General features: G+C 43.9%; 3 protein-coding genes across 3 annotated transcripts; all 3 read left to right on the top strand.

The window, feature by feature from the left end:
* Positions 1-38,310: 38,310 nt before the first annotated feature.
* Positions 38,311-50,821, top strand: LOC308287128 (nuclear factor of activated T-cells, cytoplasmic 2-like; the record flags this gene model as incomplete). Its single annotated transcript, XM_080728248.1, has 10 exons — positions 38,311-38,416; positions 39,061-40,066; positions 41,332-41,497; positions 42,983-43,185; positions 43,815-43,987; positions 45,021-45,161; positions 46,604-46,659; positions 47,435-47,567; positions 48,769-49,422; positions 50,769-50,821. 10 exons carry the CDS (start codon positions 38,311-38,313, stop codon positions 50,819-50,821), a joined length of 2,691 nt encoding a protein of 896 aa, XP_080584374.1.
* A 1,867-nt stretch (positions 50,822-52,688) lies between these two features.
* On the top strand, positions 52,689-56,317 carry manbal (mannosidase beta like). The gene is made up of 3 exons (XM_080727304.1): positions 52,689-52,807; positions 53,451-53,630; positions 55,826-56,317. The coding sequence occupies exons 2-3, from the start codon at positions 53,478-53,480 to the stop codon at positions 55,937-55,939; spliced, it is 267 nt and encodes an 88-aa protein (XP_080583430.1). The 5' UTR covers positions 52,689-52,807; positions 53,451-53,477; the 3' UTR covers positions 55,940-56,317.
* A 5,061-nt stretch (positions 56,318-61,378) lies between these two features.
* LOC308286693 (proto-oncogene tyrosine-protein kinase Src-like) lies at positions 61,379-88,471 on the top strand. The gene is made up of 12 exons (XM_080727790.1): positions 61,379-61,493; positions 73,620-73,904; positions 75,875-75,974; positions 80,033-80,131; positions 81,087-81,190; positions 83,051-83,200; positions 83,725-83,880; positions 84,194-84,373; positions 85,348-85,424; positions 86,499-86,652; positions 87,214-87,345; positions 87,850-88,471. Exons 2-12 carry the CDS (start codon positions 73,628-73,630, stop codon positions 88,056-88,058), a joined length of 1,638 nt encoding a protein of 545 aa, XP_080583916.1. The 5' UTR covers positions 61,379-61,493; positions 73,620-73,627; the 3' UTR covers positions 88,059-88,471.
* The last annotated feature ends 16,529 nt before the right edge of the window (positions 88,472-105,000 follow it).

Below are 105,000 nucleotides of genomic sequence, written 5' to 3'. Positions count from 1 at the left end.
AAATGCCCCCAGTAGATGTACAACAGTACTTGAGTAAATGTAATTACTTGATTCATTTTCAATGAGGGGTCATTGGGAAGACAGGGAAGCCAGGGAGATCTGACAGGTGGTCATGTTCATGCTCAGGGGTGTCACACCAAATTCTGGGCCCTGGGTACAGAAGGATTCACTGCTAAAGTATATAATTAAGGCCCCTCCACCTTGGGCCCCAGTCCCATGTCTCCCCCCCTTGTGACGCCCCTGTTCATGCTCATCTCACACACTCGGCAGAGTTGAATTTGTGTCTACCGTTTTTTTCTTCTTCTTTTTTTTTGTCGCAGGTCTGACTTGTCATAAGTCATGTTCAATCACTGAAGAGCAGAACCTTGTTTGACCTCACCTCACCTCACCATGCAGTGATGACACAGCCTCATGACCCCTCAGGACGACCCCAGACTCAAACTTTGACCCCCGAGTATGAAGGCTCCAGGGGCGTCAATTGGATATGGCAGGGGTATATGCAGCTGCCATACCCTGGGTCCAGGGGGAAAATAAAAGTTACTTTCAAATATAAATCTATGAATGTCTCTTTGTCCATCTGTTCTGGTTATTATGTTGTTAAATTACATTAAAATAACTACAAATGCAAAATTCTCCCCAACTTCACAAAATGGTATATTCCCAGGTTCCGCAGGTCAGCTGCACAGGTGCAATTCATTATTGTTAATTGTGGCACGTTTACTAACATGCCAAGTTTAGCTGCACTTGAACAACCGTTCCAGGCTGCCATATCCAGCCCAAGAAACCGTAGAAACGGAGGGAAAAATAGAATGTACTTCTTAAAATAAATGTATCATGCCTGTTGCTAAGGTATGGCAACATGACTGGTGTCTTGCACGCGCGCGAAGGCGCGTGTGCAAGACACCAGTCATGTTGCCATACCTTACCTTTTTCTGAACTGATGCCACTGGAAGGCTCCCTGACCTAGCCCTCATCACCATGACTAGCGTGTGTGTGTGTGTGTGTGTGTGTGTGTGTGGGTGTGAGTGGGTTTGGGTGTGGGTGTGAGTGGGTGTGGGTGTGGGTGTGGGTGTGGGTGTGTGCTTGTGCGTGTGCGTGTGCGTGTGCGTGTGCGTGTGCGTGTGCGTGTGTGTGTGTGGGTGTGAGTGGGTTTGGGTGTGGGTGTGAGTGGGTGTGGGTGTGGGTGTGTGCTTGTGCGTGTGCGTGTGCGTGTGTGTGTGTGTGTGTGTGTGTGTGTGTGTGTGTGTGTGCGCGCGCGCGCATGTTTTTGCTACTGTATGTATGGGTATATCCATTATCCATGCATGTGTGTCCCTGTGTACTACTTGTGTTTCTTTTTCTCTTCTTTTCTTTTACATGTGTTTCTGTATGTGCGCATGACCATTGCCAATAACAGCTTCTTACAAAGTAAACAACCGCTTACAATTTATGCACTTACTGTAATCCATGAGCGACTTACAGTAAGCAAGGTAAACACGAGTTAGGACTTCCACATCTCTATATCTGACACAGAGTCCCGAGGTAACCTGGATATAACCTTACACTGGTGGTACAGTAGTCATTTTGTAATGACTCTCAGCTATGTATGAGTCACATGCTCGGGGGAGCCCCTGCTCTTCCAAGTATTGTTGTCATCATTGAGAAGTCAGTCATTCTGGGAAACCCACATAGGCGATGTTGGCTTTAACAAGAAAAATAATGAATTCCTGTAAGATACTGAGAACGAGAGAGAAACATGGCATGGAAAGAATCAAACAGTTCTTTGTAAAGACGCAGGAATTCTTTATTGAGCTGCTCTCCACCTAGGGACGGAGCTCGAAACACAATCCTGTCACATACTCGATAACAAATGTATTGAGTACCTGTTATCAATAAGCTTTGGGCTTATCAGGCCTGTTATTGAGCATATAGCGTCCCATGACATGTTTAGACAACAAACAAACAAACAAGAGGCGATCAAGAAATTATTACAGTACTATTCCTAATATAAAGCCATTTAACACGTATTGCACATTAATGAATGGTTGTTTTAATGATAAGCTAAATATTTGTGTTTTAGTTAATTGTCATCTTCATAGATGGTGGTCACTGCTGGTCAGCCACAAACTCACAGTCACAACAACTGGCCTATATTAAAAGATACCAGTTCTGTTCAGATTGTGTCGTCTCACATCTCTCCACAAAATATTAGAAAAAGCTCAGTCGTGGGCTCGATTAAAGCCCGGCAGAATAAGCAGGATTGAAGGCGCTCCATCCCATCTCCATCCCACCTGAGCTTATTGTCTCCGTCAGGCTGAAAGGCATGGCCGAGACATGTTTTGCACCCTGTCCGTCCGTCCGTGTTTGTCCGTCCTTCCGTTTGTGGACAGCTAATCTCTGGCTTAATTGGCACAATGGCAGTGAAACGTGCACGCACACTCCCTGGGTCACATCATGGGACTGTTAGCTCCACCAGGACCTTAACATCAACATCAGTAACAAACTAGAGCCCACATATCATTCCTATACAACCTCTTCATCCTATACAACCTCTTCCAGGCACGTGCACACATACATCAAAGGGGGGTTGAAAATTCTCTGGATTCTCTGGAACGAGGGTGCCGCGTGTCTAAAGAACTGATTATCAGTGGGTGGGTGACCCTTAAAGTCCCACATGCGCACATATACGTGTATGCGCACCCAGAGGCATTTTCATCTGCACAGGCACAATTGGCTCAGTGCATAACTGTAGTCCCAAGCTTTCCCATGGCTTTGTTTGATTGGCTGCTGAGCCAATTCAAATTAAATTAACTGGTACAGGAAACGGGTATGCCACCTCCTGAAAACCTACGTAGCTATTGTTCATTACACCTATGACACTTTTCAACACCACGGATGAGGTAGGCTAATGATTGATAGAACACAATATTATGCTGTTGCTATTATTGCGACCGTAGGTCACATTTACTATAAAAACCTCCAGATCCTGGGAGTGCGTCACAGTTCTGCAGAAGGATATACTGTAGCAGACCTTTTCTGACATCACAATGATGTTGCAAATGAATTCCGTCCTTGTCTGACATCATAGACCTATGACGTCTATGACGTCTGACATCATATCCATTTTATGCCCATATATGGAGATCCCTGATGTCATCAATAGTCCCACTTAAATTCTATCCTTGTCCCTTTTATGCCCATACCGTATATGGTGATCCCTGATGTCATTAATATTAAGCCCATATTATCTGGGAATGCCCATACTGTATGTGGACTGGACCTATTTTGTCAGTCTCATGTGGTCAGACATCAGTCATCTCCATTATTTGAAAAAAAAAAGTTGGTCTCATGCAAAAGCACCAGGGCTCGGCCAGCAGTATGCCGCCACCCAGGCGGATGCGTGCACGTGCCCATGTGCGTTTCTCGCCCTTAGGGCATCTTACTGGTTATCATGATTTGAGTAAGCATGTCTGGGGTCTCACAGCACACGGTTGGTTCTACAGACTCCAACTTTTGCACTCGGATAGCTCCGATTTTTGCCTATGTTCTTACTAGATGCTTCCCCTGCCGTTACTGTACTTGCACAATGTACAGTTGTATGGAACAATCTTTTTTGTAGAACCGCAGATCCAACCAATATGCCCATATCTCCATATACATGGATCTCCATATGGGTAGGGGTCTCCATATATGGGTAACTGGCAGTGTTGTATTGCTAGATTTGGATGTGGGGGGACGCCCCACGCACGCACATGACGCGCACGCATGCAACGTTTTCGGTGGGGTTGTGTGTCTAATTGTATCCATAGGATAAAAGTAAATGACAAGGGTGCAATTATATTCAATATTTAATCGTTTTGTAGAAAACACAACATAGCTCATCAAGCTTAATTAAAGAGCCTCACATGATGTTAATTTGTGCTTTTCATTTGGACAGAAGTAATTTAAACGTATAGGTTCCGAACGGAACCCTGTTTATTTAATACCGGAGGACAAGGTCCCCCTATGGGATATCAGCGCCATCTGGCGGTGCAACAGAGTAAAACTCATATCCTCCCGTACGAGAAATGTCATTTGTCGGAAGGGCTGTCAATCACAAAACGAGGGCACCGCCCCCGAGTGTATATAAGCCCTATGGGCTATCATGACTTCCTCTAAAGCCGCACCTCTGCCCGCAACTAGCGAACCGAGGGGCTTAATTCGGGGGACCTTGTCCTCCGGTATTAAATAAACAGGGTTCCGTTCGGAACCTATACGTTTATTATCATACCTCCAGACAAGGTCCCCCTATGGGACTCATAAACTCCCCGAGAAGCCATGAACCGACAAGACTGTCGTGTACACCGACCACCCCCGGAAGGAGGTCTCGTCAACCGACGTGACCCCTCTCAGGACTGGCCCGACCCAGACCCACAGGGCCTGGGCGTGTTCAGACAGAAAAAAAGACCCTGACAGACCGAAGCCTGCCTTATGCACTAAGGGCAGACACGGGTCCGCCTTATAATACTACAGTAATATAAGGGAAAGACTCAGGGTCCCCCCCCAGGTATCCTAGAGACAGTAGCATGCTGTCCCAGGAAGGGGAGAGAGCCGCCCCACTACACAGTAGGCGGGGCAGCAGCACCCAGAACCGTATGCGCCATAGCAGAAGGCGCAACGTCCAGGTGATAGTAGGTCGCAAAGGTGGACGGCGAAGACCAATTCGCCGCCGCACAAATCTCCTCAATGGAGACACCTTTGGACAAAGCCCAAGAGGTCGACACACCCCTAGTACTGTGGGCCTTAAGTGCTTCCGGCACTTCAGACCCAGCACGGGTGTAAGCCAACCTAATAGCATCCACAATCCATCTCGACAGAGTGGGTTTGGACACCGCCTTTCGCTGACGGGCATTCATAACCACGAAAAGCTGAGAAGTAGACCTGCTGTCCACCGTCCTGTCACAGTAGGCCTTTAGGGCCCTAACCGGACAAAGACAATGAAGACGCCTATCCTCCTCTGATGCAAACGGAGGAGGATGGAAAGCCGTCAAAACCACAGGTTCCTTCGGGATCACTCGGTTCTTAGGAATAAAACTCAAATGAGGTTTAATAAGAACCTTGGAGTCATTATTGAGAAACCTCATACAATCAGGGCTCACAGAGAGCGCATGAAGGTCGCTCACACGCTTAGCCGTAGACAAGGCAAGCAAAAGAGCTGTCTTGAAACTTAAATGTTTCAAAGAGGTCCTCCCAATCGGTTCAAAGGGTGCCTTGCAAAGGCCCTCAAGAACCACTTGTAGATCCCAAGCAGGAAACAAAGCTCTGGTCACAGGTCTCAAATGGTCAACACCATGCATGAACTGGACCACCTCAGGGATTTTAGAAAGGCCTTTACCTGCCACCCCCAGGTGGCAGGCATCAATAGCCGCTAAATAACCCCTCAGTGTAGAGAACGCCAGACCAAGGTCCAGGCGATCCTGCAGGAAATCTAACACCCTCTGGGCCGGAGCTAAGTGAGCCACCACAGGTGGCTCCTGTAGCTCACACCAGTCCAAAAAGGCATTCCACCTTCCATCGTACACAGCCCTAGTGGAGGGGGCTCTAGCACTCTGAATAGTGGCTACAACCGTCGGTGAGAAGCCTGCTGCTAACAGGTTCTCCCTCTCACGGGCCAAACCCACAGGTCTAGACCCCGTGGGTCTGGATGGAAGATCTCGTCCCCTGCCTGGCGCAGCAGATCCCTGTGCAAGGGGAGCCGCCAAGGGGGTCGAGAGAGCAGTGGGGTGATCAGAGACCTCCACACTCCCCTGGACGGTGTTACAAGAAGAGCGAGGTAGCGAGGCTCCCCCCTGGACAACAGATCGGCGCCGCCGTTCTGAAGGCCCGGAACATGGGAGGCTCTGATGGACCTCAGACGAGGCAAGCACCAGAGGGTCATCTCGCGCGCCAGCTGATCCAGCGTGCGCGAGCAGAGGCCACCCTGTTTGTTGAGATAATACAGGGCCGCCGTGTTGTCCGTCCTGACCAGAACATGACAACCCCGAAGAAATGGCTCGAAATGCTTGAGCGCCAAGTAGATCGCCATTAACTCCAGATAATTGATGTGGTGCTCCAAAAAGGCCGGGGTCCAGAGTAGGGTTGTTCGATTAATCGATTTTTAATCGTAACCCGGTTTTTTTCTTTTGGACGATTTAAAAAAATGGAAATCGTAAAATCGATTTTCACTTTAATTAGGGAAATTCTTACTCATTGGAGCCTTGCACGCGCAAAAAGTACACAGCCCCGTCCTCCTAAAGCAGGACGACAAGGTCCGACACCAAATTAATACTACTTTCTCTCTGATGTGTCATTTCTTTGATGCGCGTTTAGCGCACGTCAGACTGAGCAGAGTTCACCACCGCACTGCGCTCACTCGCGATGGTTCAAGCAGAAAACAGAACAAAACGCTGCTGAGCTGGTAAACTTACTTCTTGTTGTAGTTTGAAAGAAGTTTATTAATTCTGTGTTACCCACCTACTGACTGTAGTCTCCTACTGTCCCTGTCACTGTGTTAATTTTGCGTCGGGAAGCGAAGCGCTTCGACTCCGTTTACAATCAGTCAACATCTCCGTGCATGAGTGGTGCAGGGCAGGGGCGTAGCCAGGAATTACATTTTGGTAGGCGAAATGCCAGCCAAAATTCAGGGGTGGCCTTAGCTATTTTTTCACCCGTTTCACCAGCCTCCAAGAGCTGGCTTGTTTTGGCTGTTTTGTCACTCACTATTGATAATGAAACACTAAGGACGCTAAGTTAACTTCTGTATGTGATTGTTGCGCAACTAAAGTTATTATTATTAATACCCTTATTGTTTTATTGCATTTTGCTATTTGGCTATATAAAAAAAATCAAAAAATGAAACAATAATGAAAAAAAAAAACATTTCCTTGCATTTTTTTAATGAAAACAAAATAGTTGAAACAATGTATTATTCTTTTAACAAAAAATCGAAATCGAAAATCGGGATTTCAGAGAAAATAATCGAGATTTTATTTTTTGGCCATATCGAACAACCCTAGTCCAGAGACCCCTGGCTGAACGCCCCTCGTGGGTGGCGCCCCACCCCGAGCGGCTGGCGTCCGTGGTGATCACCTTGCGTGATATCACCTCGCCCATGGAGACCCCACTCGTCAACAACGCCTGGTCCCTCCATGGGACCAGAGCGTCCATGCAGACCTGGCTGACCGTCACCTTCCTGTACCCTTGCAGGGAAGGAATCCTGAGCGCCAATGTCCACCGCTGGAAAGGTCTCATGTGAAACCTGCCCAGACGCAGAAGTTGCACCGCTGATGCCATCAGCCCAGCTAACTTCATGCACTCCTTGTACCTGACCACCTGGTTCAGTCGGAAGGAGCTGAGACAAGTCAGAAACCTTTCCACCCTCTCCGGTGAGAGGCGGGCGGACATTGTGGCCGAGTCCAGAGATATCCCTATAAAGGAAATCTGCTGGGAGGGTGACAACATGCTTTCAGGGGCGCTGGAAGTGGGGTGCTGAGGGAGCTGCAGCTCCCCTGGTGGTGGGGAGGGAAAAAAAAAAAAAAAAAAAAAAAGAACATTTTTTTTTTTTTTTTTTTTCTTTTGTGTGTGAAATAAGCCTATATATACACACACACACACACAGAGCTATATCAAAACAATAATGTATTTGACTTTGGGGAATAAAATATGTTGAAAAAAGGTGTTTGATTATCACATGGTGACCTAATCACATGGTCACCTTGCCACCTCCGGTCAGAAGGGAAGTCAAATTTAAATCCCGCTTTGATGGCACACCAAAGTCTATTTATTTGAGAACTAGAAACTGTCTATAGGCTCATTGTTGCAAACTAACACCGTTGTATATGGGGAATAAAAACAGTAGAAAACTGTTACAAAAATAATACCCGATTTTGTAGTGTGTGCGTGAGTGACTGACTGTGTGTGTGCATGCGTGCTGTGTGTTGCACTGTGTGCTAAAATAACTAGTAACTATACAGCTCCTTGTTACACCGTTGTGCGGGGAATAAGCACCCGAAACCGTAATAAAAATAACCCAAAACCGGATAAAAAACGTGAATTTTCGGATGAACTCCTCCAGTCTCAGCTCCCCTTGGGATTTGGGAGTTCCAGCGCCCCTGCATGCTTTTGCCAAAATTGACGTTGAAACCCAAGGCCTTCAGGTGTGACAACACCAGATCGGTATGGCGCACCGCTCCTGAGCAGGAGGCGGCGGAAATCATCCAATCGTCTATGTAGTTCGCGAGCCTGACTCCCTGATGCCTCAGTGGAGCAATGGCTGCCTCGGTCACTTTCACAAAAACCCGAGGGCTCAGGGAAAGACCGAAGGGGAGGACCGTGTACTCGTACAGGCGCCCCTCGAAGGCGAACCGCAGGAACTTCCTGTGTGGGGGATAAATGAGGATGTGCTGATAAGCGTCCTTCAGATCCACTGAACAGTGGAAATCCCCCTGTCTCACTGATCTCATCAGAGACTCTGACGTCAGCATCCTGAATTTGAACTTTTTCAAGTGCTTGTTCAGAGCACGTAAGTCCATTATCGGACGCAGCCCCCCCCCTTTTTTCTGGACCAGAAAATAACGGCTCCAGAAGCCTAAACGGCTCTGGTCGCGGGATAACTCCACTATAGCGCCCTTGCGCAATAGTGAGCTTATCTCCTCCCTCAAGGCATCCGCTTTCAAGCCGCGGGCTCGAGTGTAAATAACCTTGCTGGAAAGGGAGGGTATTTCCGCGAACTGTAGTCTGTAGCCCCGTGTCACTGTCCGAAACACCCACTGATTCGGATTGCAACGCTTCCATTGCTCCGCACACTGTGCTAACGTGTTGCTGAGCAACGGAGAAGCCTTGGGGTTGTACCGCGTTAGCGGGACTACTGGGCCGAGAGGGAGAGGAAGGACGGGACCGAGAGGTTCCGTATCCGGGGGGCACGTTTCCGTATCCGCTAGTCGCCGGGCTGGGAAGCGCGGGGACACCGACGGAAAGAGCGTTTCCGTCTCCGGTACGCTTATTTCCGTATCCGGTGGGAGACGGGCACGTGACCTCCGAGAAGCCTCGCTTGTTAAAAATACAGGCGGCACATAGCGTGGAGCCCGGGGGACAGGGTTTATCACATAAGTAACATAATCCCCGGCTCGGGGAATTGTATTTACGTTTAAAACCTGTTCTAAGGCCTTTATATGCTTCCTTACGGGAAGACGAGGCCAACCCTGGGTGTTGAGATGTGCTGGCTTCTTCCCTGACGCTAAAACCAAACTCCTGTCCTGAACTAGACTCGGCATTGCAGTGCCGCTCAGTGGAGACAGAGGGGTATTGCACACTAGTGAAACCATACCACTGTGAATAGGAATTAGCTTGTCTGGGAACATTTTGCAATGAGAAATATTCTGCTTGTACCCTGTCTGCGTGACTGGAGAAAGCGATATTTTCTGAGTGGAAAGAAATTCCAGCCTGGACTTCTCTACACTGGCTAAATTCATGCAAAATGGGGTCGTCTGTACTAAAGCAGGTGGAGTCGAAAGAAACAGGCATTGTTTTATCAACACACTCTTTATTACAGGCACTGGAGGAGAGCACAGAGGAGAAGTACACATTATTTTCTTGGCATGAGAAATATTGTTCATACTGTTCACCCGTTTGCGCTTGAGAGGGGGGGGTACCCTGAATATTCGGGGGGACCCCGCCAAAGTCCAGTGTCACTTTCGCGGCGGCTTCCCACGGGCCTTGTGGGAGCTGGCCGGTATCCCGTGCCTGGGAGGGTGGCGGGATTGGGAGCGGGTCGGAGCCCCCGCTGCAGTGCGGGGGGGTCCCGCGGAGGAGGAGGAGGGGGTCCTAGGGGGATTGTTGGGTTTCCCCTGCTTGGAGGAAGAGCGCCCTCTGTCAGCCTGACCGGGGGCCTTGCTTCGTTCCTGCCTCTTCTCCTTTCTGGGCCCCTGGGGGTCCGTCGTGGCCTCCAGGAGTTCCAAGGTGATCTTCTTATCCGCCACCTCCTGGCGGAGAAGATCGAGTCCGCCGCCCATAAGGGAGGTAGGGTGGCCAGGGAGGTCTTGCAGGACCTTCTCGGTCTCCCCTTCGGAACTGCCAGGGCATTTCACTTTCTCAAGCCACCTGGCACGTTCCGCCTGGATGCAGTAATCCATACCGTGTCCAAGCCACTCGATGGCGTGGACATTAAGGTCCATCAGCATGCGCAGCGACTTGTCGATCTCCTCCGCCGTATCTTTAGGCACCTCTCGCAACCCGCTAAAGAGGCGCCTGGTGGAGGAGAGCAGCAGCTGGGTGGCGTTCATCGTCCTGGCAGCCAGGGCGGAGGATCTGTACGAGTTCCTCACCCTGGACGACTGCTTGTCGTCATAGCCGATGGCGAAACCAGGAGGCTTTTTCCCCACAGACAGGATGAAGGGACTGCGGCCTCCAGGACCGGTCCGCTCATGGGTTGGCTTGAGGCTCCCGATAAGGGACTGGGCCATCAGTTTGTCCATGGGAGGGCACAAGGGGATTCCCGCCTTCTCTGCGCCGTGGCAGTCGACCAAGAAGGGGAGCTTGGGGGGGTCCTTGTGCGAGGTCCAGGTCGAATGCAGGGCCTCTGCAAAACCTGGGACCAGTGGGAGCTTATCCATGCGTGGCGGGGGGGAAGGCTCCACATCCTGGCCAAGGATGGGAACTCTAGCCCGGGGTCCGAGTGGCGCGTCTCCGAGCGGCAGCTCCAGGCCGCAACGGATGGTAGCACGTTCCAGCACCGAGAGCTCGTCCATGGGGATGGAGTCTGGGTCTTGTGCCGCTGCCCCTCTCGCCCCAGCCGGCATGGAAGGGGGGAGAGAGGCAGAAGGGGCTGGGGAGGACGCGGCGGAGGTAGGAGCCTCGGCGTGAGGAACCGACCCGGCCACGCCTCCGCCCTGACCGGAGGGAAGCGTGGACTCGTCTTCTTCCGAGTACTCACCCTCCGAGTCCACCTCGGACATGTCGTAGTCCTCCGGCTCGTCACCGTCGCTAGCATGCCAGGAGACGGGGCTAGGTGGCCGCATAGCCCGGAGCTGGGGGACGGAGAAGGAGAGGGGAATGTCACCGACGACGAGCGGGTGGAATTCCCTAAAGGGGACGGCCGGAGTTGCAGCTGGCGGTGGAGCAACTTGGGCGGTCTTGCATGTTCTCTTCTTGGGCACGGCACCAGTCGAGCCAGTCGGAGAAACAGCAGGAGTAGTAGCAGTAGCAGGCCCGCTAGCATCGGGGCTACCGAAGCTAGCTGAGGGCGAGGCCGCTGGAGGCCTGACCACGTGGCGAGAAGCAGCGCTGTGGCGTACAGCGCTGTCCGGCACACGAGGAGAGGTGTCTGGGAGGGTTCCGGCGGAGACCGTGGCGTGGAGGCCGTAGCCTGCGGCAGCGATCTCGCAGCGGGCCTTGAGGGCTGGAACGCCGTTCTGGAGGCAGTCAGCACAGTTCATACCCGTGGCCGGGGCCGGAGGGGACAGAGAAGACAGGGTGTGTCCTACCCCCATGCAGACAATGCAGAACGGGTGGGTGTCTTCGTTGGCGATGAGTCCTTTGCAGCTGGGAAGGCCGCACTTCTTTGGGACCATGGCTAGCAGGCTGCTAACCGTGGGCCGTCGAGCCGCCATCGTGAAGCTAACGAAGCTAAGCGAAGCTAAGCTACGGCAGGGAAACACGTGGCAGAGCGCTCAGAGAAGAAGGGAAGGACTCAAAGACGAGAGAAAGACAAACCACAATCCTTTATCTGTAGAGAGAAGATAAAGGAATAACGTACAGGAGGTATTCTATAAAGGCCAGTGGCCGACTTCCTAGCCGTCGCTTTAGGCTAAACTTTACAGAATAATATAAAAGGCTGAGTTCGCGACACTCTAGTTGCAGGAGCAGAGGTGCGGAAAGAGGAAGTCATGATAGCCCATAGGGCTTATATACACTCGGGGGCGGTGCCCTCGTTTTGTGATTGACAGCCCTTCCGACAAATGACATTTCTCGTACGGGAGGATATGAGTTTTACTCTGTTGCACCGCCAGATGGCGCTGATATCCCATAGGGGGACCTTGTCTGGAGGTATGATAATAAACAATGTAGTCAATATTTAATCATCAATCATTAATGCATTATATAACAGACAGTGAACTGGTAAACATATGTTTTGGATAAAGCACATTCATTCTTAAATGAAATGAACCAAAAAGATTGGAGTAAGTTCCCCTGTTTAGTTATAACAACTGCCAAAGAGGGTCTGGGTTATCTGACACGACAGGCTGTGCCACTCTGGTTTGAGTGCTTTCAGCGGTGCGATGCGCTCGCAACCAAGTCCTTACATGGCTCTGGTTTCCAGAGCCGGAGCGGAGGTCCATGCTGTCTGATAAACATTAGAGCCGACACACGTTCTGTATGCAGTCGCGAAAACTAAAGCCACACTCGCATTTTGCTGAGCTGCATGGGATTAACTATAGTGGCACAAGTACACGTGGAACGCCTCTTCCTCTACATTCTATGTAGACCTTAAAAGCATTCACTGTAGCTGCGCACTTACATCACAAGTTCATGACCAATAGATAGATTAGCTCTTGAAGTCGCACAACGCAATATTATGCTGTTGCCTGTTGTTACAAATTTGTTGTTTTTAAAAAGCATTTTTACCCCCAACATTTTTTTTGGGGGGTGAGAGAAGTGTGGGAACGCCGTTCCACCGCGCGGACACCTGCTGCTCATAGTCAGGTGCGGCTTATATATGTAAACATTTGTTTTTTGTTTTTTTTTTCTAAATTGAGCTGGTGAGGCTTATATTCAGGTGTGGCTTATAGTCCAGCAATTACTGTATATGTATGTATCTCTGCCACGCCTGAAATCATGCTCTGACATCACTGTGATGTCAGGGGAACCACTCTTAACATAATGGGTCACTGTGATGTCACACTAACCCCTAATCCCTTTTATGCCCATATATGGAGTTCCCTGATGTCATCAATATTAAGCCCATGTCTTTTTTTCTTTTTTTTTTATGTTTTTTTATCCCACGATTTTTGCAACCCATTTTTCTCACCCGGTGACTACCTAACCTGTAGTCCTGGTTTCCGCTCTCCCCCTGCCGCACCAGGGGACATTGGGGAGCACCCGGCTGGCTAGGGGGAGGTAGTATAGAAACCAGGACTACTGCATGTTTTTGTGTGAGGGCCTATGCCCAAGGAGACACGGGGAGAACATGCAAACTCACCACAGAAAGGCCCTATCGCCAACCCCACCTAGGGTATGGGTGCTGATGACGCGGGTGGAGGAACACACCCCCAGCACCCACAGCTTCCCCCGGCGGGAATCGAACCCAGGACCTTCTGGCTGTGAGGCGAAGTGCTAACCACTTCACCACCGTGCCCATATCTAACAGGACTTATGGAGGCCACATCGGCCACATACCACACTAACGCCTGGTTCTACAGACAGGGATCTGCATGTAAGGGGATAAAAGGGAATGATGTCAGATGTCATAGACATCATAGGACTTTCACATAACTTATAACCGAGTAAGCATGTTTGGGCCCTCACAGTATATCCATATACAGTACATGGATCTCCATATAGGTACCAGGGATCTCCATATATGGGTAACTGGTCCGATATACCGTACATCACTGGTCTCCCTGAGGCGTCTTACTAGTTATTATTACTGTTATATTGTTGTTGATGATGATATTATTATTATTACCATCATCAGAGTATAGGCCTATATTTGGCTTAACAAAAAACAAACCACAGTGACAGTAGCTATTTCAGTCAAAGCTCCTTTTGTTACAGTAGTACGCCTGCATGTGAGGTGCCACACAGGCACGTGCACACATAGACATCAAGCACGTGGTTACATGTCTCCATTCCGACATGTCTCCTTTCCGACTTGTCTCCATTCCGACACTAACCCTATCTCTAACCCTAACCCTAAACGTAACCTCTATGGAAGTGTTGCCACTCCGACAATAAGAAGTCAATGTCGGAGTGGCGACATGTCGGAACTCGGAATTTAGAGCAGTCACCAACACACGTATACGGCGTCTGCTGTCCGAAAAATAAAAATATGAATAGCGTCTGCTCTCGTGAACCTTTCAAAGTAGCGTATTTGATAGGCATTATGCACTAGCGTATGCCCTGGCCACACGAATAGCCGCAGATCATAGATTATAGTATGCCCTAAAAAAATCTAGAACACACCACTGCATATACCGGCCTACTGTAGGAAGCATGCATGTGTGGAAGGAAGAGGATTATTGTTTATTAAGCCATGATGGATGGACCCGCAGCTGCTGACGCTTCTACAACCGGAAATTGTGTGCGGTTCTGAGAAAAGTGTAATGCCCCCCTTTTAACGTGACATGTGGTATGTGTTATTAGTCATTCATAAAGACACGGAGCATGGTAGTGGAGCCCCCAGTTGGGGGGGGGGGGGGGGGTGCTTTTCAGTAACGGACAAACAGAACTGGACCAACTCTGTCACTCAACGGCTGCAAAACATTCCTGAGCGTACAGTAACCGTGTTAAGTTTCACTGGGAAAAGAACTACACGGCTCAACGAAGTAGTAAACACAACCGGAGGAACTCAGGGACTATAGGATGGATGCTATCAAAACAAACGTGTCGAGGCAGTACAGTAACCAGAACCATATCGCTCACTTACATCCAGAGAAATACCAAGAAATTGCCTGCATGTTTATTGTGTGTGTGTGTGTGTGTGTGTGTGTGTGGGGGGGGGGGGGGGGGGGGGGGGATTTATACTATTGTATTCTATTGTATTCTTATAAATGTGCCCATGCTGCTACTAATGGGTTAAATGCAGAGGACACTTGCAGGTATGTGCAAAATGTGCAAATGCACTTGCCCAATACCACAACAACACATTTATAAGAATACAATAGTATAAATTCCTCCCCCATCCCCCCATTCAGACACTAACCCTATTCCTAACCCTATTCCTAACCCTAACCTCTATGGAAGTGACGCCACTCAGACAATTAGAAGTCAATGTCTGAATGGCAGCATGTCTGAATGGAGAGCGGCCCCCAAAAAGGTTCACCCTGGGAGCCATTGGGGTTCAGTGTCTTGCTCCCAACCTTCCGGTTACCAAATGGCCGATCTACAGTACCTCCGCTGGATCCCAAGCAGCTACTCTACCTCCTGAGCCACTACGCAGTTGTGTAACAATACCTGCGTGTGCATGTAACTACATAGTATACTGTATTTAAGTTGGTCTGAGAACCATTTGAGCCAAATCCAAATTGATGCTCACAACAGCACGGGAGACAGAGTCGTGCGACAGAGAAATAAAAATTAGGCTTAATACACAAGAGCAAAAGAATGCGTGGAAGAGCCACATGTGTTTGAGGTTCTACGAACCCCAGTCCCATTCCCCAGTCCCCTCTCCTGTTGTTGCCTGGCCCTGTTTTTCTACCATCTACCATGTGTGTTTACAGCTCAGCGTCTCATGTGGTTCCAACCGCTGCATCACTCAGGGCAGTTGTTACAACATCTGTCTGCGTGCGCCTGGTGCCAGGGAGCAGGCCGTGGCCCCAGGTACTCCAGTTTGATCACATCAAAAGAGGTGTTTTAAATGCCGTGTGCCCAATTTTCCCACCGTCCAAATCCCCCGACCTGTTTACATTCTGTGCAGATGTTGACGCTATTGCTGCTTCGGTAGCTTCGTTGTTGTGTGTAAGCCACTTTTTCGACACGGTCAGCGTTATAGTTTCCATTCAACAAACGGTCTCCTCGGAGTTGGAAGTGAGAGGACGCCCCACGCACGCGCGTCAATGCGAGTGCATGCGACGTTTTCGGTGAGGTTGTGTGTCTAATTGTATCCATAGGCTAAAAGTAAATGACAAGGGTGCAATTATAGTCATTCTCTCCCTCTGCCAACCTGGGAAGGGCCCCGAACTGAGCTCATGCTTCCTTCAGTGCATGAGGAGTGAGCAGGCCGCTTCTTATCACCTGCCAGGGGGGAGTTTCCCCGTTTGGACGTAGCGTGTGGAAAGGACACGTTATTCCAACCAGTTCCTTTCCCCTCCAGGGGTAGGCATTATAGAGACCAGGATTACTGCATGTTTTTGTGAGGGTACTGTACCTACCCTAGGGGATACAGGGAGAACATGCAAACTCCACACTGAAAGGCCCTTTCATCAACCCCACCTAGGAATTTAACCCAGGACCTTCTGGCTGTGAGGCGACAGCACTACTGATTGCAGCACGTGCCCTCATGTAGGGTGAGGGTTAGGCTTAGTTATAATGTGCCGTAGGACCAATGGCTGTCGGACTAATACCCTGGCACCGTTGCAGAGTTAGTGTAATTTTGTAGACTTGTGAACAATCTGGACATTGTTAATCATATTAAAGGACAACTTGTTAAAAATGTTTTAATTTACTGCTTTCTATAGTTCTAATGATTTTAATTATGTTGATTTCATTGGTGGGCCGGGGCATGCATACAAGTGTGTGTGTGTGTGTGTGTGTGTGTGTGTGTGTGTGTGTGTGTGTGCATTTGTGCATGCTGTGGTGGTGGTGGTGGTGTGTGTGTGTGTGTGTGTGTCCGCGCACGGACGGCACCGAACGGTGCACGAGCGTGTAAACCCCCCCCCGCGAGGGCCGCGACAACCCCCCACCCCGCGAAAACTACAAGCTGTACTTTAATTAGTGGCTACTGCATAACAGGTTTCTAGTGGTGAATGTGTGAGCGTCCTCAAGCCCCCTCTATTCATATGGATATAGCCAACTTTAACACCTATTCCAGCTGTGACTGCATGTGTCGATGTGTGTGTGTCCTCATACCCCATTACTGTGGTATTTAGTGTTTGAGATTCGTTCAAGGCAAACTTTGTTTCTCTAGCCTACTGCAGCGCTGTATTTTCTAAATGAATTAAAAGAAAGTAGAACATAAAATCTTAAGTAACAATGCAAATGTCATTAAGACTAGAAAACTATTGTTTCCCACAGATCTGCTGACATCCTTTCTATCTAAATAGCCTCTAGAGGCGCGTGCACGTGACGTCAATAAATGACCGTCCGCCCGGAAAAGAAAATCCCAAAGCACCACTGTCTGTGAGTGAGTGAGAGGGTGTGTGTGTGTGTGTGTGTGTGTGTGTGTGTGTGTGTGTGTGTGTGTGTGCGTGCGTGCGTGTGTGTGTGTGTGTGTGTGTGTGTGTGTGTGTGTGTGCGAGCGTGTGCGTGCGTGTGTGCGCGCGTGCGTGTGAGCTGTGTGCGCGCGTGTGCGTGTGCAGGTGTGTGTGTGTGTATTGCAGTTAATGCTCAGGCTAGACTCAACAGGCTAGACTCAACAGCACCCTCTTTGGTCACTCAGTGGAACTCAGGCAACATACAGGCTACAGACCCACACGGAGACACGGAGACACGCATACACTGACAAACTGCCAGTATGGAGGAGAGTCATGTGTATCCTTAGACGTCCATGAAGTACCTCTCACATGTTTGTTTTTTTGAGCGGTGGTTAGACCGCTCCTTAGCATGGCCGTGTGTGTATGCGTGTCTCCGCGTCTCTGTGTGGGTCTGTAGCCTGTATGTTGCCAGAGCATTATTTTGTGAGTTGTTTGGCCTTGCTCTTTGCCACTCGTGGTCAATTTATGTACCGTACATGGCTACAAGGCTTCCAAATATCTGCATCTGTACCCAAAGTCTGTTTTGATTCTAAGTTACTTGCTTATCTTGGAAAGCCTGTCCATGTACAGATCGAAAACACATCCCACCTCCAGAATCAGAACCTTCCTGTGACTGATGTCAATAAAAACAACATCTGGTATATTTTGGATGCCACACGCACACTTACACACACACGCACGCACGCACGCACGCACGCACGCACGCACGCACGCACACACACACACACACACACACACACACACACACACACACACACACAGTTTATGAACTATTTATTGGAAAGTAGATGATATCGTATATTCACCCACTTTTACGGGGTGTTTTTTACGGTGTCTTTTTGCAGTGTGTCGAAATTGGCTTGCGTGCAACAACGCTTGCGTCAACATCTGGCCAGAATGTAAACAATGTGGAAGGTCGGAAAAATTGCTCAAAACATCAGCCCCGCTTGCACCAGTAAAATATGGAGCGTTAATTCAACCCTGAGAGTGTTTATTTGCTTTCTTTTGCTTGTTTTCCACTCTGACATTGGGAGTAGGACATTATGACATTATTTGAATTATTCAAGTTTTTGTATATTTGTTGATTTCCTTGTACTATTTTGCATGACTTTAGTCATGCAAAATACTCTTTATTTGCCTTTGTATTATTGTAATTTGTTATTTTCAATGATACTAGAGGACATCAGTACTTTTAAAGTCACACGACCATGTCAACACAGCTGTCTGAAATGAGTGATCACATTGATTGTTTCTGATTGGTTGTCTGTACCAGTGGAAATGTATTTAGTGAGTCTGTCAGCCATAATGGGAATTCAGCTTGAGGAAGGTCTCACGACCGAAACGCTGCTTTATAATAAATTGCCCTCTGGAGCGTGCAAGTGGCACTGTGCGGCTGTATCTTTTTAGAACCCTGAGAGTGTGAAATGGATCTTTTTAGAACCCTGAGTGTGAAATGGATCTTTTTAGAACCCTGAGAGTGTGAAATGGACCCGCACTGATCCTTTCTGGGCAATATTTACACTCTATGATTTTACAGTGAGGTTGTTATGTTATGGAATGCAAGGCGGCGGATGATTTTATGTGCTCCTTCCGTTTTGTAGGAATGCGTGTGTGTGCGTGCGCTCATGAGCGTGAATATGCTGTAAGTTTGTGCACGAGTGTGTGTGCGCGCGCGCGCGCGCGCGTGTGTGTATAGAGGGTAAGGAGGGCACGGGGACCCTGCTCTGTTATCAGCTGTGTCACTCTGAGATGAGATACTCTCTGGATAGGAGCCAGCGTGCTGAGTTCAGAGGGGTCCTTGTGTACCCTGCTCTGAACTCTGGGAACCTCATGTGTGTGTGTGTGTGTGTGTGTGTGTGTTGGGGGGGGGGGGTAGTTGTGGTGAGCGAGTGAGCTAAAAAACATGCACCGCTTGACCTTGACTATGCCAATGGCGTGGAACATGATGCCCCCGACTCCTGCACCCCCTCCCTGTCCCCCTCCCCTTCAATACTCAACCCACCGTGGGCGACCACCAGCACTTCTTTTCATTGATCTGCCGGTGATAACATGCAGCACCCACACACGCACGCACGCACGCACGCGCACACACACACACACACACACACACACACACACACACACACACACACACACACACACACACACACACACACACACACACACACACACACACACACACACACACACACACACACACACCACCTATAATATGCTACCCATAGTGCACCTTTCCCGCCTCGCCTTGTGTGTAAGCGATCAGTGATCGCTGCCAGGATCATTTCCAGTAGGTGCGCGTGTCTGTGTGTGGTTTTGGTAAGGGGGCCCCCACTGACTTCCTGTATACTTCTTTATGGGAGTCAGAGCCAGAAGCCACTTATAGTCTATCTGCAGCATACTGTCACTCACTCACACACACACACACACACACACACACACACACACACACACACACACACACACACACACACACACACACCCACACACACACACACACACACACACACACACGAACATGTGATACACTTGACAGGAATTTAATCAAGGTTGCAGTTACCGTAAGCCCTTGTAGTATGAGCGTTGACACATACTATACTCATACTGTAACTCAGTGACCATGTGCTCAATTCCCTGATGGGGAATATAGTGAGGGAAAGTAAGCCGAGTGTAGGACCAATCTGGGAACTAAATGCTTTCCAATAGCTTTCTTCACAAATGTGTTCATAAAGGTGTCTACTATCACATCTGAACTTTGTCAAACCCAACTCCCTTGACAAACTTTATGGGAGCCAATCAAAGTTGGGGGTATCCCGAGGGCCTGGGATTAAAGGGGGGAACATATAAAATGGCCAATATGAGCATAATATGCTCATATTGGCCATTTTATATTAGTTCTCAGTTAAAATGACTCCATGGCCATAAAATAGGCCTAATTGGCTAGGCCTTAGCCAATGATGTCATTCGAGTTCACCTGTGTCCTGTTAGTCCCTATGTTTTAAACCCTGTGTTTGAGTGTTCCTTGTCAGATTGTATCATGTTATCCTGTGTGTCATGATGTGTGCTTACCCACCTGATTTTGAATAGTTTTCATGAATTCAAACCCTTCCCCACCAAACCATTTTTGTATTGCCAATATTATGTCTCAAGGACAAACAAAAGTAGGCGTGGCCTATTTTATGGCCAAGGAGTAATTCTAACTGAAAACTAATGGTTGGAATGGATTCCGCAGCCAAAAAATACCTTAATTACACATCTCATACGCTCATATTGGCCATTCCCCCCCCCCCCCCCTTTAATCCCAGGCCCTCGGGATACCCACAACTTTGATTGGCTCCCACAAAATTTGTCAAGGGAGTTTGTTTGACAAAGTTCAGAGGTGATAGTAGACATCTTAATAAACACATTTGTGAAGAAGCTATTGGAAAGCATTTAGTTCCCAGATTGGTCCACCACTCGGCTTACTTTCCCTCACTAAGAGAGCAATTGCATGTTGAGGACATTGAAGGGTGGTTGAGCAATTCACACCCGCCCCCATATTTACTTTAGAAAATACATATTAAATTCTAAGAACGTTTCGAGTACCAGTTTGATACAAGAGCGAATAAGCGTAACACTTCTGGAATCCTGTGCGTCGACTTAAAGTCGGATCCAGGCCTAATAACTTTATCTAGCCGCCCCGTTGCCACCTCCTTGTTACATTTTCTTTTCTGAGACACATTGTACCTCATCCACCCTTTCTTCTCTCTCCTTTTGGTATCTTTATCCTCCTCCTCCTTTTTTTGTCTTTCTTAGTCTTGTGTATCCTTCTCTTTTGGCTACTGTCTATGACGGTAGTCCCATATGACATGATGGACTGGACTATCTCCATATATAGTGTTATCCACATTTCGTGTAGCCACCCCGTACAGGAAGTGATGTCACAACTCGCTGACATCACACTGACATCACTCCCGTACAGAAGGAAGGTTACAGAAGGAAGGTTACGGAAGGAAGGAAGGAAGGAAGGAAGGTCACTCAAGCGACACGGTTTTTCAGAGTATATGCGACCTTCGGTCGCAAATAAACCATTTAAGAGAGTGGGCATGCTGATTTAATGATGAATGTACTTTTACCCCTTAAACTGGTCTTATTCCACACTGGACCCCCAATGTTAAGTTAGAAAGAAAATGCAATTATTGTATTCAGTCTGATACCATTTCTCTTTACCTATTTTATTATCGTTTAGTCATGAAACTGTACCTTTTTCTATGCAAACTTCTAATAAAGTCTTCAATCAATCAATCAATCAATCAATCAATCAATCAATCAATCAATCAGTCAGTCAGTCAGGAACTCACATCAAAGTAGATTTAACCATGTATTATTGCAGCACATGGAATACAGTTAATCTTGGCGTTAAAGGGCTCTGCTTTCGGAGATGTTCCCTGTCCAAGCAGCTTGCTAGGCAAAATCAGGGAACGTTTAGCAAAACCCCCCATAGTGCATCACAGTTTAAGCCCCGCCCGCCCTCACTCCGGTGTCGGAAGCGTTTTCCCCCATGCATTTCATCCATAGACATTTCATAAAGTATTTATTTACAGTAAATGTCAAGCCTCTGACAAAGCCACCCCGGCTGGAGAGGAATCATGACAATAAACAATTTCTTTTGCATGCAACGATTAATTAGAAAGCTGAAAAAAAAGAAGAGGATACAAGTTGTACCCTCGTCTTTTTTTCAGCTTTTTTTGTGTTTATTGTCATGATTCCTCACCAGCCGGGGTGGCTTTGTCAGAGGCTTAAAAGATGTTTAAATAAATACTTTATGAAATGTATATGGATGAAATGCATTAGGCACAATGGCTTGTCTGCATTGGGGTCCATTTGATTTCATGAAAACATTAAATGACAATCAGATAAACAGTACTATGCAGAAAAAAACATCATAACACAATCAGAAAAACTGATAATTGATATTTTCAGTAAGAGGGTCAGGGGGAGGTAAGGAAAGGCTTTGTTCTTTTACCGGTTTTGAGTTGCAGCCGCCTGTAAGTGACTTTTCAGAGCGGTTTTAAAGGAGAGTAGGGATTTATACTCCTTTAAGGCTGTCGGTGGGAGGCAGCTAAGCGGCAGTGGATCCGAAGTCAGTAGGAGCGAGATCATTTAGCGCCCTACAACCGGGTTACAACGTGGTCGGTAGTTTTCAGCGACCGGGTCGCTAAATCAACCGACCGGGCCGGTAAATCACCGATCGCGCCGCTAAAATCGACTGACCGGGTCGCTAAATCTACCGACCGGCCTGCAGTTTTAGGTCGGTAGATTTAGCGACCCGGTTGGTAGATCTAGCGACCCGGTCGGAAGATTTTGCGCCCCGGTCGGTCGATTTAGCGACCCGGTCGGTCGCTTTAGCGGCACGGTCGGTGATTTAGCGGGATGACTGGAAGCGACGATGGAAGGCTCTTCTGAGGACGACCTAGAGAGAGAGGGACGCTAAATCCATGGACCGGGTCGCTAAATCCACCGACCGGGACGCTAAATCCACGGACCGGGTCGCTAAAGTTTTCTTGCCATTTAGCCTAAGGCCAACCTTGGCACACTCTAACTCCACTCTGTTCAGGAGTTCCTGTGCTTGTGTCATGTTGTCGGAGAGCAGGCTGATGTCGTCCGCATAGTCCAGGTCCGTCATGACTACTGTGGGATGTCGTCTTGACCTCCTTGGTGTTAGTGTGAAGCCAAGATCCTGCTCTCGTCCACCGATGGCTTTCCTGAGTGCGTAATCTAGGACAATGATGAAGAGGAAGGGGGCTAGGGTGTCTCCCTGCATTACACCAGCTCGGATGTCAAACTCCTCACTGTTGCCGTCTGGAGTCACCACCTTGGCCCTTGTTCCTGCGTACATGGTCTCAATAGCCCGGAGTATGTTGGGAGGGACATCTTAGGCCTCAAGGATCCTCACCATGTTGCCTCTTTGGATGATAAAGCACAGTACAGCTGTCAGGTTATCCTTTTTCACCTCCTCGATTAATCTCCTTAATGCCAAGATCTGGGCTACGGTAGTTCTCTCCTCACAAAAAACATTTTGGTTCTCCCTCAGGTGAGGGTCGATGGCGTGCCGTATCCTGTTCAGGATCATTCGGTTGAAGACCTTGGCAGTGATACATGTCAGGCTGATGCCTCTGTAGTTGTCAGGCATTGAGAGGTCTCCAGATTTTGGCACCGGGATGATGTTAGATAGAGACCATTTTTCAGGCTGCTTGTTGTGCAGTAGAGCAAGGTTGCAAAACTCTAGGATGAGGTCATCGAGATCGCAGTTCTTCAAGACCTCTGGGGGTATGCCATCCAGCCCAGCACTTTTTCCCTCTCTCACGGTGGATTTTGCCCTGGCGAGCTCACTGGCTGTGAAGGGACCATCATCGATATTCAGGCCCTGGAGGAATGCTGGTATATTTTCCTCCTCTTCATCTTCTGCTGATGTGCCCAACAGGCTCTGGAAGTGTCCCGGTCGGTCGATTTAGCGACCCGGTCGGTCGCTTTAGCGGCACGGTCGGTGATTTAGCGACCCAGTCGGTCGCTTTAGCGGCACGGTCGGTGATTTACCGGCCCGGTCGGTTGATTTAGCGACCCGGTCGCTGAAAACTACCGACCACGTTGCAACCCGGTTGTAGGTCGTTACATCTCGCCCTCTCTCTCTCCGAAGTTTCAGATCCAAGACAAGGAAGCAATATTTAAAGAAGCGTTAGCTCTGAATGGAGTGTGATGTAATGACCTGCAGAGATGTGAATGAGGAATACGGAAAGGAGCGGACTGACATCTGATTACAGCTGAGACAGGCGAGACTCTTGTGTCCTGCACAAACTAACGTTGAAGCTTCATTTATTACATTATTTATTTATTTTTATTTTGTACATTTTTATCCCACAATTTTGTAACCCATTTTTCACCCAGTGCCAATTGCCTAGAAATCCTGGTAGTTGATCTCCCTCTGCCAATCTGAGGTCATTCTTCCTTCAATGCATGAGGAGTGAGCAGCAGGCCGCTTCTTATCTCCTAAAGTTTAGGTAGGCTAGGGTTTGTTAAATTAGGCCATACACTGTCTCGGGTCTATGGTGCATATCTTGCAATTCAGTTTTCCATTTTAAGAATGGCTTATTTGAAAATGTGGTGAAGGGTGAAAAGTATAAAGTTCCCTACAGTAATACAGTATATGTGTCATCATCACTTCTAAAGTTTATTCCCCCCATAATTGGACACATTGCGGTAAGTGTACAGTATGTGAAGCGTGTGTGTGCGTGCGTGTGTGTACACTGTACAGTATACACTAGGCATGTACAGTATCTGTGATGTTTGCGTATGCTGGGGGACATGCATACAGTAGCCTTCCTGTCCTGTGTCGACAGGTTCCCAGGGGCCAGTGGGGCCACAGAGTGACTGACCTCAGATGTTATTACACATCTCATCTGATCGTTAACCCTGCTGCGTAATGACACCACCATGCACGGCACACTGCGCCAGTGCGCTTGTGATGTGCGTGCAGGGACGTGCAGAGAATGTTAGAGAGGCAGGGGCTAAAATTTCTAAAGGGGCTTTTTGGTGAAAATATCGAAAATAGCAGACCTCCAAGCTTACAACACGTCGAAGTGCGGCGCGTTGTGAGCTTGGAGGTCGGCTATTTTCGGTGTGTGATACCACACTAATCAAGTCAATACTGGAGATGTGGCGTTAACGGCATGGATTTCTACACAGAAAGGGCAATTCTTTCAACATAAGATGCTGCATTCAAATTCAATTCTCTTGAATGCTGCCTTCAGGTATGGCATGGAAAGGAGGCATTTGCATTTCTTTCACCATAGTAAAAACTGCATTCATGGTCTGGAGAGGGCACTTTTTACAAACGGATAAAAGGGCAGGGGCTCAAGCCCCCTTTTATGTCTAATTGTCTATGTGTGCATGTGCCTGTTGATGTGCGTGCAGAACAGTGGTATAGAAGGAGAAAGTACTAAATAGTTATACTGCAATTTAAAAATACTTTGTTACAAGAAAAAGTCAGGAATTCAAAATGTACTTAGGTACAGTATTGGCATAAGTGTGTACTTAAAGTACCAAAAGTAAACATGCTCATTATGCAGAATGTCCCATTTCAAGTTGTATTTCAAATGTATAAAAACCTTTTGAAAATACCGGTAGCTGATCTACAAGCTGACAATGTTTGTCACGTCACGATGCATTGTGAGCTTGTAGATCGGCTATTTTCAAATGGCCGAAATGTACATACTGTACGGTCTTAAATGAATAATGTATGTTTTGTATTAATAATCAAAATCTACAAAGTAATTAATAACTAAAAGTTTCAAATAATTGTAGTGGAGTAAAAGTAGAATATTTTCCTCTGAGATGTAGTGGAGTAATATACTCAAAATACCTCTGATTTGTACTTAAGTAGGCTGCAGTACTTGAATTGATTGATTGGAGTATCTATTAGAAGTTTGCATTGGAAAGGGTACAGTTTCATGACAGTACAGTTCACTGGTACAAGGTCAACTAAAAGGAAACTCAGGTAAGCCGAGGCTTGTTGAGATCCTTCTCTTTAACTCATCTAACATTGAATGACAGACAGATAGATAGAACACAGTACTATTCAGTAAATATAATCAGAAAAACAGTTGTAAACTAGAAAAAAAACATTGCATTAAGTAAATGTACTTACACCACTGGCCGTGCACCGGTCTATGAGCCACTATTTTTTTTTTCTGCCTCGGCTTCGTGACCCCCCCCCCCCCCCCCCCCCCCCTCTCCATCTGGTGTTCTTGTTTTATGTACTGTATTTCTTTCAACATCATTGATTGATTTCTCTCTGAACTGCTTCCTCAAGGTCTTTCAGCAGAGAACTCTTTATACACAGAGGGGGACTTTGTCGCTCTAAACTTGTTATGCACTTTTGACCGTGGACAACAACCAGCTGAAAAACAGGCAGCGAGTTCCACATCTTGGTACTTTAGGTCACTGGCTCCGGGCACCTCCAAGGGTCCTTGAGGGGGGTCCCCAGCTAAATGACTGATAGTTTGTACACCAGTTAAATTAAAGTGTTAGTTCACCTATTTTTGACATAAAGCTGTGTGAAATATTTGCCATTAAAACAGTGGTTAAAAAATGTATTAATTGATTACCAGAGTCCCGTGGTCAGAGTTCTGGTCAGTTTCTAATGAATATTAAGTAGTTCCAATGGGGTGGAGGCCATTTGGCGTGGCCCAATCATTGAAAATAGATGAATCCACAAAACTAGCGTCATTTGTATTGTTGGCCTATTTCTACCATATAGAGCGAGGTTTCGTTCTGATCAGCTGACTGCAAAGCAACTTGTTTTGGGGAAATACGTTGCAGCGGCGTAGTGATACTGGACACAAAGAATAGTACCATGTGACAGAGGGGTCAAAGTTGAACGAAAGTTGGTCTATTTGGTAGAAATAGGTCAACAATACAAATGATGCTAGTTTTGTGGATTCATCTATTTTTAATGATTGGGCCATGAGCCCCTGCCAAATTACCGGAACTACTTTATATTCATCTAAAACTGACCAGAACTCTGATCACGGGACTCTGGTAATCAATTAATACATTTGTAACCACTATTTTAATGGCAAGTATTTCATACAGCTTTATGTCAAAAATAGGTGAACTAACACTTTAACCTGTATCAAATGGGGGTCCGTGGCTCAAATGCATATCAAACTCTGGGTGCTTGAAACTAAATGATTGAGAACCAGTGCTGTACTACATACATACAGTAGGTTATGGCGATACAGCTGTGGTCATAAATTGTCACAGTGCCTTCTCAGATATTCATTCTGCATCTATGCTGCTTTGTCACTGCATAAACTTCTCTTTAAATTGACCAAGCAGGGAGAAAATGTGCTTACATAACACAAATATACATATATCAATGAATATTTGTAATAAAAAACACGGTTTTCTGTCATTCCATGATAATTCCTCATTACTTTTTTGGCAGTTTTTCTTCATTTAGAAAGGAGTATAGGGGGACAGGGAGCCAAGAGTGAGGGGGAAAGACATGCACTACTCCAGTCAGAATTGAACCAGGGAAATTGCAATTATGTGGCCAGCACACATGCTGTCTGCACACAACTTAGAAATGAACAAACATGCAACATTAATATACAGTAAAAAGTCTGACGTCTATGATTAATACATCTATAAAATCTGAACGGAGGCAGTTTAACTGCTGCTGAAGAGTCTGGCACACTGTAAAAACTTCTTGTAAAATGAAGTTGACCTTAACTTGGCGTATATAATGACGATCATTTATTAAGTGTTAAAAATTCATTATGCTGCAACGGAAATTATTTTCTACGAAAGAGCCTTGTAAAAACAGAATTATGTCTCTTCAGCATGAACTTCCATGGTGGGGCTGGAATAACAGACATGCTTTGTATTCAGTTGCAGTAAATATACAGTATGCTATACAGAGTGTATTTTTGGTGTTTTGTTGAAATGTAAAAATAAAAACGTCCAAACATCTATTTGAACAAACTCCTTTTTGCTCAACCAACACCGGAGGTTACAGAATTGACCAGCCATGATCAAAATAATGTCATAATTAGATAGATAGACCTTTATCGATCCCCATGGTGACACTAAGATTAGAAATAGAAAATAATAGTAGAAATGTACAGTAGTAAAGATAAAATCTAAGAAGGAAAAGAATACATTTACTGCCCATATATGTACTGACTATTGATAGTGGATGAGGCTCATACTGTACAGAGTCAACCAGTGTACACAGTGGCGTACGGAACATATGTACGGTCAATCAATAATGAGCAATACATAATCTAACGGCAGTGAAAGATTTACAGCAGTTAGCCTAATACTTATTTTAGTAAAACTTTATATTATATTTGTCTCCACCAGCCGAAGGCAGGGGGAGAGTATGTTTTCGCCCCTGTCCGTGCGTGCGTGCGTGCGTGTGTCCGTCCGTCCGTCCTCCGAGTTTGTTACCAGCTAATCTCCGGCGCCGTTGGCCCGGACGCTGCCAAAATGAGCACACACACTCCCTGGATGCCAATTCAGAACCTCTGCTCCACATTTTTCAAATGGCCCTGTTCTAGCGCCACCATGAGGCCGATGTTTGCAAAACACATTTCTGTACACTACTCCTACAGATTTTGTCCAAAGATCACGCAAATCGGTAGACAGCATCTCTCTACAGTCATGTGATCGACACGGATCTGTCTGATTGTCCATATTCCATCCTGATTGGCTGATATTGGCTTTCAAAGTTTGTAAGATTGGTCCATTTTGGACAAAATGCCACTTAACATTTTTGAAATCAGGATCATGGTGGCGCTATAACAGGCCGATTCGTGGTTTTACCTATAACTCCACCCATCAGTTTCAAACTTTGTAAGCGCACTCCCTGGATACCAATTCACAACCTCTGCCCCACATTTTTCACATGGGCCTGTTCTAGCACCACCAGGAGGCCAATTTGTGCAAAACTACCTTTTGGCCAGTACTCCGACAGATTTTGTCCAAAAATCACGCAAATCGGTAGACAGTATCTCATGTGATCGACACGGATCTGTCTGATTGTCCATATTCCATCCTGATTGGCTGAGATTGGCTTTCAAAGTTTGTAAGATTGGTCCGTTTTGGACAAAATGCCTCAAATCACAAACACAGAGTGCAATTAACATGAAATCGTGCACACACGTTCCCACTAGGATGAGGAGGAAATGCCACTTTTGGACATCAGCCTCATGGTGGCGCTATAACAGGACAATTTGTGGTTTTACCTATAACTCCACCGATCAGTTTCAAACTTTGTAAGCGCACTCCCTATAGGCCAAGGAAAAACCCTTTCCTTGCATTTTTCACATCAGCCTTTTATAGCGCCACCTGGAGGCCGACTTATGTAAGACACATTTTCGGATATTACTCCTTCAGATTTTACTCAAAATGAACACAAATCAGTACACAGTATCTCTACAGTCATATGATCAAGACGGATCTGTCCTGTATTAAATATTCCATCCTGATTGGCTAAGATTGGCCTCCAAACTTTGCAGGATTGATCCGTTTCAAACAAAATGCCTCAAATCAAACACTGCGTGCAATTGTAATGAAATTGTGCACGCACATTCGCAAAAGGCCAAGGGAGAAATAACACTACAAAATGTTCAAATCAGCCTTGTGGTGGCGCCATGAAAGGCCTAAGATGGGTGAAGAACACACCACCCTTTTTACATTGGCCTATTATAGCACCACCAGGACGCGTGGCTGGTGGAGACCTGTGCTCGGAAGAGCACTTCTTCTAGTTGTCTATGTTTTCGCCCCTGTCCGTGCGTCCGTGCGTCCGTCCGTCTGTCCTCCAAGTTTGTTACTAGCTAATCTCCGGCGCCGTTGGACGGTCGCTGCCAAAATGAGCACACACACTCCCTGGATGCCAATTCAGAACCTCTGCCCCACATTTTTCTAATGGCCCTGTTCTAGCGCCACCATGAGGCCTATGTTTGCAAAACACATTTCTGTACACTACTCCTACAGATTTTGTCTAAAAATCACGCAAATCGGTAGACAGTATCTCTACAGTCATGTGATCGACACGGATCTGTCTGATTGTCCATATTCCATCCTGATTGGCTGAGATTGGCTTTCAAAGTTTGTAAGATTGGTCCATTTTGGACAAAATGCCTCAAATCACAAACGCAGAGTGCAATTAACATGAAATCGCGCACACGCGTTCCCACTAGGTTGAGGAAGAAATGCCACTTACTTTTTTTTAAATCAGCCTCATGGTGGCGCTATAACAGTCCGATTCGTGGTTTTACCTATAACTCCACCGATCAGTTTCAAACTTTGTAAGCGCACTCCCTGGATGCCAATTCAGAACCTCTGCCCCACATTTTTCACATGGGCCTGTTCTAGCGCCACCAGGAGGCTAATTTGTGCAAAACTACCTTTTGGCTAGTACTCCTACAGATTTTGTCCAAAAATCACGCAAATCGGTAGACAGTATCTCTACAGTCACGTGATCGACATGGATCTGTCTGATTGTCCAAATTCCATCCTGATTGGCTGAGATTGGGTTTCAAAGTTTGTAAGATTGGTACGTTTTGGACAAAATGCCTCAAATCACAAACGCAGAGTGCAATTAACATGAAATCGCGCACACACGTTCCCACCAGGCCGAGGAAGAAATGCCACTTCAAATTTTTGAAATCAGCCTCATGGTGGCGCTATAACAGGCCAATTCGTGGTTTTACCTATAACTCCACCGATCAGTTTCAAACTTTGTAAGCACACTCCCTATAGGCCAAGGAAAAACCCTTTCCTTGCATTTTTCACATCAGCCTTTTATAGCGCCACCAGGAGGCCGACTTATGTAAGACACATTTTCGGATATTACTCCTTCAGATTTTACCCAAAATTAACACAAATCAGTACACAGTATCTCAACAGTCATATGATCAAGACGGATCTGTCCCATATTTAATATTCCATCCTGATTGGCTAAGATTGGCCTCCAAACTTTGCAGGATTGATCCGTTTCGAACAAAATGCCTCAAATCACACACAGCGTGTAATTGTACTGAAATTGTGCACGCACATTCGCAAAAGGCCAAGGAAGAAATTACACTACAAAATGTTCAAATCAGCCTCGTGGTGCCATGAAAGGTCTAAGATTGGTGAAGAACACATGCCACCCTTTTTACATTGGCCTATTATAGCACCACCAGGACGCCTGGCCTGTGGAGACCTGTGCTCGGAAGAGCACTGCTTCTAGTTATACTCTGTTATCGTAGCTGTCTCATGGCCCCATTTCCAGCTGGTTTATTCACCATGCACCACAACAATAGAATCACTACAATTATTACAATTATAAATATATATAAAATATAAAATATATAAAATCATGTACATACGTGTTGTCATGCGGGGTCTTTCGAAAACACAGACCAATAAATCCAATTTTAAAAAATAAATCATTTTTATTTTTGATTGGTTGTTGATTTTGTGCCCTGATTTGGATCAATTGTCAATATTGTCCAAACTGATGTCCAAATCAATCAATCAATGTTTGGATCATAGACTCCCTTCATCATGACCCCTCCCCCATGATGGGGAAAACCGCAAATCATGTGATAGAGTTTCATCACAACACCATCTTATGTCCAACATTTGTTATTTGTTTGACATGTGTTATGTTCCTGAATAAGGGACGTAACGCGCAGGACGTCATGGCCTTGCGGCGTGGTTGAGTCCCAGGGGGCACAGAGGAGATGCCCTTCTGTACAAATGTTTATCATTAAAAGGCTCAATCTGTCAACATGACCTGATCAAACAACGCTTACACACTTTGGCTGCAGTGTGATTGAGTGCGTGTCTACATAGCGCGCATACACACTTCTTGTGTGTGTGCGTGCGCGTGTGCATGAGTGCATGTGTTCTGTCTTGGTGCCATTGGATGATTCTTGGCAGGGCATTGTGTCTAGTAGCTTATTGTGAAACCAATATTGTTGTTCCACTTGTTGGGCGGGTGCATGTGCATGTGTGTGTGTGTGTGTGTGTGTGTGTGTGTGTGTGTGTGTGTGTGTGTGTGTGTGTGTGTGTGTGTGTGTGTGGCGTGTATGCATATGCACATGCACATGCACATGCACATGCACAATGCACATGCACTGCTGTGTGTAGACTGTATTGTGTGTGCATATGCATCATATACAATTTATGCATTATTTGCTCTTATTTACAATAGAATTAACAAGACGTTGACCATTCAGAGATCATTCAGCTGTTTCAACCAGTGTCATCCTCCCAGCTGTCTGAGGTTGTCCCTCAGACATTACACCTTTTCAAGGAGGTTTTTGTCAACATGTGCTCCCTCATTCTGGTCATTATAAATATCTGTTTAACAACTGGAGTTGTCCCCTCTACAGGCCCATCTCCAAGCTACTATTAATCTCCAACTTAAACATATTCACCATCCTTGATCAATTCTAGTCTGGTTTCAGAGCTCTGCATATTACAAAATCCACACTGCTGACAGTACAAAATGACACCCCTTCTCTCTGTCTATTCTGGTTGTCATGCCATTTTAGTTCACTATTGACCATGTTATTCTTTTAAAATGTCTGGGGATGAGGTTGATTTACAGGGCACAGTTTTAAAATGGTTCACATACCCAGCCCTAATTACATGTGGCATGCCCCCAATGTTAGATTTTAGAGACCCCTTTTTTCCCTATAATGTTCTTTCTCTTGACTCCATTTGTGCAAAATAAAACATTCCAAACCAATGTGACCACCCTTTCTCTAGAGTCTAGACTGTTAAATGGAACAACAACAAAAAGACAGAACATCACTCCTGTTTTGTGCCCGAAGGTTGCTTTTTTTCTAGTACAATTTGGGGGTCCTATAGCGCTGCCACTGCCCTAGAGTACTGTAATCAATGCACTCATTGATTGATTGATTGATTGATTGATTGAAAACTTTATTAGAAGTTTGCATAGGAAGTGGCACAGTTTCATGACAGTACAGATCACTGGTACAAGGTCAACTAAAAATGATACTCAATCTCAAATCTTTTCATGTCAAGGACCCCCAAATTGTACTAGAAAAAAAAGCAACCTTCGGGCATTTGGCCCCATACGATTTGAAAGCCCCCCCCCCCCCATTGGCTCTGGCCCACTACTTTACCCTCACCCCAAACCGTGTACCCCCATCTGAAAATATTTGTTCAAAATTTGTGATGTTAAAATGTTACTCTGATTATTTGTAAAATGTTCAAGATATTTTGAAAAGCTCACAACGCGTTGCATCACAACATTTTATATTTTCCAAATAGACAATACTGTAGGGTTAAAGTGGTTACATTTTGATGCTATGTTAACTGACTTGTCTGGGGAGTGGGGACCCCCTGGAACCCCCTCAAGGACCACTGGGGGTCTCCAAACCCAACTTTTAGAACCAGTGGTATAGACTTGGAGGCACTAGGATGCTCTTTCTCTTCTCACTGAGCAGATGAGCCAAAGCCTTCGAACTGAAGGGAGCTGGCATGAATCCCTCAACAGATTAGTAGCCTACAAGTTGAGAACAAAGTACTATGATGTGATGCTCTACATCCACATTTTATGTAGACCTTGAATTTGTGAATCGTTTGGAATCACTGAATGCAGCCTCAGAAAATACATATTCACCTCAGGCAGAATGGAATGTGTGTACAGGGGTCTTCAACGTTTTCAGGCCAAGGACCCCTTAGTTTTCAGGCCAAGGACCCCTTAGTTTAGAGAGAGATGAAGCAGGGACCCCCACGACCTTTTCATAGATTCCATATAGTTTCATTGTTTGACAGCACAATCAGTGTACTTAGCCTGCTCTTTTCCTCCACACCAAACCTCTTTGCCGAACTGCGAGGCGTTGCGAGCTTGTAGATCAGCTATTTTTGGCTACAGTTCTCAGAATATGGACACTAGGGTTCAAGTTATATAAAAAAGGATTGGAAGATTTGGAGGACCCACTGTAGTAACTCTGAGGACCCCCTAGGGGTCCCGGGCCCCCTGTTGAAGACCCCTTTTGAGAACACTTTACAGGTCATGTCACTTCGTACTTATGATGAATGTTTTGAACAATGACGTAGGCCTATACACATTCTGAAATGATCTGGTTTCATGCTGGTACAGCATGAAAACACATGCTTAATGTTTACCTTCATACAGAGCCTTTTACGGTATAGGACCTCAGATATGTTTGTCCCCTCAACCTCTTGTGCTTGACACAGATTCAATATTGCCACCACGTTTTTTTGCACAGGTTTTGAACTGAAAGCCCGAGCTGTACAGAGAGAGAGAGAGAGAGAGAGAGACCACACAAAAACATTGCCAAGTGTTATAACACAGGCAGGGGGTAACTTTAGCCCTTGGTTTCCCAACCACGCTCTTTGCTTTGGAGCACTGCCAAGTGTCATTCACCTGAAATGTGTGTGGAGACGAACTCAAAACAAGTGTCATGTGTTGGTGTGTGTGTGTGTGTGTGTGTGTGTGTGTGTGTGTGTGTGTGTGTGTGTGTGTGTGTGTGTGTGTGTGTGTGTGTGTGTGTGTGTGTGTGTAGGTACAACGTTGTCAGAAGTGGGGGCTAGAGAGATCAGAGGGACGTGTTGGAGGGAATGTTGATGGAGGAATATCACACGACAGAATCACTTATTAGGAAATAGAGGTTGACTTCAAAGTCTTTTGTCTGTCATGTGTTTTCCTCTGGAAGGAGATCTGACAGGTCTTTATTGAATCAGGGAAGTCACACGGAGATGAAGACTCTCATTTACATGTGGGCTTGAATGAAATGTGTACAGTAATATACACCTGGGAATTGAAATCAAGATATATAGGCCTTCATAACAAATCTTCAAGGAAGAATGTGTCGTAACGCAAAAGATAAGAGTGTGAAAAGGAGATAAGGGAGGAAAGAAAATAACATTAGCTAACATCACAGTTTTTATTTTATTTTTAGGTTAAAGAAGGGAGGGTCAGAGATGAAGAGAGGGAGAGGGAGTGATGGGGGGGTGAGAGGGGGTCAGAGGAAGTGATGGGTAAAGGAGAGCTCGACCATTGAAAGAGGGAGAGAGAGAGAGAGAGAGAGAGAGAGAGAGAGAGAGAGAGAGACTATTTCACCCATGGAAAAACCCAGTCATTGCACCGAAACCTGAACACACTGATTGATTGATTGATTGATTGACTGATTGATTGATTGATTGATTGATTGATTGATTGATTGATTGATTGAAAACTCTATTAGAAGTTTGCGTAGGAAAAGGTACAGTTTCATGACAGTACAGTTCACTGGTACATGGTCAACTAAAAAGGACACACCAAAAAAAGCCTATGGCTTGTTTCAATTGAGGTCCTTTTATAACATTTAATGACAGACAGAACATGCAGAAGATATCATCAAAACACTGTCGTAAAACACAATGCAAAATAAATGGTATTTACAATAATAAGGTCAGCGGGATGTAAGGATAGGGCCTAGGCTTTGTTTTCTTTTACCAGTTTCAAGTAGCAGCCGCCTCTAAAAATGTAGCAAGTTACACTACAAGCTACAGGACAAAAATAGCTAGCTACATCAACATTACTTTTTCTTTCTTCTTTTTTCCACCAAACAAATGGGCATGCAGGCATAAAATGCTCGCAAAAACAAATGTTTATTATAAAACAGACTGAAACTGGAAACCTTCTGTCTGGCTTTAAATTAAATGTATACACCTCACTGTTGGGGACACTATTGTAATGACTGTTCTATTAATTTATTTATTCATCCCGACCGTGATGGCCCAGAAAATGTAGTAAGCTACATTACTAGTTACTCTTGATTAAATATAGCTCAACTACACTAAGCTATCCCCAGAGAAATGTAGCTAGTTTCCGTTATGCTACTTAGAAATGTAGTTAAGCTACGTAGCTAAGCTACTTGTAGCTAGCTACTGCCCATCACTGCTTTTCAGTGCCATTTTAAAGGAAGGAAGGGATTTACACTCCTTTAAGGCCGTAGGGCGGTCCACATTTTAGCGGCATAGCAGGAGAATGTTGATGTAGGCTATTACTGATGTATTTATTACCTTGATTATTGTAAGTCGATTTGCATTAAGAGAGTCTGCTCTGCTAAATGCTTAAATTGTAAATTGTAATGCATTTGACCTTTTTTTTGTGTCAAATCTGGTAAACGTGGTCAGCAAAATAACCAAATGGACGAATACCCTTTCAGGTGGGTTACCAGTTTCATATTTGTTTTCTTTTTTTTATATACTTTTTACCTTTAATGATAGTACAGTAGGTAGACAGGAAACAGGGAGCGAGATGGGGAGTGACATGCAGCAAAGGCCATCGGGATCGGGACTCGAACCCGCGATGCACTGTCATGCATCAGAGCCTATGTGGTATGCACCTGGACAGCTAGGTCAGTGGGCGCCCTGGAAGTGTGCATGTCACGCCAATCGGTCTGACAATGCCAGATATTAGCTGCTTACAGCCTGCTATTATATCGCCATCAGGCCTATAGTGGGAATGTGCATGCAACCCGGGCAATCAGACATCAGTTCATGATTTGAGGCATTCAATTCAAAACAGGCCACTCCTGAAACCTTTGGAAGCCAATCTTAGCCAATCAGGATGGAATATGAAAACCTGGACAGATCCGTCTTGATCACGTGACATACATGGTCAACTGGCGGCCCGGGGGCCACATGCGGCCCCCACCTTCACTTAATGCGGCCCGCAGGCTAATACCGGAATACTGATATATTACTGATTTCAGCTGTTACAATTCCAAACATGACCTGCTTTAATTCCTTCAGTCTATATTAGTAGCTTAATGACTAGTATAGTAGTATTAAAATGTATTTTGTTTATGTTCAATGTATTTGTATTCAAGTTCATAAAGTTAACATGAGTATATAATTAAATGTGTTTGAAATTAAATCAAAATGTTACATTTCAGGATTCCAAATAAAAAATAACAAAAAAAAAAAAAAATCAAATCGCAGCGCGATGCGTTTTGAGCTTGTAGATCTGCTATTTTTTGCTTCTATTGTATGAGATACTAGAATGACAAAGTTGAACGTAGCAATATGCAATGTGGCCCTCTGGAGTGCAGTGGAAATATAGTGGCCCTCACCATCATCAAAGTTGCCCACCCCTGCTATAGGCTATAGATAGGCTAATGTGTACTGATTTGTGTAGCCTAATCTTTGGACATCTGTATGAGTAATATTTAAAAGAAATGTTGGCCACCTAGTGGCGCTATAACAGTGAAATATTTGGGGCAGAGGTTCTGCTCTGGAGTGTGCGTGCACAGTTTCACGCCAAGTGAAGGTCCTTGGTAGCTGACGACGAAAAGAGCACTTAATTGGCTATTACTGGGGGCTGCAATTCGAAACAGCGAACAGACTTAAAAAAAAAAAAAAAACATTATTGGCTTTAAAATCCTCTTAGCAGACCTTGTATTTGAACTGTAGCATTGTGTGTTTTTTTTTTCATACTAGCCTACTTACAGCTAATAAAGTAGACCTATTCAATCAATCAATCAACCAACCAACCAACCAACCAACCAACCAACCAACCAACCAACCAATCAATCAATCAATCAATCAATCAATCAGTCAATCAATCAATCAATCAATCAATCAATCAATCAAACAAACAAACAAACAAACAAACAAACAAACAAACGAACACACAAGGACAGAAGGAAGGACAGGGGCGAAAACTTGGTCTAGGCCACGCGTTCGGCCTGGCGGAGAGTCCGGAGACAATAAAATAGTAGAAGACTGCGACCTGGTGGCCAAAAAGGACTATATCATCCGTGTTCAGAATTGCACTAAAATGTTGTGGCTGGTCCTCTGGTCATCGTTGCTACATGAGTAAAGTAGGCTACAAAAGTATTGGTATCAAAATGTATAGCCTACTGAAAGTAGAAAGAAATATCATCTATGGTCTACTGAAAGTAGAAAACATTATCATCTATTTTCAAATGTCTTACGTGGTTAATGTAGGCTATGTTTAGCCTAATCAAAATATACAAAGTAGCATAACCAGTAGGCCTAACTAAAGTGTTCAACATTTTTTGTAGAGGAGTAAAAGTAGGCTACAATATTTGGATCTGAGATGTAGTGGAGTAGAAGCAAAAGTACTGAAAATTTGGAATAGGCCTACTCCAGTAAAGTAAAAGTAGGCCTACCTCAAAATTGTACTAAGTATATAGGCTACACTAGCCTATACTTAAAAGTAAAAAATGTAGGCTAGTTACTTTACATCTCTGTCTGATGCATCAGCAGGCAGCAGTAGCTCTACAGTGCACTGACTGTGCACCCACTGAGCTCATCTCATCATTGTAGATAAAGATCTATATGCATCTCATCAGCACAGACAGGAAACGCACTCACACAGTTGCATGTGTATGATCGTGGTCTACATGTTTGTGAGGAGTTGCAAGTTGCGCCAGTACCAATGTATGTAGGCTATTATAGAGTAGACTTTGTACAACAGTTTGTAAGTTTAGTCTACTATATTGTATGTTCAATATCTTTGATTTAGCTGGCAAATTACCGAAATTGACCTTTAATATCCTCAACTATAAATACATAGTCTATGAAAGCAAATCTCTGGGGGAAACCCGCACATCGTTATTTAGAGGCTATTTAGAGGAGGAACATGAGTTCTGGGACTTTGGGACTCGGTCCAGACATCGGTCAGGAGGAGTTGGACTTTTCTGACTTATTCTTGTACCCTGACAATGATTTCCCCGATGATGCTAAAGGTGAGTAGCTATATAGGCTATTTAAGTTTAGCTAACAGTTCTGCTTATACATTACTGTGATACACTAAACAGTGATTCCAAAATTTACATTTTATTTCAAGGATCCCCAATTAGATTTTTTTTTTTATTAAATTGGGACCCATCATCTTAAATTAGTGGTGATGTAGTCCGATATGGTCTGTAATTTGGTGCAATCTACTGTCTGTAAAATAAATAAATAACAGTGAATAACTGTCAGTCATTGGCTGGGGGTTCCCAGATATCACTGCACTAGAGGATTTCCTATACGTCTTTTTTTATTTTATTTTACTGTACTATAGGCCTATTTATCATCAGGTATAGCCTACATAAGTTATATTTAGTCAGAAGAACTACTGTTTCTAGGATATCCCTTCATGAGTGTGTAGCCTACTTAACTGTCAGGTACTGATGCTGCATGCATGGCTAATCTCATTTGTCAGCATTCAAGTGGGAAACCTGTTACCACTTGGGTAACAGTTATTTTAGGAACGTTTTGGAGCATGTGTAAGCACTTTGGGCAATTTTACTACATTGTTTGCAGAGTAGCCGCTATATCTTTGGGAAACACAATTTTATAGGGTAACATTTATTATCAAGGGTTGAATTATCCTTTCTCTCGTCAGATGACCCGACAGCTGACCCTCTCAGTGCTAACCACCCCCCTTCACTGGTGGTGCACATCCCTGGTGATCACATCTCCCGCTGTGAGCCCCCCACCACCAGTCAGCCTTTCCCCTCTCATAGCCCTACAGATCATCACCTCTCTGGGGTAGGGGTAGGGTTTGACTCCCTGATGCAAGCCTCCAGACCAGGGAACATCCCAGCCCCCAGTCCCCGGATTGAAATCACTCCGTCCGGTGACTCTCTCAACTCACAGCCCCAGAGTTCCACGGCCCTGGGGGACTACAGGGAGCCGTGCATGCAGCCCTGCATGAGCCCTGCTAGTAGTAACTCCTCCACCGGCTGGCAGACAGAGACGTGTTCCCCCCTGGCCTCTCCTTGTGTCTCCCCCAGTGGAGGTGCAAGCAGCGTGGGGTTGTCTGCCTTGGACCTCTGCCCGGGCCTGCAAGGAATCCATACGTCCTCTGCCCACTCCTCCCCTGGAGCGTCCCCTCGCACCAGCATCACAGAGGAGACCTTTCTGCAGCCACGGCACCAGCGAGCCGCCTCCCCGCATACCCACCAGCGGTCTCGCTCGCCCTCGCCCCAGGGAAAGCGCACCTATGATCAATACTGTAGCCCCAGCCTGGGGGCCACCCCCGTCAAACAACGCTCACGGAGCCCCAGCCCTAGTCCCTCACCCCACGACCACCAGGGATCCTGCCACCTCCCCCACTATCAGGCCCGAGCAGAGACCCAGCTCCATGCCTCTTCCCCCTGCATGGAGGAGATGCTGGGTGGCCTCAGATCCAGCCTAGCCCAGACAGTGGCTCCTAAGGTGGTGCGATCCAGCGAGGACGGCTGTTTGTATGAGCAAGTCCAGAGGCAGGACTGTGTGTATGGAGAGGGGCATGCTTGGCACCCTGAGCAGGACAGAGGAGACAGGTCTGGAGCTGAAGCTAAGCATGAGCCCCTCTACATTCACACACTGTGGCCTCAACATCACCTAGCCCACCACGGAGCATTCAGGTGTGTTGCAGGTCCTTTTTGTTGCTGATTGAGAATGTAAACGAGAATGACCTGATTAATTACTTGCACCAGCAGAGTGTGCAAGTACTGCGTTCGGTGTATCTGTCGCGTATCTGTGCCAATCAGAGACCAGCATTCCTGGTGATGTCATCATCAACAGCCAATGAGGGACCAGCATTCTTGGTGACGTCACCTTCAACAAGTGCAACCTTATATAAATAACAAGGGGCGCTCTTTTGGCACACAAGTAGGCCATACATGACCACGAGTGCACAAGATGCAAGTTGGCACCTCGACAGAATGCGGTTTAGTTTAAAATTGATTTAAAAATTGGGCAAGCAGCTCATTGTTTCTCTGCTTGTCTACATTGTTTCTTATTACCGGTACATGACATTTTCAGTAACACCAATGTTGATTGATTACACCTATAGTATATGTACTCAAAATGTAAACCAAGGGTCTTCAACAGGGTTCCGGAACCCCTAGGGGGTCCTCAAAGTTACTACAGGGGGTCCTCCAAATCTTTGTGAGACAGAAACTGTTTTCTCCTTTTTTATACCACTTGAATCCTAAAATAGCAGATCTAAAAGCTCACAACGCCTCACAGTTGTAGATCGGCTATTTTCGGCAAAGATGTTTGGTGCAGAGGGGAAAAACAGCAGACTAAATACAGAGTGAAATGTCAAGTTAAGGATTGACGGTTCAAGTGGTTAAATACATATCTGAAAACACAAATTGACATAAATTCAAAATGCATTGATGATTGTGCTGTCAAACAATGAAACTATATGGAATCTATAGTTTTGGGGGTCCCTGCTTCATCTCTTTCTCAACTAAGGGGTCCTTGGCCTGAAAACGTTGAAGATCCCTGATGTAAATCATACAGAGAAACGTGATGGCTTGTGCTAAAATGATCTGGATAAAGTAGAAACCTACAATATATGTGCGTTCTCTGTGTGCGTTCCTCATTTATTTTCTATTCCATGGTCACCTACTGAATAATTTACCTCTTGAACCCTGGCGTCCTATTCTGGTCATAATAATTGGTGAACATTCTGTGAGCAGATCTTGAAACTAGGAAGAGATTAAAATAGACAAGTAGTAATACGAAACACAGTATATTGGGTTTAAGTGGTTCATTCAAGTCGATTTTTTGTTGCATAAACAACATGTTGAAACATATATCACAGTTAATGCCTCCTTTCCTTTTTCCCTATCTCTGCCTTCATCTCAATCCTTTCCCTCTCATCCTCCCTCGTGCATAGCGGGGTGCCCACTCTCCCAAACCTGGACTGGGCCTTGCCCAGTCAGTCTGGACAATATGAGCTGCAGCTTCAACAGCAGCCTAGGTCTCACCACAGGGCTCACTATGAGACGGAGGGGAGCCGGGGAGCTGTCAAGACTCCCAATGGAGGACACCCAGAGGTTCAGGTATTGTACACATGTGTGCATGTGAATATGTGAATAGGCTACAGAGTAAAGGGGAGTCAGCATGAGAGAGAGAGGTGTGTGCGATGGTATTTCCTGTCTGTCTTTCTGCAAAGCGATGCAAATCCAAATCACTTCACCACACACCCATTGCGAACACAGCAGCACTAATTACATTCACTGTATGTGTTCACTGAATAGATTTTAATCATCCCACATAACACCATGGTTACCGGGCCACATTGCCCGGTAACCATTGGTTCCCAATGTTAAGGCACTCTTAGCTCAGTGTAATTAATATGCTGTTCCTGATACAGTTGCTGTTCCTGGTTACGGTACCAACATGGTAGCAGTATGCAAATCAGCATGATATCATCCTATATGGGGTGTAACTGAATAGCGCAAAAAAGGATGTATCTGAGTAAGCTGTGACTTACAGCCTTGAGCCTAGCCTATTCTGCTTATTGCAATCCAACTATCTGATCTGAACACATGGGTAACAAACAGTCAAGTCAATCTGTACTATATCAATGAAGGTCATTAAAAGTGAATGCATCACATTAATAAACAATATCAATATTAACAGTGATAATACTACAGCAAGTGCATATTATAGCAGTTCTCTAAAATCTCAGGGCATATAAATATAGATTATCCCCTGAAGGCAGACGTCACAGCCCAATCGAAGTGAGAGCTGAAATGAGTGTTGCCCGTGATTAAAACCGAGATTAGAAAGTAGCATTTGAGCAACACTTTATGTTAATTAACCCTTTGAGTCAATTTTCCGGTATTTCAACTCTCCGCCATCTCATCTCACTACTCTATTGATTCTTTGAGCAGAAATGCATTGATTACTGAATGTATGATATCATGGTATATGATATATGGCATTCCTCACCTTTGTTAGTACACAGCAATTGTTTGAACTGTAGAAGATCATATTCTCTATTCTGGGCGTATCCTAACTCATAATTGACAAACATTCCGCAAAAATAGGCAGACATTTTATATAGGTAAAGGTATAGTGAGAAGACTTTGCTTCTTGTTGCTTGCGAACACAACTCATAAAGAAAACAGCCCAACTCACATTTTGGAGCAGTAGTTTCGTTTTTTTCTGCATTATTATTATTTAGTTCACTCTTGGTTGTTTCGATCCCATAGCCGTTTCCACTTAAGCTGCACTGACTAGTAAACTACCCTCCCAGGGCAAATAAATGCAGCGTATGTCACAATAACATTTATCTTGAACTTCTGTAAATAGACCAGTTACAGTATGTGTTTTCTTGTAGGGCTGCAACTATCGATTATTTACTTAGGATCCATGTTGTAAGCTTGTGGATTGGCTTTTGTCATTTCTTTTAGACTTTTCGCCCATAATGACTAATGAGACGCCCAACTTATTGATAATCGATAATTGTTTATTAAATCGATTAGTTGGCTTAACTGAAGCTCCCCTGTTTCCTTGTGCTCATGTCCCCCCCTCACCAGCTTCGCGGGTACCGTGGCACCACCCCGCTCGCTCTGCAGGTCTTCATTGGGACGGCTGACGAGAGAGTTCTTAAACCCCACGCCTTTTACCAGGTCCACCGCATCACGGGTAAAACTGTCACCACCCCCAGCACAGAGAGGATCGTTAATGGGACAAAACTGCTGGAGATCCCCCTGGAGCCAAAAACCTACATGCGAGCAGTGTAAGGACAATGGAAAGATCAGTAACATTCAGACTATATGTGTTTGTCATTTTCTATGTGAATCCACCTACCGGTATATATTAGCACACCGTAAAAATCCTCAGTGTTAATTTAACTCAGAGCATGTACAAATGTAACTAAATTGACCCAATTATTATGGGTCCATTTGGAGTTACAAAGGGATAAATTACCAGTAAGACACCCTAAGGGCGAGAAGCACATGGGTGCGAGCACATGGGCGCGAGCACATGGGCATGTGCACATGGGCGCGAGCACATGGGCGCGAGCACAGATCCGCCTGGGTGACAGCAGACTGCTGGGCATGGGATCAACTTTGACCAAAAAAAGTACAGACCTGGTTTGTTGTTTAAGTTGGACAAAATGTGGCCATATTTTCCCAAATATGGAGATGACTTACTTCTGACGTCATAGATGTTTGATGTCATAGACATCATTGTGATGTCAGAACAGGTCAGCGGACATGAGCTGCACGTTTTTTATACTAAATAGCAACCTACAGTCGCAATCACTGAGGTTTTAACTGTGCAGGTGCATAAATATATTTGTGGATAACATCATGGTGTTGTAATTAAGACAGAGTGAGGACACATATGTTTTACACTTGACAGGATTGACTGTGCAGGCATCCTGAAGCTGAGGAATGCCGACATCGAACTGAGGAACGGCGAGACGGACATAGGGAGGAAGAACACCCGCGTGCGCATGGTGTTTCGTGTCCATATTCCAGAACCGGGGGGACAGATTATCTCACTTCAAGTGACATCTCATCCAATTGAGTGCTGTAAGTGTTTTACTTCCTGGTGAGATGAAAAGCCCTTAAAACCTGGAAATTGTTGTCATTTCATCTGACATCACGTCAATTATATATTCCATTTGACAATGACAGTTTTTTAGGCTCTCTGGTTAAACAGTCAGAACAGAACACTGTTGAACAGAATACTGTTCAACAATGGATATTGCATTGGATTGTGTATGGACCACAATGGGGGAAAAAAATACTTTGTCTTTAGTTTTTTGTGATTGTCTATTTTGCTTTTTTTTTTTTTTAAGCAAAATGCCAATAAAGTAGTCAATCAATCAAAAAATACGAGGGAATGAATGCACCCCCAGAATGCAGTAAGGCTGCATTGTCCTTCCTTCAGAATCTTCTTTGTTTGCATCTGGTATGGAATCGCAGGCTGCTCACGGAGCAAAGACGCAACAGATAGCCTAACGATGATCGACAATATTTTGGACATACGATATACTGTATGCGAGTATTCCTACCGTAGGAGACGGGGTTGCATAAATTAGAAGGCGCGGCTTGTGATTGGCTGGAGCGGAGGTCTGGACTCCAGACCTCCGCTCCAGACTCTGGAGCGCTCGGCTGTGGTCACTTGGACTGCGCGGGCGTTTATCGTGCGCTTGCCCAGGCCGTAATATAACGATTGCATTCACCACGGCTTCGTAACTCGCGCGGCGCTCCGCCGGCCGCGCGGCCCTGGCCCGCTCTTCGCGGGCACTCGCGCCTGCAGCGCTCGGGCGCGAAGAGCAGGACCAAGGTCCGCTGGCCTTCGCGCCGCTTGCAATGTCGTGGACAGCAACTGTGACATATCTAACCATAAAACGAGCGCTCCTTCAAACACCGTCTCCTACGTTTGGAACAATAGCATACTGTATGGTGCCAAGGCATGCAACTCAAGATTCTACCAACATTCAACACATCTTGAATTAGATGGTTTAGTAATTGGGCTGAAAAAACGTACTTCACTGATCTACTACTGTAACTCATGTGTGTTTGGTTATAAAAATCCAGTTTTCCTGTTTCACACCAGCCCAGCGCTCATCCCAAGAGCTCCCTGCTGTCGAGAGGCAGGACCTGGATCGTTGTTCTATACTTGGTGGGCAACAAATGGTCCTGACTGGACAGAATTTCACATCTGACTCCAAGGTCATATTCTGTGAGAAGACACAAGGTAAGAAATAGTCCCTTTAAAGGACAACTTTCGTTTTTTACAACAAGGGTTCATATTTTAGACTGTAATTAGAGAAAAGAAAAGATGAACGTTAAAATGTTTTCATTTACTGCTTTATATATTTTGTTTTGCGATTTTAGTATTTTTATTTCAGTGGGTGGGGGCATGCGTACAAGTGGCTAAATATGTATTTTTAAACACAATAAGCCGGCAATTTACTATTTACACTAGTCACATCTGCCCATGAAAGATTGCGGTGCATCTTGGGAATGGGCTTCATAATCAGAAGCCCCAACCTGGGGGCATGCATGCTCCCAACCTGGGGGCATAAATCATTAAAATCACTAAAACGCTAGAAAGAAGTAAATGAAAACATTTTAACACTCATCTTTTATTTTCTCTAATGACTATCTAAAATATGAACCCTTGTAAAAAAAACAAAAAAAAAACTTGTCCTTTTAAATAGCAAAGTAAAAGATAATTCATAACTTTTTGTATGGTTGTTGTGTGGTTGTCACACCAGTGTGCCACGGCACAGTGTTTTGGAACTGGGGTAGTAGACAACCATGTGTAATGACCTACTTGTGGTATTGTCAAGTTGTTTGCATATTACCGAGGCAACATCAAATATCAGTGACGGATATGACGCCCACCCCCTGAGGCTACCCTCAACACCCTTGATAGTACAGATAACAATTTAACTGTAAGATAAGGATGACTTGTCATTTATCTCTACGTGGATATTGTAAAAGTTATTTATCACAAAAAATAAAATGTATGTATGGATGAAAAAAAAACATGTTTAACTATGTGATTAATCGAAAAAGTAATCTATACTGTAGTATAGTAGAAATCTATAGAATAAAATAAAATAATAGATAATTGCGGCCCTACTTAGAATAAGCACAAATAATAACTGTAAGATAAGAGTGACTGTCATAAATAATTTCTACATGGAAATGTCACACCTTTTTATGACTAAGATGCACTCGATGCAGTGTTTAGTGCAACAGGATGTGGTTAGACTGAGTGATGAAGACTCACATCTAGAGCAGACGCTGTTCTCTTTTGGAGTGTGGGTTGCAAACAGAAGGCAAGCGTTTGGGTAGGAATGAAACCTGACACCACGAATGAAAGTGAAAGCAGTTTTCCACTGTCTGTCTTTACAAACACTGTAAATGCAATGCATCAACCTTTGCATATGAATAGTTTATTATAATTTAGCTGTGTTGTAATCTAATTAATCTAATGTATTTATTATTTAGTCAGAAGCTGTTATTTCCAACCCACATACATAGTTACTTAACCACTTTCAACCTGGTGTCCCTATTCATGTGCATTAATGAGAAAAAAAGAAATAAAAAGCAGAAATATGGAGAAACAAGATTTCTGCCCGACATTGACGATGTATAACTCCTATTATGCTGTATACATTTTTACAGATGGACAGCAAATCTGGGAGGTAGAAGCTACTGTAGATCGAGACAAAAGCCAGTCTGTGAGTATCTTGTCACCAGTTTGAACACAGACATTACAGTTATGCGGGAACACCTACTGAGTGGCAAAAAACTACTTTCTGGCCTTGACAGCCCATCATCCAAACAGAAAAGCCCTATCTGAATGCATAAAACGACGTTAAACTCACTTTGTAGCCACTCGATTTGCCACACGGCTGGCCACTCACTCACTTTATGCATGTGCATACCCACTATTACATAGAATATACAAGGAACTTCTAACACTGTTATTATTTCATTAAATGCTTGACACATTTTAAGCATGTTGTTTCATACTGATAAAAAATGGCTCATACTGTTACATATCATTGTTTTCGGGTGTCCAAAACCTTACTTTTTTTATTATTTAAGAAACAATTTAAAATAGTGAAAATAGCCTACAAGCATCAGCGTTGTGTGCTTGTAGATCTGCTATATTCACTACTTTTGTGCGACATCTTGTATGATGAAGTAGGGCTTTAAATCCTTTAATTTACCAAAAAAAACATACACATTTGAAACGTGGACATTCGATATTTCTGCCCGACAGCGACGATATTCAAAACAATATACTGTATACACGTACATGCACACAAGAATGATAGTGGGTCCTATCAACATGCTGACACATAGGATGAACCAATCAACCCAAAGATAATCGATGGAATGATAGCTAAGAACATAATCGATATCTGCAGCCTCTACTGTGCATTATGACCATAGCTTATCTATGCAGGTACCGTAGCTTGATCCATTGTTTATTTATACCATGCCCAGAGCATGCTGTTCGTAGAGGTGCCTTCGTATCGAGACCCGGGCATTTACCACCCAGCCAAAGTCAACTTCTACGTGGTCAACGGGAAGAAGAAGCGCAGTCAGCCTCAGCACTTCACTTACACACCTCTGATAGGTACGAGTCTACTCTTTCTTCTGCTGCGCTCGTTCTCAACGTGGGCTCCGGATACCACCGTTACCCTTACTGATCACAAGGAGGGGATCTATCACAGGTTTGGGTAAAACGTTCACGCCCCCCCAGTCACTGCTTCACCAACAGGCTCACAATATAGAAGGGAGGCGAAGGGAGATATCTTCCGTCAAGCCCGTCTGCAGCGGGTCACGTGTAAATCTGAAACACTTCTTTGGTAAATAAAACTCTGTAACTCTTTGCGATTGTATTATTTGTATTCTGTAAATAATTACGATATTCTGTCAAAGCCAAAGTGCAGTAACTTCTCAAATAATTTAACTGATAAATAGATTTAAAAGTGTTGAGGTAATTGTTGTGTACTGTAGATCACAGGCTAATTGTGTATATTTCTTAGGTGCGTGTTAATCGTATAATTATTTGCAAGATTACATTAGGTAAGGGCTGCTAGGTGTAGTTCATAATAATTTGTAGGCTACTTTAGTTCATTGTTGTTTAAGAGTAGACTATCTGCATCGCAAGCCTGGGGGCGTGAACGTTTTACCCAAACCTGTATGTGCGTGTGTGTGTGTGTGTGTGTGCGTGCGTACGTGCGTGCGTGCGTGTGTGGGTGGGTGTGTATTTATATATTTCTTATATTACTGAACTTAGCTATGGTATTTTATGTTGCATGACACCACGCGCAAGAAACGTATTTGTATCCCTTAAATATATATATTTTTTTTTACACACTTTGCCTATTAGTTCAAAATGTTTCTTAAATTATATGGATATTTGTGATACATTTAACAAAGGTGATTTATTTGTTTATTTTACTTTACATTTTTAAACATTTTCCACTAGTGGTCTGTGGTCCACAGTATGAGAAACGATGTACTAAGAGCTCACAAATCGGAGAGGAAGGCTGTGGCTGTTTGGTAAACCAAAGCTGTATAGACACACACACTACGACACACACACTACTGTGGTCAGCTGCTTTGGTTTCCCTTAGTAGCCTACAATAGTTAAAGATACAGAAACTGCAAACACTTTTAAAATATACCAGACATTACCAATATGTGCATCAATTATCGAATACTGCAGCTGCACCATCTTAAGTTCCAATCTGTGTCCCTTTCTACTTGGGAGACCTGTTCAGTAATTTTCTATGTATTCTCTCTGGCGACTGTCTATTTTTCACTCTCAGCCATTAAAGCAGAGCCAGTTGATGACTACCAGTTGAGCTCATTTGGCTGCTTAGGGCCCCAGTCCCACGACCCGTCACCCAGGACTTACTACCACCACCTGGACAGGGGGAGCCACCCTCAAGTCATAAATGTTTCTCCAACCCCAAACCATCTGGCAAGCCTAGACCCAGGGGCCCACGGGTTGGTACCGCAATTCCCCGAGGACCCATCTGTCTACCACTCGTCCAGAACCAGTGCTCTGTGCAACAGCCCAGTCTTCTACCACTCAGTGAACACACATTACAACAACATAGGCAGTGCCCTCCTCAGTGGGTCCCCTTCCCAGAGGTTCAACGCCGGGCTGCAGCCATGCCACTACCCGTCCCTTGTCTCTCAGCTCTCCGCCACTTCCGTCCCCAGCTACGGTGTCAGTATTGGGGTGCCTGCTCCATTTGAGACCTACCCAGCACAGAGACACCAGGGTTACATGCAGACAGCTGGGCCTCTTGGAAAGTCTCCGCCTTCAAGATACATAGTCCAAGATCAAGGCACAGGCAGCCCCCTTACCAAGGCCGACATACCGGTAGGAAGCCAGACTGACAGACATGGTGATCTGAATCCTGACAAGGTCATGGTCAAACAAGAGAACCTTAGCCATGCCTATCTGGAGGATGGTGAGTAGATGAAATGAAATACACCATGTCATGATGCCTTTTTTGCGACTAATTGTCTAAGTCACCATGGTGCCTATAGTGTCTGTCTGCAAGCTCTTCTCAGGCAATGTATCTCGACTGGCCTGTCACAAGGGGTCTGTTTAACCTCTTTACCATTTAACAGATCTATGACGTTCCTCCAGCACAGTTTTGTGGGTCAGTGTTTTATATGTTTGCCTGACAAAGCCAACAGAATATTGAACTGTTATGCTGAGACCCTGCACTCTGCACTACGCTTAGCGAGGTCACTGAGGATAGAGTATTGATTGACGCAACTGAAAGAGGGATACTTTTTAAACAGAGTTGGTATACAGGTGTGTCAATACGAAAATACTACATGCGTATAAGAGCGATTTCTCAGAGCGGCAGCCGGCAACCATAACTGCGGTGTCATGCGGCACTTATATGTGTGTGCGGCTGTGCGCAGACACCGCAGCTACACGGCAGCGCTCTGGAAAAAGGTCTATTATATGGCTTCAAAATCCATCCAGGCTATTCTGTCACCGTTCTCAACTTGCCTGTATCTTCTCACTGAGAGGGAGAGAATAATGCACAGAGGCCCTGTTCGCTATGGAAGAAAGTTTCCATTCAAACCTCAGTGATGTAGGCCAGGAAGAGGAAGTATAACCAAAAATACATGCAGAAAGACAACAGCCCTGCCCCGCGGTAGTGCACACGCCTACAGTACACCCCGGAACCGAAAGTCTACAACAAAATCATTTAGCTTGGTGTGTGTTCTTGTTATAAATTCCATTTACCATCAGTGGCAAATAAACCAGAATGCTGTGTCGTGTTCATACTTTGCCTGAGAGAGTACAGTATATGATTTATCGTGAAATATGTTGGTTTGCAGCGGTGTGAAGTAACTAAGTACAAGTACAAGTACTATACTTAAGTAACATTTTTAGGTATTTGTACTTGAGTTGGAGTTTTTACAATTTACTATTACTTTTACTTCTACTCCACTACATCTCAGAGGCAAATATTGTACTTCTACTCCACTACAAGTATGTGAAAACTTGTAGTGGAGTAACTTAAAACTTGAAAGGGTGTTGCTATGTCTAACAGCTCTCATGTCGAGGAGAGACATCTTGTGGTATTTTGAAGTTAATGCAACAGTAGTGTGTGTGTGTGTGTGTGTGTGTGTGTGTGTGTGTGTGTGTGTGTGTGTGTGTGTGTGTGTGTGTGTGTGTGTGTGTGTGTGTTTTCTCTTTTTCTCTTATCTTGAATCATTACAGTGTCACAGTAATGTGCGTCCAAAGTGAAGAACACTGTAAATGATTAATCTCTCCCTTAATGTGTTCCAGTGAATGACATCATAAGAAGAGACCTTAAGGTCTACAGCGGAGAGCGGTCGTAGAGAACTGGACCCGATCAGCCTGATGTCTGCAGCTTCTAACTGGTGGCCCTACCAGTAACAACAAGAGATTTATTTATCATTTCATTTTGGCACATTACTTAAAGGAGCTATAGTCAACTTTTTCATTGTAGGGCCGACACTTTGTTTACATCCTAGTCTATAGACTAGAATGTAAACAAAGTGTCGGTCTGACAATGGCCAAAATGATTATTTTATCATTATTTTACGCTTTTTGAGGTCATTTTTGAATAGAAACACATATATGAAGCTTATTTTTTTATAAAATATTTTGGAAACATTATTTTTATTTTAGCATCCGTTTTTCAAGAAAAGTTGACTATAGCTCCTTTAATATCTTGCAGTTATTCTAATCTGTGTCCTTCTTGCTTACACGTGAGTTCCTACCTGCCTGTGTGGATATGGGGACAGGTAAAACTGTGGGACAGCCTAGAATTGCCGTGTAACACATATGTAACAAGCTATTACGCTGCTGTGTTGGTTCGAGTCGAATAAAGAAGACACTGTTCAAAGAATTGTAGCCCACTTATTGCCACTAGCCCAGTAGGACTGGAGAACGCTACCAAGTTATAAGAATACGGGTTACAATAGTATTAAGAACACCACTGCTGTTTGTAGGATAGATTTGGATAATGGAGTGCAGCAAGCCAGTGTGGAGATTTACAATAGGGATATAGGCTATATTCATTTCAAACTGGGACAGGGGGCAAATCTTTTTCAAGTTACAGTATGTCTGGAGGTGATACTCTTGACTGGGCAGTTTGTTTTGGCAACATGGATGGTTAACAGTCACACTTTGGAACACTGCTGACTATGATAGCTGCAAACATGATGTATCATCAGTAGCCTACAGTATCAATGCAGATTGCATGCAGTGCATTATCTTTTGAGCCTGTTTTACTCCTTGTATTTATTTTTTCCTGCTTACTCATATGGTTGCATGCAGTTTGCAGTCTGGGTGTGTCTAATACATTAACAATAAAATGATCAGTGTCTATTTGTGAAGCCAACGTTCCAGACTTCATTTTAGGTGATTTTAAATCGATGTCCAGAAACAACCGCTTGGGGGCGACCTTTTCAAAGTAACCACTGCCGACCACATCATCCAGCTGCAGGCAATTTATAACTATAAACACTGCAAGAAATATGCATAAACCCCCATTTTTGCCCTGATTTATAATTATTAGTCTACTTTTAGGCTATCTACACAAGATAAAAGTGTTTAGCCTAAACCCCACATTTTATAGTAGAGATATCTTTATAAATAAAAACCTCTACTATCTGTCATAACATAGTCTAATTGCCTGACATTTGTATTATAACAAACCAAACGGATGGAAAATTGAGAATTAAGCGAGTTAAAAAGAAAAAAAGTGGACATAGCCTACGTTTGGTTTGAGCAGTGGTTTTCAACCATGTGTTCCTTGAAGGGGTTCCAGGTGGTCCACAGGTACGATGATGAGTTGGCAACCAAATGGACCCTTATAGACCTTAAATTATTGTTAAACATCTATTTACAAGAAGTCTACAGTCTACAAAATTAGAGAATGTAGATTTGTTTTACATCAAATATAACCTACAGCATGGAATTGTGGACAAAATCTTTTCCAACAATAACAAAATATTTTAGATTTTGGATCAGAGAGGCTAAATCTCATCAAATGGTGGTCCGTGGCTCAAATTACGAATAAATAATGGTCCGATATGAAAGGGGTTATTTTTTTCCCCTTATGGGATTGGACGCATCGCTCCAATGAACGGCAGCAGCCAATGAAATGTACGACCATCCTACCGGATGCTGGATCACACAATGACCTCATTTCCGACTCCATCCATGGAGATTTTCCCTGTTCCTTCCCATCCACAAATAAAAAAAATCCCTTGTTGTTTTTCATTGTATACTGGGTCAAATCCATCTGATACACACCGTCTAACTGCAAAGAAAAGGTCAAGCAAACACCGCCAGGGGTAGGTTTTGTTTTTCATACGTTACCTAACTATTATACTCTCTCTATGGGAGATGAATACACACATAACCTTAACGCCTAACGGCATATGACCATAGTAATATGTCTAGGCTACTACTGTGAGTTGATACATTTAAGCATGCGTGGCAGAGTAAGCTAAGCACAGCATGCACACATTAACAGTGGTGGAAAAGGTACTCATATTTTGTACTATAGGCCTGGTAAAAGTATCAATACTGCTGCAATGTAGAAACACTCCGTTGCAATAGAAGTCTCGTACTCAAAATGTACTTGAGTAAAAGTAGGCTACTAAAGTATCAGCGTCAAAATATACTTAAAGTACTCAAAGTATATAGTGTGTGTTTTGTAATCATAATCAAACTCTACAAAGTAACTAGTAGCTATTACACATAATTGTAGTGGAATGAACAACATTTGCCTGGCTGTCAGATGTAGTGGAGTAGTAAAAGTATTGAACATTTGAAATATTCAGATAAAGTAAAAGTACCTCAAAATTGTAATTAGTATAGTACTTGAGTAAATGTACTTTAATACTTACTTTACACCACTGCTTATTAAATTGCACACAATACTGATTATGAACCTTTTGCAATTTGCCTCTTGTTAAAATAAATATGCATCAGTATCGGAAGGCCAAACGGAGCAGAACCATGTCTGCAGAACTGGACCTGTCCCCTCCAGAGGTCCCAGAACCCACCTTTCTAGAGAGCCTCCTGCGATATGGACTCTTCCTGGGAGCCATCTTCCAGCTGATCTGCATCCTGGCTATTCTCATACCAAACTCCTCCAAGGGACACGAACAGGTACTGTAGTGACTCCAGGGACTCTGTGGGTTCTTTTTGGGGGGTCTAAATTGACCCATACAAGTCTGTAACTCTGACAGTGTACAAATGGAACCAAATGGATATAAAAATATACTAACATAAAAAGTGTGTCACTGGGAATAATCCTTTGTTATTGCACATAGACCATTTGTAACTATAATTACTAGTCAATTTCATTTCCAGAGTTGACATTACGTGTCCAATCTTGCGTTGTTGTGATGTACTACAGTAGCCTACTGAGGTGAAAGTTTCGGCTCCAATACTGGACCCCAATGGCACAAGTCTCGCTACCAATAGTTAGAGAACCACTGATATAAACAGTTGGAGGAGCTGTGTGAACTTTGAAGACAGCGAGAGATCTGCACGCTCACTCGATCCACATGCATGCACGGCACGCACGCTCGCTCGCTCGCACACACAGACATACACACACACACGTTTGTGGCCATTACAAACGTGTCCAATCTTGCGTTGTAAAGAGCCGCGACTTTCCACAGCTTTGAATGCAGGCGTGGAATAGGCATGGAACTTTGTAAGAGAAGATGGAGTATAGACTATAGACACTCCACTCGACAAAGCCGGATATACCACGCTGGATTCTAATATAGATTTTGCACATTTATAGCAGAATATATAGTGAAGATGACAGGTTTATTACCACATGTTATTATAAACAGTTAATGTTCTCTGTTTATGAAATCAGATTGGGTTGGCATAAATCAGCACCCAGTCAATAAAGCAATACTAGTTTGAAACGGCGTTAGTAATTGCTAGAAGAATGTTTGGATTCATCTGTGTAGCCTATACACAATCACATCTTATCTAATACTACTAGCTAGAACATCCAGGAAGGAAGTTCAACTGAAAATGTTTTTTGTTTCATTTATTTATACAGGAGATAGGTACAGTAGACACTATTGTCACAGAGAGAGAAACTCTACACCGTAAAAATCCAAACTCAAATGATTCTGTGTTATCAAAGTTCCTAATAACATTGACCAAGTTAGCCAACTCTTCTGCAATATGTGACCAGTGGTTACTGGATAGGATACTGGTTACATTAGAACAGCAGGGGTGTACTTTGTATGTACCCACAAGTGGAAACAATGCTGTGGGTTATTCTTGTGATGACGTGAGATTTCTCAAAAAACTTTCATTAAAATAACTTAAAATCATGCCTGTTAAACTCCCCTCTACAGCTTCCACGTTTTTCCCAATGACCCTAAGCACGATGGTGGGGGCAAGGGGGACTGCAAGCGAAAGGAGCGCTTGTTTTCGGTGATGGCGGTGGAGGCGCGCCGTCTCAGGCGACCATGAGACACCTGAGATACCGCCGCGCTCCCTACCTCCTTGCCCACCACACCGTTGTGCTTAGGTGCCTTGGGAAACACCAGGTCGCCCCTACATGACTATGCTTAAAGCACTAATGTTATTCTAGAGCAGGGATTCCCAAAGTGGACCCTGGGTGCTTGAGCTGTCTCTAGGGGCTGCATGTGATATAATTAATAGTGGTAAGAATTACATCATTACACTTTGCGATATATCACGATGCAATACATATCGCGATATATTGAATTAACTGGAAGGCGAACTAGCTATTAGTACACCGACATCTAGAGGAGTGGATTGTCAGGACTGGACTTCTATGCATGAAGGTTTTTTTTTTTTTTTTCTCCAAAAGTATTGCAATACTACAGCCTGGAGTATCGTTACAGTATTGGGAAATAAAATATTGCAATATATAGCGGGTATGCGCGTGACATCATCATATACCCGGAAGTTATGCGCGAACGCCTACTGAGTGGCAAAAAACTACTTTCTGGCCTTGTCAGCCCATACATCCAAACAGAAACGTCCTAACTGATTGCATTAAATGACGTTAAACGACCTTAAACTCCACTGCCACTCGATTTGCCATTCACTTTATGCATGCGCATACCCTCTATTGCAATATCGATTATATTGCCCAAACAGTTCTTCACCAAAAATAGCCGATCCACTCACAGTACAAGCTCTGCTATTTTTGGCGAATGATGAACTATTTTTGCCAAACGTTTGCCTATAATGACATGCTGAGAATAGCAATGCTAGGTAGTTTCTGTATCATTGTAAATGTCTGAAATGTTTATGTTTACATGTAGGAGGTTTAAAGCTTAATGTGTATTGGTCCACAGGAGGAGACAACAGAGGCCAATGATGGGAAGACTGCAGAACAGATGAAGAAATCTAAAGGACCCGTTCCTCCGATTCGCCAGAAACTAAAGAAAGAGAGTAAAAAGAAGCGGTAGATAAGAGAGTGTGTGTGTGTGTGTGTGTGTGTGTGTGTGTGTGTGTGTGTGTGTGTGTGTGTGTGTGTGTGTGTGTGTGTGTGTGTGTGTGTGTGTGTGTGTGTGTGTGTGTGTGTGTGTGTGTGTGTGTGTGTGTGTGTGTGTGTGTGTTACATTGAAACAATTGCTCCTTCATTGGTGTTAAATCAATATTAAGCATTGGTCTCTGGTCATACTTTTATACAAAGCTTATACATTTTGAGCAAAATGTCATGAATCTTTGTGTGTTGAGGGTTGATTGTCTTTTTTAATATGTTGAACAAATTGGCCCTTTCCCCATGTGACGCAACATTTCTTTTATTTCATCTGCAAACTGACCAATAAATATCCAAACATTTATCGCTGCACTTTCATCATTTATTTCCTGTGTTGAGCATAAAATGGTATGAGTCAGAATTAGATCATGATCATATATTCATTTATTACACTAAACCCGTGGGGACGGTAAAATACACCTCGACATCGTTGGTGTCATCCCTGTCTAAACAATTTGGGTCTAAGTGTACAAGCTCACAAGGCGTCACAAATGTGATGCACTGTGAGCTTGTACTGTATCAGCTATTTACAGCATGCTCCACCAGCGTGCAACTAAGTATACATCAGACTTTAGCAGTTACATTCCAACAGCAAATATCCTAATCACAAATTATATTCACCCATGGTATATCAAGAGCACATCCCTCAGATACTTAATGGGTCTCTCTTCCTCTCTCCAGTCTTATTTCCCATTGGAAAGGCATTGGGTGCTTAAAGGGCCACTTCACCTCTGGGACAACCCTATCTTATTTTGTTGTTTGAGACACGATCAACACAATCCTGAGTTAGTTTTTGTGTTCAATCTGTGTTTTTAGATATTTTAGTGTTTCAGCATGACTAGTGATGCATTTTGCATCATCAGTGATGCGTTTTGCATGATGCAAAACGCATCACTAGTACATGCTGAAATACTTAAATATCTCAAAAAACAGATTGAACACAAAAAATAACTCAGAATTGTGTTGATCAACAATAAAATAAGATCGGGTTGTCCCAGAGGTGAAGTGGCCCTTTAAAGTTAAATATTTCAAAAACTAGAAAAGATTTCATGTGGGTGTTGTTATTTATATCAGTTCGCACTTGTTGGTGGTGATGTCACCAAGAATTCTGCTCCCTCATTGGCTAAAAGCCCTGCCTTTGTACTGTCGGCCTGTTTTGAGGAGAATAAACTTACTATAAAGATTTGGGAGAACATTCGTGTGCCCGCTTTCAGCGAGCCCACAATAATCATCCCCTCTCTGCTCTATCCTGTCTATCTACACTATAATATTATGTACTATGCTTATAACTGCATTGTCATGGGGCATCTCAAACCGCGCTTGTGTGCTGTCACATATTCATGGGTTGCATTTGTAGTCCTACACCAGCCATTTTGAGGACCAACACAGGTGTTTTGATTAACGTAGAACATTTGTTCTATGCCAATCAGACAAATTGAACACCTGTGTTGGTCCTCAATATGGCCGGTGGGGTGCCTGCCTGGACACTCAGTCATTTTAAATTTGTCAAAGTTTATTTTTACTTCCGATTTGTAGATTATGGTCTAAAGAACAATTTTGGTTTGAGTGTCAAGATACCAGATTAAAAAAAATAATAATGTATTGCCCTATTTCCAAAATGACCAAAATCTGAATTGACCCCCCCCCCCCTTTTTATGCATTAATTTTTCCACAATTAGTGCAATATATTTTTCAATTGTTATATCAAGTCAATATGTGTGAGGAATCAACTGGAGTCATATTTGATTCGAATATTCTGGTATTGTACGATATTTCACACAAATGAGACAATAACATGGTTATTACACTTATACAAAAAAATAAGGTTACATTTATTTTAACTGTACCACAATATAGTACCATTGGCTTTAACAACTACTATAACAATATTTTAACAAAGAAAAACTAACAACTCATATATAGTCTGCTCTGGTCTTAGTGGGGCGCCTGGACACTCAGGCTTTTCAAATTTGTGTATAACCTGTCCCTAACCTTTTTTTTTTTTTTTTTTGCCCAATTGAAAAATAGAAAACATTGTTAAACATTGTTATTACACTCAGACACAACAATACAGATAGATTTCTATTCATGTTTTAACTACCACAATATGGTGTATTAATAATAGTGACTGTCAGGGCAGGAATTTCAGGGAGGCCATGGCCATCGTTGCCCCTCAGTTTGGCCTTGTGTCCCTCCAAAAATGGCACAGTGGCCTCCATGCAGCAGCTGACTGTACTACTTTCTCCTCTGTCTCTGTCTTGTCGTCAATATGTAGACACCACTCACACCAGTGTCTACTTTATAAAGGTTAAGGATGTCCATAATTACAACACCAGAGGCAGCGCCACAGATAACGTTCAACCCAGAGTCACCTCAAAGAAAGGGTCAAACTCGTTCTTCTGCTATGCGCCCTACCGAAGGCCTTAAAGGAGAGTGGATCACTAGCATCCTTTAAAATCGCCCTGAAAAACCACTTACAGGCAGCAGCCGTTCGCAACTGGTAAAAACAAACATAGCCCAGCCCTACCCTCCCCTGACCCCTCTTTGTATTTACCTATTGTATGATGTTTTTATTAGCTGGTCAGCAGGACCAGCTCTTTAAACAGATTACATTGTCCTGAGACATTCAGGGGACCTAGGGGACCTATTTGCCGATTGGCTGTCCATGTCACATGGTCACCGAGCTCATGATCCATTGGCCAGGCCCTCCAGATCTGTACTGCTGTAATGACATATTTTGTCCAGCAGGGAGCACCATTCCTTCACACTGAGGCGGTGCCTGTGGCCAGCCTGCTTGTGATAAATGAAACAGAAGAAAAGAGAGGTCTATACTTGAGTAAAAGTACAAAAGTATTGGCATCAAAGTACAAAATGTTTGTATGATTGCTTGTAGATCGGCTATCATTCTTTGATTTTCACAAGTCATTGTTGACATCATCATCCATTTAAGCTTTATAATTAGCTTCATACTAACATTAACATTATTTTTCTTCTTTCAATTCTAAACGTAGAGATTAGGTTATGAAAGGAAGGTGATTAGGTGATGAAAACTAGCAAAACTATAGCAGCCATTCACTTTAATCAACGCGATGCATCCAATGTAATTGTGATGAGGATGTCAAACAAACGTTAATCACGTCGTATTTAATTATACTTCATCTGTTACAGATGATTGTCCAAATAAACCGTACGTTATTTAAACTGTGAGCCATTTATAGACAATATGCAGTGTTGCCCTGGGCATCGTTGTAGGCTGTAGTAGGTGATGTGTCACACCATCTGCATACCATCTGCATTAACATATGAACTGAACGAGTATGCAAGTTGTCAATGATTTAACTCTATGACCATGATATGGGCTTTGGTGTGAAGTCATGAAAATATCGTACCCTACACAATTTACAAAAGCAACACAAAGTACATTCATTGATGAGCTGCTTCTTCCTGTCATCTGATCAGTGTCCACACAGTAGATTAATTAGAGTTGCATTTTAATATCAAATGAAACAGAGCAAAAACGATGTGCTGAATGAACCAATGCGAGTCTTTGAGAATTACAGTTAGTATCTTCACAAATAATGAGCACATTTCTAGAGACACGGTAACACATTCATTGTACTAAATGACAAGAAAGCATATATTTAGAACGATATGTAGCAGTGAAATACCACAAGATTTTGGAAAATGCCTACAATCAATACACTTATTTGAACACCTTGGTTACATTAAGTTCTGCATAATGCGTACTTTCTGCTTTTGGTACATTTCAATACAAATACTTTTTATACTTGTACTCAAGTAAATTTTGAATACAAGTCTTCCACTTGTATGATACTTAAGTAAAGAATGCGAGTACTTTTCCCACTACTGCCTAATAAGCATGCTAGTTTTAGTAAAATCAGACATCACAGATAGATTTATAGAGTAATAGGCTATATGGCAACTGTAAACTTAGCAGGAGTCCTCCAGGCTATGGGGGAAAGTAGCTGTTGGAAAAAGTACTCAAATGTTTTACACTTGTTTTTTTAAAAGTATCTTAAAAGTATCAATACTGCACTGTAGATGTACTCAGTTATAAGTAAAAGTCACACACACACACACACACACACACACACACACACACACACATACACGGGGGGGGGGGGGGGAGTGACAAAATTCATAGATCTAGAACACAGACTTCATAGATATAGAACACAGAATATGTACAGTACAGTACAGTGAGGTACAGTATACAGTACAGTAAAGTACAGTAAGGTAATACGCAGTTATTACTGTTGTTTGAGCACGCCCGAGTTTTTTCAAAACTTTTTTTTTCCAAAAAACATTTTTTTCCAAAACATTTTTTTTTTCAAAAAACATTTTTTTTTTTTTTTCAAAAAACATTTTTTTTTCATCTGACCAGCTTATATATTGACTGTGTCAATTCTTGTATTTTTATTTTTAAATTGTTTCCACCTTTTTTTCTGACTATATCTACTGCATAGTACTGTGTTCTATCCGTCTGTCATTCAATGTTATATGAGATACTTAAATGGTTTCCTATGGAAATAAGCTTATGCTTTTCTAGGATCTCCTTTTAGTAGACCTTGTACCAGTGAACTGTACCGTCATGAAACTGTGCAAACTTCTTCTAATAAAGTCTTCAATCAATCTTTTTTGTTGAGTCCCCATTTATAAACCAAACCAGTATGTCTATCTTTAATTTGTGCAGGGTTGAGCATCAGATTCTAGATACCCATTTATTTCACTGCAGATATTCTACATATTAAATGCACTTTCGTCCTCATCCTCCCCTACCACACTCATCCCTGCACCTGAAGTCGGTTGCAACCACGAAGTCACACACACTGGCCACACTTGTGGGGTTTCTCTAACGAACATCCCACATGTGTTTGTGCGTAAGAAGTCTACGCAATTGTGAACAGCTATAACGTGCGTAAATTCCCATTATTCCACGGCAGTACGTGATTCTTGACACCACCTAGTTGCGTAAAGAGCGTAATCCAGGCTCCCCTATCATATCTGCGCCTTCTCGTTTCGTCAGTGATGCATAATGCTGGCCGTGTCTTTTCCCTACAAGGCATGTTTCCACTACACCCCTCGAATGTGGCACACGATTCCGTCGTATGAATTGACCGCGGTGTACCAGCGATAGGCAGCCCTTCATCGCATCGGATCGGATCCCGTGTTTTCATTTTGGAATCTATTTATAGGCTATCTGGTGCTTTTTGCTCAGCGGCAACCACGGGGAGTTTGTTGTGCCCTATGCTCCTCAATGCGATCCTCGTCATGACCTCTCTCTCTGCGTTTCCCAAATTCAACTAATGTGAACGTTGATCGGTCTCTGGTTCCTCGGTAGAGCTGGATGGATCCCCGCTTCAATTGCTCCTAATGAGGACAGCGACGAGAATTTAATTTGATTCCGATCCTTGCTGCGCGTCTGTGATTTTTGGATAAATCTCAAGACGCGTTTAGAGGTGAGTGTTTGTGGGGAAAAACGGGCATCGTTTACGAATGAAAGTATTGAGGGGCCTTTTGTTGTTGGTGTGTGTGTTCAATCAATTGTATCCGAGCGATTTGATATCTCTTTGAAGTGGGTTACATTGTCTCATTGTTTTCATTCATTTGACCAGTGCCACTCGGGCTGCCAGCTCAGCTGGGCAGGCTACGTTTGTTGACGATTTTTACGGTCTTCATATGATGCAGCGTAGCCTACAACTGGGAATTGCCTTTCTCACGCGTGAATGTGGGCGGAAAATGGCATAGTTTTTTAGCAAAATAACCACACTGGCCATCGAAATTCAAAATGGAGCTGTAACAGCACCTGTTTTGATTCATCAGGCCCGCATATGCGCTGGCTGCACAGACAGGCGCTGTATGTGGGCTGCAGACAGACGATCACAAACATACCATGTTGTCGCATATGGCTTTTCCCCGTTCACAAATCCCTGGATATGAAATGGGCAAGCATGGTTTAGTGGTGTCAATATGTGTTTTTTTAATGCTCTCTGATGCTTGCTTAAGACCATAACTTTGACAGATGCTAATACCCCACCCCTTCTTTGAATATAGCATCCCGTGTTTCTGAAAACAACCGGTGTTAATCCCATACAACATTTATGTGAATGAATTTAATTCATGGTTAATCCATTTATATTTGGCTAGCAACTATGGTCCTTGGCCAAGTTTCAACAGATTCCCCTAGTAGGGAGCTGGAATGAGGTCTACACTGACTGTACAGAATGAGGAAAAACATGGGAAGCACCATTTGAATAAATCAGGGCTAATGTAAACAATGGGCTTTGATCAGGGGGCACGACTTGTATGAAAATATCTAGAGGCTACTTTTAAATTGCATTTTATTAGGAATGGCGAAAATATCTGACTAATATGACCTGTAAAGAATGGTTTAGAAACTGTCATGCCTTCAGGCCATAGTAGCCTACATCATAACATTATAATGTAGCCTACTCATTCATAAGGGGAATGTGTAATAGGAAAATATATATATCAAGTAGGCCTGTGAACCTTTTTCACTATGCAAATGTTTTTTACACTGTCTGTCTGTCTGTCTGTCTGTCTGTCTGTCTGTCTGTCTGTGTGTGTGTGTGTGTGTGTGGGGGGGGGGGGGGGGGGGGGGTTAATATGCATGCTATTAATCAATATTCTAACATTTATTTAGTTGATATAGTATATAGGCCAGGGGTCTTCAACGTTTTTAGGCTCTCTCAACTAAGGACCCCTTAGTTGAGAGAGATGAAGCAGGGACCCCCACCTGTTCATACATTCCATTGTTTGACAGCACAATCATCAGTATATTTTGGATTCATGTCAATTTGTATTCTCAGATATTTAACCACTTGAACCATCATAAAACTTGACCTTGTACTTAGTCTGCTCTTTTTCCCCTCTACACCAAACCTCTTTGTCAAAAATAGCCGATCTATAAGCTCTCAGGCGTTGTGAGCTTGTAGATCTGCTATTTTTTCTAAAGTTCTCAGAATATGGACGCTAGGGTTCAAGTGGTTAATGTAAAAAGTAGAAAAAAGGTTTCTATCACTCAAAGATTTGGAGGACCCCCTGTAGTAACTCTGGGGACCCCCTAGGGGTCCCGGACCCCCTGTTGAAGACCCCTGATACGTGCTATCATCTGTATCTTTTATTACCCTTGATGTCCCTTTGAAATCAGACTATGGTCTACTCTACTACACCAATCATCTGCTATTATTGCCAGAATAGGCCTCTTTATTTCTTCTTCCCCCAAATCCTGGATGTCTCAATTTGGAACCATATTCTTCCTCCTGTGTCCCTTTCCAACAGTCCCCCTCCTCCTCCCCCCTCCCCCCTCCCATGTGGAAGGAGACTTAATCAGTCCACAGTCCTTCCTCATTGTCTCTTATGGAGATGGACCAGAAACGGAAGGAAGTTTATTATCGGCTGTGAGCCACACATTGTGGTCTACTACTCTCCTCTCATCCTCATGGCGTGGCTTTTAGTCGGGGGCCTTAGGGTTTTTTGTGCTAATCAGTCTAAAAGTGACAAATTTTGCACAGATGTAGCCCAGGGCATGCTCTAATGATTTAGCTAGAGCGCCCGAGTCGGCGACCTTCGGGGTCGTCACAGCGGCCAAATCAAGTTGGTCTGCTTTAAGTAGGGTGTGAGGGGTCTAACTAGGGGTTTGTCATGATTCTGAATCCATTGCAAACATTCCTTGGGCTATAAATGGCCCCACAAAACGGCCCAAAACTGTGAAAAGTGATGACTCATCAGTCATCACTAAACCATCGTTTTGTGGGGCCATTTATATCCCAAGGAATGTTTTTTTTGTTCAAAACAAATGCTTGCAATGGATTCAGAATCATGACAAATCCCTAGTTAGACCCCTCACATCCTCCTGTAGTACAGTGTATAGAAACTTGATTTGGCCGCTGTGGCGACCCCGAAGGTCGCCGACTCGGGCGCCCTAGCTAAATCATTAGAGCATGCCCTGGGCTACATCTGTGCAAAATTTGGCGCTTTTAGACTGATTTGCACGAAATTACCATTCTATCTCCCTAAGGCCTCTGACTATTTGGCTGTCATTTTCGGTGTGTGTGGCAGCCTGTGGCACAGGGTACAATCAGATGGGACAGCCAGTCAGATATACAGACAGAGGCTTTCCCAGAGAGCAAGGGGTCAACTAAATGATCCAGGAGAATAAGAGCGTGGAAGCAGCCTGACACTGCTAGTGTTCAGACAGCAGTAGACTACTGGATGTGTGTTCTGCACAATAAACCAACGTTTTTAAGGCCAAGGACCCCTTAGCTGAGAGAGAGATGAAGCAGGGACCCCCTCTACATATTGTATAAATGTGTGATGGAGATTTTCATCGATTTCATAGGTAGATTCATAGACTTGTTTGACAGCACTGTCATCAGTCTATTTTGGATTCATGTTAATGTGTGTTTTCAGACATTTAACCACTTGAATCATCGATATTTTGTAAACTTGACCTTTCACTCCGTACTTGGTCTGCTCTTTTTCTTACCTCTACACCAAACCTATTTGCCGAAAATAAGCTGATATATAAGCTCAGCTATTTTTGGCTAAAGTTGTCCTCGAAATAGGCATGTGAGGGTTCAAGTTGTTCATTTAAAAGAATTATCCTATCACACAAGGATTTGGCAGCCCCCTTGTAGGCCCCTTACAAAAGATCTTTACACTTGCAGTTCATTTTTATTTTATTCTTTGAGTGCTTATCTTTGACCTGCTTCATTCACAGCACACACTACTTAGATTAGTGGTAACACTAAGTACCCATAGGGTTTCATTCGTACACTCATCTGAGTTAAATGAACATGGAGCATTTTAATGCGCATGCTCTGTGACCCCTGTGTTATATTTAGCAGAATTGTGTGTGCAACTGTGCTGTGCATGTGATGTTTCTTTAGGATTACAAATCCATGTAAGCTATATAGCCATTCACGTGACCCTCACATTTCATGGTCGGACATAACACTGATGCGCAAATGTCTTCTCTTCTCCCTGGTTCTGTTATGTGAGCTTCCTCTGAGGGCAGAGAGAGAGAGAGAGGAAAAAACGACTGGTATTATAATTGTCCTATCACAGTGGTTTTCAACCAGTGGTCTGGGGACCACCAGTGGTCCTTGAGGGGGTTCCAGGTTGTTCCCCAGCTAAAGGATGGAGAGTTGGTAACCAAATGGAATGGATCCTTATAGATTTTTAACTCTTGAGAGCGTGAATTGAAACCAAATATTTGGTTTCATTTTACGCTCTCAAGAGTTAGATTATTGTTAAACACCTACTTTACTTCCAAGAAGTCTACGCAATTACAGAAATTGTTATTTTGATTGACCTGTTAGCGGTCCTATGCTATACAGCATGGGATCGTGGACACAATCCTATCCAATGACAACAAAATATTCTAAGTTTTGTGTCTGAGAAGCTAAATCTCATCAAATGGTGGTTCGTGGCTCACAAGCTGAATAAATAATGGACCTTGATATGAAAAGGGTTGAAAACCACTGTCCTATAACAAAGAGACATTGGCTGAAGCTTCTTATTTTGCTGCAGCAAAATTGGGAACAGTTACAATCTGTTATGACTCAGTGAAGTTTGTCACAGCCATATGTGACGAATAGAGAGCAATATGGGTGGTGTTGTTTTTGAAAGAAGAATTCAGTGGTTCAAATATAGTGGTATAGATAAAGGGGTTGGTTATTAAAAGGTGACCTGAAAGCTATGCCATATGGTTTTGGACGGAAAGTTTGAACCACTGTTTGTTTCCATGACCATGACCATTTCTGTCACATAGTGGTGCTTATTTCCAATAGGCAAATGGGTATATTATTGTTATGGTTATGGTGAAATTACAAATAACTGTACTGACTAATACTTGTGACTTGTCGTGTTTGTTTTGTTAAACCTGCATTACGTAGGGCATCTAATAAGCTCTCTCTCTCTTTCCTTTGTCACTCTCTAATACACATGCCAATGTGGTTCTACAGATTATCTCTAAAAAGGCATGAGTCAATAAACAAACACACCCTCACACACACCTTCACAGCAAAACACAGGTTGGAGTAGCAGTTAAGTGAACTGGAGTGTTCTTGAATTCCACTGTGGGACTACTCTAGGGGTAAATAACCCGCTCGAGAAGCCGCCAATGAATGAAGTCTTTATTCTCCCGGGTTTTTGATCAGATCCACCCAACGTTCTATCTCCAATGCCATGCAGCTTTAATCACATTGACAGCCAGCTCCCCCCCCCCCCCCCCCCCCCTCTCTCTCTCTTTCCCTGCGTTCACAGCTTTGATGCTCTTGATGCCAGGCAGAATCATGGGCATCTACTGAGATAAATGTGATGCTGGTCCCTGCATAAAAGCACGGACACACCATAGCATCCAATCTCCTTTCCCCCCCTTCCATTTCTACACATTAACATTTGTATCAAGTTATCAATTTGTAAAAGAGCGGTCAGTGTACAAATGTAACCATATGGACACTTAGGACACGCGTCCATTTGATTACATTTGTACACTCACTGTCAGAGAGTTAAATGAACACTCAGGATTTCAAAGCGTATAGAGGCTTGTTGGCATTCAGAGGAGTGGTGCATTCTGGTCCTTCCACATTCCTACTGGGTTCCTGGTGAACGGCAGCTCATGGACCATCAAACATATAATTTTCCAAATGTCTGTCTGTCTGTCTGAGTGTCTGTCTGTCTGAGTGAGTGTCTGTCTGTCACAGCGTTTCTCCTCAGTGGCTGGAGCAATTGATCTGAAATCGCATCACCATTAGCATATGAACACACCTAACATAACTGTGAAGCCTGTTTGTCACTTTCACAAATCATATGCTGTATATTAGCATTTTTATGGTGTATCTATATCTATTCTGCATCTAGCTTGAGGCATATCTATTCTGCATCTAGCATGAGGCAACATGTTTAACCAGCTGTGTGTGTGTGTGTGTGTGTGTGTGTGTGTGTGTGTGTGTGTGTGTGTGTGTGTGTGTGTGTGTGTGTGTGTGTGTGTGTGTGTGTGTGTGTGTGTGTGTGTGTGTGTGTGTGTGTGTGTGTGTGTGTGTGTGTGTGTGTGTGTGTGTGTGTGTGTGTGTGTGTGGGTGGGTGGGTGGGTGGGTGGGTGTTACAGATTTTGTCCAAAAATCATGCAGATCGGTACACAGTATCTCTGTAGCCATTAAACGAAACGGGTATTTCTTACATTGATGCTCCTACATATTATCATGCAAGCACCAGTTAAAGTTACTTTCCATCCCTCATATACTGTGTGCACAGTGCACATCCCATAACCCACACACTGCACATCATTTCAGAGCTCATATCTTTGAACGGGTAAGGACTAGTAGATATAAAAAGCTAGATGCCTCATTCGCCGCTGCAGTTCTGTGGAGGCGAGCGACCTGTAAAAAAGGATAGGCGGACGTGCTGTGATTGGCCATTATTCACTTTGAGTGGCAGGGTGCGGTACCAAAGTGAATAATGGCCAATCACAGTGCGTCTTTTCCCGGGACTTGTCAGAATCTAGGGTGCGTTCAAATAAACGAACGACCAGAGGGCACACCAGTGCGCTCAGTTCCTATATTTGAAAGCACCCATGGTTACGGTATGACCCGCCCCCAACCTGCCTCTGATTGGCCTACCGAACTTCCGTTTCTGTGACGCACACGGAAGTGTGCTGAGCAATCAGCATTTGACGCCTGCTGGAATGTGTTTTTAACTTGTTAAAACCCTAGTTAGTACTTGGGGTACCCCAGGGGTCTGTACTTGGTCCCCTAAATCTTTTCCCCTCTACACCAAATATATTTCCTGAAATTAGACGATCTACAAGATTCAGAACGTATTGTGTTGTGAGGTTGTAGATCTTTTATGCCTTAGGCCTTAGCCTTTTATGACTGGTGAACATCCAGTGGAGGACAGTGTATCTAGACCAGTGATTCTTAAACTTCTTAATTTCTAGGAGCCCCATGCATTAGGCCATGGATCCCCATGGCCTGGAACCAAATGGGGATGGGACGATAATCGCTGTTATCATTTATCGTGATAAAAAACACTCACAATAATCGTATCGTGGAGAGTACATTTATCGTGAAATTGTCCTCCGTCATGCACTGGGATCAATTCACTTTCTTTTCCCGAGCTGCATCTCCGATTCTCCGGTACCACTTGAAGGAACATTACACTTAAAAAAAAAAGAAAAAAACGTTGGTCATTTTATCGTCTACTCAGGCTTTTGTGAACATCCTAGACAGTTTTTAATTTGATTGATTCAATATTTAGATATTTGATATTCTTTTTATCAGACCAGACCATCCAGGGCCCCTCCATACACATCCATGGTAACTTCAAACTCCATTTTAACCATGACGTTTTGAGCTTGTAGATCTGCTATTATTTGGGAAAATGTTCCGCCCTGGGATATTGTGGACCCCACCTTCTGAGAACCACTGCTGTAGACTGTGTTTGGCTGTTTGAGAACCGTTGGTATTTTCCTGCATTGCCTCTCAAGTTCATACATATAGATTTAACTGTAGCCTCTAGCTGTTTGATGATCCCCACAAAGTAGTTCTACTACTGCATGTTTACATTCGCTATCTGTTGTTATTGCTGCCTTTTCTTGACTTTCAATTGATTTCTATAACCCTGCACTTGTCTCGCTGCTATAGGTCACTGAGCAATACTGGTGCTGTGAGGCAGCAAGGTCATCGTTAATAGGCCCTGTTTAAGTCCTTGGGGAAAGACCTTTCAGAAAGGCCCACTGCTCTGGAAAGCCTTTCCTTCAACAGTCAACATGCCATGGGCCAACAGTTCAAATGGACAGCACTTTGAAGAGAGGTCGGGCTGAAATAACTGACATAGCAGAGGCAAAGGATGTTAAATGAGTTGTATAAAGCCTCAAGCCTGGTGTATGCATAGTCATACAACGGTGTCCCACAACGAGCTTGTGGATCAGCTATTTATTTTCACCACAGGACACTGTCGTATGACAGTATATACATTTGCCACAAGTGGATGTCAGTCTGACATTTGAAGGAGTATTCCACCCCAAAAGATCGTGTTCACTGTTGCATGATGCGCAATCATAATGCCCTTCCGCAGTAGTCTCATTAGCATCATAGCACCGTGCACACATGTAGCCTACATAAAGAGCTGTTTATTTCCTAAATATGATATTAAATTGTTTGAAGAAAACTTAAATGATAGTTCAACAAAAATAACTACAGGCATGAAAACAAACCAAATTGCTTTATTTATTGACACAATGTAACACCATTTATACTCCCTAATCGGGAGATAAGCAACCGTCAAGTCGCATACACAAACTTTAGAAGGCAATGGTATCAGGAGGGAATATGGGAAATGGGACAGATCAATGTTGATGACTTGACTTTAGAGATACTGTGTACCGCTGTGATTTCGGCCTCATGGTGGCGCTAGAAGTGGGCCATGTGAGAAATGATCAGGGTGGAGGTAGAGGTTGTGGTTTGGCAGCCAAGGTCATCAGCCAAGGGAGTTTGGCATGGATCGGGGCAACAGTGGCGGAAATATGAGCAGAGGAAAAGTGTGACATGACTGACTGACTGTGGAGGTTTTGATTGTAACCGCGACTGCAATAATATGAAACCTAATTACCTGCCATAATAATTGGATATTCCTAATTTTAGAAAACATTTACACAACAACACAACCTCATCTTTGCTAAGAGCCGACTGCTAAGTATTTCCTGCACGATGGTCTCCTTCGGCGTGATGAATAGGTCACACAGACCCCCCCCCCCCATGTTGAGTCATACTGTGGCGTCCCCCAGACCAACCTTTGTCCTTAAATAACAGGGGGTTTGTGTTCCAATCCACAGTGAGCCAGTTGTAGCTGGGGGCAGTATACCGACCAGACAGTCCCATGCAAGTCCATTACTGATGCTGCAGGGATATCCTGGCTGACTGGCCTAATGGAGCGCTCTGCTCTGCCCGCACTGACCCGTCTTGTTCTGCTGGCCTCTCTGGACTCATCTCTGCATGAGTCACAGAGTTGCCTCGCGGGATACTTTAGCTAGAGCCTCGACCGGAGCCTCCCAGTTTTGGAGAGTACAGCCCACCAATTACTGACGTTTTTATTTTATTTTATTGTTATTTAAATTAAAAGAAACAAACTAAAACATACATTATGATCAATACAAAAGTTAAGAAATAGCCTATGCTAATAATACAATAAATGGTTTGGTTGAAGAATAAATGTATTAGAAGTTTGCATAGGAAAAGGTACACGGTCAACTAAAAGGATACGCCCAAGAAAGCCTATGACTTGTTTCAATTGAGATCCTTTTTAACTTATAACATTGAATGACAGACAGATGGAACATAGTATTATGCAGGACTCAGGAGATATATATAACATCAGAAAAACTGTCGTAAAAAACAAAAATAAATGGCATTTACAATAGAAAGATCAGGGAGAGGTAAGGATAGGCTGTGTTTTCATGTACCAGTAGCGAGTAGCAGCCGTCTCTGGTATTAACTTATTTCTTTTCTTCTATCAATTACACACTACATGAAGCCTTGAATTCATAGAGATTGTTTCTTTTATTTATTTTTGTCACATTCCTAAGACAATAACTTCATGACCTGCAGAGTCAACTCAAGCCATTCATCAAATTAAACAAAACAAAGTAGGCAAAAAAAAAAGAGGCTTCATGACTTGTGTAATTAATAGAAAATAAGTCACCTTTTTGGTGAACTACTCCTTTATACTTCAACATGATTAGACAATGAACAAGCAAACAAGTAAATACATATAAAATACACACACACACACACACACACACACACACACACACACACACACACACACACACACACACACACACACACACACACACACTGAACTTGATTTAATGAACCAATCCAGCCATAACATTTTCTGATGTGTTGTGTGAGCTTGTAGATCTATTTCTGACAAATATTTAAAGGTAAAAAAAGAGTAGCACCGATGCCAAGTCAAATACTGGCCGATATATCGCTTTGCCAGATATATCTTGTAAACGGATATGTCAAGCAGGCTCTACTCTGGGCTCGTCTCTGTGTGAGTCAGAGATGCCTCATCACGGGATATGTTAACCCCCGACTGGGGGGTTATCACAGCCTGGCGGGGGGGAATCAAAGCCTGCGTGTTCATACATGTAAGCTTAAAGTCGTCACTCAGACACACACACTGTACACACAATGATCTGCCCACACATTCACTCAGCAGGAGCCTTTCCTTATCTGTTAGGGGCCCCTTTACCTGCGTGACTGTGACGCATTGTGAGCAAGTAGATCTGCTATTTTTACTATTTCTTTCATTCTTGTAGGAAATGTTAAAAGAATATTTACCCACAAATGTATTGGAAACACTGATACAGAGCACCCACCTACTACGTGTTCTTTTTACATGCACATGTGCTGTATATGCGTACGCATAGGCTATACAGCACGTGTTGCAAAGAAGGATGTGAAACAAAACTTGAGTGGGAGAGACTGGGCGTCAGACAGAGCCTTCACTCTGCGCTGCGAAACAGCTGCTCTCACGCTCTCACATGTTGACCGCATCAAATCTGTCTGGAACAGAGAAGGCCACCATTCACAAATGGAACAGGCGCCAGACCATGTGGTGACCGTGGTGGCTTTGTTCCAACTGGCCGGAAACGGTCTACTACTCCAGTTGAGTCACCACCACAGAACGTCTAAGGATTGGTGTATTTACTGTATATCATACTTGTGGGCAACATATCAATATTATAATTATATACATAATGTTTTATGAGACCTGATATTGCATGTTTTTTTCCCCAGTAACGTACTATCTTGATGTGCCATAAGTGTTGTCTTCTCCTGGTTGTAATTTACTTAAGCCCTGTTTTATGATTTAAAAATTTGACGCGATGCAATGCGTGCCATGGTGAGCTTCAGCTTGTAGATAAGCTATTTGTGAATCATTTGAAACATACAGTATATGTATTCCTATACAGTATTATCGTCAACAGAAGATGCATGCAGTAGTCACAATATTGATATTGAGGTATTTGGTAAGAAAAAGATCAAGATCTATAATTGTATCTATAATGTGTATTCTATAAAGCACCGTGCCCCTGATAACAGGAAATGGACGTGTTATATATATCCAATAGCCATAATAGTGGCATTTTGTTTCAGTGTGGAAGCAGGGAATAGACTGGAATACAGTACACCTCTCCTTATCTGCTGGGAGCAGTAGCATCAGTATACTTGTTTTATTCCAACCTGCTGTGCCTTCATTTGAATCATCGTTTTCCTGAGCAGATCTTTATTGATTCGCAGCAGACTGACTCAACAGACGGCATGACCTTGAATCTATAAACCATGTGTGTTGACTGTTTCAAGGTGCCCTGCCCACAGATTTATTTGCATTCTAAACGGTTGCAAACAAGCCTGGAAGAACTCCAAGGATACTATCAGTCAGTAGTACACAGTAGAATCCTGAGTGTCTCTGTAAAGATGTAACTGTAAGGGTTCATGTTTACTTTGATGTGCATGGAGGGGGAAAGGATGGCCTGAATGAATGACTGCACAGCTAAAAGCTGGAATTTTCTCCCAGGGAGAGAATGAATAGTTGCCATCACAACAAGCTCCCCTTCCTACAGTCAGACACAGTTTAACTGACTGAATCACATGAATGAAGTAGGACTCTCACGATCATGACATGTGTGACAATGAATTTTTCCTCATTGTGTTTAAGGCATTGAACATTGATAAATAAATATTAAATACATTACATTTCTGTTTGGCTTTTAGGCTTCATAAAGAAGAAACGCACAGGGCAGATATGACAAATAACTTAAATATATATATATTAATTGTGGAAATAGTTATAATAGTTTTCTAAACCGGCACATCTTGTCCGCGTATCTGTCTGTAGGTCACGCCTGGCACTGTGGTTCCCCTGACACATCACTGACATCACAGGTGATATCACAGGTGACATCACCTATGAGAGAGTCCATATATGGGTGTTCCACAGAATCCCTTTTATGCCCATATATGAAGATCCCTGATGTCATCGATATACATCACTGGCCAGGACATGCTGGTTCAGATAGGGATCTCCATGTATGGGCATAAAAGGTATTGTATGTTGTGATGTCATGGGAACCACTCTAACAGAATCCCTTTTATGCCCATATGGAGATCCCTGATGTCATCAATATTAAGCCCATATCTAACAGGACTTCATATGGGAATGCCCATATGGAGGAAGACAGCCCATATCTGTGTGTCTGGTTCAGACAGGGATCTCCATGTACAGTATGGGCATAAAAGGGATGTACCATATACAGTACATGGGTCTCCATATGGGTACCAGGGGTCTCCATATATGGGTAACTGGTCCGATATACATCACTGGCCAGATGGCCAAGAAGTGGCGCAACCTCGTCCTTTATGGCGAGGTTGCATGTCGCCCTAAGGCGTCTTACTAGTTATAGTATCTATAATTAAACTCAAAGCGGGTTGCATCGCGACCCGTTCTCCATCATTCCGTCTACCTACTGTCTGTCCGATCTCCACCCGCAGGTCTGCAGATGGGGGCGGGCAAGAGCAAGCCCAAGGAGCCGGGCCAGCGCTCCATGAGTCTAGATGGCACCATTGGCAGCGGCTCAGACAGCGGGCACCTCCACCACCTGGGCCCCTCTCAGCAGACCCAGACCCCCAACAGGAGCCCTGCTGTGGGGACCGGCAGGCGAGGGCACCAGGGGCAGGGGCACCAGCATGCCCCGACAAACACTCCTGAAATGGCTCTCTTCGGAGGCGTGGATCACACAGGCACAGTCACGTCCCCTCATAGAGGGCCCCTGGCAGGTACGCATTGCAACGCACTTGGGGAGTGGGATGGTTGTATTACAGGGGAATATTGAAATGGGTATTGTGAGGGGCGCCCGCTGGCCTACTGGTCCAGGCGCATACCACTTAGGCATTGCCACATAGGCATGGATGCCTGGCGGCGTCGCCGGTTCGATTCCCGATCCGGACGACCTTTGCTGCATGTCACTCCCCATCTCTCCCCCCATTTCCTGTCAGTCTACTGTCCTATCAATAAAGCATAAAATCCCCCAAAAAATCTTTAAAAGAAATGGGTATTTTGAATAATTACAGAATGTTGTTTTTCAGGAGAAAGGGAAACGGCATGAGAGACTCTGCTGTGATATAGGGGAATTGAGTATAGAAGAGATGTCAAATAAGAACAAGTCAAACGAGAAGTGGGTTTGTTCTGTGTGACAAATGAAACGAAAAAACTTTACAAACATCTTTCAGAAAAAGTAGAAAAGTGTGAAATTAGACCGCAAGACATTAGCCTGTAATGCGTCTAGACATGGCAGATGGCTAGGTTAATTTAGCACCGCGTGGAGCGATCAGGCACTCCGGCTTAGCCGTCTTGTTCCTCCCGTGCATCTAGTGAGTGGATCGATGACTGGATGGAGAGTTCCCAGTTTCAGCTCACTGGCTCATTAGAAGGTGAAGATTGAAAGCTACACTCACACACAAAATGTTAAGCCATAGATACAATTACTTTGTCCTTCATGGCCGATCAGGCTCCATCTGTGTAAAACGTCAATATGTCTCAATTAGGCTCTTGCCAGTTCTGTTATAGAAATGGAGAGACAGTTACATTTGTTTACATTTGTGAGTGCTGTGTATGATTATGCCACCGTAAATAAAATGAACCATTATCAAGGTCTATATTGTGGAAGTTGGGATGTGAATGATTATGCGTAGATACAGTAGAGACGTTTTAAGGGGAAGTAGCTTGGTTCCCTCAGCCAGTGATTCAATTAGGGCTGGGCGATTATGGACAAATAAAACAATATTTTGGACCAAATATTCTATCGATATTGTGACGATAATATCGTTTTGTTTGTATTTTTCCTTTTAACAATTATCAAAAACTAGCCCTTACCCGTTCAAAGATATGAGCTCCGAAATGATGTGCAGTGTGTGGGTTATGGGGTGTGCACTGTGCACACAGTATATGAGGGATGGAAAGTAGCTTTAACTGGTGCTTGCATGATAATATGTAGGAGCATCAATTAAAAGAAATACCCGTTTCGTTTAATGGCTACAGAGATGTGTACCAATCTGCATGATTTTTGGACAACATCTGCAACAGGGCCAGACAACAACCCCCCCCCCACCCCCCCCCCCCCCCCCCTACACACACACACACACACACACACACACACACACACACACACACACACAGCTGGTTAAACATGTTGCCTCATGCTAGATGCAGAATAGATATGCCTCATGCTAGATGCAGAATAGATAGTAGATACACCATAAAAATGCTAATATACAGCATATGATTTGTGAAAGTGACAAACGGGCTTCACAGTTATGTCAGGTGTGTTCATATGCTAATGGTGATGCGATTTCAGATCAATTGCTCCAGCCACTGAGGAGAAACGCTGTTTCAGACAGACAGACACTCAGACAGACAGACATTCGGAAAATTATATGTTTGATGGCAAAGAAAATTGCAGATATACAAGCTCACAAAGCGTCACATCAGATTAGGTATTGAAATATTTCAGTTTATGAAAGAAAGTAAATTGAGCTTAAATGAGGCTTACGTGATTAAATCAACGCTTATGCCATATCACAATGCCACAATATCCACAATCCCAGACTATATCTTGTATATGTAGTATTGATATATTGCCCAGCCTTGTTGTGGGAGTTGAACTGCTAATGTTTACAGTATTTTAAGGGGAAGTAGCTTTGTTCCATGAGCCAGCGTTTTGAGTGTTTGTTTCCCTGTCTCCTTGTAGGAGGTGTCACTACATTTGTGGCTCTGTATGACTATGAGTCACGGACAGCATCTGATTTGACCTTCAAGAAAGGCGACCGGTTGCAAATCGTCAACAACACGTAAGAAATGACCAGCATCTGTCTGTTTTACTCTCTGTGGATGGCAGACATCAAGCTCGAGTTCACACACCACACAAATACACTCACAGGCACAGATGCAGATAGAGTCATCTAGCTAGCAGATGAATCTAAATGAGCAATTTCATAGATGCATGCGCAAGCGCATGTTCACACCCATTCACACAAGCGTGTTGAGCTGAATGAGTTTACACACATGCATACACGCACACACACACACACACATACACACTGTCTTACTGTACTTGTGAGGACATCGTTTTAGGATAGAATTTGAAGACAAAATTTGCAGACCTACAAGCTCACAGTGCATTGCAGCGTGACACATTGTGAGCTTGTAGATGCGCCTTTTTCATTGCATGACAGCGGCACGCAACTAAGTATATATCAGGCATAGGCCTAACTCCAAACCTCCCCTAGACAGTGTTGCATTGGTGATTTAATATTTGGGGAGACGCTATTTTAATGACGTCACCCGCATGTCGCTCAACACCTACACTAACTGGAGGTCCAGGCTCGTTCCTATGTTAATGCATGTGCTCCTGCTCAAAGAGATACTGGACAGCGTGGTACAGCGTGACACTACCAATACACCACTCTCCCTAAATAGTGTTGGGATCCTTTTAGATTTTAGCGATTCCGGTTGCTTAACGATTAGCTCTTAACGTTCCGATTCCTTTGCAGTTCCTATAGGGGATTCTAAATGGACTTGTAACTCTGACCTTACGGGTCCTTTTCGTTCCATGTGTACACTCTCAGAGTTATGGTGGTCCTTAAAATTAAAAGGTTTGAGAACCCCCGGTATTGTAATTATTATAGCCCACATATTATAGTCCACATAACCAGCTTTGGCAGTGACAAAAACGGTTCTGGAACCGGTTACGAATCCCAACCCTACCCCTAAACCTGACCTCTAAATGTCTAACCTTATCCCCCTTTTTTTCTTTCTTTTTTTTTTACCATAAAACAACCATTCCTCTTGTCCTCACAATACCTTTCTGTAATTCTGCCATACTTTTGGGGGCACTTGGCACCTCACAAGTAAAGTGATGCAAGTGTATACACAGGCACACACACACACACACAGAGTGGGAGCATGAGCAGGTTAGTGTGACAGTGTCTGGTTCTCTCCATCTGTTGAGTAGAAAGAAGCAGAATGTAACTCTGATGATGCATTCTGTTGCTCTAGGGGGCTGACAGCATCATGGCTTTGGCTCCTTTAACTTTCAGACCCCTTTGTAGTGCTTTACATGAACAATGTCACATTTCCAATATACGGGTGCAACAGTTAATTAAACAAATTGATTTAATCATAAAAAAATTACTTAATAACATAATTGATTAATAATCAATCCCTATTAAGCTCATTGCGATGTGTTGTGATGTTGTAGATCAGCTATGTCACTATGTTTGTGTTGTGTGACAAAGTATAGAATAAAGCTTGAAAGTTGTTCGATTCATTGATATATACATTTTTTTAAATATAAAGAAGAACACGCTTCTTAATCAATCTAAAATATATCGCTAAGAAAATAATGGATAGTTGCAGGCGCAGCACCAATTTCCTAATCTTCACCATGTCTGTTGAGTTTCCTTACCATGTGTCTGTAATAGTAAATTGTAATCAAATATCATGACATTTCTGACTAAATACCTCGATAACAATATTGTGGGGACAACTATTGCTGCTGTCACAAAATATCTACACAATGTGATTTTAGATAAATAGTTAGTAACACCTATTTAATAACCAATTGCGTAAAACATAATAGAATGGCTAGACCAGTCAGGTATGTTCAGAAGATGACATCTCTCACTTTACTGTATATTTATGTAGATTTTTCAAAATTGCAAAGAAGAATTACAAACATTTTTCTTCCCCCCCAAGTATTCTTGTTATTAAAATCTGAGTGTTTTAGTTGGGGGCCCACATACAATATACTCACGGCCCTCAGTTTGAGAATCACTGACTTAGGATGATATAATGATAATGTGACTTTCGATATGATATTGACAAATTTCCCAGGCCCACTTTTCATTCCTTTTCTCTTATAGGACACCAGTGCATATTGTAACAGTCAGATAATGAGTTGACAGAGTAGGAGAATTGTTACACAACAATAAATGAATAATGTATAGTGCAAATATTACAGCGGTACACAGCATTATATATGTATGTGTATTTAAGTCATTAAGGCACCAACCTGGTGTGGCGTTCCCTCGCAGGTGTAGAGAATGAGAACAATCTTGTTTTCTGTGGCCTCCATCCAACGACTGACATCCTGCTTCAAGTCTGTCCTTATGGTATTTATTTATAGTCTGGGACCATGTTAGTGGGCTGAACGTCATATCCATTCAAATAGAATACAACATTTATTCTGTGACATGGACAGAATGTTTCCACATGCACAGTAAAACAAAAAACAAGAACCAAGACTTCTCCTAAATCCCCAAATCCCCTAGCTTTCCCTGAGATCATGATCATGACACACTTTTAACCACAACCATCATCCCTTTAAGGTTATCTGAACTGTCTATAAAACCAGTGACTTAATTCACTGATAAAAAGTCATATCAAGAATGTTTGTTTTATTTCGTTTTTATTTTTTGTCATGTCGCTGTCACATCACAAGTGTGAGTTATCTTTCGTACAATCTTCCATGAATTGCATGGAAAATGTCATAACGCAACAAAGTTATTCTCCGTCTTCCATTATACATGTTGCAACTAAAATGGTATAGAATTATAAAGGGATCTAAGTTTAAAACGTATCATTAAACAAGATCTTGTGAATAATACTGCAATAGACACAGTTGCCAAAAGACAAGGTGCCACTGATAGTCTGTTGATGCCATACTGCAGTGCAAAGTCCTTTGCTGCATAATCTGATAGCCTACCCTCTACCTGTCTGTCTATGCCAGTGGTTCTCAACGTGTGGTCCCGGGACCCCCAGGGATCCGGACGGAGGTATTTCAGGGGGTCCCCTGCTAAATTGGTTAATATAGCGTACTACTATTTTACTATTTTATACTTAGCCTAATTGAAAATGGCTGATCTACAATCTCACAATGCGTAACAACAATGTGACCTGTTGTAACCTTGTAGATCTGCTATTTCCTTTTTTTTTTGGGGGGGGGGGGGGGGGTCTTCTAAAACACAAATCTTCTTATTGGGGTTCCTGGCACAAAATCTTTCACATAATTATGTTGGGGTCCTTGACGTGAAAATGTTTGAGAACCACTGGTCTTTGCTTTGCAGCTTGGCTTGATGTGTCTCTCTGCTTTGTTTTGATGTGTCTGCTGTCTCTGTTATCTCTCTCTTTCTCATGCTTCATGGTTTTTCCTAGGAGAAAGTACAGCTTCAGGTTAGTACAACTATCACTTGATAAAATGTAGTAGAAGTATCACAGGCCCTCACCACCATGGCAGTGATCTTTCCAAGTCACTCCGTGGTGCTCGTAGTGTGTGTGCTGCGGTGTTTCACAAACACAGGGACTCTTTGTTATGCGTTTGTAGTAGTTAATAATGAATTGGTTCATTAATAATGTCTTTTTGTAAGTTTGGGTCACTGATGAATAATGATTTGGTGCAGTTGCTATGAACACCAAGCACTGTGTTCATCTCTTTGCGCTACCAGCAGCAACCTATTGCTCTTCACAGGAAGGATCACACTGTGCTTGTACTTGTAGACGGGTGTGTTAATTGGGTATTCAGCAACCGTAAGGGACGCTTCACAATTGTGTTATTTTCGTCAAGCCGTAACAGAATGAATGTTCTGGCCCCCTCGTGGTCCACGGTGCAGTCACAGCACTTCTGTATGTTGGGAAGGGGCTTTAACTTCATCAATCATGTCTCTCAAAGGGGAATAAAGTGTTTAACCTCTGGATGAACCGAAAGATGTTATGGCTGTCTCAGTCAATTTGCGTCATCAAGGTTGTCATATCTCTCTCTCTCTCTCTCTCTCTGTCTTTTTGTCTCTGTCTGTTCTCTCTCTCTCCCCCTCTATCTCTCTCTCCTTCTTCCTCTCCCTCTCCGCTTTAGGGAAGGGGATTGGTGGCTGGCTCGCTCCCTGACGACAGGAGAGAGTGGTTACATCCCCAGCAACTACGTGGCTCCATCTGACTCCATTCAAGCAGAAGAGTACATTACCTCTCTCTTTCTCTCACAGCTCCTTATCATTTTGTCACCGAGACCCCTGGCAGTTTTCACAGCAACATCCTGTTGTGGTGTCAATTCACAATACACAAGTATTATACTGTAGGATGATCCGTTTACGCTGTATGATGTAGGGCAGTGGTTTTTAAAGTATTTGAGCCCAAGGCAATGGGCAGCCGAACATTTCAGGCATACCTGTCTCACAGCAGAAATAGCCTACTTCTTTTTTAAACATAATATTCATGCATTCTCACACCATTATCAAAAGGATAAAAGTCAAGAGAACCAGCAGCTTATTTCCTTTGCAGTCAATCTGTATTGTAGAGTAGTACAGAGACTAGTTAATACAATATAACTTGTATAATTCGGGTGGTTGTATTTGGTATCCCTGCTCTTTGAGACATTTAGATCCTGTGTCTAGGTTGAACACGACCTTTGACACAATCCTGTTTCTGGTTTGACACTCATTTTGAGGGTCAAAATTCAATTCGATCAGAGCAAGCAGTCAAGCTCTACTAGCTCAGTGATAAAAATGTCAGCACTTGCGCAGGAGACCCAGGTTCAAACCAAGGTAGAGCAGGAAAGTTGCCTAGTGCAGCTTTAAGGTATTTTAGAAATGTGTGAAAAATAAATGAATACAATTTAAAAAGTAAGACCTATAATTTACCGAAATAGGGATGACTGGTTGAAAGTTGATCTGAGTTGACCCTGATCTACAGTTGTCTCTACCGGCAGTGTGATGACAGAACCAACATAAATGTAAATGAGTATAGTCTTCAATGCAGAGTATATAGACTATCTTCTCATGTGCCATCTTAAAATGTGCCACCACATGGTGTCTTTGAGCCCAGCCAAAACCATCTCTCCCCGCCAAACTGCTTTCAGCTGCTCAGTGGTAGCGTCTCGCTGATACATTATTCTCTCTGGCCCACTTCGGCAGGTGGTATTTTGGGAAGATCACTCGGCGGGACTCGGAGAGGCTCCTCCTGAGCCTGCAGAACAGGCGAGGAACATTCTTGGTGAGGGAGAGCGAGACCACTAAAGGTGAGAACATGGAACTGTGGGAGCAAAGAGACTGCCGACACGACACACGGTCCTGCGAACTGTGCTGCTCACTATGAAGTCTGTTATTGTGTCAATGAGTTGTTCTGCTAGTTGCACAGGACAATCTGTTAAGTCTGCTGCATGACCATCTTTGGCTGAAATGAGTGAATTGGAGTGAAATTTGTAGTGATTGTAATCAAACTGCATCGCTCCACATTAGATGAAGATGTTTTAACAATGTTGTAAATGCAGTTCCATAGAGAGGTGACATCCTCACAATCTTTAATTGTCTGCTTCGAAATCCAACCTTGTGGGCAGAAGCTAGCTTCATTATTTTGAGTCTGTCTGGTCCCTGGCAGCTAACATCTTGTTCCGCATTGCAGCTGGGATTTTACTTTTAGAAGAGGCAGAACTTTAGGGGCTCAGAGTTTTGATGCAAGCTTAATATTATAAATGAAGTTGGCATTTGCTGCTTTGAAATGAAGTTGGCATTTGCTGCTTTGTTCTCCAGGCCCAAGGCACAGTTGTGTGTGTGTGTGTGTGTGTGTGTGTGTGTGTCTTCGTTGCTCTGCCATCACTTTGAAATCCCTGTGACGTAGACGAGTTCTATGGAGGGTTTCTTTTTGGGGAATGTGGGCGGAGAAGGAATGTAACCACAGCGGAGCGGGTGCTTGTGAATGGATAGGGGTGAATCACTGAAGTAGGTCAGCCTAGGAGAGTGCAGGATTTCCCCCCCTGGTTGTAAATCTCTGTTCTTCGAATGGGTGTGCAGTGTGCACGCATGCACACACACGCACGCACGCACGCACGCACGCACGCACGCACGCACACACACACACACACACACACACACACACGCGCGTGCACGCGCGCATACGCATATGGAGGGGTGGGGTTATTGGCCTGTCACAAATCATGTTCCCTGACACCTGATGATGATGATGATGGTTAGGTTTGGGCCCTGGAACCGGATACATTATTGAGGAACCAGAATCGGTTCCATCACATTTGGAGCCATTGTCACACTGTCAGAGCTGGTACTGTACGTGGATGTCTGCTATACAATTACAACCAGTGGTTCTCAAAAATGTTAACTTTCAAGGACCATCATAGTGTGTACACTCTGAGAGTGTACAAATTGAGGGTTCATTTGGTTCCATTTGTACACTCTCAGAGTTACAGACCCTCATTTAATGCGGCCCACAGGTTAATATTGGAATACTGATATTGATTTCTGCTGTTAAAATTCCAAACATGCAAACATGACCCTATTTACTTATTTCAGTCTCTATTAGTAGCTTAACTAGTATTAAAATGTTATTGTCTTTTTTATGTCTAATGTATTTGTATTTAAGTTCATAAAGTTAACATAACTAAATGCATTTGCAATTAAACAGAAAATCTGGATTCCAATTACAAAATTGCAAAAAAATATTCAGCATTCCAATTTAAAAAAATGCAAAAATAGCAGATCTACAAGCTCAAAACGTGTCGCAGAGCGACGCGTTTTGACTTGAGCGACGCGTTTTGAGCTTGTAGATCGTCTATTTTTGCTACTTGTGTGTGACATAGGGAGTAGGGCAATAATTTATGCCCGGTTTCTGCCATATGCAATGTGGCCCTCTAGAGTGAGTGTAGAAATATAGTGGCCCTCTCCATCATCAAAGTTGCCCACCCCTGCCCTATAGGAATCGTTAAAGGGAACCGTTAAGGAATCGGACCGTAAAGAGGGAATCGTTATGGAACCGGAACCGCTGAAACCCTTAAGGATCGCAAGCCTACCGATGAGACATACTGTATCTTGCACCTTGTCAATAATGATGACAGAGGAGCCGTTTGCTTTGTGTGTTTGCCTCACAGGGGCGTACTGCCTGTCAGTGTTGGACTACGACAACACCAAAGGTCTTAATGTTAAACATTACAAGATCAGGAAGCTGGACAGTGGCGGTTTCTACATCACCTCCCGCACGCAGTTCTCCAGCCTACAACAGCTAGTCTTCCACTACCGCAGTGAGTACTACTCGCACAACATATAAGTCCACATTTCCTTTATTTGGATACTTTTATAGCTGTCTGGCAGAAACCTGATATCTCCATATTTTGTATGTTTCGTTATTTTGTAAATGAGTGCCCTACTTCGTCATACAAGATTGTCGCACAAAGGTGGCAACAATGTCTGTGGGTTCTATAAGATTTGCACCAATGAAAAGTATTAACAAGAGTTTGTGACTAAATAACTACACTGAATCCATTGGAACGTACTGTATGTACAGTATGTACTGACCATTTGACAAAGGTTTTCACCTGACAGCGACAGTATGGTTTTCCTGGACATGGCGCTCTATCTATGTCCCCCTCTCTCTTTGTCCACTGTCCCTATATCTCTCACCCAGTTACGCATTGTCCTTGACCTGACTTCTCTCTCTTGTTCTACTATGTTCTTGTTATTGTCTTGAGCTGCCTCTCTGTTTTTCCCCTCTTTGTTTTGTTCATACTCCCTCATCTCTCTCTTTCCTTCATGTTGTCTCATCCAGAGCACTCAGATGGACTGTGTCATGCTTTGACGGACGTGTGTCCTGTGGCGAGGCCACAGACTCAGGGTCTTGCCAGGGACGCCTGGGAGATCCCCCGGGAGTCCCTTCGCCTCGACGTCAAACTGGGGCAGGGCTGCTTCGGAGAGGTCTGGATGGGTAAGGACCGTACATATTTTCTGGAATTCATCAACTGATTTTTTTCCAACGTCGGCAGATATCCAGTAAGATAATATTGACATCCTTCTCAGCAGAGGTCAAAGTAAATTCACTTCCCGTCTGTCCGTTTTATTGCTTCTTCTTTATATATCCCTCTGATCGTAAAGAAGAGATATCTGCATTAACGTCCATAGCACCACACTCTCACTGTGTGGAATATATTGCCATCGCCTATTTCTACGATACACTCACCCTTGTGACACGTCGTGTCACTATCTAGCAAGCGAGTGATGTTCACTGTGCGCTCTTGCAGGCACATGGAATGGTGCAACGCGGGTGGCCATCAAGACCTTGAAGCCAGGCACCATGTCCCCTGAGGCCTTCCTCCAGGAAGCGCAGGTCATGAAGAAGCTGAGACACGAGAAGCTGGTGCAGCTTTACGCCGTGGTGTCCGAGGAGCCCATCTACATCGTCACAGAGTACATGGGCCAAGGTGAAGAGAGTCATGGTCGCACATCAGCGATGTGTTGAAAATGCATATTATACTTCTCGGTCGCCACGAATTTCAGTCATTTGGATTCCATAGAAGTCAGCAATCCACAAGCTTACAACGCATCACATGGCGACGCATTGTAAGCTTGTACATAGCCTATTTTTGAGAGTATTTGAAGTGGTCAAATTAGAAATAGAATACATGTTCAATCTCCCAGAAAACCATAATGATCTTTGATATTTTCATAAAAGGTTAAAGTCTCAATCAAAACATCCTAATTTTAAATATTGTGTTTATGAAACAGTGCTAGTGTGCTCCTTTCACGCTGTTTCACAAATCATAGATTATGACTTTGCCTAACAATTGTTTGCTTTAATCCCTGTATATACAGTAAAACACGTTAAGTACATTTTGTACAGTGCAGAAAATGAGGAAGTACAGGCACGAATCAGAAGTCTGTTACAGTTGAGCAGGTTTACTGCACTCGGGGATAAATGAGAACTTGAGTTATTATTTGATTTGGCCTGTGGTTGTCTGGCCCTCAGCTTTGACTAGAGGATTGTGCTCTGGATTAATGAGGCGTGTATGACACGTGTTCACACACACCGTGCCTCTAGCTGTCTTTACCTCCTAAATTTAAGCAGATGGGTTGAATGGAATAATGGTGATATAACTTGTTTAGCTATGCATACATCATATTCCAAACACACATCACCACATTCACTCTTTGTTTAAGTATCCGCTGACATATACAATAGCCATTCCATGGATTTATGGACACTTGGTAGCTGATTAAATGACTCTGTTAATACAATGCATATGCTGGTTAAGTGCAGTTCACTAAAACACCAATTTCCTAGTGTTTATTGGTGCTCTGTGATTTGTAAGTAATGTTGAGGGAGCAGTCTTCTCTCTGTTGCATGCTACACAGTTGTGTGTTTCTAAACCCTGGTCTAAACCTCCTGCCTCCACAGGTAGTTTACTGGACTTCCTTAAGGGAGACGCGGGAAAGATGCTCCGCCTGCCTCAGCTGGTAGACATGGCATCGCAGGTAAACCTGAGACTCACCCTCAGTAGCAGTCACTGTGCAATACTTTGACTGCTTAAACCCTATACTGTACACAATTATTGTTTTCCTACACAATGCCGTGTAAGGGAGCGCTTGTTTTCGGTGGAGATGACGGAGGTGCGGCGTCTCAAGCGGACTTGATCCACGTGAGACATCGCCAAGCGAGCTAAAGCAAGCGAGTCGCCGTGTCGAGCGTTGCAAAGTCCGCTTGAGACGACTCCGCACCGTCCGAGTTGTAAACCAGGGGGCCAGAATAGTAAATCTTCGTCCCCCTGACTTTCGGCACCTCTGCGCGGTCCAAGTGAACACAGCCACTTCATCCAATCACAAGCCGTGGCCGACAAGGCACCGTGTACGAAAACAATAATCGCATACTGCAATGCATACTTAGTGGACCAGGGTCCCACCATGCTCTATACTAGGTCTGCTGGTATTTGCCTCAACACTAGATCTATAGGCTCTACTACGTGTTCTAGACTACAGCAGTGGTTTTCAACCAGTGGTCCCTGGGGTGGATCCTCAGCTAAATGATGGCGAGTTGGTAACCAAATGGACCCTTATAGAGTGTCCATTTGGTGTTCATTTTACGCTCTCAAGAGTTAAATTATTGTTAAACATCTGGATTACTTAATTTACAAGTATACACTATTAGAGAATGTCGAAGTTTGCCTGTGTTATCTGTCCTATGGTACCAAGTTTGGGGACTGAGAGGCTCAAATGCTGAATAAATAATGCCCCTTGGTTGTACAATTTACAATTTAGGCATCCAGAGCGATTTACAATAGCAAGGTAATACATCAAATGCATAGGTCCTTGATATGAAAAAGGTTGAAAACCATTGGACTACAGAAAGGGCACGCTAGGCTTCATGTGATTAAAGCAGTTTCCGCTTTCACACGCACCATATTTCCTCAACAGGCAATTCAGCTAAAACCACAGACTGTAAATGTAAAAATGTATTCTTCTTTATTCTGAACTTCCTTCCTCTCTCTCTCTCTCTCTCTCTCTCTCTCTCTCTCTCTCTCTCTCTCTGTCCTCTCTCCTGCCACCCTCCAGATTGCGGCGGGCATGGCGTACGTTGAGAGGATGAACTATGTCCACAGAGACCTGCGAGCTGCCAACATCCTGGTGGGAGACAGCCTGGTGTGCAAGGTGGCGGACTTTGGTCTGGCCAGACTCATAGAGGACAATGAGTACACTGCTAGACAGGGTAGGGCTCCATTGTGCCTTCCTTCCACCACACCATTCCTTGACCTCCAGCTGTTGTGACGCGTGCTTTGGAAGACATAAAGATCTGTACCAGTGTTGCCAGATTTTGCGAGAGACAAGCAGCCAGATCTCTGAAAGCCAGCCCAAAAGAAGCGACACACACACACACACACACACACACACACACACACACACACACACACACACACACACACACACACACACACACGGGGGTCCTGTGGGGGTCCTAACCCTATATATGTCAGTTATTTGAAAATTGGCCGATCTACAAGCTCTGGGATGCTTTGTGAGCTTGTAGATCTGCGATTTAAGAAAAAATATGCAACCCGCAGCTACCAATATTTATAAGCGACTTTATTGAAAAACAAGCCCAAAGTCGCTTATAATAAGCAGGCATGGCAAAATGTATCTGTAGTGCTGGAAATGGCAACATTGCTCTCTAGTGCTGGAAATGTATTTGTAGAGTGATCAGCTAATGAGTGCCATACCAACAAAGGTAAATCATGCTTTGCATATTGATTTGATATTCTCTGTGCTTCAGGAGCCAAATTCCCCATTAAGTGGACGGCCCCGGAGGCAGCCCTGTATGGACGTTTCACCATCAAATCGGATGTCTGGTCATTTGGTGTTCTTTTGACAGAACTGGCAACTAAAGGACGGGTCCCTTATCCAGGTATCTACCAGCTACCTTTATACTGTATCACCATTTGAAAAATGTATCCAAAATTCCAAATCTTATTTAGCGTTAACACAGATGCCTGTTCAAAATTCTCCAAATGAGTTTGGATCCCAGAGTATTGTGGATTTGATTTTGTGCAGGCAATGTATTTTGGTCCAAAATCAGACACCTACTGTTTATTTTTTTTTAAATGGGACCTTAAGACACGTTAAAGAAAACCTTATTTTCACCAATCATACACTGCACTAGTTGGAGGTGCTCTCTCTGCTCTTCTATTGAGAGATATCCTGTGTTTGGGTTGGAACACTAATGGTTGACAAGTGGTATTGCTAGAAGCTCAAAGTGCAATATCTCCCCTGCCCAAGCGGGCATTCCATCTTTGCTCGGCAGTAGAAAGTTCCTCTCTCACGAGGGGTAGGACTTGCATCTTATGGATTGCTGCTTTAAATGTATATCCAGTCAGTGTCCATCATCTACCATGTCCTCCCATCTCTCCAGGCATGGTAAATCGTGAGGTTTTGGACCAGGTGGAACGTGGCTACAGGATGCCCTGCCCGGCGGATTGCCCCAGCTCCATGCACGAGCTGATGCTGTCCTGCTGGAGAAAGGAAGCAGAGGAGAGGCCCACCTTCGAGTACCTGCAGGGCTTCCTCGAGGACTACTTCACCTCAACGGAGCCCCAGTACCAGCCAGGGGAGAACCTATAGAATGATCTGCCAAACCGATACTGAGGGGGAGAGCCTACAACGAATACACTTACAGTATACCTGAACACTCAAACACACATACACACAATGACCTGCACTTAACCAACCTCGAGGCAGAGGAAGCATCTGTGGGGAGAACCTCGAATCAGAGCCTTCAGACCTCATCTGGGAGGAACTTAAAAGGGATCTTCTGGGTGACGCCAAAACAGAAATGAACCAAGCGAACTATCCCTTTTTAGAGCCGTAAATGAATTTCTACTGAAGTAGCAGAAGAAAATCCCCAGTGTTGGATTTACTGGTTACTTTCTGCTGAACACTCGGTGTCAATACACTTCACCCAGAAACAGGATTCAAGATTTCACCTGTATATCAGAACCAAGGAGCGACTTACTTAATGGTCCCTTCTGGGCTAGACTGCTTTGGGGAAAAACGTTTGAGAGGTTCCAGCTGATGTGGCAGGAGCTTTATCAGGACTCAGGACTTGTGAATGGAGTGATGTGGTGGAAGAGAGGGTGGAAACATTGGCGTTGTCTTTAAAGTTCCTCTCTTCTCTCTGTAGTGCGCCTCTGCTTCACCCATGTCTGGTACCTCCTCTCCTCCTCTTCTCAACTTTGGAAGAACACTGCCAGTGTGGCACAGGTGCCAAAGGAAAGTCTGTCTTTCTCTCTTGTCTCTGTCTGTCTGTCTGTGTTGTCATGTTTGTCTCACTCTCTCTTGATCTTTCTCATTATTTATTTTTGTCAGCCTTTCAGAGTCTCTCGCTGTCTCTCTCTCTTTCCAGTCTTCTCAAGTGCTGCTCCTTCGTCTTCAAAGTGTATCCTAACAACTCTGCTCCAGAAATGCAACTTTATTTATGTTTACTTGGACAATGCGTCCTGTTGTTTTAGACTTTTATGTGACATAAAAAAAGGTTTTTGCAGTATTTTCTCTTGTGGATAGTTCCGGTCGTTAGAACCATATCATGGTTGTGTCAGGGTAAATGTGCTTGACAGGCGGTGGCAGATTCTGTAACACACTGAAAATGGGCGGTCTTTGATTTGTTATTTTACACTAGGGCTTGTATCTGTTCTTGGTATACATCCTGGGCCTTTCTTTGCCAACTGAATTCATCCTCACCCCAATGTTACAGAAAAACAATGATTTGGTTGTAAGTAATATTTGAATGTCTCATGTTTTGAATCACTTTTTATTGAACTGGAAAAGCTTTGATAGAAACTGACTAGCACTGTCCTGGAAGTATTTTGGTACGGTCATGAGCTTAACATGTTGGGTTATCAGGGCAGTTTTTTCAATGGCACGGTGGATTATCTTTACTGATGGCCTTTAGGAAACCACTCAATGGCAAACAGCTGAAATTGCTTCTGTGGTGTTACTGTATTAAATCCTGCTTTACCCAAGATGGGAGAAACCTTGGGTGTGGCAGCCCACTGTGTCCTGTGCCAATAAAAGTCTTATTGTTTTTTTGTTTTTTGTTTTTTACTGCTGTTCGTGTATATAATGTTTTACTATTTCTGGGTTTAAATGGGTGTTGTTCAGTTATCATAAGACTAATTTATACTTCCTTGCACGACCCTTGCGACATGTGTTGTTCGAAGAAAAGATAATTATGCATTTACAACTGAAATAAAGTGCACGCAGGGCCATGAAGCGAAAAAATATAAATGAAGCTAAAGCTGGCAGCCACTTGGAAGCCTGAAATGTACAGTACAGTTCTGTCTCTGTCAGATAATCAACAGACTGTGGAGAGGTTAACCTGCTATCAACTGCTAAAATGGGGTGTGTCGATTCAGTTGACAATCGAGAAACACTGACACAATATGCAACAAGGCAGCCGTAATGAAACTGTAAAACAGCGTCAGGTGACCCTAATAAAACTGTGTTGCAGGTTTTATGGCCTCGAGGGGCTCAATCTAGAAGCAGTTAGCATGCTGTTGTGCTGTACTTCTCTTAACCCTTGGCTTTCTTCTGTATTTATACTGCACTGTACATCAACATGTATGTTTACTTTTACTCGAGGTGAGAGGAGGAGAGGCAGGCCCTGAAAAGCAAGAGACTCGAAAGCATTTGTGCCAACGACAACCGATACTGATCCTTGTATTTGATTTTTGTACCGTACTTGTCGCTGCAAATTCCCTCTGTCATACTGTACCTATACTGTAGCCGTTCATGATTTGCGTCGGGCAAGCCCCGTTCAAATGGCTCATGTTTGAGTCGGATTAATTTGGCTCACTTTGCTGAGGTTTCAGCTTGTGAGATCGCAGCACGACGAGAAACACGTGATCTGCTATTGAGACACTTATCACAAGACATACCATACAGCAATAACAAAGGGTGGTAGGATGTACGTGGTTGTTGAGCTTTTAGCTCTCTGAAATTGGAATAAAAAATGTGTGTCAAATGATGTTGGGTAACTTAATTCATGATGCGGATGACTATAAAAAGTGAACACTTAACATTATGACAAAGGAGTTCACAATCAAGATTGTGAAATGGGAGAAATCAGATGAAGTTGTAAATAGTATCTGAAACAAATGACTGTGACTATCATGTAATTTCTTTCATGTTATTTTCCTTCAGTTAAACTGTACTTTGAGTGGGAGGGTTAGTAATGCACGCCTGCTGCCCTACGTGTAAGAAAATGTTACTCTAACTGGGGCTTTAAGGGATTGTGTTTGGGTTTGTTTTTACATTCAACTACGGAATCATGCTATATTTGGGGGAAAGAATTTACTTTTGTAATCCCTTCATGAATTGTTGGAATTTAGGCTTGAATTTCACAACATGGCATTGCTTGATGCATTGTACGTCCCTTTCAGCCATGATCACAAATGGTGCATTTGGATTTCTCGGGAAGCCATCATGTGGCAGTGCTTTCCTCTTTAATGGGAGAATGGGCTCATGAGGAGTGTGTGTAAAGCGTTGTTATTCTTCGCTGTACATCGATGCCACGTTCTAAACATAGGCGATCTGCAATGCTATGTAGATCTGCTATTTTCAGAGCGAGACACCGCCATACGACAGATTATAAATTAAGCATAAAGCCAAGGTCTAATTGGATTCTCTGTGCCATAGGCGATAGCAGCGTCAGTTTTTTATAAATCTATGCAGTTTCCGTCTGGCATTCCTGCAACTTTTTCTTTCTTTCTTTTTGCCATTTTTGTTATAAAGGGTTAAAACAGACAATTATCAGACTGGGAGGTGTGAGCATTTTGTAAGGACTACTTATTTTTGTCTTTTTTGTTTTTCGTGAGGATCAAAATGGGTATTGTGCCACTTTATGTTTGATCTTAAATGTGCAATAAATTATATTTGAAAACGTGTTTTGATAATTTTGTGTCCTGGTGTGTGTATTTTGTGTAGACCATAAACCTGCATGCGATCACCTCAGAATATCAATATGATGTTATTAATAGATGAGCAGGTGTGTGAACAGAAGGATAGGCTAGCATTTCAAATCCCTGGACTGGCTGTTTCCCAGCCTCCCAGTTAATTCCAATCCAGAAACCTGTTTTTGAAAGTCCAAAGAGTATTAGTCATAGTAGGCCAGTGGTTCTCATACCCCCAGGGGTGTAAGATGGGTGCAGTGCAAAAAATATTTTTTTCTTTAAGGCCACTAAGTTTCAGGTGGGGAAAAAAATGATCTTCTACTTTCTTCCTTTTTTCCCCCTTTTTTTTCTCTCAAATGAAAATGTAAAACAGGTCAAAATGACCTGAAAAGAACTTAATGCATGTTCTGTTAGTCTCATTCTCTCACAGAGACGTCAGAGACTTGTGTGTTTCTTTTGTTTTACCTAAAGTAATATGGTTTAGGCCAGTGTTTAAAATGTAAGCTTATTTGTATTGTGTAATATGTTTATGTTTTATGCTGTATAATTTAGAAAACATCTCATCAGTTTCCAAATATCAGATTTATTTTATTATTACACCTGATCCACTGTGATCCTGACATGATACCGACAGTATCATGTCAGTGTCATGGTCAGCTTGGTCAGTGTCATTCCAGTATCATGGTCAGTATGATGGTCAGTAATATGGTCAGTATTGGTTAGTGTCATTCCAGTATCATGGTCAGCTTGGTCAGTGTCATTCCAGTAGTCTATCAAACAGCCTATCAAACATGTATCATGGTCAGTAATATGGTCAGTATCATGGTCAGTAGCCTATCATGTCAGTAATGTATCATGGTCAGTATCATGGTCAGTATCGTGTCAGTAATGTATCATGGTCAGTATTATGGTCAGTATCGTGTCAGTATCATGGTCAGTAGTATCATCATCATCTTTGACTTGAGTAGGCCTACAGTTTTTGGTTTAAACAACCTCTGGCCATAATGGTCAAAATGAAACGTGAAAGGTCACAAGAACATAATAGATAAGATGTAGCCAGCCAACAGCGCCTCTACATGGCTGCAAGCACGTTGAACATGCATGCTCTCACTGCTACTTAAGTCCTTCTGCCACATGGGGGCAGCATTTGAAAGGTCTACCAGTGAAATGTATTAGGCACGTGCACGCATTAATCTACAGCAGGCTACACTTGCAACAGAATGTAACTCACCTGTTGTGTCAAACTGATAAGGAATATTTGGCTTTGGTCAAATCATTCATAGACAGTTTATGGAGAATATTTAAGCTTAATAAACTCATTCTGTAGAGATCAAAGTGAATTAGGGCCATGATAACTTAAAAGTTCAATGCATAAAGGAAAAGGTTATTGGCACAATCTTCAGGGTTCTCTCTCTCTCTCTCTCTCTCTCTCTCTCTCTCTCTCTCTCTCTCTCTCTCTATTCATTTCATGGCTAACTCCCCTGTAACCAACACTTGTGTTCCTGCAGCTGCTAATTGATAACAGATGAGATCTCCCCATTGGCTCGAATCAGTGGCCATATTGAGCCAATCAGAAGCTGAAGTTTCACCGCTAATGAGTAGCTTACTCTTTCTGTGGCTTTCTGCACGACTGTAATTAGGAACAAAAATATATCAAGTGGATGTGCTGCATTATTTCTAATAAGATGTGCTCCTGTGCCCTGATAATGATGTGTCCGCCCTCGCTGCAGAATAGTGTTAGCGTGGAGCACAGATGAACTGTAATGCCTGAGTTATACACTGTCACTGTGTCACTGGCCCAAAAATAACAGATCTCTTTTTCCGGCTATAGCGAGGCTTAAGGCAAGGGGAGGAGCAGCTTTTCCTCATCCACCCTAAGTGCATATCGTCGTTGTCGGGTGGAAATCTCGTATCTCCAAGTTTCAAATGTGTACGTTCTTTCGCAAAGTAATTAAGGCCCTGCTTTATCATACAAGGCCCACAAAAGTAGTGAAAACAGCAGATCTACAAGCCAGGGTTGTCAACATTGGACTGTCAGAATCCAGGAGATGTATTTTTTTGGGGGTGCGCGGAACTCCCCAACCAGGGTCTGGGGGGTGCTCTCCCCAAAACGTAGTAATAGATATATTTTCCTGTGTTCTGTTGAATTTTGTGCATGTTTGATACATTTATCAGGATTACTTTACTAGCATGTGTACAATTTCAGCCTAAAATGCCAAATGTAGGTGTACAGATTTGATGACTGCAGCAAAGTAAGACATCTTTAATAATGATGTCTCATCTGTAAGTCATTACTTAAGTGAATATCTGTATGATCTTGCATGCATTGCCCCCACCCCTAAAGCGGGGGGTCTGGGGGTCCTCCCCCCGAAATTTTTTAACATAGTAGATTTAATCTCCTGTGTTGTGGTGAATTTTGTGCATGTTTGATACTTTTATCAGGCTTGCTTTACTAGCATGGGTACAATTTCAGCCTAAAATGCCAAATGTAGGTGTACAGATTTGATGACTGAAGCAAAGGACATCTTTAATAATGACTTCTCATCTTTAAGTCATTACTTAAGTGAATATCTGTATGATCTTTCTTGCATGCATTGCCCCACCCCTAAAGCGGGGGGTCTGGGGGTCCTCCCCCAGAAAAAAATAACATAGTAGATGTAATTTCCTGTGTTCTGGTGAATTTTGGGAGTTTGATACAAAATCCAGGAGAAATCCAGGAGATTTGCCAATCCAGGAGCATGCCAGGAGATGGGGTCAAAATCCAGGAGACTCCTGGGAGATCCAGGAGAGTTGACAAGCCTGCTTACAAGCACACAACGGCCTCGCGGTGCGAGGCGTTGTGTGCTTGTAGTTCGGCTGTTTTCACTAGTTTAAATCATTTTTAAATTAAAATGATAAATGCAAAACAAACGGTTTTGGATATAAGGTTTTCACCCGACACCGACGATATACTGAACACAATATACACTTGTGCATGTGTGTGTTTGCATCGCTGTATATGTGCACAGATTACAGAATAGCACTGAATATGATCTCTGAGCCTGAATTAGATCTTATCCCTGTGTATTCATCAGCAAGTGTGTCGGCATGCATGAATGCATATGGGTGTGTGTGCACAAACGTGTGTGTGCGCGTGTGTGTGTGTGTGCGTGTGTGTGGTGCGTGTGTGTGTGTGTGTGTGTGTGTGTGTGTGTGTGTGTGTGGCTGTTGTTTTTCCCATCTGTGGGGATGGAGTGCGAGCCATTTATCTCAGTTATCCAGACAGTGTCAGTGCTCCATCTGTGAAAACAGTAAACACACTGACTCATTCCTCCAACACTCTCTAAGTGACTGTCATCGATACCAGGCCAGGGACCATGCATGCATGCACAGGCATACATAATATACACTCCGGTCTAGAATGTATACGCACACATTAGAGACACACTAACACAAGGATGTGTTTGCCGTGCATGTACCACACACACACACACACACACACACACGCGCGCACACGCGCACGCACACACACACACACACACACACACACACACACACACACACACACACACACACACACACACACACACACACGCACACACACACACACACACACACACGCACGTATGCCACTGGCTACAGTTACAGTTTGTTTCCCAGTCATTACCATGACAGAGACATGGCAACCCCAGAGGATTGTTGTTTTAAAGCCCTTAAAGACTCTGACCCCTGCGTCAGTGTTGACTTAGCATGCCTCACAAGGGCAAAACCTCCCCCCCCAAAAAAGAGGCCTGACTATGAGGACAGGTGAATGCAGACAGGAAGAGGCCATACAGTGCTGTGAGGACAGGACCTGTGGTATAAAATAAACCATGCTTTACAGCAGAGAGTAGTGGATATATATTGTCACAGTCGGGCAGAAACCTCGTATCTCCAAGTTTCAAATTATTTTGTCACAAAGTAAAGCCCTGCTTCGTCATACAAGGCTGTTGCACAAAAGTAGTGAAAACAGCAGATCTACAAGCACACAACGCCTCGCACCGCGAGGCGTTGTGTGCTTGTAGATCGGCTGTGCTTGTAGATCGGCTGTTTTCACTAGTTTAAAATGATAAATACAAAACAAACGGTTTTGGACATACAAGGTTTCCACCCGACAATGTTGATATGCAGTATAGTGGATATATACAGCAGAGATGCCGCCATAACTCCAAACCCCTGCTGACAGTCCCAACATTATCATCCCCCAGGTAAAAGCACGTGGCCCTGTCTAGCGCCCTGATCTATGGCATAATAAATGAGAAAAAGAGAGGCAGAGAGTTCCTCTAGGTAGTGAGAGAGGTACAGAGGGAGGGAAAGAGAGAGAGAATCACAAAGAGGAGCAAGGGTAGAGTCCAAGATGAATGAGGGAGGGAAAAAAACAACTCAGAAAAACAGACCCCCTCATCTCCCTCTCTGGACTATTGCGTGGCAAGCGGATATGACCGAGTGTAACAAGCACGCTTTTCATTTTATGAATTTGTAACTGGAACCTCATCCTTCTCTCTTTATTTTCATTCCTCCCCTTTTTTCCCTGTCCTCGCTCCAAGTTCTCCTCCTCTCTCTCTCTCTCTCTCCCCCACCCTGCCAACCCCTCCTCATCACTCTTCCTCTTCGTCCTCCTTTGCTGTCTGGGTCTCTCTCAACACAACCTCCACCCACAATGTATCCTGTTCTTAATCACTTAAGACCTACGGTATATACATAATCATACGAAGAATAGGGGGGAGCGGGGAGGGGGTCTACGAGCTCACGACACGTCACAAATTTCGGGTTGTGAGTTTGTAGATAGATGTCCTATTTTATGGCTTTGTCTGTTTGTAAGTACATGTCCCACACTTGGCTCATTGGCCAAGCTTCGCGGGACGCTTAAAGGACCACTTCACCTCTGGGACAACCAGATCTTATTTTATTGTTGTATGGGACACGATCAACACAATCCTGAGTTATGTTTTGTGTTCAATCTGTGTTTTTAGATATTTTAGTATTTCAGCATGCAACAACTGGTCATATGATGCATTTTGCATCATATGACCAGTTGTTGCATGCTGAAATAATAAATTCTTTACTAAAATACTAAAATCACAGATTGAACACAAAACATAACTCAGGATTGTGTTGATCGTGTCCCAAACAACAATAAAATAAGATCTGGTTGTCCCAGAGGTGAAGTGGTCCTTTAAGGAGAGCCTATGGTCCAGGTGGAGGAAGTCAGCCTATAGGTTCTCCTTCACCATAAATAATTCACACCCAACACCAATGCAGGACCACTGAACTGCGAGTGACTGTTCTAGCTCAATTGACGCTGTGTGTAGCCCAACACTCCTCTCAGTTTCCGTGCTTGACTGCTGCTCTCAGGAAAAATAACTCTTGGAATAAAGGAACGAGGTGCTCTTTCATACGAGGGGATGAGAGCAAGTGTGTGGAGGCTTTAATCACTCTCGTCTTTGCTGCGAAGCCACACGGCATGTTGATGGAGATGTTTGGAGCTCGCTGTGATTTAAACCGGCATGTTTCATAGGTTTCCTGCCAATTTGCCCCCAGGTTGAAGATGGCATACTGTTGCATCCCATGGCTATTACTTATATATCAAACGATCATCGAGAGAGAATTACACCAGAGGTTGAGTCCTGACTTGCTGACGAGAATTGAAACGGGACTGTTTTGATATGCACGGAAAGCTATGAACACATCTCCAGGAGACCTGAAAATATGTCCCCCCTCCACCCGTCCCCCGTCCCCGTCCCATACTGCTTTGATGTTGACGTGAGAGAGAGTATTCAATCTCAGGTCAGATCAGATTATAAAGAAGCATTGTGAAATGAGCTTGTGCACTCTTTTCAAATGCCTTGCCCCGTTCCTTGGGAGAATGGTTTGATGTAGGCTAAGGTTAGTCTTGTTTGCACGACATGCTGTTTGGTCTACATTTTGAATGCCTCTCTCTCTCTCACACGCACGCGCACGCGCACACACACACACACACACACACACACACACACACACACACACACACACACACACACACACACACACACACACACACACACAGATACAGATACAGATACACAGAGGTAGCCTGGCATATGGCCAGAGTAATATCACAAGGGCAATTGTTTTCTTTTCGCAATGCAGATTTGTCTGGTCCAGGCTAACACAGAGGTCATACTATTGGGAGTGAAACGCTTCTCCCAACGCATTTTCTTTCTTTCTGCAGCTAACAATGCCACTACCTTTTCTCCCACTCATTCCACTCCCCTCATACATCGCACACTTTCTCTGTCTCTCACCACCTCTCTCTCTCTCTCTCTCTTGCTCTCTCTCTCGACCTGTTGAGTTTCACAAATTGGTGCTACATTCGTGTTTCGTCCTCATTGAGACCTCCACTTTCAGGCCCAATCCCTCTGGTGTTATCTATCATCCTCTATTGGTCCATCCATCACCTAGCTGGGACACTATTGGTTCATTCATCACCTAGCCATCGGGGCCCTGCGGCTGCACATAGGCCCTGGGAATGTATATACGCAGGCTCATGGTCTCTGAGACTATATGCATTTTGTAGGTGTTGGTGTGGCAATGTTTTCCACCGTGATGAATTTGGTTGTATGTCTTTGTATCTCATCTTGTTTCCGACGACAACGGAATGGCTCCACTCTGTCTAATCACTGGTTGCTTGAAGCCCACCAACATAAACAACCAGCACCCGGGGGCACGGTGGTGCAGTCGGTAGCGCTGTCGCCTCACAGCTAGAAGGTACCGCGTGTTCTCTCCTCCACATCATCAGTGCCCATACCCTAGGTCAGTGGTTCTCAACCTGTGGGTCGGGACCCCCAGGAGGGTCCCCACATTATTTTGGGGGGGTCCCCAGATGATTAACTTAATGTGCAACATTGTTCTCTCTCAACAGTAAACAAACCAACATAAAGTTAAAGTATATAGAGGGTATATGAACATTACTAAAGTGACAATTTAATACCTTGACAAATTGTCAGGCAGAAATAGACGATCTACATGCTCACGAGGTGTTGTGAGCAGGTAGATCGTCTATTTTCACAATAGAACTGTGTTATACAAAATGTACTTCCTCAACTCTTAGTGCTCGTCAGGGTGGGGGGGGGGTCCCCAGTTACATTTATTTTGGGGGTCGCGTCCGGAAAAGGTTGAGAACCACTGCCCTAGGTGCAGTTGGCGAAAGAGCCGCCTTTCTGTGTGGAGTTTGCATGTTCTCCCCCTGGTCAACCTGGGGGAGGGGAAAGGAACTGTTTGGAATAACGTGTTCCTTCCACGCACTACTACATCTTCAGGGGAAACTCCCCCCTGTCAGGTGATAAGAAGTGGCCTGCACACTCCTCATGCATTGAAGGAAGCATGAGCTCAGAACCCAGGTTGGTAGAGGGAGAGTAGCACCCAGGATTACAGCTTAGGCAATTGTCACTGTGTGAAAATGGGTTGCAAAATCGCTGGATAAAAATGTAAAAGAAAAGATAAACATGTACCTCCTCACTGGCAATGCCCATGCTGATGTCAGATAGGAAATTGCCAGCTGAGTAAAGATGACAAAAGCTTTTAGTGATGAAACATGGAACCACTCCCTCCATGGACGTCAACCTCTGGCCCAAAGTCCAGGAGAAGCTTCCTCAGCCATGTCCAGCCCCGACAATATCTCTGGAAGAAACCAGACCCCAGCTATGGACGAAAAGGTTTGCAGATCCTCCTGCTACTGACATGAGAATAATCCTCCCTACTGAAGACTCCCCCCCTGGCTCAGAAACAGCATGGTTCCAGTGGAAGATATTCAACCGCATGAGAACAGGAATGGGATTTTACAAAAGCCGCTATGGTCAGAATGATGAATATAAAGCTGGCCCAGCCACTTGCCAATGAGATGAAGCAGACCATACCATGCAGCGCTGCCCTGTCTGCTCCCTACAGTACACCCAACCCATGCAGCTCAGAAGACCTCACAGAGTTCAATAGCAACGCAAAAGACTTGTGTAAATAAATGGTCACTATAACCGACATGGTTCGAACGTGTGTGTGTGTGTGCGTGCGTGCGTGCGTGCGTGCGTGTGTGCGCGTGTGTGCCTGTGCGATTCTGTGCCCGGAGCTAATCTTGCAAACTACTGTAGCGGGAAAATGACATGATAGTATAGTTGGTGATAAAAGCATGACATTTGGCACAGATGACCTTCATATGACCCTATAATCGATAATCAACCTCTGGCCATGCAAAATTCCAAACTTTTTCACGATGGCCGCCAGTCTTCAGAATGGCTGCAACTGGACCTACGTTTTGGACTATATAACTTTGTTGGGGCTGTAAATCTTTGATTCTCAGCTCATTTGGATCTAGGTAATTCAATCAAAAAAGATAAAAAATAACATTAGGTTCCAATCCACAACTTTCCAACATCCCATCGTGCATTGCGCAGAAGGCGAGCGGCATTTCCGGCGTCGCTAAAAAATGTATTCATTAACATTGAACCCCATGCTGAATCTCACCAGTGTGATATGGTAGTGCAGTGACACTACACAATATAAAAATCAATTACCGGTAAGGTGGGAAGCGATTTTGAAAACTGGTGGATATCTTGAAAATTATGGACTTTTGCGTGGCCAGAGGTTGGTTATCAATTAGGGTAGTATAAAGGTGATCTGTGCCAGATGTCATGGTTGTATCACCAACTGTGGATTAACCATGAGCAGATGTAAATTTATGCAATATATCGGCAGCCATATTAGAAAATATGCCGCCATATTGGAACCTAATATTATTTCTGAACTTGCCTGGTTGTAATACCTCCAGAACATAATTATTCTCTTATATCAAAATGAGTGGAAAATCAAAGATTTACAGCCCAAGCAAAGTGATATTGTCCAAAACGTAGGTCCAGTTGCAGCCATTTTTAAAACTGTCTGGCCATCTTGAAAGTGTTGGAATTTTGCGTGGCCAGAGGTTGATTATCAATTAGGGTCATATGAAGGTCATCTGTACCAAATGTCATGCTTTTATCACCAACTGAACTATCATGTTTTGAAATCAGCAATTTCCCGCCTCACTAAACCGTTGGAACGATCAGCGGCAAATATTGCATGCAGCATGCGCAATGCAGTAGGCCACAGGTGTACCTACAGAATGATGCAAATTATTTCCACATAGTTTTATTCTTTTTGAAGTATTTTACTTTTAATTTTATAATGGAAGTCAGGGCAGCTCTGAGAAGGCTGAAACCTGGAGCAAATGTGGAGTCATACGTCATACAGTACAGTAGACTAGGTACACATTTCTCCTGTCTCTCTAATGATTTCAACATCGTGTCACAGGCAGCATTCGTGTGACCTCTCTGTATGTTTTCCTGTTGTACAACACCATAAGAAGTAAGAAATAGGCTCTCATTGGGCCATGCTCCCAGAGGCACACCTTAATGGTGAAGTACATTAGAAAGCACTGAGAGCATTACACCCAGAGTGGAGAGAGAAACCAACTGTGAAAACCCTCAAACACACGCACGCACGCACGCACGCACGCACACACACACACACACACACACACACACACACACACACACACACACACACACACACACACACACACACACACACACACACTGTCTCTCTCACATAATCGACAATGGAATTAAAGTTATAAACAGTGGTTGACAGGGCCCATTAAAATGGTCACACCCAGGCCCATTGGGTCCAAAGTACTTAAACCCACACACACACACACGCACTCACACGCACGTGCGCACACACACACACAGACACACATAGACACACACACACACACACACACACACACACACACACACACACACACACACACACACACACACACACACACACACACACACACAAACACACATTGTATAGAGCAAACACCTGCATAACATGTCTCATTCTGTCCACAGAAACACTGAACAAATCAAAGCTGATTGGCTGGTGTTTTTTAAAGACTCTTCATCACTCAGTCAGGGTGGAATCAATAATGACATGACAGGTGTTCAGGCTCGATTATTTATTGACCAAAGCACTTTATGACCATTCTTACAGCATCTAAGTCGCTGCCTATTACTCTCTACTTAGCTTTTTGTCTCCCTTTTCCTATCAAAGCAGACAAACCATGTCTATCCTTGACCTACAAATCACAGTGTGTCTAATATCAAATGTTGGTCAGTGGCTACTGATGACCACACCATCTGTAAAATCACGTTTCATAAGTCTTAATATAACACCCTCAAAAGGTCAAACAACTACGGTGTGCACTTTGCACTATGACTCGCGGCAAATGCAAATGTGAAAATGTTCAAAATAGTGGATTCAAACCAGGGACCATGTGTTTATAAAACGCTAACATATCATATGGTAACTAGAAGTACTGTTCCTACGAAACAGTGTGGGCTCGCTCGTAAATAAATCATTTAAAATAATAACTAAAATAAAAACTCTTAATCAAATAAATTGTTGTTTTTCCTTCATTTCTTATGTTTGCCAATGTGACTATATTCTGCAGTGTGCTAACTGTCATGTGAAGCTCAACCAATACTCCAGCTAACACCACTCCCAGATGTTTTTCCGCCAATTGCATCTCATTGGCTAAGGGCCCTGCCTTTGTACTGTCTGCGGCGGAACTTGGTAAATAAATAATTAAGATAACATAGTGTTCTCGCCTTTCAGGCGAGCCCACAATTATAATCATAGAACTCTGGGCAACCAGTGACTTCCAGGAAAGTCTGGATGGAAACCGAGGAAGGTCAGTGATGCTGGAGAGACGGATGACCACCAGGAAAAGTCTGGTGTGGGTATATTAGGTTAGCAACCTCATGCACAGCACTCGCGAGAGGGCACCAACTCATGTGGACAGAAGGCCACCGTCAGGTTTTCAGAAGGTGGTAGATGGCACACCTTCATAATGATTTCATAGTGACTAATTTGGAAGAAAAACTAGACCAGGTCAACCTGGTTGTGCCAGACCCCCTGTCTGTCATCATCATTTATGACATCATGCCTTTTGTAGGCATGTCATCATCATGTCATCATCATATATACCCTTTATATAGAAAACCCGGACAGACCGACATTTGCTTATGTAGGCCTACCCATTTCATGGGTCTGGCAATAAAATAAAAAACAGAGGGGGAAAAAGGAGACACTAAATGTGCCTGTGGCCTCACAGTTCCTGGCGTGGAACCATTACGCTGCTTGAATCTTTTCTTTATATAGCCTTGTAACACTTGTGGATGTTGTTCAGTGACCACCGGCAGCTGCTGCCTCCAACTGACGCCCATTCTCAAGACATCACGCACACACACACACACACGCACACACACACACACATGCACGCACGCAAGCACGCATGCACGCACACACATGCTCCCACATGGCCAATTGAATTGGATCTTTTTCAGGTGGCGTAATGGTTGAGACAGTGGATATTCAGCGTTTGTGGCTGCATGACGACTGCTGACTGCAGGAGCCCAGGCTGTGGTGAGGTGTAGAACACCATGTGCCTACCAGTGGCCATGTGATGGTTACACACACACACACACACACACACACACACACACACACACACACACACACGCACACACGCACGCACAATGAGTAAGAAAGTAATGACACAGAGAAAGGGAAGCCAGTAAGTTGACTGAGGCACACAGTTGCATTCCTTTGGTTCCACATAAATGTGTGCACGTGTGGAGAACAAACACATTGACTCACGCACGCACGCACGCACGCACAAACGCACGCACGCAACGCACGCACGCACGCACGCACGCACGCACGCACAAACGCACGCACGCATGCACACACGCACGCACGCACACACACACACACACACACACACACGCACACACACACGCACATCCATGTTCAAATGGATGTGTCAGTGTGTACATGTGCTCATGTATGTACACAGTGTGTACAGGGGAAATGAAGCAGCCTGGTAATAAAACATATGATTCCAACTGTACGTGTCCGCTGTTGCTGTCTGTGGAGACAACAGTCTTGGCCTCTGACAGATGGAATGTAGATCATTCTCTGTCCCCTCTCTGGTCTACACAGTATATGCACAGCATGAAGGACACATACACACGCACACATTCGAAACAGACACAGTACAGTGCACGATAGACGCTATACAATGTCAATAGATGGTCATAAGTGCTTGAATGTTGGTATTTAGCGTCAGCAGAAATTCGTCCTTCTTACACTTGAGTTCAGCAGGGAATCTCAGACCATGTTTATTCTTACAGGTCACATATGGAGCCTTGGATCGTATCTGCGATGCCTGTCACTGTCAAATATCACTCCGGACCGACGCACTGTATAGCTCACCCGCCGTGTAAAATAAAAAAAACGTATTTGTTGTTAATGGGGATGGCGTGAATATCTATCATAGCATCACTGTCGGGCAGAAACCTCGTATCTCCAAGTTTCACATTTTTATTTTTTTTCGCAAAGTAAAGCACGTACTGCTTCATCATACAAGGCCATCGCACAAAAGTAGTGAAAACAGACGATCTACAAGCACACAACGAGGCGTTGTGTGCTTGTAGATCGGCTGTTTTCACTAGTTTAAATCATTTTAAAAATTATAAATACAAAACAAACGGCTTAAGGCCCATTCCCACTGGGCCAGATAACAGATATCTGGAGATATTTCTCCAGATATTTTTCAATGCAAAGTGGATGGTAGATACAGATAAAAAAAATATTTGCCACAGATAAAAGTATCTGTGGCAAATATCTGTGGTAGATTTTTTTTTATCTGTATCTACCATCCACTTTGCATGGAAACATATCTGGACAAATATCTCCAGATATCTGTTATCTGGCCCAGTGGGAATGGGCCTTTAGACATACAAGGTTTCCACCCGACAACAACGACAGAATTAGTATCGTGCGATATCGGCTTCATTGCCAGTCGAGCTGACGCGGGCAAATCAGCCGGCGGATGTCGGCGGCGAATACAGAGAGCGCGTCTGTTCAGCGTCCCGTAGCGTCGGTTCCTGGTGAGTGAATGTGATGGCATGTCTATTCCTATAGACGGGGCCATATATCAGCCCCTGACCACACAGCCCCAGTGGTGCCGAACAGGAGCACGGACGGGGCACAGCTGAGAGCTCGGTGCCAATGTTAACAAGGGCCTCGCTGCATGCCAACTACCCCACCCGGGGCGGTGCACCTGTCCCTGTGTGTGTGTGTGTGTGTGTGTGCGTGTGTGTGCATGTGTGACTGTGTGTCCATGAGTGTGAGTGCGTGCGTGTGTGTGCGTGTGCGAACATGCGTGTGTGTGTGAACTGTGAACATGCGTGTGTAAGCATGTAACCACAAAAAGACATGTGGTACTCCCACATTCCTTCCAACCCACTCATGAAGCACGCAGCCCCCCGCCCCCCCCCCCCCATGCCACCAGCTGGGGTCCTCGGAGGAGAGAGAGAGAGAGAGAGAGAGAGAGAGAGAGAGAGAGAGAGAGAGAAAGAAAGAGCGGGGGTGAGGAGGTGGCTGCAGGAGGTAGTGGAGATGTGTGTAGGACAGTTGTTTTCAACCCTTTTCGTATCAAGGTCCAGTATTTGTGGGGACCACCATTTGATGAGATT

Source organism: Nannobrachium achirus (assembly GCF_963921795.1).
Source record: "Nannobrachium achirus genome assembly, chromosome: 6".
Lineage (NCBI taxonomy): Eukaryota > Metazoa > Chordata > Actinopteri > Myctophiformes > Myctophidae > Nannobrachium > Nannobrachium achirus.
The sequence above is the reverse complement of the archived record's forward strand: the minus strand, read 5'-3'. Positions and strand labels throughout refer to the sequence as shown.

Coding starts and splice junctions, on each gene's coding strand:
- manbal (XM_080727304.1), top strand. CDS start 53,478: ATGTCTGCAGAACTGGACCTGTCCCCTCCAGAGGTCCCAGAACCCACC. Junction 53,631..55,825: donor CCTCCAAGGGACACGAACAG/GTACTGTAGTGA, acceptor ATTGGTCCACAG/GAGGAGACAACAGAGGCCAA.
- LOC308286693 (XM_080727790.1), top strand. CDS start 73,628: ATGGGGGCGGGCAAGAGCAAGCCCAAGGAGCCGGGCCAGCGCTCCATG. Junction 83,881..84,193: donor CTTCGGAGAGGTCTGGATGG/GTAAGGACCGTA, acceptor GCGCTCTTGCAG/GCACATGGAATGGTGCAACG. Junction 86,653..87,213: donor TGAGTACACTGCTAGACAGG/GTAGGGCTCCAT, acceptor TCTGTGCTTCAG/GAGCCAAATTCCCCATTAAG.